This window comes from Mobula birostris, chromosome 5, assembly GCF_030028105.1.
Source record: "Mobula birostris isolate sMobBir1 chromosome 5, sMobBir1.hap1, whole genome shotgun sequence".
Taxonomy (NCBI): domain Eukaryota; kingdom Metazoa; phylum Chordata; class Chondrichthyes; order Myliobatiformes; family Myliobatidae; genus Mobula; species Mobula birostris.
In genome coordinates this window covers 194190304-194327972 of record NC_092374.1, presented here as the reverse complement: position 1 = coordinate 194327972, position 137669 = coordinate 194190304, and the positions used below count along the sequence as shown (strand labels likewise).

The 137669-nt window shown below is 46.1% G+C and overlaps 2 protein-coding genes and 1 long non-coding RNA gene across 4 annotated transcripts; all 3 read left to right on the top strand.

Moving 5' to 3' along the window:
* Positions 1-18941: 18941 nt before the first annotated feature.
* LOC140198193 (early estrogen-induced gene 1 protein-like) lies at positions 18942-54895 on the top strand. Of its 2 annotated transcripts, none has more exons than XM_072259214.1 (12): positions 18942-19286; positions 19455-19622; positions 33946-34066; positions 37229-37258; positions 39385-39501; positions 40626-40672; positions 42252-42412; positions 43101-43196; positions 44560-44755; positions 45023-45144; positions 48129-48198; positions 53057-54895. In XM_072259214.1, exons 2-12 carry the CDS (start codon positions 19477-19479, stop codon positions 53094-53096), a joined length of 1146 nt encoding a protein of 381 aa, XP_072115315.1. In that variant the 5' UTR covers positions 18942-19286; positions 19455-19476; the 3' UTR covers positions 53097-54895. The 2 variants fall into 2 exon arrangements, with proteins under 2 accessions (XP_072115315.1, XP_072115313.1); XM_072259212.1 differs by having other exon boundaries at positions 18943-19286; positions 43098-43196.
* Positions 54896-62868: 7973 nt separating this feature from the next.
* LOC140198192 (uncharacterized) lies at positions 62869-82455 on the top strand. Its single transcript, XR_011886136.1, has 3 exons — positions 62869-63124; positions 66075-66551; positions 81713-82455. It is a non-coding gene; the product is annotated as an uncharacterized lncRNA (long non-coding RNA).
* Positions 82456-100928: 18473 nt separating this feature from the next.
* LOC140198191 (TNF receptor-associated factor 2-like) lies at positions 100929-116675 on the top strand. The gene is made up of 7 exons (XM_072259211.1): positions 100929-101153; positions 104219-104273; positions 107240-107344; positions 109343-109516; positions 110561-110632; positions 112088-112174; positions 113492-116675. Exons 1-7 carry the CDS (start codon positions 101005-101007, stop codon positions 114389-114391), a joined length of 1542 nt encoding a protein of 513 aa, XP_072115312.1. The 5' UTR covers positions 100929-101004; the 3' UTR covers positions 114392-116675.
* The last annotated feature ends 20994 nt before the right edge of the window (positions 116676-137669 follow it).

The following is a 137669-nucleotide window of genomic DNA, read 5'->3' as shown; positions in this document are numbered from 1 at the left end:
TGCATGACCATGCATTTTCCAACAGTGTATTTCATTTGGTACTCTCTTGCCCATTCTCCTAATCTAAGTCCTTCGGCATCCTACCCATTTCACCCACATTACCTGCCCCTCCTCCAATCTTCATATCACTGCAAACTTGGCAACAAAGCCATCTATCCCATCATCTATATCATTGATATACAGCATAAAAAGAAGCAGTCCCAACACCGACCCCTGCAGAACACCACAAGTGGTGTCTTATGTCTGGCAGCCAACCAGAAAAGGATCCTTTTATTCCCACTTGCTGCCTCCTACCAATCAGACAATGCTCTAACCATGTTAGTAAATTTCCTGTAATGCCATGGGCTCTTAACTTGGTAAGCAGCCTCATGTATGACATCTTGTCGAAGGCCTTCTGAAAGTCCAAATAGACAATGTCCATTGCATCCTCTTTATCTATCCTACGTGTAATCTCCACAAAGAATTCCAACAGTTTTGTCAGGCACGATTTTCCCTTACGGAAACCGTGCTGACTTTGTCCTATCTTATCATGTCACCAAGTACTCGATGACCTCATCCTTAGCAATTGATTCTAACGTCTTCCCAACCACTGAGGTCAGGATAACTGGTTTATAATTTCCCTTCTGCTGCCTTCCTCCTTTCCTAAAGAGTGGAGTGACATTTGCAATTTTCCAGTCCTCCGGCACTATGCCAGAGCCCAATGTTTTTGAAAGATAATTTCTAATGCCTCCACAATCTCTAGCGTTACCTCTTTCAGAAACCTGGAGTGCAGTTCATCTGACTTGTGAACCCTTAAGTCTTTCTGCTTTTTGAGCACCTTCTCCCTTGTAATAGTAACTACATCCACTTCTCTTCCTTCACACACAGCAACACCCACTACACTGCTAGTGTCTTCCACAGTGGAGACTGATGCAAAATACTCATTTAGTTCATTTGCTATCTCCTTGGCTCCCGTTATTATTTCTCCAGCTTCATTTTTGGACTGTTCTATATCCATTCTTGTCTCCATTTTATTCTTTACATACTTGAAAAAGCTTTTACTATCCACTTTGATATTGTTTGCTCGCTTGCTTTCATATTTCATCTTTTCCCTCCTAATGTTTTTTTTTAACACATACACAATGTTGAAGGAACTCAGCAGGCCAGGCAGCATCTATGGAAAAAAGTACGGTCAATATTTCGGGGCAAAACTCTTTGGCAGGACTGGAGAAAAAAAAGCGGAGGAGTAGATTTGAAAGGTTGGGGGGGTGGGGGGAAGCTGAGGAGTAGGTTTGAAAGCCCCCCACCTTTCAAATCTTTTTTTCTCCAGTCCTGCTGAAGGTTTTTGCCCTGAAACGTCGATTGTACTTTTTTCCATGGATACTGCCTGGCCCGCTGAGTTCCTCCAGCATTTTGTATGTGTTGCTTGGATTTCCAGCATCTGCAGATTTTCTCTTGTTTGTGTAATGGTTCTTTTTGTTGCTCTCTATCGGGTTTTAAAAGTTTCCCAATCTTCTGTCTTCCCACTAATTATTGCTTTGTTGTATACCCTCTCGTTTGTCAGCAATGGTTGTACTATTTTGCCATTTGAGTATTTCTTTGTTTTTGGAGTACATCTATCCTGGACCTTCCTCATTTTTCCTTGAAACTCGTACCATTGCTGCTCTGCTGTCATCCCTGCCAGTATCTCCTTCCAATTTACTTTGGCCAGCTGCTTTCTCATACCGCTGTAATTTCCTTTACTCCACTGTTGGTTGGTTGTTCGTCCATCGTTGACATTGAAGAGGACCTCGACACCATAATGATGGTGTCGAGACTAGCGCGTGATTTGGATTTAAGTGAGGGAGAGTTGTGCAGCGTCAGCCTCACTCTCTCTTCCCAATTCCCATCTGGATCCAGTGGCAAGACAGAGTCTAGACGGCTGGAGATGGGACTAGGCGCAGTGGATGACCAGGACGTCTTCTGTGTCTTGTCCTGCTCTACACGTTCCACGACGCTTGCAGAGACTGCCTTCTTGACCGTTGGACCTTCCGCTGGTCTCGTCCGCTCAATCTGCCAGAGTCTGTCTTCACATGCTGGGATAGACAACTCCCTATCTCACCGAGGGTTTGAGACTCGTCAGCTACCCTCACCTGGTTTAGCCGGCTTGTCGAAGCCGTTACCCGGGGTATGGCCGCTGTCGCATGCAAACAGCTACGGGGAGCCACTGTAATACTGCTATGTCAGACTTTACTTTCTCACTATCAAATTTCAAGTTGAACTCAATCATATTGTGACCACTGTCTCCTAAGGGTTCTTTTACCTAAGCTCCCTAATCACCTCCGAGTCACCAGGATGCTGCCTGGATCAGAGAGTATGAGCTGTAAGGGGGAGTTGAACAAACTTGTGTTGTTATCTCTGGAGCATTGAGGCTGAGGTCAGACCTGATGGAAGTGACTCTCCTATGAAGAGAACTCTCCCTTGGAAGGCGGTGTTCCTGGAACTACATTCCAGGTCAGCACTGGAGGCCAGGTGAAGGGTCTTGGCCCAAAACATCAACTGTTTGTTTACTCTTTTCCATAGATGCTGAGTTCCTCTAGCATTTTGTGTTTTTTACCCTGAATATATCCCTGAAATGCCCACCACTTTGGGTTATGTAACATCAAAATCATAACTCGTTAGAGACCAAAGTTGAAATCTAGTTTATTGACATCTACACAAGTACACGTGCATGGGTGCAGTGGAAAAAGTACCTGCAGCAGCATCACAGACACACAGCAGCAGATAAGCTGCATTCACTAGAAGAACATGATAAACAACATTTACCAGAAAGACCACAATTAGAACAAAAAATTGTCCATTTTTGGTGCAGTGGTTTGCTGTACTGAAGTAATGATTATGGTTGTGTGAGTTGGTTCAAAAACTGAACGCTGGTTCCTGAACCTGGTAGTGAAAGGCTTCTGGCTTCTGAACCTCCTGCCTGTTGGGTGCTGTGAGGTGGTCTGCTCCAGGTATGAGGATAGACACAATGGGCCAAATAGCCCCCTTGATCCTACTCGTATCTGGTGGTCTCACGAGGAAGCAGTGAACTCTGCTACTGGAAGGAGGGACTTGAATGATTATGTTATGACTCCCTCCTCTTGTGGTTTGACTGCACTGTCTGACTCATATCGCTTCTGTGGAGCACATGGGGAGATTCCTCTGTTCCAAGATGTGCACCAATGATGCTGTCAGACTGGAGAGCATTGCAGTCCATGTTCTGTCAGAAACATATCGACAAACAATGAATAAATGCATGCTGGATGTACTCAGCACAGAAACAGGCCCTTCAGCCCAACTCATACAGTCTGTACAACACCTTACCAGAACATGGCTGATTTTATATTCTAGTTCTCCTCAAATGAATGCTAAAGACGACACAAAAGTGGTTCAGCCTAAAATAACCCACCATTAAAATACTGTATTACTTGACATCAAATTAGAAAGAGTTCAAAGAAGATTTGCAGGAGTGTTACCAGAACTCAAGGGACTGAGTTATGGGGAGAGTTTGTCAGGCTACAACATTATTCCTTAGAGCGTAGGAGACTGAGGGGTGACTCTGTAGAATCATGAGTGCACATAGTGTTTTCCCCCAAGGAAAGGAAGCCAAAAACTAGAGGGAATGGGTTTAAGATTAGAGGGGTAGATTTAAAAGGGACCTAAGGGGTAACATCTTTGCACAGAGCTGGTTTTGTGTGTGGAAAACTCTGCCAGAGAAAGTATTGAGGCAGATACAATAATGAACTTTAAAAGACTCTTGGATGTTGTAGGTACATGGATAGGAAAGGTTTGGATGCAGAGGTTCCCAACCTTTTTTACGCCATGGACTCCTACCATTAACTGAGTGGTCTGGGGACCCCTGGTTTAGAGGAAAGTGGACCAAACAAAGGCACCTAACGTGGTTGACGTGGATGAGTCGAAAGAGCTCTATAAATCTGTGATTCATCCATACCAATCTATGCACCTGCCTGCCTGAGGTCGTTTGATTTGCTGTGTTTGGCACACATACCTGTAAACCTTGAAGTACCTGACTATGTATCTTTTAAACATTGTAATTGCATCTGCCTCTATCACCTCCTCTGGCAGCTCAATCCATGTATTGACCACCCTCTGGTTGAGAAACTTGCTCTTCGGGTCCCCATAAATCTTTCCCCTCTCATCTTAAACCTGTGCCCTCTAGTTTTAGTTTTCCCTACTCTGGGGGAAAAAGACCATTCTCTTCTTCTGTGTCCCTCCTTTATATTTTATAAAGTCACCCCTCAACCTTGTTCACTACAGGGAAAACAGTCCCAGCCTATCCAGTCTCTTCTTTAATAATAAACCTGATTCTGATTCTTTTTATCTCAGGCCCTGCTGTCCCAATAACATTCTTGTGAATCCTTCATGCACCCTCTCGCTTAATCACCTCAGGTCAGGCAGTTTAATTTGCTACGGTGTTCAGCACAGATTGTGGGCTGAAGGGTTTGTTTCTGTGCTGTACGGTTCTGGCCATTCTCACACTGTGGGATCTTGCTGTGTAAGTAATGGCTTACATGTGCTCTGACCCGCCCATCCCATCCTGTGAAGGGGTGAAGAGTGCATATTCCTCCTTGTATCCCCTTCCCTAATCCTCCTGGAGGAGCAGATTGACCGAGGTAACTACTAAAAGTTCGATTTGGGAGTGATTCCCTTTGGCCGGCCTCGGTCCTTTAAGCAGAAGGCACTATAAAAGGTATGGAATTTGGGAAGTATTTTGGCAGAGAAGCGAGGTTAGCCATAAAAGGCAAGAGATTACCAAGAACTGGATGCCTGTAACGCACCAGTCCTCTGCACTAGGGCTGAAACAAACCACTGGTGATCTTAGTCCCACAATGACTTACATAGCATGAAAACAGGCTTGGTAGGGTTTTGACTCGAAACGTTGACAGTTCCTCCTTCCCCCCCACCAAACCACAGATGTTTCTTGACCCTCCAAGTTCCTCTCTCAGCTTGTTTGTTGCTCCTCACTCCAGTAGCTGCTATCTCTTGTGTCTCCGCAGAAACAGGGCTTTGGCTGACTGAATCTGTGCTATCAACGAAACAGAACAGCACAATACAAACTCTTCACCCCTCTGTATTGTTCTATATTGATAGCACAGATTCATCACAGCGCAGGTCCTTCAGCCCTCTGAATCTGTGCTATCAATATAGAACAATACATCACAGTGCAGGCCCTTCAGCCCTCTGAGTCTGTGCTATCAATATAGAACAATACATCACAGTGCGGGCCCTTTGGCCCATGATGCTTCGCTGTCCTTTCAACCTATTACAAGATTAATCTAACCTTTCCCACCTCCATTCTTCTTTTATCCAAGTGCCTATCTAAGAGTCTCTTAAATGTCCCTAATGTATCTGCTTCTAACACCATTCTGGCAGCATGTTCTGCACGCCCACCAATCTATGTATATTTAAAAAAACTACCTTTGGACACCGCCCCCCCCCCCATACTTTCCTCCAATCACCTTAAAATAATGGCGTCGTGTATTAGCCAGTTTTGCTCTGGGGAAAAGTCTCTGGTTGTCCACTCCATCTGTTCCTCTTAGCAACTATTAAGTTACCTCTCATTCCCCTTAGCTCCAAAGAGAGAAACCCTAGCTTTCTCAGCATTTCCTCATAAGTCACGCATCTAATCCAGTCTCAACCACTCATTTTATATATTTTTTAAGTTTAAAGATACAACATGGAAAAATATACAAATTCCTTGCAGACAGCGGCGGAATTGAACCTGTCTCGCATTGTAGTAGCGTTACGCTACTGTGCCGCTCCAGTTACGCTGATCTCCTGTTATGTTCCTCACATTCCCATCAACATGTGCCCCCCTCACCAGGTCCTACCCCTCACCCATGCATTAAGGAGCAATTTATAACCGGCCAATTAACCTACCAACCCACACGCCTTTGGGATGTGAAAGGAAATCAGACCACTCTAGGATGGATGGTGGGCGATGGGGCGGATAACCCGGAGAAACGTCCACACAGGCAGCACTGGAGGTGCGGATCAAACCCTTTATTTTTAATCAGAGACCAGTGCTTTGCCACTGGTGAGGGCACTGGGACACAGAGCCAGAGCAGCAGGAGAAGGCGACTTAGCCCCTCAAGCCTACCCCACCATTCAACACAATCACGGCCGGTTTGACTGCAAATTCAATTCCACGCGATTGCTCATCAAGAATCAATGCACCTCGGTCTTAAAAACATGAAAGAACTCTGCCTCCACCGTTCCTAGAGGGTGCTTTGGAAGGCTCCAAGGTCAGTGGTGTCATGGCATCAGCACCGGACTTCGAGGCAAATGGTTTCGAGTTCGAGTCTGGCCAATTCCTTGCACGCTTTCCATCCATGCTGGTTGAGCGTCGAGCTAGCAACTCGACCTCGTTTTTTTTTTAGAAAAAAAGTGCGTAAGTGCTACCACAAGCTACGAAAAGGAAAAACGCCTCTGACTTCAGTGGGCCATCAGTTACTTTTAGAAAGTGACACCGACTTCGACTCCAGTTTATTGTCATGCGTTGCGCGCAAGTGCAGTGAGGTACAGGCACAGTGGAAATGCTTGCAGCGGCATCACTGGCACGCAGGTCCAGACAACAAACTGTATATAAATTAATCATAGATTTGGCACAAAAGTGTAGCATTCATTTGAAAAAAGACAAGTGCAAAAGCAAGACCTTGCTACAAAAGGAAAACAAAGACACAATAGAAGAAAGATGCCATAATCTGGAGGCAGCGGCTTCAGTAAGTGAACAAATGCAAAATGCTGAAGGAATTCAGCAGGTCAGGCATCATTGACGGAAAGAGCATTTCCCTTCATCAAGCCTTCTGTAGATGCCGGAAGGCTGTGTTCGTGATGGACCGAGCCGCACGCACAGCTCCCCGCAGCCTCTGGCATTCCTGTGTGTTGCAGTTGCCATAGCAGGCCGTGACGCAACCAGTCAGGATACTTTCACTGGGACGTAAACACGAGGAATTCCAGGATGAGGGAGATGTCCTCCTTTTTTAAAGAAAGGGGCTTCCCTTCCTCCACCATCAACTCTGCTCTCAAACGCATCTCCCCCATTTCACGTACATCTGTTCTCACTCCATCCTCCCGCCACCCCACTAGGAATAGGGTTCCCCTGGTCCTCACCTACCACCTCACCAGCCTCCGGGTCCAACATACTATTCTCCGTAACTTCCGCCACCTCCAACGGGATCCTACCACTGAGCAGATCTTTCCCTCCCCCCGCCTCTGCTTTCCGCAGGGATCGCTCCCTACGCGACTCCCTTGTCCATTTGTCCACCCCATCCCTCCCCACTGATCTCCCTCCTGGCACTTATCCTTGTAAGCAGAACAAGTGCTACACATGCCCTTACACTTCCTCCCTTACCACCATTCAGGGCCCCAGACAGTCCTTCCAGGTGAGGCGACACTTCACCTGTGAGTCGGCTCCGGTGCTCCCGATGTGGCCTTCTATATATTGGCGAGACCCGACGCAGACTGGGAGATCGTTTTGCTGAACACCTACGCTCTGTCCGTCAGAGAAAGCAGGATCTCCCAGTGGCCACACATTTTAATTCCACATCCCATTCCCATTCTGATATGTCTATCCACGGCCTCCTCTACTGTAAAGAGGAATCCACGCTCAGGTTGGAGGAACAACACCTTATATTCCATCTGGGTAGCCTCCAACCTGATGGCATGAACATCGACTCCTCTAACTTCCGCTAATGCCCCACCTCCCCCTCGTACCCCATCCGTTATTTATTTATATACACACATTCTTTCTCTCTCTCTGCTTTTTCTCCCTCTGTCCCTCTGACTCTACCCCTTGCCCATCCTCTGGGTTCCCGCCCCCCCTTTCCCTTCTCCCTGGGCCTCCTGTCCCATGATCCTCTCATATCCCTTTTGCCAATCAACTGTCCAGCTCTTGGCTCCATCCCTCCCCCTCCTGTCCTCTCCTATCATTTCGGATCTCCCCCTCCCCCTCCCACTTTCAAATCTCTTGCTAGCTCTTCTTTCAGTTAGTCCTGACGAAGGGTCTTGGCCTGAAACGTCGACTGTACCTCTTCCTAGAGATGCTGCCTGGCCTGCTGCGTTCACCAGCAACTTTGATGTGTGTTGCTTTCACTGGGAGTAGGCGGAGGATGAAGCGACATAACGAGTCTCGCTACGCTTCAATCAAAGTAGAGGAGTTCGCGTGCTTTCTTCGTGATTGGATTCAACCAGTTTGACCTGACTATCTGCAAGATAAAATCTCTGATGCACTCAGTCATGTGAAGTGTGTCACAATACAACTCCTCAAAGAACAGGAAAGGTCTAAGCAAGGTCACTGGTAATTTTTGCTTCGACAGTCTGGAGGTTCATCACACTGCGTGGAGCTAAAGCTTGGTCTGCACTGCCACCCTGCCCTGTCCCGTCCCAGCGCAATACATGGTCAGCTGCAGCACAGGGCACACTACTTTGGGGTGGGGGGTGAGGGGTGAGGGTTGAGGGGGAAGTAGATTCCTCCTTAAGAGAAAGAAGGGACTGTCCTAGAAGGGGAATCTCAGGCAGGCCAGAGGTTCGAAGTATTACATCCGTCAGTTGCTTAAGGATTCCTTCACTTCCTCACTGTTCGATTAACCCTTTCTCTGCCTAACTTTTAATATTCTAAAGGGAAATAGATTGGGTGCTGGAGAGGGAATAACATACGGGTAAAACCCCACTAATTATCAAAGTAAAAGTTCAAACATTATCGGACTATGCCTATCATATACAATCTTGAGATTCATCTTCTTGCAGACAGCCACAAAACAAAGAAACTCAGTCAAATCCACAAAAAAAACCCCCACACAACAAAGACGGACAAAAATCCGATGTGTAAAAGAGGGCAAATCGTGCAAATAGTAAAAAAAAGTGAACAAGTAGCACAGAGAGCGTCAGCTGCAGAGCCCTCGAACATGAGTCTATAAGCTGTGGAAACACGAGAAATTCTGAGATGCTGCAAATCCAAAGCAACACACACAAAATGCTGCAGGAACTCAGCAGGCCAGGCAGCATCTATAGAAAAGACTACACAGTCGACATTTCAGGCTGAGACCCTTCATCAGGAGTCATGACGAAGAGTCTGGCCTGAAATATGGACTGTTTACTCTTTTCTGTAGAAGCTGCCTGGCCTGCTGAGTTCCTGCAGCATTTTGTCTGTGCTGCTATTAGCTGTGGAGTCAGTTCAGCACGGAGGAAAGTAAAGTCAGATGGCTGCGGGGCAACAACTGCACCCGAACCTGGCGGCGTGGGACTGACACTAGCAGCGAGAAGAGAGGGAGTTGGTCAAACACCGGCAGACGTCGCTGAATACCGGTTCATTTATGCTTTAAAAGTGTCCATCATGTGTCACGTAAGAAGGGACATATGGATTAGGCTCATTATCTACTGGAGATACAAAAGACAACGGATGCTAGCACTTGGAGCATCAAAATTCAGATTTATTTGTGACATCTACATTGAAAAATACAGTGAGTAACAACCAACACAATGGGGTAGGCAGCCCACAAGTGTCACCACACATTCCGGTACCAACATAGCACGCCCACACTGCTTGGCAGAACAACGAACAAGAGCAAAACAACCCCTTTCCTCCCTCCCATCCACGCACACACACAGGCCTTTAACCCACAGACATGCCTCAAACTCCAGCCTGCACTGGACATGGGCTCAGACCTGCAGATACTGGGCCTTGACCTGCTCACTGGTCTCACAGAGGTTTGCAGACCCAGCTTCTTCCAGACTTCTGATTCTACCCTTGGGCCTTAACCCGCAGCATCAATCCCAAGACATGCTGATCACGGAACACTGGGCCACAAAGTGACAAGAATGCCACCACTGCCCACTCAGCTCCTCCTTCACCTCCACTTAGCGCTGCAAATGGTCCTTCCAGGTGAGGCAACAGTTTGCCTGTGAATCTATTGGTATGCGGTGCTCCAAATGTGGCCTCCTCCACATTGGTGAGACACGACACAGACTGAGGAACCGCACTGTTGAGCACCTCTGTTCCATCTGCAAAAGGTGGGATTTCCCAGGGGCCAACCATTTTAATTCCTAACCCCTTTTGCGTTCTGACATATGACTTCCCCTTTTACCACAGCGAGGGCACTCCTAGGTTAAATTACATTGTATTCCACAACAGATTTCAATGTCTCCAACTTTTTTCTTTCCTCTCTCTCCTTCCATCTTCTTCAATTCCTCACCTCTGGACTCTTACGACTTCTCCTTACCTGTCTATCACCTTCCCCGGTATCCCTCATCCTTTCCTTTCTCCAATGGTCCACTCTTGTCTCCCATCAGATTTCTTCTTCTCTAGCCCTTCACCTTTTCCACCTGTCACCTCCCAGCTTCTTACCTCAACCCCCTCCACCACCCACCTGGCTTCCTACTTATCACCTTCTAACTTGTCCTCCCCCCCCCCCCCCCCCCCCCCCCGGCTTAGTCTGGCATCTTGCCCGTTCCTTTCCAGTCCTGATGAAGGATTTTGGGCCAAAGTATCAGCTGTTTATTCATTTCCATGGAAGCTGCCTGATCTGCTGACGTCCTCAAGCATTTTGTGTGTTGCATGAGGCCTCCAACTTTGACCTTGCCAATGACTGGATCCTGGACACCTGAGCTCAAACTCTAGTCTTCCCAATCTGTGAACCCGAGGGGCTTTCAGAACCCATTCCTCCTGCTCACATGGAACTCCAACTCCAGATCCTGCTGACCTGGGGGGTGGGGGTTGGCCCTTGTTCACAGCCGGGTACGGCAATTCCCATGCACAGGAATGGAAGAAGTTGCAGACATCCTAGTAGGGTCACCCATGGCGGTAGGTTGCAGAGCGTAGCGCACACAGCCCTGCCCCACCACTGACAGCATCGACACCACATGCTACCTCAAGAAGGCGGCATCTATTATCAGGGATCCCCAGCACCGAGAACAGACCCTCTTCACACCGGGCCAGGAAGTACAGAGGCCCAAAGTCCCACACCACCAGGTTCAGAAACAGCGACTATCCTGCCACCATCAGGTTCTCGACCAAACGCGCACAACCCTAACGCTACCTCAGCGATGGGAGACGACAGCCCGTTTCCTGCACTGTCACGGACTGGAATGGAATCGGATCACATTTATTTATTTGGTGATGCGTCGCTGAGCAGACCCTCCTTCCTGGCCCTTTGACCTTTGAGATTCGCTGCCCAGCAAACCAGTCCCCTCCCCGACAATCCCGATTAACCCTCGCCTAATCTCAGGACAGTTTACGATGACCCAGTACGTCGTTGGACTGTGGGGGGAAACCTGAGGACCTGGGGAAAATCCACACATACCACGCGGAGGGCATACAGAGACTCCTTACAGAACAGCACCGGATCGAGCTCCGGACTCCGGAGTGCCCCGTTGTGCTAACTGCGACGCTCGCGTGCTAATTATGCACTAATGTCTTGTTTTGTAACCGTCTTTTTTCACTGTCCTGTATAATCAAGGTGTAATTATATTCTGTGTTGTCTGTACCTACTTGCCTGTGATGCTGCTGCAAACAATTAATACGTTGTACCTGTACCTCACTGTACTGGGTCTGGAACGTCATGGGAACTAGCTTCCCCACCATTCAGGGCACAGACTCAGAACTGAGGGAAGTCCATTTTGGACAGGGATGAGGAAAAACTTGTCGAGCCAGAAGGTGGTGAATCTGTGGAATTCATTGCCACAGACTGCAATGGAGGCCAGGTCATTGGGTGTATTTAAGGCAGAGGTTAATAGGCTCTTGATTAATCAGGGAGTCAAAGATTATGGAGAGAAGCAGGAGACTGGGAATAAGATGGATAATAAATCAGCCATGATGGAATGGTAGAGCAGACTTCATGGGCTGAATGGCCTAATTCTGCTCCTGTGTCTTAAGGTCTTATGGACATTTTCAAAAGATGATGCCTCAAGAAGTTGGCGTCCATCAACAAGGACCCTCACCATTCGGGACGTGTCATCTTCTCATTACTACCATCAGGGAGGAGGCACAGGAGCCTGAGGACCCACACTCAATGTTTTTAGGGACAATTTCTTCCCCTCTGCCATCAGATTGCGGGGAAGTCCATGAGCTATGGACACAACCTCTCATATATTGCTCTCTTTTTACGCTACTTTTAAATGTATATTTTATTGTAACATGTAGTAATTTTTAATGTATTGCACTGTTCCGCTGCTGTAAAACAATAACTTTCATGCCGTACGTCACGGATAAGAACCAAGTCTGATTCTGAATCTGACTCCACCCGTCAGATTCAGATTCATTCATTTGTTACATGTACAGAACTATGCAAAACTCATAGGCAGGTAAATACAGCTAGGGTGCCCAAGGCTTCTGCACAGAACTGTATTTGTCAACATGGAGCAGAGAGTGAGTTTGTAAATCTGGTGGGTGCAAGAGTCCTTGGGAATGGCGAGGGTGGAGCACCCCGGGAGGGGTGTGGGACAGGTGGCAGAGAAGGAGTGCCGGGGTGGGGATTGGCGTAGGTGCAGTCACACCCAGCCCTGAGATATCAGGCAAGATCATTTTGATTCCAAACAATTGGTTTTTGATCATTACAGAATGTCTCTTACTCCCTTCCCCCTTTCCCAACCATGATTTCCCCTCTCCCCGTCCCCTTCCCACTCTCAGTCTGCAAAAGAGGACCAGATCAGAATCAGGTTTATCATCAATCACATACATCATGAAACTTGATTTTTCTTGTGGCTGCAGTACAGTGCAATACATAAAATTACCACAGTACTGTGAAAAAGTCTTAGGCACCCTGGCTGTACATACAGTATGCACCCAAGACCTTTGCACAGTACTGTACATCAGAACATACAGTGAAAAGTATCAATGTTCATTCACAATCAACCCAACCCAACCTAACCCAACATACAACATTGCCCACAGTGTTCCACAGAACAACAACAGCAGCAAAACAAACCCCTTCCTCTCTACCACCTACCCACACACACATACAGACAGGCCTCTGAACACAGAACAGGCCACCTCCAGGCCTTCAACCTCTGAAATAAATTGGACTCTATTTATCTGAAGCTTTGGTCAGACCTAATCTTGGAGTGGCTATACAACCACAGGCTCAGCTGACGGAGGGGACTAACCCAGGGTTAGTAGAGTCAACTGGATTCCCAGAACTACAGAAAGCACAAGAGGCTTAGCTGACAGAGCTGCTGACCAAGGTTCGTCCTGACCTCAAGATGAGCTTACAGAGCACCCCCCAACCCCCGTGACTGCATCCCAAACGTGAGTGAGGGAGGATGAGAGGTGACCTGATCGAGGTGCACAAGATGATGGCAGGCATTGATCGTGTGGATAGTCAGAGGCTTTTCCCAGGGCTGAAATGGCTAACATGGGAGGGCACAGTTTTAAGGTGCTTGGAAATAGGTACAAAGGGGATGTCAGGGGTATGTTATTATGCAGAGAGTGGTAAGGGCGTGGAATGGGCTGCCGGCGACGCTGGTGGATGTGGATACAATAGGGCATTTTAAGAGACTCTTGGTCAGGTACATGGAGCTTAGAAAAATAGAGATCTACCCTAGGTAATTTCTAACGTAACTACATGTTCGGCACAGCATTGTGGGCAAAAGGGCCTGTATTGTGCTGTAGGTTTTCTACGTTACTATGCGCGGGTCAGTTTTATAGTCACAGTCACACTTTATTGATCCCGGGGGAAATTGGTTTTCATTACAGTTGCACCATAAATAATAAATAGTAATAAAACCATAAATAGTTAAATAGTAATATGTAAATTATGCCAGTAAATTATGAAATAAACCCAGGACCAGCCAATTGGCTCAGGGTGTCCGACCCTCCAAGGGAAGAGTTGTAAAGTTTGATGGCCACAGGCAGGAATGACTTCCTATGACGCTCTGTGTTGTATCTCGGTGGAATGAGTCTCTGGCTGAATGTACTCCTGTGCCCAACCAGTACATTATGTAGTGGATGGGAGACATTGACCAAGATGGCATGCAACTTAGACAGCATCCTCTTTTCAGACACCGCCGTGAGAGAGTCCAGTTCCATCCCCACAATCACTGGCCTTATAGGTGGTCGTTGCAAACTGCCGCTAGCCTGTGGGTGAGTGGCAGAATCTGAAGACTGCCACGTTGTCGCGTTGAAGAGGCTTGTCATTTCCAGAGATCCTGAGGGCCATGCCCATCTGGTGCTTCGCTGCTGTCAGGGGCACCCGTGGCAGTAAGGTCAAGGAGGAGGCTCCAGATAAGGAGCAAGTCAACAAAGACTTCAGCGGTGGAGCTGGCGGAAGGTGGCGACACATCACACTGGCAGTGAAGGCAGAGGAGGGCCGTAGCAATGAAGGGTCCACAGTTGTCTTGCACTCCCCATGACACTGGACACTGAGCCCGATCTGTCAAGGACCGTGTGGTGTCTGCACGTGCATCAGCCTCCCGCCATTAAACAAGATCATGCACAGGCATTCCCCACTAAGAGAATATCACATTAGGAGAACATTATATGTAACTCGAGTGGTTGCTCCACCAGTGTATGAGGTTTATGGGAATGCACCACAAACTCACAGAACATGGAGAGAGGCACTTCAGCCCATCCAGGAGCCAGGAGCCAGGGGTCCAAGTTTTCACTAGGGGGACAGAGGTGGAGAGGATCAGTTCCTTTAAATTTCATGGTGTTAACATATCAGAGGTTCTGTCCTGGGATCAGCGTGTATGTGTCTCCATAAGAAGGCATGACAGCACCTCTACTTTCTTAGAAGTTTGCATAGATTTACCATGTCACCAACAACTTTGGCAAATCTCTCTTGATGCACAGCGGAGGGTATCCTAGCTACCTGCATCGCCGCCTGGTATGGAAACATCAATGCCCAGGAATGGAAGCCTACAGACGGTGGTGGACACAGCCCAGTCCGTCACAGGCAAACCCCTCCCCACTATTGAGCATATTCACATGGAGCACTGCCACAAGAAAGCAGCATCCATCATCAAAGACCCCCATCAGCCGGCCCATGCCGTCTTCTCACTATTACCATCTGGCAGGAGGTACAGGAGCCTTACACACCACCGCCAGGATCAGGAGCAGTCACTACCCTACAGCCATCAGGCTTCGGAACCAACATGGATAATTTTACTCACCCCCATGCTGAATTTATTCTATGATTTATGATTTAGGTGGAACTCTGCCACTGTCTGTGGGGCATTTATATGTAATCTACGTGACCGAGTGAGCTTCCTCCCAGTGCTCTGGTTTCCTCCCACATTCCGAAGATATACAGGTTATGATTAATAAGTTGTGGGCATGCTATGTGGCACCGGTAGTGTGGTGACATTTGCAGTCTGCCCCCAGCACAATCCTCACACTGTGTGGGTCCTCTCCAGCCCTTCACCTCCGCCTGCTGCCCTCCTTCCCTTTCTTCCATGGTCCACTCTCTTCGCCTATTATTTTTCTTCTTCTTTTTCAGTCTTTATCTCTCCTCCTATTTCCTCCCATTTTTAAAGTTTACTCCACCCACCACTCAACTTCCTCCTCACATGGTCCCACCCATCTCCTACCCCTCCCCTCGCCTTCTTACCCTGGCTTCTGCCCCCTTCCTTTTCAATCCTGACAAATGGTCTCCGCCTGAAACGTCAACTGTTGATTCCTTTCCACAGATGCTGCCTGACCTGTTGAGTTCCTCCTGCACTGAATGTAAGAACATAAGAAATGGGAGCAGGAGTAAGACATCTGGCCCGTCGAGCCTGCTCTGCCATTCAATAAAATCGTGGCTGATCTGGCCATGGACTCATCTCCACCTGTGTGCCTTTTCCCCCATAACCATTAATTCCCCTACAATGCAAAAATCTACCCAACCTTGTCTGAAATATATTTACCGAGGTAGTCTCCACTGTTTCATTGGGCAGAGAATTCCACAGATTCAGCACCCTCTGGGAAAAGCAGTTCCTCCTCTTCTCCATCCTAAATCTCCACCCCCGAATCTTGAGGCTATGTCTTGAGGCCATTGTGCAGGGTTTGTGCAGGTACTCCATGATGTCCCGTTTCAGTGCCCTGACCAATGAGGACAAGCATGCCAAGTGCCTTCCTCCCCAATTTCAGGAAGCTATGCACAGAACCTGTACCCATCAGTCTCTCTGCTCTGCAACACTCTCCCAGTTACAGGGTTCCCTCATCTTCCCTCCTGACCATCCTGGTTAGATTGGTTGGTTGCAGTCATAAGGCAGTATCATTTTAAGTAATGTATCATGGGGACGAGTTGCATGTGGAACTGGTTTGACTGTGTGGAAATAAGCCACATCAAGGATGTAGATCCTCAGCCTGATTTCTGATGTAATAAAGTAAATTCCTTCATCTTTTCTTGGAAAATGCCGCTGACTCTTTGGAGTGAATGAAAGGTATTGAGCCATAATCCTTTAACCCAAATATTCTCAGTACAGCCTTATCCCTGTAATCCTGTCTACTCCCTGTAACCTTTAACTCATCGGCTTCTTAAGAATCTAACTTACCCTGCCTTAAAAATATTCAAACACGCTCTCTTTGAGGAAGGAAGTTCCAAAGACTATCAAAACAGATCAGGCACTTGGGGTCTGTATTCCTCAGAGTTTAGAAAAATGAAAGGTGGCTTTACTCAAACACCAGAGATCTTTATAGAGATGTAGACTTACAGTATATTGGATTTGATATAATAGATCCTAATAAGCACATAAAAAGAGGAGCAGGATTTGGCCATCTGGCCTGTTGAGCTTGCTCCGTTGTTCAATAAGATCATGGCTGATGTGGCTGTGTTCTCAGCTCCACCTCCCTGCCTTCACCCTATAACCCTTCATTCCTCTGTTGTGGAAAAAAATAAACCGAGCAAACTATGTCTTAAATATATTTAATGAGGTAGACTTTACTGCTTCCCTGGACAGAGAATTCAACGGATTTACTACTCTCTGGGAAAAACAGTTTATCCTCATCTCTGTCCTAAATCTATTCCCCTGATCAGACTGACAGAGGTGTACAAGATGATACGAGGCATAGAGTGAATGCACAGCCAGAGTCCTTTTCCTAGGGCAGAAATGGGGGTGCACAATTTTAAGGTGATTGGAGGTATGTATGGGAGGATGGAGGTGGAGGCAGATACGTTTAAGAGACTTTAGAAAGGCACACGGATGAAAGAATAATGGAGGGTTATGTAGGAGAGAAGGGTTAGATTGATCTCAGAGAAGTTAAATGGCCAACTCAACATCATGGCCCAAAGGGCCTATACTGTGCTGTACTCTTCTAAAGGGGCTTCACAGGTTACATACTGGGATGTTTCCACCATAGAGAGAGTCACAGACTGGGGACATAGTTATGGAATCAGGGACCGGTTATTTAACGCTTAAGTATGTAGAAATTTCTTCACTCAGAGGGTGGTGAATCTCTCAAGTTCTCTGCTCCTGAGAGCAGATCATTAGAGATGCAGTATTTAGGATGGAGATAGATAAGTATTTGATGAATCAAGGAACTGACGGCTTTGGTGAACTGCCAGAGAAGAGCTGAGACTAGTAGAGATCAGCTGCAAGCATAGCAAATGGTGGGGCAGGTTTGAGGGGCCAAGTGGCCTGGTTCCTGTGTTCCTTTGTGATTCATGACCCGTGCGGGGTAACTTTTTCAGCCAGAGGGTGGTCAGTATATAAGACACACTGCAGGAGGAGGCAGGCACAGTAACCACATTTAAAAGGCACTCAGACTGGTGCATGGTGCTATAACTGTTAACAAAGTCACTGGAGAGTTGCAGAAGCTAGTGGATACAGAAGTGTTTTGTTCAGCATTTGAGACACTCTTGGAAGAAGAGGTCTGCCTGACATGACATCTTTACATGCTAAAGTTCAAAGGTCACAGCAGGACAATTAAGACCACAAGGTCATAAGATATAGGAGCAGAAGCAGGCCATTCAGCCCATCGAGTCTGCTCTGCCTTTTAATCATGGGCTGATCCAATTCTTCCAGTCATCCCCACTCCCCTGCCTTCTCCCCATATCCTTTGATGCCCTGGCTTATCAAGAACCTATCTATCTCTGCCTTAAATGCACCCAGTGACTTGGCCTCCACAGCTGCTCATGGCAACAAATTCCACAGGTCTACCACCTCTGAGTAAAGTAATTTCTCCACATCTCTGTTCTAAATGGACATCCTTTAATTCTGAAGTCGTGCCCTCTTGTCCTAGACTCCCCTACCATGGGAAATAACTGTGCCATATTTAACTTGTTCAGGCCTATTCTACAGTTACAATGTATCTACAATGCTTCCTTTGAATTACATATAGTTGTCACACAACTCCTTCACACCCACACTCCAGACACCCAAAATGAATGTTAATCCCCACTGACTCCAGGATGCATTCATGCATATGCAGGCATCTGAGGTCTAAGAAGAGTGTTTCTTTGCTTAAAATTGACCCCAGCTATTGTTCTGAGCTGTGTTTTAATTTCATTCTAGAATCCATGTTCAAATCTGAAGAATGGCTGCTGTTAGAATTAATATTTGCTATTTACCCAAAGTCCAGAATACACCTGAACACAGGATAGACAAGGTTTAGAGGGATATTGGACTCCCAGAGATGGTTTGATGTTCGGAATGTACTAATTATGCAGTGGGGAACATTCTGCTTGGATGCGTCGCCTCTGGTAAGGAACTTACACAATTATTGTCCGTCGTCTTTGTGTGCAGATCTTCGTTGATTCTATTGTGTTTCTTTGTATCTACTGTGAATGCTCGCGAGAAAATGAATCTCAGGGTTGTATTTGGTGACATATACGTACTTTAATAATGAATTTACTTTGAATTGGGCTGAAGGTCCTGTCTGTGTTTTATGACTAACTCTCGAAGACCGAGAAAATCGCCTCGTTGCTACTCTAACCCGTTAACGCCTTTTTTTTCGAAAACCCGTACCTCTTCAGTTATTGACTCTCCCAGAAGAGGGAACACCCTCTCCAAATCTCGCACCTTCCGACCCAATTACAAAACAAGGAGGCTGTCTCAGAGCCTCTATGCTCACATGACACCTGAAACGGGGGAGTGGTAAAGTGAATGGAGTCCCGTGAAAGAGCCCGAGCGAGGTAGCGCTCAGTGTAGCCACGGCTGTGTCTTTAATTGGGATCAAACGGACAGACAGTTACGGGGAAGGGGCGAGTCGTGAACGCGAATCTGGATCTTGCGAAACACTTCTGCTTCTTCACGGCCAGTGTTAACTTTTCTCTGAAAACGATCACGAGTGTGGAACTCGCTAGAGCTCTCTAGGAAGTACAACCATCCCTTTAACACAGCCTTCAAACCGGGTAATTATAACTGATTAAACGTAAATTTCAATGGACAGAGTATTTGATACGCTGTACAATAGATGTTTTGCTAAATTGATATTGTGGTTGATGTTTTCTAAATTTATTTTCTTTTTAAGGCGGGTTGTCTTTAGTTTTGAGACTGACATTTACTTTGCCTCTCGGTAGGGTGGAAGCAGGGGGTCTCTCAATGGCATTCCTGACGAAAAGGAAGAGGTTTAAGTTTCTGGTGAGGCTGACGGTGATGAACTTGTCTGCCGTGCCGTTCGTGAACGGGATCCTTTTCTGCAAAATCCGCCTCCTGCAAGGCGGAGGCTTCAGCGAACTGACCTCGAGGTGAGCAAGCGACGCACGCCCGGTTGAAAGAGGCCATTCGTTCTCCCCCTAGCGTTCATCCTAGCCCTTCCAAGAGGATAATTCCCCCACCCCACCCCTTGAAGGACTCGTCTTAATGTTACGGTATATCGTGCTCGTTCCACAGAATCCGTAGAACATGCCATTCAACCCATCTTATCGATGCTATCTCTTTTCCTGTCCCGATCTGCATATCAAAGGGCAATTAAATTTAGAACGTGAAAACCCCACATACAGACCGTATCGAAGGCTGTGGACCCTCGTTTGCAAAACTCCGAGGCAGACGCTCTATTTTTTTCGGCGGGCCAGCCTGACTTTAACAGGGGTAATTCCAAGAAACACGAGTTTAAATCCCAGCGTTTAAACTAGTTTTATTTATTTAGGTTTTAATCAAAGAACCGTACAGCACAGAAACGGGCCATTTTGGCCCATCTCATCCTTGACGACCCTGATGTGTCCCGGATGGTGAGGGTCTTTAATGATGGACGCTGCCGTCTTTCGGCATCGCCTTTCGAAGATATCCATAAGACACGGGAGCAGAATTAGGTCATGCGGCCCATCGAGTCTGCTCCGCGATTTCATGATTTATTATCTCTCTCTCAACTTCGTTCTCCGCCTTCTCTCCGTAACATTTGACTCCCCGATTAATCAAGAACCTATCAATCTCCACCTTAAATACACCAAATGACTTAACCTCCACAGCAGTCTGTGACAATGAATTCCACAGATTCTCTACGCCGGCTAAATAAATTCCTCCTCATCTCTGTTCTAAATGAACGTCCCTCTGTCCCCTCTGGCTCCAGACTCCCCCCAGTATAGGAAACATCCTTTCCACGTCCACTCTATCGCGGCCTTTCAACATTGGATCGACCGGAGAGCTCGAGCAGGACTATGAGAAGGTGATTCTGTCTGTACTCTGGTACCATTCTTACAAGAAGTTGATCTTGCGCTGCAGAGGAACGATTGGATGGAAGTATATTGCAGCTTTACCTATTGATACCAGTTTATAACCCTTTGGTTATCCAGTACTTGCGACTTGGTCCGTTCAGTGTGAAGCGATTTTTTTCTTCCCCAGCTTGGCATCTTGGATTTTTAATACATTTCTTAGTGCAAACACCATTAAGACTTTCACTGCTCTTTTGTAGAAAACTTTCTGTAAAATCTGCTTGTGGTATTTAGTAGCTTACACATGGCTGAGAAAGTTTACTGGTACTGTATTGGGAAGTTTCATGACGAAAGAATAAAGCATTCCGGCAGCCTATCCAATCTCTCATTGAATAACATCCTACATACCAGGCCAGCACCTGGTGAATCTCCCCTGCACTCTCAGTTCTGAAACCTGGAAAAGACCTGCTTACCTCCTTTGGATAGGTTGCAGACTGGTTTATTAGTGTCTTATGTACAGTGAAAAAACATGTCTTGAATACTGTCCACAAGATCAGATCATTACACAGATCATTGAAGCAGTACAAGATAAAACAATAACAATGCAGAATAAAGATCAAAAGATGTAGAAACAGAATTAGTGCATTCGGCCCATTGAGTCTGCTCTGCTATCCCATCGTGACTGATTTATTTTCCCTTTCAACCCCATTCTCCTGCTTTCTCCTTGTAACCTTTGATGCTCTGACTAATCAACCTCCACTTTGAATACCTGTAAAGTGTTGAGAGAAAGTACAAGTGCAGGTAGACAGTAAAATGCAAGGTCACAATGAGATACAGTACTATGCAAAATTCTTGTCCACCTATGCAGAGCACTGTACTAATTTTATGTATTGCACTGTACTGCTGCAAAAACAAAACTGATTTCGTAACGTGATGGTAAACCTGATTCTGATCTGGGTCTCCACTGTGGACTGAGAGTGGATAGGAGGCAGGGAGAGGGGAATCATGATTGGGAAAAGGGGAAGGGAGCAGGAAGCACCAGCAAGACATTCTGTAATGACTGATAAACCAACTGTTTGGAATTAAATGACCCTGCCTGTGGCACTCCTCCACTCCTTCTCTGCCACCCCTCCCACAGTGCTCCACCCTCGCTGTTTCCAACATCTTTTGCCCCCACCAGATTTACAAGCTTGCTCTCCACTCCACGTTGACAAATACAGTACTGTGCAGAAGTCTTGTGTGCCCTTGCACAGTCCTGCAGAGTGACATCGAGTCCATCTTATCGTACAAGGAACCGTTCCAAATCTTATAACAGTGGGGTGGAGGCTGTCCTGGAGCGCCAGGAAGTCGTGTCGCAACTGTACAAAATGACGGTTAGGCCACAATTTGAAGTATCGCCTGCAGTCTGGCTGCACGCAATACTTCAAATGTTATAGGAAGGATGTGGAAGTAGTGCTGAAGATGTTCACTGGCATCTCGCCTGAGTTAGAGAGTATCAACTCTAAGGAGAAGTGGGACAAACCTCAATATCAATTATAAAATCACATTACAGCAGGTACAGACAGAGTAAGATGTTAATGTCTTTTTGCTAGGGTTAAATTGAAGGTGAAGGCAGGAGAGTCCAAACGACCTGTGCAGGGCAAGTTTTTTTTGCACAGAGGGTGGTGGGTCCCTGGAATACGTTGCCTAAGGAGGTGGAGGCAGATACAAAAGATGTGTTTAAAAGGCTCATGAATGTGCAGAGAATGGAGGGACATGGAGATAGAAGGGATTGGGTGTCATTAACTGGTTAGTACCCCATTGTGGGCCGAAAGGCCTGCTACTGAGCTGTTTTGCTGTACGTGTAAACTTGGGCCGTCTGGAAAGTGGGAAGCTGAGAGGAGACCTGACAGAAAGTTATAAAATCCTGAGGCATAGGTAGGACAGACTTTTCTCTGGGTGCAAGTATTAAGTATCAGAGGACATTCATGTCATGTGAGACACGGAAAGGAGATGTGTGGGGCAGGATTTATTTTCCAGATTGGAGGGTGCCCGGATCGGGCTCTAAGGGTGGTGGTGGAAGTGAATATGATAATAGTGTTTAGGCAGGCAGAAGGACAGGCAGGGAATAGAGGGATCCTGTGCGGGCAGGTAGGATCAGTTTAATTTGGTATTGTGGTCAGCACAGATGTTGTGGGCCGGATGGCCTGTTTCTAAGCTGTACTGTTCAATGTTCTGTATCATATTACTTCCTGTAGTCTGGCAAGCAGAACTGTATGCAGTGATCCATATAATACTAGATTGTTGTATTTTAAAAAAAAAAAAAAAAAAAAAAAATCCCAATTTAAACATTTGGTTATATGGTGCTCCTAGTGTAGCCTCCTCCACATTGGTGAGATCTGACATAGATTGGGGGACCACTTCTCCAAGCACCTCCATTCTGTACACCAGAAAAGGCAGGATCTCCCAGTAGCCATGTGTTTCAATTTGACCTCCTGTTCCCATTGTCACATGTTGGTCCAAGACCTCTTCTACTCCCATGACGAGGCTAAACTCAGGGTGGAGGAGCAACACCTCATATTCCATCTGGGTAGCCTCCAACCTAATGGCATGAACATCAATTTTTCTAACTCCTGATAATTTCTCTCCATTCTGGTTACCCTCTCACTCCTCCTCTTCTCCTCACCTGCCCATCACCTCCCTGTGGTTCCTGTTCTTCCATGCTCCACTGTCCTTCCCTATCAGCTTCCTTCTTCCTCCTATCCTCACCTAGCTTCTCACTTCACCCCATCTTCCCCCCTCACCCACTCTCACGGATTACCTGCCAGCCTGTACTCCTTCCCCTCCTCAGCATTATCTTGGCTCTACCCATTTCCTTTCCCGTCCTGCTGAAAGGTCTTGGCCTGAAATGCTGACTGTTTATTCCTGTCCGTAGATGCTGCCTGACTCACTGAGCATTTCCTCCAGCATTTTGTTTGTGTTGCTCAGCTTAAAAACTGGCGGGGTTTCCAGACCCATAGCCGAATGTGTGGATTATACATTGAATTGGATAATAATGTTGCTCCGTGTTCTGTGGGTCAATTCTTGCGGGCTGGTGGAGGCCGGGGTGGGGGGAAGAGGATGGCGAAGGGGGAGGATTTCTCTGCAGGAAGAAGTGATGTTTTGGAACACTCTAACAATTGAGATGTTGGAAACAGCAATGGCTGCTTTTCAAGGCAATTGTATTAGGCATTCAGCAGAATGAATAGCAGATGAAAGTTAGCATTAGGGGTGGCACTGTCCTCCAAGAGAACCTCAACCTTGTCGTAGTTTGGAGACTTGCGTGCCTTAATGACCTGGAGAGCAATGCTGGCTGGAGTCAGGGCCTTCTGCTTTGGCTCTTGCTAGGGCCACCCTTGCCAAACGAGGTCAAAGGGTAGAGGCCAGACTGGTCCTCCAGGTTCGGGGTTTAGCTCAGGGCTAACAACTCTGAGTGGTAAAACAAAACAGAAGTGAAGAATCCTTCTACATCTGAGTGACCAAAGACAGACGCAGATGGAGAACCCTTAATGATACCCTCAATGTCAGTGGCCGAATGGGCAGTTAGTCAGAAGTAAGTAACGGATGATATGGTAGCTGAGTGGTTAGTGCAACGTTTTACAGCGCTAGTGATCTGGGTTCAGTTCCTGCTGATGTCAGTAAGGAACGTACTGTATATTCTTTCCCTTGACTGGGGTGGTTACTTCTGGTGCTCCAGTTCCCTCCCATATTCCAAAGACCTTTGTATTGGGATTAATAAATTGTGGGTATGCGTTGGTGACACTTTCAGGCTGCCCTGCAGCTCACCCTCGGGCTGTGTTGGTTACTGATGCATTTCAGTGTCTGTTTCAATGTACATGTTGCAAACAAAGCTAGTCTTCATCTTTACAAATCTAATCTTTAGCAAAGGGAATTGACGGTATTTACCGAGAACCAGCATGGATTCAGTGGGCCAAATACTGATCTGCTGTATGGAATCGGGGACCGGGGGGAGCAGCCCAAATGGTCACACACTAACATCACACAGACGGCACCCTTTGGAGTCGGTGTGAATGGGTGAGAGGGGTGGTGGGTGGGTGTGGTCAGTGTTACGTACCCCGTAACTGGGTTGCCAAACCAGCAGAAATGGACCACTCGTTGGAGTCTGGTTTACTAGGAACTAGTAAGGTTTTATTAAAGAAATAAGTAACACAGTACTCTAAATGTAAGGATATAAATGCAACAGGTTAGCAATGATAATACACACATGTACACGGAACTAGGGTAATAGGAATCAAGCTCTATCACAGTCTAGGGATAAAATTATCAGTCTTAAGTGATGCAGAGTTCAGTTCAGCTTAGTACAGTTCGCAGTAATCGCTGTTGTGCCGTTGGAGAGAGGGAGGGGGATGCAATTTGATTCAGGCAGACCTTTGATGTCTTCGCAGTTGGTTTTCGGGCAGACCTTTTTGTCTTCTATCCTGCTGTGGTCACCAACTGTGTCTCCTCCGTTGCGGATACAACTGTTCTTCTGTGGTGAACCCGGCACCCAGGCAAGGGCAGACAAACGCACCAGGTTCCCACCGATCGTACCTTTACACCCTGTGAGTCTATCGTTGGTTCCTGTGAACTGGACCTCCAAACTTCCACCAACTTGTGGGGGCACACCGCTCTTCCAGGGTCTCGTTATCTCATGATCTCGTGGTGTGTCCCGTGCCTTAGCGAACTTGTTCTTTTTATCCCCCTGCTGGGGTATCGCCTGTCCATCAAACTTCAAACAGTTCAGGTTCAAAGCAACCGGTCCGTCAATACTCGGAATTGTGTCTCTTTTCTGTTAATCTCTCTCTCCTCTCTCATTAGCATTTTGAACATTTCTCCATTGTCTCCCTTGTCTCTCTCATTAGCATCAATCGTCTGATAACTTGGTTTGGCGTCACATCAGAATTTGGTTTGGGGCGACTGATGGAATTGGTACTGAAGGAGTTCCCTTTGGTGGGAGAGGCACATTTTTGGGATAAGTTAGGATGGAGGGAGAAGGAATTTCTTAGAAAAGTTTAAAACACTTCAGAGAGAGAGTGTACAGAGAGAGTCTGTACTTTTTCCCCATAGATGCTGCCTGGCCTGCTGAGTTCTTCCAGCATTTTGTGTGTGTTGCTCGGATTTCCAGCATCTGCAGATTTTCCATTGTTTGAGAAACAGGCCTTTCAGTCCACGGAGTCCGTGCTGGCCATCAACCATCTATTTAACACTAGATTAATGCAATTTTAATTCCCCCCCACATTATTATCTATTACCCCCCATTCCACCATTTATCTACACATTGGGGGCAGCTTACAGCAGCTGATTAACTCGCATCTCTGGTATGGGGGAGGAAACTGGGGGGAACCCATTGCAGGAGAAACTAGCAAACTCCACACAGACAGACAGACACACAGTGCTGGAGGTCAGGATCGAATCTGGATCTCTAGAACTGCAAGGCAGTGGCTCTACCCACTGCACCACTGGATCTCTGGAACCCTCCAACCCGGAGGTGGGTGGAATTGGAGACCCCGTTTAAGTTGGAGGTCGGAGTAAATAGGCTGGGGAGTTGAGGGCTACAGAAAAGTGGGGCTGAGGCCAAGGTCAAATGGACCATGTTGCTGTTGACTGGGTCAGAGCTCAGGGAGTATGACTTGGGGGTGGAGCTGCAGCTGCCAGTCAGCTGCGTGGCCTTTGCGTCAATCCTTTTTCCTTCTCTTTTCCTGTTGGGACTAGAACTGCCTTCCTCAGGAGGCTAGATTTAAAACTTGGATGGGAGCCCGGTCTGCTGACACATCTGAGTCTTGTAGTTTCTCAATGGGTTAGCTCAATGACTACCGAGGATTTTCTTCAGAATGGCCCTTCTTTGAATCGATCCAGAGTGGTGGGTTATTGAAGCCACCCCATTGGGTCTCTTCACACCCTGGACACAGTAGATGACCCCATCAAACTAGCAGGTGTCAGCCCTGAAAGGCCGTTCAGCAACAGTTACTACCCTGCAACTCTCAGACTCCTGAACCAGTGTGAATAACTTCACTCACCTCAACTCTGAACTGATTCCACAACCTGTGGACTCACTTTCAAGAACTCTACAGCTCAAAGTTGTCGAGTCCTTGAGAAGATGAATCTACAGGTTGTATACTTCTAATTGATGTACGTTGAACTTGTGTTCTCATTTTCTTTCTGCATTTGCGCAGTTGTGTTTTGCACATTGGTTGTTTGTCTTTGTAGTTTCTCACTGAGTCTATTATGTCTCTTTGTATGTACTGTGTATGCCCACAACAAAATGCATCTCGAGGTTGTATATAGTGACATTTGTACACCATATGTGTAATTTATGTTAAACTTTGGGGCCCCGAATAGTGGTGAGAGAGGAGGCACGGGGCAGATGTAGCACTTGTCCTACATGTCAAGGAGATCAGTGGGGTGGGACAAATAGACAGGGGAGTCAGAGAGAGAGTGATCCCTTTGGAAAGCAGAGAGTGGGTGGGGGGAAGGATATGTGAGGGGAAAGATTATCCTTCCTCACCTGGTCTCGCCTGTTACCTGCCAGCTCGAACTCCTTCCCCTCTGCCCCTTCTTATTGAGTTTTCGCCTTTTGGACCAGTCCTGATGAAGGGTCTCAGCTGGAAACTTCGACTGTTTATTCCCCTTCATAGATGCTGTCTCACCTGCTGAGCTCCTTCAGCATTTTGTGCCTGTGCCCTGGATTCCCAGCATCCGCAGAACCCCTTGTGTTACTGAAGCCTCCAGCGTGGCCTGCAGGAAGAGGCACCTTAAGATTGTGGCTAATTTTTGACTTCCCTCTCTGACCAGTGAAAATTTATCGTTCTGATTAAAACTAACAACTGGAGCAGCATTGGTGTGTGCCCTTTGCAGAAGGAAATTCCAACGTTGAACCACTGTCTAGCTATTTCCTGGAGAAGGTGGGTTGTCTGCTGAGGCGACACAGTGGTGCAGCAGGTAGAGCAAGCTCTGGGGTCCCAGGTTCGATCCTAACCTCCGGTCTTGTCTGTGTGGAGAATGTGTGTTCTGGTTTCCCCAGAAATGTGGATCAGTAGGTTCTGGTGTGGGTGTGGGGGGGGGATGTGTAAGAGACCATAGGGGGAGAGATTGTTCTGAGAACTAGCGTAGCCCAGCATGCACCAAATAACTGCCACAAACTGTGCGGTAATCAAAATTTCCCCACCTGATGCTCGCTTCATGTTGAACAACTTGTGGTGCCTAAGATTTTTTCCTGTGTGGATGAGTGGGAAGTGTGGAGGATAAGGTGGGATAAGATGGGACTTCTGAAAAATGAGTGATTGGCATAGACTTTATGAATCTTTGAGTAGACCACCTACAGGAAAAATGTAAATAAGGTTGACAGGACTGGAGGACCTGAGTTATAAGGAAAGATTGAATAGGTTGGGACTTTATTCCTTAGAATGTAGAAGGTTGAGAGATTTGATCGAGGTGTACAAAATTATGAGCATTATAGATTGAGTTTGTGCAAGCAGGTTTCTCCCTCTGAGGTTGGGAAGGACTAAAACCAGAGGTCATGGGTTAAGAGGGAAAGGTGGAAAGTTTAAGGGGATCATGAGGGGAAACTTCTTCACTCAGAGGGTCGTGAGAGTGTAGAGCGACCTGCTGGTGAAAGTTGTGCATGCAAGCTTGATTTCAACGTTAAAGAAAAGTTTGGGTCAGGGTATGGAGGGCTTTGTGGGTGCAGATCAAGAGGAGAGGGCAGTCCTGCATGGACTAGATGTGCTGTACTTCTCCATGATATTTATCTACTGGAATTCCAAAGATCATGAGTTATAAGGAGAGACTGGCCAGGCTGGACTGTTTTCCCTGGAGTGGAGGGTGCTGAGGGGTGACCTGATGCTGGTGTGTAGACTTGTGAGCAGGTTTAGACAGGGTGAATAGACATTTTTTTTCAGGGTAGGGGAGTCTGACACTAGATGGCACAGGTTTAAGGAGAGGAGGGCAAGTTTTAAAAGAGACCTGAGGGGTAGGCAGGTTTTTCCACACACAGTGAGGAATTCGAAGAGCTGACCCCTGAGGGACAAATTTTCTCTGCAGAGGGTATAATTGAGGAAGCTGCATAACAGTTTCCATGTTTACAAGACAGACAAATTCATAGATAGAAAAGGCTTAGAGGAATAAGGGGCCTAAGCAGTAAAGGTTTAGAGATATGGGCCAAATGTGGGCAAGTTTTTGGCTAGCATAAGGAGGCATTGACAAGATGGGCCGAATGGTCTGCTGTATAACTCTGACTCAGGATTCAGAAGACCGAGAGGAGAAATTAAAGTTAAGGCAAGATGGATGTGGGGAAGTTCCAGACTTAGGATTCACTGATTTTATTTTTTTTCTCTTTTTTAAAAGAAGTGGGCTGTTTGAGAAAGATGAGTTGATATTTTCTCTCAAGACCCTGGTCTTGCTCCCAAGGCAGAGGGGGCTGAGGCTGAGAGGTGAAAGGTTACCGGGGGGAGAGGCAGGAGTTTGGAGTTGTGGTTCCAATAGCACAGCAGGACCGGAGAGGCCTAGTGACCAGCTTCTCTAGCTGAAACGTAACCATTCTGTTTCATCTGGCGTTGTCAGACCCTCCTGCTACTAACCTGGAAAGCCACGCTGCACTTGGCCAATTTCAACACTTGCCTCTCGGTTACTACATTCACCAAGGGAGAAGCACTTCTGAAGAACTGTTTCTGGGAAGTGGTCAGAGATCTCCTGAGGCTGGGATAGCAGGTGCTGTAGATGTGGAGAGCTGCCTTCCTGATCTCTCTCCTTCATTTTTTTCGTCCTTCCATTCTGAAAGAGTGAGCCAGGGGCAGGGGCCGCAGACAGTATTGAGGTCTGTTTTCATGTCGTACGGCTAAGAAACAGCCACGCATTCCTAGTCCCCCGCACGGTCAAACTGTACGCTGACAGCGCCGAGGCTGGGATTGAACCCAGCTCTACCATCGTGCTCTGGAGCACGGACGGAGCCTGACTTCCTCTCTCGTTTGTGGAACGGCCTGAGCCGGTTTGTTCACTGGTTTAGGCGGGGAGGGGGAAGAGTGCCTGGTTTGGGCCTGCCTGCGTTCCAGAGTTCACCTCTGCACCGCTCTACAGCTTTCCACAGCCTCCGACGCTGGAGGCTGCAAGGGGAGCGGTTTGGGTTTACAGAGTTTCTCGGTGTTTGCCCTAACGACGTGACCTCACTCGGTGAGCGTCATCAGCAGATGCAAGCAGCTCTGGGTGCGGGCAGATGGGAAAAAAAAAAGGGCCAGCTGTGCTCTAACAAGTTTTAGGCAGATCTGGTCATGACAGCTGGAATAAGGGAGGCGTTGATGAGTCATTGTGCCTCTGTGGTTGTGGCTTCTGGGCACGTCAGGCTCCTGTGCGCTGTGTGAGATGTGTGTGAGGGGCTACTATTGGCCCCAAATTCCACCCCCTCCTCATGACCTCAGAATCTGGTTTAGAATCTGGTTTATTATCACTGACTTAATGTCGTGAAACTCGTTGTTTTGAGACAGCCGTCAATTGCAAGGCATAAAAAAAATTACTGTAAGAAATGATGCACAAGAGGAATAGAAGAACACACACAATGCTGGAGGAACTCAGCAGGCCAGGCAGCGTCTACAGAAAAGAGGACTGTTGATGTTTCGGGCTGATGCCCTTCAGCAGGTGGAGAAAAAAGCATTCATGGACCATTTAGGGGAGAGGGCAGCCCTGAATAGACTAGATGGGCTGAAGGGCCTGTTTCTGTGTTGTACTTCTCCATGACATTTATCTACTGGGATTCCAAAAATCATGAGTTATTAGGAGAGACGGGTCAGGCTGGACTTCCCAGAAACACTTCTTCAGAAGTGCTTCTCCCTTGGTGAGTGTACTAACCGAGAGGCAAGTGTTGAAATTGGCCAAGTGCAGTGTGGCTTTCCAGGTTAGTAGCGGGAGGGTCTGACAACGCCAGATGAAACAGAATGGTTACGTTTCAGCTAGAGAAGTGGTCACTAGGCCTCTCCGGTCCTGTTGTGCTATTGGAACCACAGCTCCATACTCCTGCCTCTCCCCCCGGTAACGTTTCACCTGTCAGCGCTCAGTCTCAGTCCCCTCTGCCTTGGGAGCAAGATCAGGGTCCTAAGAGAGGGAATTTCAACTCGTCTTTCTCAAACAGCCCACTTTTTAAAAGAAAAAAAAATAAAATCAGTGGACCTCCGGCGGGAGGAGAAGATGGCAGCGCGCCGCACGTGTGCAGCCCTCCGGTGAAAAATGATATCGTATCTGTTAAATAGGGACCGCGGACAATTCTGATTTGATGGAGACAGACGTGAAATCACAGAGGAACATCTGGAGAAATTTCTGAAACTCCCATCCGCTGCTGTCGTTACTGTGTGGTTGGGAATCTTTCGGAGGGTAGGCCTCAAAATCCCCTGCCTTGCCCGCTTTTGGCAACCGAGAAGGAGGTCGAATCGTTTGGCAGAGATGGCGCTCAGTACTTGGTGTCAGAGAGTTGATCAGAGCTCGAAGTTTTCGGATGACTCAGAGTCAGATTGTGGTCGGCATGGCAGGGAGAGTTTTCCTTCCTTCTCCCGTCTGCGTGAGATGTGGGACATTTGAGAATCTTTGAACTTTACTGTGCTCACGGACTTTCTTCATCAGGTTATGGTATTGTGCACTGTTGTAACTATATGTATAATTATGTGGTTTTTGTCAGTTTTTTCAGTCTTGGTTTGTCCTGTGTTTGTGATATCACACCGGAGGAAATAATGTATCATTATTTAATGTAAGGTATTATTATAATGTAAGGTATTGGTGTGGGTGGAGAGTTGGTTAGCAGACAGGAAGCAAAGAGTGGGAATAAACGGGACCTTTTCAGAATGGCAGGTGGTGACTAGTGGGGTACCGCAAGGTTCAGTGCTGGGACCCCAGTTGTTTACAATATATATTAATGACTTGGATGAGGGAATTAAATGCAGCATCTCCAAGTTTGCGGATGACTCGAAGCTGGGTGGTGGTGTTGGCTGTGAGGAGGATGCTAAGAGGATGCAGGGTGACTTGGATAGGTTGGGTGAGTGGGCAAATTCATGGCAGATGCAATTTAATGTGGATAAATGTGAAGTTATCCACTTTGGTGGCAAAAATAGGAAAACAGATTATTATCTGAATGGTGGCCGATTAGGAAAAGGGGAGGTGCAACGAGACCTGGGTGTCATTATACACCAGTCATTGAAAGTGGGCATGCAGGTACAGCAGGCGGTGAAAAAGGCGAATGGTATGCTGGCATTTATAGCGAGAGGATTTGAGTACAGGAGCAGGGAGGTACTACTGCAGTTGTACAAGGCCTTGGTGAGACCACACCTGGAGTATTGTGTGCAGTTTTGGTCCCCTAATCTGAGGAAAGACATCCTTGCCATAGAGGGAGTACAGAGAAGGTTCACCAGATTGATTCCTGGGATGGCAGCACTTTCATATGAAGAAAGACTGGATGAACTGGGCTTGTACTCGTTGGAATTTAGAAGATTGAGGGGGGATCTGATTGAAACGTATAAGATCCTAAAGGGATTGGACAGGCTAGATGCAGGAAGATTGTTCCCGATGTTGGGGAAGTCCAGAACGAGGGGTCACAGTGTGAGGATAGAGGGGAAGCCTTTTAGGACCGAGATTAGGAAAAACTTCTTCACACAGAGAGTGGTGAATCTGTGGAATTCTCTGCCACAGGAAACAGTTGAGGCCAGTTCATTGGCTATATTTAAGAGGGAGTTAGATATGGCCCTTGTGGCTACGGGGGTTAGGGGGTATGGAGGGAAGGCTGGGGCGGGGTTCTGAGTTGGATGATCAGCCATGATCATAATAAATGGCGGTGCAGGCTCGAAGGGCCGAATGGCCTACTCCTGCACCTATTTTCTATGTTTCTATGTTTCTATTTCTTAATGCATGCATTACTAAATGATAAAAGGGGACTACGTGTCCTTATAATCTTAAAAAAAAATTTAGAAATCTGATGGTGGAGGGGAAGAAGCTGATTGTAAAATGTTGAGCGTGTGTCTTTGGGCTCCTGTACCTCCTCCCTGATGGTGGTACTGTAATGAGATGAGGGCATGTCCAGGATAGAGAGAGTCCTTGCCGATGGATGCTGCCTCCTTGAGGCATTGCCTTTTGAAGCTGCCTTTGGTGGGGAGGCTTCAAGGTGGCTTATTGTCATTTCTAGTACGCAAGTGCTAAGAACAAAATAATTGTTCCTCCAGATCTAACACAGCACAAAAAGACAGTAAGTTAAAACACAATAAATAAAAACACAACTATAAATGCATAAAATCGCTTGTATATGTTGGTTGATATTCTGTCCATAAGGTGATGCTATGGACAGGACTGTCAGTCACCGTATGTATAGACAGGAAATGATAAAGTAGTGGTGGTTGGGGGTGTGGAGTGGTGGGATAGAGGTTAAGTGTGTTCATCAGCCTCACTGCTTGGGGAAAGTAATTGTTTTTGAGTCTGGTGGTCTTAGCATGGATGCTATATAGCCGCCTTTCTGATGGGAGCATGAGCAGGGTGGAAGGGATCCTTCATGATGTTACGGGTCCTTTTCCAGCCCCTCTGATGGTGGTTTGGCTGGTGTCGGTGATGCATTGGGCAGTTTGGGCCACTCATTATCGAGCCTTCCTGTCGGTCGCAGTGCGGTTTCCGTACCGTGCAGTGGCGTGGCTTGTTAGGATGTTCTCTGCCCTGCGTCTGTAGAAGGTCATGAGTATTGATGTACACAGTCCAGCTCTCTTAAGCTTTCTCAGAAAGCTGAGGTGTTGGTGAGCATTCCTGATTGTGCTCTGGGACCATGAGTGATTATGTGAGATGTGCACTCCCACTTTCTGCCCATGGTGGAGCTAGTTGAGTCCTCAACCCTCTGCAGATTTCCTTTTCAATCCTGTGTATTGGACCCTCCAAATGGGGCGGAGATTCAACCAGTCAGAATGCCCTCCACCGTGCATTCGTAAGAGCTTCTGGTGACATACCAAATTCTCTTCAAACTCCTAATGAAGTATAGCTTCTTCATAATTGCATCAATGCACTGGGCCCAGACAGATCTTCTGAGATGTTGATGGTCAGGAAATCCCACTGATTGCATTTTCCCCTTAACCGGATCCCATGATGCTCAGCTAACATCGACGTCCTTGCAATCAGAATTCAAACAACCACACAAAACCGATCGACCTTGTTATCCAACCTTGGCACTCTAACTCTGACCTTTGGTTGTCGATGCCTTGGTGATCAGAAGCTTGATTTGAGGCAGTGGATGTGGTTACTATGATAATTCTAGTCCTTTGTGAGTCTTCCTATACATTTGCATTTATCTCTTTGCCCCACCCCCTCTGTACCCATTTCCACCATCCCCACCCCCTGCCCACTTTACTTGACGTGTGAGTGACTAACGTGTCTGTCTCCCTCCCACCGCCCTTCCCAGGGAAGAAGTGCAGGAGAACTCTGTCCACTGGCAGAAGGAATTTCGCTTCATGTGCAAGATGAACGGCAGCCCTGTCACGGGGGTCCTCGATCCAAGCGTCTGTCGGGTGTCTGTCCGCAAGGTGAGTTTGCTTTTTGATGTCTGCGCAGGGGAGAGCTGTGGTCAGACAGTGTCTAGACCAACTGGGCTCATTGAACCAAATTCTACAGCACAACATTTGGATAAATGGTGGAGTCAATTGGTATTAGTTTAATATTGTCATGTACTGAGATGCAATGAAAAACATATCTTGCATATTGTTCATACAGATCAGATCCAGATTCATTTATTTATCATGTCTGTATGGAAACCTGTTGTAAGATGGTGGACTGCCTCATCGAGCACCTCCATTCCATCTGCCAAAAGGGGAAGCAACACTCTCAACACCCCGCCCCCCCCCCACCTTTATAGGGCCTCTGCCCCTTCCCTCTTCAGTCCTGACGAAGGGTTCCGGCCTGAAATGTTGACTGATCGTTTCCACGGATGCTGCCCGACCAGCATGTTGTGAGTGCTGCTTTGACCCCAGCATCTGCAGAGTATTTTGTGTTTACGCCAAAAGGTGAACCTCCCCGTGGCCAAACATTTTAATTTCCTCACACGGCAACCCCTCCATTCACTCCAGAGAATGGAAACGGGGAGAGGGAGCAGGAAAGAAGCAGGGGAACATTAGTGAAGAAAAGGGTCGTGGGATAGAATCAACTTGAAAGAGGTTCATCCCACACCAACACAGTCCCACTGACTTCGAGTCCCTGATACTTAGAATAAGAACAGCACTGTACGGGCACGAGCCCCTGAGCCCATCGTCTCCAAACTGGCCACAGTGATAGTCTAATCTGGGCCTGTACTCTCTGGAGTTTAGAAGAATGAGGGGAAATCTGAGGTGTATAAGATGATGAGAGGCATTGATCGTGTGGATAGCCAGAGGCTGTTTCCCAGGGCTGAAATTGCTAACACGATAGGGAATAGTTTTAAGGTGCTTGGAAGAGGTACAGAGGAGATGGCAGAGAGTGGTGAGTGCATGGAATGGGCTGCCGGCGACAGTGGTGGAAGTGGATACGACAGGGTCTTTTAAGAGACTCCTGGATAGGTACATGGAGCTTAGAAAAATAGAGGGCTATGGGTAAGCCTAGGTAATTTCTCAGGTAAGGACATGTTTGGCACAGCCTTGTGGGCCGAAGGGCCTGTATTGTGCTGCAGGTTTCTTATGTTTCTAAAGCATATCGATGAGTTGGCCCATTGGGTCTGCTCTACCATTTGATGATAGTTGATCTGTGTTCCCTCTCAATCCCATTTTCCTGCTTTGATGCTCTAACTAATAAAGAACCTATCAATCTCCGCTTTAAATATACCCAACGACGTGGCCTCCATAGCTGTCTGCGGCAATAATTCCACAGCTTCACTACCCTCTGGTTAAAGAAATTCCTCCTCATTTCTGTTCTAAAGGGCTGTGTCCTCTGGTCCTAGAGTCTCCCACCAATGGAAACATCATCTCCACATCCACGCTACCTAGGCCTTTCAATATTTAGTAGGTTTCAATGAGGTCCTCCCTCAGATTCTTGTCTCCAGCAAGTACAGGCTCAGAGGCATCGAACGTTCTTTGTATGTTAACCCTTTCATTCCTGGGATATTCTCATAAACCTCATCTGTAACCTCTCCAATGCCAGTGTATTCATTCTTAGAAATGGGGCCCAGAACGGTTCCTAGTACTCCAAATATGGTCTGACCAATGCCTTTTAAAGCCTCAGCATTACATCTTGCTCCTGTGTTCGAGTCCTTTTGAAATGAATGCCAACAATGCATTTCCTTCCTTACCACCGACTCAATCGAGGGAGTGCAGAGGATGTTTCCAGGCCTGGAGGACTTCAGTTATGGGGAAAGGCTGAGAAGGGTGGTGTTGCCTTCCCTGCAGCAGAGGAGGCTGAAATGAGGTCTGACAGAGGTGTATGAGATTGTGAGAGACAAAGGCAGGATAGAGAGTCCAAATCTTTGTCCCATTGTAGGGGTGACAAACGCAAGAGGGCATAGGTTTAAGGGGAGAGGAAGTAGGGTTAAGGGAGCTGAGGGTTAAGTTGTCACACTGAGTTATGTAATTTATATTCCGAGTGTTTTCTGCGCCTACGTGCCTGCGATGATTCTGAAAGCAACATTTTCTTTATACCTGTACTTGTGCATTTGTCGATGAACTGCATTCGAATTGGGATTAATGACACAGATTGGCTGATATTGGAATGAGCTGCCAGAGAAGGTGGAGGAGTCAGATACAGTCACTAAGGAGGCTGTTTGGCACAGAGGTGAGCCATAGAAAGAGGAACTCGGCAGGAGAATGGGGTTGAGTGGGATAATACATCAGCCATGACTGAATGGCAGAACACTCAATGGGCCGAATGGCGCAATTCTGCTCCTATGTCCTATGACTTTATGAAAACCAGTCTCCCCTCTGTGGGCTCCGTCTATACTTCTCGCTGCCTCAGTAACAGCCAAACATAATCAAAGACCCCAACCACCCTGGAAATCTTTTCTCCCCTTTCCCATCAGGCAGATGATACATGGGCCACCAGGCTCAAGGACCCTCCTGTTATCAGGTTCTTGAAAGGACCTTTTCTATAAGGTGGGCTCCTGACCCCTCAATCTATCTCACTGTGATGTTGCACCTATTGTCTGCCCGCACTGCACTTTCTCTGTAGCTGTTACACTTCATACTGTAATGTTAGTTCAATACATCATGATTTGATCTGTATGAACAGTCTGCAAGACAAGTTTTTTATTGTATTTTGAGAGATGTGACTATAATAAACCAATACCAGATGGGATTGGTGTAGATGGGTAGGTAGGTTGCCATGAATACAGTGGGCCGAAGGGCCTGTTTCTGAGCTACGGTACATGTCTCTAAGGATATCCTGTGTATGAAAATAACACAAAGGATGTTACCAATCTATATTCAGCATGTCAAACACAGTGAGACTGCAATTAATGCGATGCTATAAATTGTAAGCTACTTCCTACATGACAACAGGAAGTGTTTTGTAAACTAACGATCTGCCTTGGTTGCCAAGTGCTGAGACATCCTGGGATTATGCAAGCCTGCGGTGGGAACGTCTAAACACCCTGAGGACATCAGTCTCGGCATGTGACCCTGCCGGGGGGGTGGGGGGGGTGGGGTCGGATGCTGAGCTGCAGGGGCTGACCCTTGACCTCACCCCAAACCACAGGACCTGACCTGTTGTCTGCTTTCTCCCCCCCACAGGAGCTGAAAGGCGGGAAGTCGTTTGTGAAGGTAGGGCCACTTCTCGATATTATGTTTTGTAACCGTAAAACATTATTTAGACGGAAGGCATGGGGGTCCAAAAATGAGGATCTAACTTTGTGTTTACTTTAGTGAGGTGCACACCAATCATGTGGTAGTGTGATGACGCATGCAATTCACATATTTATACATAAAACTCCTAATGAACAAGACTGCTTAATCACACAATATATATACAAGATATAACTAAAATATTAAATACACAACACCCTGTCCTCATCCGGTGGGCCTCGAGTTGGGGAGTGGGTTGGGGGCTTGTGATTGGCAGGGCTGGAATAGAGAAGGGGTTATGGACATTAGATAGAGCTCAGTGGGGAGGGGTGGAGGGGTGCGAGGATGGAGGGGGGAAGGCAGGAGGGAGGGAAGGGTCGAGGTGAGATGGAGGTGGAGGGGAGCAGGGTTGGTGAGAAGATGGGGAGACATCGGAAGATAGGGGGAGGTGTAGGGAGTTGGGAAGTGGGAGTGAAGGGGTCAGGATGGGACAGTAGGAGGGAGCAGAGGTTGGGTGGGTGATGAGGTAGGAAGTCAGAAAGTGGGAGGGGAGAGGTGGGGTGGAGGGGATTGGGAAGGCGGAGGGATGCTTGGGTAGATGGGGTGAGTTGGGTGGGGAGATGTGGGAGTGGTGGGAGATTAGGAAAGGGAGAGGTGTGAGGGGTGGGGGAGGAGCAGAGGGGTGAGCATGTGGGGTGGGGGAGTGGAGGTTTGGGGAGGTGCGGTGGGGGAGGTTGGTTTGAGAAGGTGACGGGTATGAGAGAGAAGGGCTAACGGGCAGGATGTACTGGAGGGGCAGTAAGCAGTAAGAGGGGAGATGAGGGAGTGGTGGGGGTAATGAAAGGGAGGGGTGTGAGGGGAAGAGCAGAGGGGTGAGCACGTGGAGTGGAGGTTTGGGGAGGTTGGTTTGAGAAGGTGACGGGAGTACGAGAGAGGAGAAGGGCTAACAGCAGGCAGGATGTATGGGAGGGGCAGTAAGCAATAAGAGGGGAATGAGTTTGGTGGCAGGGCAAGGAGAAAGTGGGCAGTGATGGGGAGGGTGGAGGCCAAGTTCTACCTGGGGTAATGGGGAAAGATGGGGGAGTTGCAGGACAAGTGAGGTCTATGCACAAGTGTGGGTGAGAGGGTTTGCATCTGTGAGTCTCTACAAGGTGGGGGATGGAGTGAAGGAGATGGTTGCGAGGGTGGAGTGAAGGAGATTGGCTTTGTGGGGTGAGATATGATGGTGTGGCAGAGATTGGCTTGGGGGCAGGTGGGGGGACAGATTGGCTTGGTAGTGGGAGACATTGATGGGGCAAAGACTGGGAGGAAAAATTCCCATTGCAAGATACACCAGTTGGCTGGTTCCTTGAAAATACAAATGCCCTCTTTGCATTTTCTGTTTGGTTTAGGTTGTAAACCAAACCATACTGGCTGTGTAATGGATTTAACATGAATGGCGGTGCAAGGTTTGCAGCACCATAGATTCAAACAGCACAGTAACAGGCCCTTCGGCCCATTGAATCTGTGCTGACCATCAACCACTCATTTCCGCTGATCCGTACCACTTTACAGCTGATGCATCTCCCCAGACTCTACTCCTTGCCCACACAAAAGGGGCAATTGAGAGGGGGCAACCTGCGCGTCTTTGGGACGTGGGAGGAAATTGGAGCATCACGAGGGGGTCTGTGCACCAGAGGCTGGGATTGATCGTGTGATGCTGGGGCAGATCCACCCACTGTGCCATGGTCCTGCCCTTGTGTAAATAACCAGTCAAATCATCAACGCTTCAAGCGAGCGAACAGGAACGTTGGTTGGATCACCTTATTGAACAGCAGGGCACATTTGAAGGGCCAAGTGGCCCACACCAATTTCCTTTACTATTGGTGTTATCTCCTGAATAAATTGCCATCGGTTTATTATTGCCATAGATAACAAGATACAGTGAAAAGATACTGTTCATACCGATCAGATCATTACACAGTGCATTGAGATAGAACGAGGTAAAATAATAACAATGCAAGTAACATGTAAAAACAGTGCAGGGAACTGTGTATGTGTGTGTTTCAATTCTTGCTGTTGACTGTGTATTTTATCTCCACCCGCTTCCTCCTCCCCACCTGTAGCTGGGCTTCGTAGACCTGAACCTGGCCGAGTTTGCCGGTGCCGGCTCCACTGCTCGCTGCTGCCTGCTGGAGGGCTACGACACCAAGAACACGCGGCAGGACAACTCCATCCTCAAGGTGCGCTGCGGCTGCCGGGAAGGGTGGGCTTGAAATGCGGCCGCGGCCGGGCCGGAGCCAGTTCGCAGACGATTTCTGGGACACTTTGGCGGCAGGCTACTCGGCCCCCGGCGCATATCCCGCCTTTCCATGAGAGCTCAGCTCCGTCACTCTGCCCGCTTGTCTCTGAGATGTTTGACCCTTCTGGTGACTGTACAGGTTTCCCCCATGTGCTCTGGTTTCCTCCCATATCCCGCAGTTTCAAGGGTTAATAAGCTGCTGTAAATTGCAACAGCCCATGAGTAGGGGAGGAGTGGAATATGGGGGACTGGACCATAAGACATAGAAGCAGAATTAGACCATTTGGCCCATCGAGTCTGCTCTGCTATTTCATCATGGCTGATATATTATTCCCCCTCAACCGCATTGTCCTGCCTTGTCCCTGTAACCTTTGACACCCTGATTAATCAAGAATCTATCGACTTCCGCTTTAGATGCACCCAATCACTTGGACTCCACAACCGTCTCTGGCAATTAATTCAACAGATTCACCAGCCTCCGGCTAAAGAAATTCCCCGTCCTCTCTGTAAGAGGAAGTTAATGGGAATAAAATTAAGGTTTTGTGTGAATGGGTGTTTTTGGGGTGGGGGGGACCTTCATCCCAGAGAGGGGAGAAGTGGGAATGTTCAGGGTCGGTGGAGACCTTAATCATGCTGGCTGCTTTACCGAGGCACTGAGGAGGATTCTTGTGTTGCTTTCTCATGTTAGTTGAGCAGGTATTGCCTACTGTAAGCAAGAGATTCTGCAGATGCTGGAAATCCAGAGCAACACACGCAGAATGCTGGAGGAACTCAGCAGATCAGGCAGCATCTATGGTAATGAATAAACAGACATTTCAGGCCTAGATCTTCCTCCAAGGCTGAGAAGGAAGGGGGAAGTACCTCCTATAATCGTGCTGAAGGGTCTCTGCCCAAAACATCGACTGTACTCTTCTCCATAGATGCTGCCTGGCCTGCTGAGTTCCTCCAGCATTTTGTGTGCGTTACTTTGAATTCCAGCATCTGCAGACTTTCCTCTTGCTAGTATAATCCTGTCCCCTCTTGAATGTGCGTCTGAATGGTTCTACACCCTGTCTCTCCACCCAGGTATCCATCAGTATGCAGCTACTGTCCGGCGATCCGTGCTTCAAGACGTAAGTATGATGGCAGGGAGGAGGCGGATTGTGGTCTGGGTATCTATGGGGTGAGAGGGTTATTGTTGCTTTAAGAATGTCACATCTTTAAGTGCACCATCATGTGATTGGCTGCTGATCCGGATGACTTGCGGAGAAACTATTGTCTTGAGGGCACACTAAATTGATTCAACACGTTGCACACTCCCTCCAAGAGGAGGAGCTGGATGCTGCGAGTGGGTCAGGTAGCGTGAGGCCACACTGTTTCACTCCCTGTATTTAAGAAAGAATAGGCTGTCATTGGAAGCAGACCGAAAGAGATTCACCAGGGGTACTTCCAGGGGTGGGAGACTTGCGTCGTCATGGGCTATGAAGGAAATTCGATCTGCATTTCTTTGAGCTTGGAGAAATGAAGAAATATCTTATTGAAAGGTCAAAAATCTTTTGGGAGCACAACTTTATTTTCCCAGATTTATTTACTTGTTACATTTACATCAAAGCAGACAGTAAAATGTGTTTGTGTTAGCAACCAATACAACCCGAGGATGTGGTAGGGGCAGCCCCCAAGTGCCGGGCGGGTCAGATGTTGAGCGGTTTCCACCAGTCGAATGGGGGTGGGAAGCATAGCTACAAGGTTAGGGGCAATCCTTTGTCTTACGGTCTTGAGAAACTCAGTGGCCCAAACAACATCTGTGGGAGGAACGGACCTGGTGAGTTTTTGGGACAAAACCCTCAATCAATCCCAGCGCTGGGTTTTGACCAGAAATGTTGGCGTCATTTCCCTCAGCAGATGCTGCTCGTCCTGCTGGTTTCCTGTCGTAGAATGTTTGATGCTCCAGATTCTGGCATTTGCAGACTCTCGTCTTCGGTAATTAGAGGTTTTAGACACTTTGTTGTATAGAACAAGATAAAAGCTGGGAAAATATTAGTGTTCCGTTTTGATCACCCTGCTATTAAGTTGGAAAGAGTGCAGAGGAGAACGGTGAGGATGCTGCCAGGACTTGGATGGAGCTACAGAGAGATTGAGCAAATTGGGACTTTAGTGTTGGAGGACATGGAGGGGCATAAATTCATGAGGAGCAGAAGATGAATGAACACAGGTGTTTACCCAGCACTGGGGAATGAAGAACTGGAGGGCACAGGTTTCGGGTGAGGGGGGGAGATCTAATAGGAACTCGAGGGCAGCTTTTTCACCCAGAGGGTGGTGCGTAGAGGAGCCAGAGGGTGTGGTTGAGACAGGTACATAGCAGTACTTGAAAGACACTTGCACAGGTACATGGGTGGGAACAAATTCGAGGCATACAGGCAGGTAGTTGTTGTGGTCAGCATGGGCCAGTTGGACTGAAGGGTCTGTGTTTCCTTTGGAACGATGCCTGAAAATTAGATCAGGAAATAGATGCTCATCAGGTCAGGCAGCATCTGCACAGAGGGAGAGTCCAGAAGGTTGAGGATTCTGAGTGAGGGTCACTAACCCCAAATGCTCATTCAGATTCTCTCCCTCAGGCTGCCGACTGACCAGCTGAGTGCTTCCCGCCACTCACTGCATTGCCTCCACTCCCACCTTGCTTGTTTGAACTGATTTACACTTTTCTCCCTGCAGCCCCCAGTCCACGGCTAAGCCCATCGAGGTCCTGGGCTCTGGGAGCTCGCTGGCGCTGGATTGTAAAGGTGACGACGGGACGGGGAGTTCTGACCTGGAGACGGAGACCCTCCGGCTGGACACCTGCAAGCAGAGGAGTGCCAGGTCCTCCCTGGGGACAGGTGAGCATCCTGCACACCCGGCCCTGGTTTATCCTAAACACTACCGCGAACAATCTGACTCGGCAAATTAGCCGGCAATCTGACGCACTAGGCTTTCAATCCAGAATTAGATGGGGCTGAGGGAAGCTAGCACAGAGGCAGTGGACTGAACAGCCTCCCTAGCTTCTAACAGTTCTGTAGTCCCGTCAAGAAGTTGCTTTGCTGTGAGTGCTGCTGCTGCCAGCAATGGATTTGAATCTGGCTCCAGGGATGATTTTCCAGACTGACATTCCTGACTCTGGGTTTAAACAGGATCTGAATTTTGGGAGGAAATGGAAGACTGAACGCCAGCTTCCTGCATGGATGGACATTTATTTATAAATAGATGTTCCTTCTTGGAATTGCCGGCCAATGCTCCATCTATTAGGAATTTAAGAAACAGGAGACCATTCAGCCCAGAAAGCCTGTGCTATCACAAGATCAGGACTAATTCCTCTCCCTTGTCCATTTCCTAACTGCTCCCCAAATTCCACAGACCCTTTGACGTCCAAAGTTCTTCCTGCTAACTCATTGTGTCAAGCTCCTAGATCTATGAATTCTGGGATCCCTTTGTGGGATGGGATAGAGGGAGGTGGGAGTGACTGTTCCTCAGAATTGCTTTCCTCCTGTGCCACATCTTCACTTATCTCCTGGTCTTCTCTCTCAGCAGGAAGCCCCGAAGGCGGTGACCGCCCACCAGAGCAGCTGATCTGGAACAGGCATTCACGAAATTCCAGCGCCTCCAGTCAACTGTCCCGATTCTCAGGTGAGTGGGTGCCTCAAGGTCACGTTCATTGTCACAGCCATACATACAGACATGCCTTGGAAATTAGCTTTTTTTGCAGTGGGGGCACACTACACCACAAACATAAATTAACATAAATTATGTAAATAATGTGCATGACAAAATATACGTAGCATTAGTAGACAGAGGGTTGTGAGCTCAGCCAGCTCCACCGTGGGCTCTAACTTCCCCACTATCGAGGACATCTTCAAAAGGCGGTTCCTCAAGACGGCAGCATCCACCATTGAGCATCTCCACCACCCAGGCTGTGCTCTCTTCTCATTGCTACCATCGAAGAGCAGGTACAGAGGCCCGAAGACTACTGGCAGCATTGAGAAGAGGGCGCGGCCTGGATGGTGGGGGTCCCGGATGATGGGGAGAGTGTGATGGAACTTGTCGAGTCCGGGGCTCTCTGTAGCCTCTTGCAATCCTGTGCATTTGAGTGGCCGTCTCGTACTGTGATGCGGTCAGTCGGAATCATTCCCACTTTATCTGCGGAGGTTTGTCAGTCTTGCCACAAATGCGTGGGGGAGGTGCGAAGAGGATGGAGTTGGCCCAGTGTGATGATAAAGATTAAATTTATTTGTCATGTGCACTGAAATGACTGAAACTCGGTGCAGCCACCGCAAGGGCCCGGTGGGGAAGGACCACAGTATAGGGTTCTTCACCCGTGGGAGTGGGAGGGGTCGGGGGGCAGGGAGTATACCCCTCAACAATGATATGGTAAGCTGAACTACTGGAGTGGGGTGGCTATAAATACAGATATGTACTGAGTATAGTGGAAACGTATGTAGAGGATGAAAAGTTATTGAAATGGTTTATTGTATATATTTATTCTTGAATAAAGTATTTTTTGAATAAAGTATATTTTGAAATTTAAAAAAATTTGCTTAAACAACTAACACAGTCTGAATATGTAAATGTTGCAACACTTCTGGTGCCAACTGGTACCCACAACACTAACCATGTACCTTTGGAATATGGGAGGAAATGGGAGCACCAGGAGGAAATCCACAGGGTCATGGGGAGAACTGCAAACTCCTTCCAGAATTGAACCCGGATTGCTAGCAGAGTGGAGGGTTAAGCTAACCGCCACGCTACTATGCTGCCCAAAAGCTGTGGAATGTTATTATGGAACAGGTCTGAGGGGCGAAGTGGAGGACCAGTTTGCATGCTTGTAATGTTTAAATCTGTGTGGGGAGGGGAATTGTAAGTAAGTTTTTTCATCGCATTTCTGCTACACAGATGTGCACTTGACAATAACTCTGCCTCTCTCCCTTCTCTCCAACCCCACTCTTTCTTCCCCCCCCCCCCCCCCCGGCGCATCCCCACCCTCCCTTTGCAGGTTACAGCTCAGAGGGCTCAGTTTACATGCTCCGCTTTGAGCCAGCCCACCGGCGGGAAGGATCTGCCAGTAGCAACCTGTCCTCGGGGATTGGGAGCATGGCTGACCCGCCAGACGCGGCGACAGGGAAGGAAGCGTCTCCGGAGACAGTGGCCCCGTTACGTGGGCTCCCCTTCCGCTCGGAGCGGCAGTTGAGGTAAAGGGCGTGGCTCCTAGTGGGGTGGGTGGGGAGAAAATGGCTTCATCACCGATCCCTGCTGCGGACACCCGGGAAGGTCCTTGCCCATTTCTGGGGTCCCGCTCCCTTGACAAGGTGAAGGGCCTGCCAAGTCATGGAGGAAGGGAGGGAGTCCCGTGGGTAATTGAGTGCATGCCAGCTTTTCTGTCCCTCCCTCTCTCGCTCGAGGGTGGACTGGGATGGAGCTCTCTGTGTTGAATCTCTGCTCTCCCTCTGCCATTGCAGGCGGAAGAATGAGGGATCAGAGACCCGGCCGACGCAGGTGGACGACACGCGGGTGAACGCCGACGACGTTGTGGAGCAGATTCTCCAGGGACAGGACTTCAGCCAGTCCAGCGGCTGTGAAGGTGAGGGAGCTGGATGGGGGGTGGGGGAATTATAGGGTCTGGGGGGAGGGCATGAAAACTTCTTAGACAACAAGTTGAGACCATAACACCGGGAAATATAATCAGGTCAATCTCCATGGCCCTCTGTGGCAATGCATTTCACAAATTCACCACGCTCTGGCTGAATAAATTCCTGCTCACCTCTGTCTCTTTATTCTAAGGCTGTGCCCTCAGATCCTATGAATGGAGACATCCTTTCCACATCCACTCGAACCAGAATTTTCAGTATTTGGCAGGCTTGAATAAGATCATCTCCTTCCTCACCAACAACCCCCCACACCACCAGCATCTTGCCTGGATTGGGGAGCATGCCTTATGAGAACAGGTTGAGTGAACTTGGCCTTTTCTCCTTGGAGCGACGGAGGATGAGAGGTGACCTGACAGAGATGTATAAGATGATGAGAGGCATTGATCATGTGTATAGTCAGGGGCTTTTCCTCAGGGCTGAAATAGCAACCACGAGAGGGTACAGTTTTAAGGTGCTTGGAAACAGGTACAGAGGAGATGTCAGGGGTAAGTTTTTTTTACACAGTGGTGAGTGTGTTGAATGGGCTGCCGGCAACGGTGGTGGAGGCGGATACGATAGGGTCTTTTAGGAGACTCCTGGACAGGTACATGGAGCTTAGAAAAATAGAGGGCTATGGGCAACCCTAGGTAATATCTAAAATAAGGACATGTTCAGCACAGCATTGTGGGCTGAAGGGCCTGCACTGTGCTGTAAGTTTTCTATGTTTCTATCTCTGAGTTCCAGTGAGAACAGGCCCAGAGACATCAAACATTCTTCAAATGTTAAGCCTTTCATTCCTGAGATTACTTGTGAGCTGCCTCTGGGCACTCTTCAGCAAATCCTTTCCTCGATATGGGGCCCTAAATTGCCCCACGATGTTGTTTGACCAACATCTTATGAAGCTTTTTTTACTGCCACATTCGTTCTTAATCATCGTCATCATGTGCCATGTCATATGACTTAAGCAACCATGGTCTCATGACCATGATTACTCTTGGCAAATTTTTTTGACGGAAGTGGTTTGCCATTACCAATGACCCCAGCCATTATGAGTACTGTTCAGTCTGTGGCGTCGGCGGTCGCATAACCAGGACTTGTGATATGCACCAGCTTCTCCTACAACCACCATCTGCTCCCCCGGCTCCATGTGATCCTGATCGGGGGGCTAAGCAGGTGCTACGCCTTGTCCAAGGGTGTTTTGTAGGCTAGCAGAGAGGTGGAGTGCCTTATACACCTCCTTTTGTAGAGGCATATCTCCACCCCATCACCCAACAGGCATATATACCGGAGTATAAAAGGCATGAACATCGACGTTTAAGAAGGCAACAGCCCAGTATCTTACAAGATAAGAACAGATATAAATTAACAGATGAAAAAATAACAAATTATACCCAACTTGTATGTGTGAAAGATGAACTATGAGCCGAGTGGAAGGTTGAGAAAGAGGAAAAGGGCTGGTGTGAGATGATTTTTTAGGCCAGGCTCCAAGTTGAGTGACTGCCAGTTGCACAAGGACTTAGTTCCTGTTATGCTTGCTGGTGTTTAGGGACAGCAGTGGAGGTCCTCCATCGGTCTGTCCATGACCACCTCCTCTGTCGTGCCCCAGGTGCGGCTCGGGGTCCTCCTTTCTGTCCCTACGGAATGAGCCAAGTAGCCTTTAGTCTTTCTTCCCGCCCCCCCCCCCCCCCCCCATTTCTTCTGCACTTCAGGGATCCAGTGAAGTGCTGTCTTGGAGTTGGCCCCTCTTCTCATCACGTGCCCAGCCCATCTCCAGCGCTTTCTCACGATGATTGTGGTCATATTCTTTTGGCTGAAGGAGTAGGGTGTGGTTGGAGAGCATTCTTTGGCCAGGAGAATGGGAGAATCTTCCGGAAGCTCCTAGTGTGCTTGGTCTCTGCAGTGTGCGGAGCTCCCTTCATCACGGCAGTGGCTTCCTCTTGAATTTTCACTACTGTCAGCCACGCAAGTCCTGGTTAGAGACTCGGGGAGACTGTCGCGCACAGATGTAGAAGGATTATTCATTGCTGCTTCTTTAACGGTTTTATTTGACTAGTCAGGGTTGCTAGCCCTGAGTTGACCCCTGAACATGGAGGGGACCAGTGGACTACTCAGTCCGGGTTCTACCCTTTGACCTGTTTGGCATGGGTGACCCTATCAAGAGCAAAAGCACAAAGCCCTGACATTAGCCAGCGTAGCGCTCCAGATCATTTAGGCATGCAAGCCCCCAAACCCTACGACAAGGATGTACGTGTGGGAGCAAATAGAGACTTGCATCACAGGCACATGGCATCTGACACAACCTTCCCAAGAAAAACATAAATTAAACACACTTTACAAGAAAGACCATAATTAGAGCAAAGAAGTCAGTTGTAGTGCAGATTGGTGATGGTGTTAGAGGCAGTGATTTGGGTTCATGTTGGTTCAAGAACCAAATGGTTGAAGAGAAATGGTTGTTCTTGAATCTGATGGCAGTGTGGACTCCTGTGCCCGCTGCTTGATGGCGGCATTGAGAAGAGGGTGCATTCTGCGTGGTGGGGGCCCCAGCCCTGATGCTGGACGTAGTCTTCCTGAGGCATCCCCATTTTGGGTGGCCCTGAGGGTGGGGAGAGCTGTACCTGTGACAGAACGAGCTGAACCCACCACTCTCTCTCTCTCTGTAGCTTGCCATCTCATGCATTGGTGTTTCCATGATGGACCCCGTCAGCGTACTTTCCACTGTACTATCTGTGGAGGTTTGACAGCATCTGAAACAGTAGACAAGTGTAAATGTCGCGAGTCAAGATGCTGGCTGCTGTGGTATTGTTCTCACTGCCTTCCACTCCCAGTCTTTCACTCTCTACTGAAACTGTGTTGTTTGAAGTTCCTATGTTTACCGCCTCCGCAGTTTTGTGGCTTCATTTTGCATCTTGTTGACCTAGTCTGTCTCCTCGTCTTCCAGATGGCGGACTACAGCTGTACGTGGGTCGAGATGGGACTGTCCGACTGGGGAACAAACAGACAGATAACAGGTAAAGGCAGGCTGCAGACTAGGCATCAGTGGGTAGGGTCACAGTGACAGGTATATAGCTCTGAAACAGGCCCTTCGGCCCATTGAATCTGTGCTGAACATCAAGCACACATTACACTGATCCTGTTTGTCCTTTTTTTTTTAAAATTCTCCCCACATTCCCATCAATTTGCCCCTTCCCTTCACTCAAAGCCCATCACTCACCTATGCACTGGGGCTATTAACCCCCTGACCCACACGTCCTTGGGTTGTGGGAGGACACCGGATCACCAAACGTAACAAAAACATAACATTTATTTTACTTGTAACACGCACATCGAAACATACAGTGAAATGTAATACACCCAAAACAGTGGAGGAACTCAGCAAGGCCAGGCAGCATCTATGGAAAAGAGTAAACAGTTGACGTTTCAGGCCAAGACCTTTTATCTGGACTGTGGGGGGGGGGCGGGGGAGAAAGAGATTAGAAGTCAGAATACGAAGATGGGGGGTGGGTGGGGAGAGGAAGAAGTACAAGGTGATGGGAGAAACTGGGAGAGAGGGAGGGGTGACGGAAAGAGCTGGGAAGTCGATTATGAAAGGGATACAAGTGGGAAAGGGGGCATCTGATAGAAGAGGCCATGGAAGAAAGGGAAGGGGGGGGAAGCACCAGAGGGAGGTGATGGGTGGGTGAGGAGATGAGGTGAGAGGGGAAATGGGGAATGGTGAAGGAGAAGGTGGGGGGACAATTACCGGAAGTTTGAAAAATTGATGTTTATTTTGTCAGGTTGGAGGCTACCCAGACGGAATACAAAATGTTGCTCCTCCAACCTGAGTGTGGCCTCATCATGACAGTAGAGGCAGACATGTCAGATTGGGAATGGGAATTAGTTTTTGACTGTTTGCTCTTTTTCGTAAATGCTGCCTGGTCTGATGAGTTCCTCCAGCATTTTGTGTGTATTACTTTGATTTCCAGCATCTGCAGACTCTCTCTTGTTGGTGAAATGTATTGTTTGTGTCTGGGGACTTGCTGGGGACAAGTGTTGCCATGTTGGCGATGGAAGTGCAGCACGCCTTACAGTACAACTTACTGAAATGTGGGAGGAAAGCAGAGCACGTGGAGGAAACCTCCATGGCCATGGGGCGAATGTACAAACTCTTTACAGACAGTGGTGGGAATAGCATCCGAATCAGCTTTAATATCACTGATAAGAGAATGTCGAAAAATCTGTTGCTTTGTGGCAGAGCAATACATAAACTATACATAGCAATCAGAAATATACAAAAATTAAATGTAGTGCAAAAATAGTGAGGTATTGTTCACAGGTTGGTCCATTGTTAGTTCAGAAATCTGGTGGTAACAGGGAAGAAGTTGTTCCTAAAGTGCGTGTGGCTTCAGGCTCCTGTCACGCCTCTTGGGTGGTAAGAAGAGAGCAGATCTTGTGTGAATGGGGTCCTTAGTGACAGATTTGCCTTTATGAAGCATCGCTTTTTGAAGATGTGCCCGTCAGTGGAGAGGCTAGTGTCCATGATGTTGCTGACATAGTTTGCAACCCTTGGCAGCCTTTCCCAATCCCGTGCAGACCCGGCCATACCAGATGGTGATGGAGCCAGAGTACACTCCATGGTACATCTGCGGACGTTTGCTCGAGCCTTTGGTGACGTGCCAAATCTCCTCAAGTTCCGAATGAAGTCTAGCCTCTGGCGTGCCTTCTTTGTAATTGTATCTGTTGGGTGATCACCGGCACTTCAAAGCATTATGCTGCCAACTGCGACCACCAGGATCAAACCTGGGTCTCTAGCGCCATGAGACTGCGGCTCCACGCGCCACAATGCTGTGTGCCAGCTCCTATGTTGTAGGAGTTGTATAGCACAGACACAGGCCCGTCATCCCAAATGGCCTTTCTGCCCATCCACAGTTCATCCCATTTGCTTTCATCGAGGAGAAGCAACACAGGTGGATTTGGAGTGCTCCACTGTCTCAACTTCCACTAAGGAGAATGAGAGGGCTGGGACCGTAAAGAATTTCCAGGAAGCTGAATCTAAAGTTAAACCTCCCCCATCACCATTTACAAAATAATTCACAAAACCAATCTCTGAATTGCTGAGGAGAATCCTGTTGCCTTGATAAGTCTTCCCCTCACTCAAGTCACAGTTTCACGGCCAAAACTCTCCATGTCTCTGTCTTATAGTCCCGCTCAAGAGTGCAGGGTTGGTAAATTGGTTTCTTATTGCCACATGTAATTGCAGTACAGTGAGGGGTGGGTGGGGGAAAAGTATTTTGCCTGCCACCCGTACAGATAATTTCATTACAACAATACACTGAGGTCATACGGGGGAAAGCAATAACAATGCAGAATAAAGTGTTACAGTTAGAGAAGGTGCAGAGCAGGTGGCTAACAAGGTGCAAGTCATGGCAAGTAGATTGTGAGGTCAAGAGTCTATCTTGTCCTACTAAAGGACTGTAACAGTGAGGTAGATACTGTCCTTGACCCGACTTTCTCATCAGAATTGGATTTATTGCTGACTTGGATGATGGAAAGCTTATAATTGATTTACTTGGCACAGTGCAGCATGGTAGTGTAGCAGTTGGCCCAGCATTTTACCACTCCAGTTGTGAGATCGGGGTTCAATTCCTGCCCCTGTCTGTAAAGAGTTTGTACTGTGACTGTGGGGTTTCTTGCAGTGTTCCTGTTTCCAAACACACATGGTGAGAGTTGGTGAGTTGCTGGTGCCAGAAGCATGCCCCAGCACACCCTCGCTGATTTGATAAAATTGATGCATCTCAATGTATGTTTGATGTTCTCTGACGAGTGAAGCTAATCTTCAGTAACAGCGGGATAAAAGCTATCCTTGAGCCTGGTGGTACATGCTTTCATGGTTTGGATCTTGTGTCAGGCGGGAGAGAAGGGAAGAGAATCAGAATCTGACTTATCGCTAGTTTAGATTATGTGAAAATTGTTCTTCTGCAGCAGTAGAGTGCAAAGACATAAACTTAAAATTACTAAATAAATTGTACAAACCTGAAGGGAAAACAGGGCTGGCTGGTGGTGTAGTGGCATCAGCACTGGATTTCAAGGCAGATGGTCCTGAGTTCAAACCCAGCCAGGTCCCAACCTGGGCAGCAGCAGCATCTGTGCGGGAGAAAGCCCTGGCAATCGACTTCCGTACTTTGCTGTGAAACCCCTATGGACCCTTTGGTCCATGAGGTCACAAAGAGTCGGACTCGACGAAACGACTGAACAACAACAAAAGGAGCAATGAGGTAGTGTTCATGGAGCATTCAGAAATCTGATGGAGGAGAGGAAGAAGCTGTTCTTGACTTGTTGAGAGTTTGACCTCAGGCTCCTGAACCTCCTCCCTGATGCTAGTAACAAGAAGGGGGCATGTCCCAAATAGTGAGGATCCTTAGTGCAAGAAGATCAGGGGTGAGTGGGGTCTTTCTTTTATTGACATTAATTGGAGGGTTGCAGGACTGTTATCTATTTGGTGTGTGAAAGGACGTTAAATGAGAGGTTTCATTGTCTCTTCGAGGGTGTGAGGACCCAATGTGGGATGAATAAGAAATATAGCAAGAGATCATGAACTCTCAGATATTGAAAGAATATTTTTCTTCATAAATAGTTTATAACTTTGAGATGAATTGGACCATTCAGATTATATGATGTAGGAAATTGAGTGTGTCGATTGGGAATAGATGTACTTGGGGGAAATGCACAACGGGAGTGTGGAGGTTGTTTAGAGAACTCCTGCATTGGTTTCTGGATAAATGTCTTATTATAGGAATGGAATTGTCACCTTATTGTAGGAAGGAGGAGGGGGGCTTTAGAGAGAGAGTGCAAAGGAGATTTACCAGGATGTTGCCTGCACTGGACAGCATTTCTTGCAACGATAGCTTAAGTGAGCTAGGACTTTTTTTTGGTGAGGAGGATGATGAAAGGTGACTTGATAGAGGTGTACAAGATGGTAAGGGGCATAAGAAATGGCTAATACAAGGAGGCATAACTTTATTGTGTTTGGAAGAAAGTATGCAGGGGGTGAAGGAAGCAGGTTTTTCCATACGGAGTGGTGGGTGCATGGAATGGCCTGCTGGGAGTACTGGGAGAGGCAGATACTTTGGGGACATTTAAGAAATTCTTGGGCACATGGATGAAAGTAAAATAGAGGGCTATGTGGGAGGGAGGGTTAGATTGATCTTAGACTAGATTAAAGGGTCAGCACAACATTGTGGGCTGCAGGGCCTGTACTGTTCTGTTTTTTTCCCTGTTCTATATTCTGATCAGCCGGAAGGTGCAACCACAGATTTAGCGGCATTATTTTTGCAAAGTCACACAAAGAATGGAGCATGTCCTACATAAATTAACACACTTATAAATGCTTGTTAATTTATCAGTGAGCATTTTACCACTGACTTTACTAACTTTCAGAAAAGATTGATGCCCCTTCCAAACAGGATCCTGTGACATAATCCTTTAATTCTTCCCTCACAGGGATTTAAACTCCCTGGATTAATACTGACATCATTAACTTGCCCAACTTTTCATCCAATTAACAGTTGGGCAGCTAGATGGATAGGAAGGGGTTGGAGCGGGGGGTCCCAACCTTTATGCCAATGATCCTTGCCATTAAGCGAGGAGTCGTGGACCCCCAGTTAGGAACCCTTGGTTTAGAGGGATATGGATCAAACGCTGACAAATAGGACTATTTTAATGGGCCACTTGGTCAGCATAGATGAGTTGGGCCAAATAGCCTGTTTGCCTGTTGTACAACTCTAAATACATTGTGTAAAGCAAGCACCTGCAGTCAGTAATTTGGCTGCCTGGTGCATGACTTCACTGGTGAATGCAAAAACCTCATGGCTTTCCTTCATTTCTCCACAGGTGGTGTGACTACAAGCCCGTGGTGATCGAAATCCACTGAACCAAACATTCCAACAATTTCCCTGCTGCTCTTATCAACCGGAATTGTGCGAGGACCTGGAATTTCTACTGCGGAGCACGATGGGCATTTTACCTTAAAGGACAGTGAACAATATCCAGCAGAAAATGTTGGGGGAAGGAGGAGGCAGCGAGAACCAGCGGAGGTTTGGGGGTGGTGGTGTTGACCCTACCTCAGGTCACCTGCTGGAGAGTGAAGATTTGGAACCTGGATGGTGCGTTCGCAATAAACATGAACAATTACAAAACTCATGAACAGCACCCCACGTTTCTGCGAGGAACTGTCTCCACCAGATTGGAATTGTTAACTCTTCCTCTCTGGCCAGTGGTAATGAGACTTGGTAAAGGGCACCCTAACTTCATGGTCTAACGTAATGTTGGATTGGTTCTAATGACCTGGGATTTAGGGTGTATATGGGGAGCAGCTGGTGCTAAATTTCTGAATGGTTGCACTTTTAAGGTTTGTGATGCCTAATAGTGGCGACGAGCCTCCACCCCCTTTCTAATACCAACCCCTCTTCCTATACTACCCGCCCCCCCCAACTGGGTCATGAGTCTCATCAGAACAGTGAGGATGTCACATCTGACCATGACTTCCCCACCATCTCAAGCTCTATCCTTGTGTGACTCCCCACCCTGATGGGAAGCAGAACAGCATCAGCTCATCTGATTGTCTGAGACGGAGTTTTAAAAAAGTGTCGGGTGCTTTTCAAGCTATTAAACGAGGAAAAGATTATTATTTTTAGATGCTCTCCTGTTTGTGTTTTTTTTAATTTGTGAATTTCTTGAGGTTTCAGGAGAGATTGGGGATGGTTGTCTTATTTTGCGATTCCACCTTGCTCTGCTCCTGTTGGACCTGGGGAACAAGGGTGACCTTAAGCCAACTATCCTGTTAAAGCTGGGCAACTTTCGTGCCTCGTGATTGTTGGGAACGGGACTTAATAACCTAAAGACAAGTAGCCTAAACTTTTGGATTTCCTGCTGGTTATGTACCAGACAAGTTGTCCCTTTTTCTCTCTTTCATTCACCCCCACCCCAACTTCCCACCTCTGATCAGTTTGGTTCAAGGAAGATGGGAATAAGTAGCCACATGTTTTTAATTGTTGAAATGTGCGGCTCCAGGAAAATCCCCAAAAGTTCCAGGATTATTCTTGGAGGATGATCAGCTTTTGCTGCTGTTTTCTGTTCTTCATGTGGCCCTCCTGATCCCAGTGGATTGGTGAGGGAGAAAGGGATCTTTCCAATGAGTTCAGAATTGTCCTGATGGGGTATGAAGAAGGGAAGAGGGGAGTTTGACTTGGCCCTTCTGAAGATGGGTGACAGAGAGAGAGAAGAAATGATTGTGATCAAATATTTAACTAAATTGGGATGAGAAAGCAGGAGCCATTCCACATTTGTCCTCCTCCCTAGGTGTTTCCTGTCCAAAGTTGCAAGCCCCATAGATGCCATCTTGGGTGAGGTGGCCGGTGATATCATTTGCCAGTTCAATTGTTGTGGTCTTGATCTTTTGTTCTCCCCTTCTATGATCTCTTCTTTCTTTTAGAATTGTTGCTGAGGATCTAGAAATCACAGCCCCTTTATGCCGAGATTTGTTTAATACTCTAAAGCCCTCTAGTGGGGGAGAGGGTTGTGGAGATGCCGTGTGAAGAATATTTCTGTGAAATATTTTTGGGAATGGGCTGCTTACAGGATTGACTCATGTTTCTGTGTTTCTGGAGAATGGACTTGATTTTATTTTTAGAAATTGTAATTTATCAATAAAATATCTTTTATTTAAAGAAAGTCTTTTGGAGGAAAATGTATTCTTAAATAAGTTTACCATGTTATTAGCACTGGTTTATTAGATAAACCAAGATACAGTGAAAAGCTTGTCTTGCATACTGTTCATACAGATCAAATCATTACACAGTGCATTGAGCTAAAATAGGGTAAAATGGTGACAGATACAGAATAAAACAGAACAGCTGCAGAGAAAGTGCACTGGAGGTAAACAATAAGGTGTGAGATCATCATGAGGTAGGTTGTGATATCACGAGTGTCTTATTGGACTCAAGAATTACCTAATACTGTATTCTTATAGCATCATCCATCATCAGGGACCTCCACCGCCTAAGACGTGCTGTCTTCCCACTGCTGCCATCAGGAAGAAGGTACAGGAGCCTCAGGACTCTCACCATCAGGTTCTGGAACAGTTACTACCCTTCAGCCATCAGGTTGTTGAACCAAAGGGGATAACTTCACTTGACTTCATTGAAATGTTCCCACAACTTATGGACTCGCTTTCAAGGACTCTTCAACTGATGTTCTTGATATTTATTGCTTATTTATTTATTATTTCCTTATTTTAGTACTTGCACAGTTTTAATTTATTTTGCACACTGGTTAAACACCCAAGTTGGTGCAGTATTTCATTGATTCTATTATGGTTATTGTTCTGTTGTGGATTCATTGAGTATGCCCATGAGTAAATGAATCTCAGGGTGGTATACATGTACTTTCCTAGTACATTTACTCTGATTTTTGGACAGTGGAATAGAAGCTGTTCTTGAGCTTGGTGATGCATGCTTTCAGGCTTTGCATCTTCCACTTGATGGGGTTTGCTGCTTTTGTGTGGGGGGGGCCTTTTGGGTTCTAACATTTTTACTTCCACTCATTCTTCGGGGCACTTTTGTGGATGTCCGCGGAGAACAAGAATTTCAGGTTGTATATTGCATATATTTCTCTGATATTAAACAGAACTATCGAGAAGAGAATGTTCGGGGGGGTGGGGTCTGTGATTATGTTGGCTGCCTTACTGAGGCAGTGGGAACTCATGAAGGGGAGCCTGGTTTCCGCGATGTGCTGAGCTGTGTCCGCATCTCTGTAGTTTCTTGCGGTCACAGGTAGAGCAGTGGCCAAGCTGGGATGCATCCAGATAGGATGCTTTCTGTGGTACACTGACTTAAAAACAAGTATCGATCAGTGGGGCCATGCCTAACTTTTTTTAACCTGCTGAGGGGTAGCATCCTGAGAATGGAGCTGTTAACATGGGTAAAGGAAGGAAATAATAAATTCACTTTTTTTTGTCAAAGGATTTGAATACAAAAGTGGAGGTGAATTGCTTCAGTAACACAGAGCTATAAGATACAAGACGTAGACATAGGAGCAGAATTAGGCCATTCGTCCCATTAAATCCTGTTCAGACTGCATCTGGAATTTGTGTAAGGGACTTGTCTGCTTACCTCTATACTTGTGATAGCAGGAATGTAGTGAATGTCTTCTGGAATTGTCACCTTGTCATAGTGGAGAGGTTTATGACTTCCTGAGATCCCTAGAGTAATGCCGACTGGAACTTAGCTCCTGATGGGGTCACCTGTGGCAAGTAAGGTCAAGAGAGTGGTTCCATACAAAGTGATCTGACAAAGACCTCAACGTTGGAGCTGGCAGAAGATAATGGAGCATCACAACGGCAGAAGATAATGGTGCATCACAACAGCAGTGAAGGTGGAGGAAGGCTGCTGTAGGGAAGGGTCCCCAGTTTTGCATTCCGAGCCGCTGGACCCTGACCGTGTGGTGGCTACCTGTCCATCAGCCTCTCCACATTAAACAAGGTCATGCACAGACATCCTCTACTAAAAGTGACCCTTTAGGTGAACATTACTCAACACGAGTGAATGCACATCTATGGGATATGATCTAATTGAAACTTATAAACTACTTAAGGGGCTTGACGGGGGTCACAGGGAGGACCGTTCCTCCTGGCTTGGCTTATCGAGAACCAGTGTTCACAATTTCAAAATAAACAGATCAGTCTGAGATGAGAAATTCCTTCTCCCAGTGGATAGTCTTTTGAATCTGCCAGCCAAGAGTGCGGTAGAGGCTTAGTATACAAAATTGGGGGTTATAAATGGGGTTAATGCAAGCAGGCCTTTTGCATTGAGGTGGGAATTAGAGGTCATAGGTTAAGGGTGAAAAGTGAAATGTTTAGGGAAACAACTTCAGAGGGTGGTGAGAATGCGGATTGAGTTGCCAGTGGAAGTGATGGTTGCAGGTTCAATTGCAACACTTAAGAGAAGCTTGACTTGAAACGGGGATGGGAGGGGGTTGGAGGCTATGGTCCAGGTGGGAGAGAATAGGGAGAATAGATGGGCCAAATGACCTGTCTCTGTGTTATAGTGTTTTATGACTGGTCACTGAGTTCATTCAAAACACAAGTTGATACAACTTTAGATGTTAAAGCATGGGGCTAAAGGGAGGAAGTAGGCTAATGTCATGGGCTGGTCATGATTTCATTGGATGTACACCAGGCTGAGTAACCTATCATTGATAAATCCACCTGACATGGCACAAAAGGAATGAATAAAGACTCTACCCAAAGGCAAAACAGAGAGGTGAAGATTTTACAAGACACACACAATTTATGCAGTGCCTTTTGTCCAGCTATTGGCTGGAAATGAAAGAATTTTTGCAGTCAGATGATTATGTTGTGTAGGTGAAGTAGATTACAGAGCAGCACAGCAAGCTCCTACTGCCAAAAATGAAGCTCAATCATGATTGGGGGACCGTACACAAGTCCATGTATCCCAGGAGATAGTGGTGAAGAAGGAATTTGGGATTCTTGGCTTTATTAGCTAAGGGATGGACTAAGAGTCAAGTGCTGGTGGAGGATACAGCAGAACGTAGATCATAAACAACATGAGATTCTGCAGATGCTGGAAATCCAGAGCAACACATAGAAAATGCCGGAGAAACTCAGCAGGGTCAGGCAGTATCAATGGGGAGGAATAACAAGGCAACATTTTGAGCCAAGACCCTCAGATCAGTCACTGATGTGGGTGGGAAAGGGCATATGGTGTTCTGAGCACAGGTGAGGTGTTACACTTTGGAGATCAAATGTAATGGGAAATTACACATTTAATGGCAATTAAATGCTGGCTCAGTTTTTTTTTGATCTTCCTGCACTGTCACACCCTGTCCTGGTTTAGCATTTCCTGTTTTGTGTTCCTTCTCTTTAACCATTCTCAACAATCTGAGCTTCGGTGGTGCAGTCAGTAGAAGCATTGTCTCACAGCTCCCGTAACCCCGGGTTCAGTGCTCGCCTCCGGCACTGTGTGTGTGGATTTAGAAGATAGCACATTAAGTGGTACAGTGCAGGAACAAAGCAAGGCCGTTCAGACCCCATCCGATGTCTGTGCCAAGCACAATGCTAAGTGAAACTAAACCCTTTCTGTCTCCCCATCTCCTGCATTCCCTGTATATTAATATGCAGCATCACAACCAGCACCAACACTCTGTGTCTGAAGCAAAACCTGCCGAACACTTTACCCTTCTCAGCCTAGCAGCACTGATTCTGTCCATTACAGAGACTTGGATGGCTCAGGGGCAGGAATGGTTACTTCAAGTACCAGGCTTTATGTTGCAGAAAGGACAGGAAGGGAGGTAGAAGAGGTGGGTTTGCAGCACTATTGATCAGCGATAGTGACATGGCTGCAGAAAAGGAGGAAGTCATGGAGGGATTGTCTATGGTCTCTCTGTGGGTGGAAATTAGGAACACGATGGGGGTCACTAACTCTACTGGGTGTTTTTTATAGACCACCCAATAGTAACAGGGACATTGAGGAGCAGATAGGGAGACAGATTCTGGAAATGTGTAATATAACAGGGTTGTTGTGGTGGGATATTTTAATTTCCCAAATATTGATTGGCATGTCCCTAGAGCAAGGGGTTTAGATGGGGTAGAGTTTATTAGGTGTGTTCAGGAAGGTTTCTTGACACCTTCAGGAGAAAATCTATCTCCTTTACCATAGCATTGGAGAGGGATAGGAACAGACAAGTTAGGAAAGTGTTTAATTGGAGTAAGGGGAAATATGATGCTATCAGGCAGGAACTTGGAAGCATAAATTGGAAACAGATGTTCTCGGGGAAACGTACAGAAGAAATGTGGCAAATGTTCAGGGGATATTTGCATGGAGTTCTGCATAGGTACGTTCCAATGAGACAGGGAAAGGATGGTAGGGAACAGGAAATGTGGTGTACAAAGGCTGTTGTAAATCTTGTCAAGAAGAAAAGAGCTTATGAAAGGTTCAAAAAGCTAGGTAATGAAAGAGATCTAGAAGGAGCTTAAGAATGAAATTAGGAGAGCCAGAAGGCCTTGGCGGACAGGATTAAGGAAAATCCCAAGGCATTCTACAAATATGTGAAGAGCAAGAGAGTAAGCGGCCTCAATGACTACAGACCGGCAGCTTTGACCTTCCACGTCATGAAGACCCTGGAGAGACTTGTTCTGGAGCTGCTCTGGCCTATGGTCAGGCCACACTTAGATCCCCTCCAGTTCGCCTACCAGCCCCGATTAGGAGTTGAGGATGCCATCGTCTACCTGCTGAACCGTGTCTACGCCCACCTGGACAAGCCAGTGAGCACTGTGAGGCTCATGTTTTTTGACTTCTCCAGTGCATTCAACACCATCCACCCTGCTCTGCTGGGGGAGAAGCTGACAGCGTTGCAGGTGGATGCTTCCCTGGTATCATGGATTGCAATATTGTGTGTCCGACAGAGTGATCAGCAGCACTGGGGCTCCACAGGTGACTGTCTTGTCTCCCTTTCTCTTCACCATTTACACCTCAGACTTCAACTACTGCACAGAGTCTTGTCATCTTCAGAAGTTTTCTGATGACTCTGCCATAGTTGGATGCATCAGCAAGGGAGATGAGGCTGAGTACAGGGCTATGGTAGGAAACTTCGTCACATGGTGTGAGCAGAAATATCTGCAGCTTAATGTGAAAAAAACTAAGGAGCTGGTGGTAGACCTGAGGAGAGCTAAGGTACTGGTGACCCCTGTTTCCATCCAGGGGGTCAGTGTGGACATGGTGGAGGATTACAAATACATGGGGATATGAATTGACAATAAACTGGACTGGTCAAAGAACACTGAGGCTGTCTACAAGAAGGGTCAGAGCTGTCTCTATTTCCTGAGGAGACTGAGGTCCTTTAACATCTGCCAGACGATGCTGAGGATGTTCTATGAGTCTGTGGTGGCCAGTGCTATCATGTTTGCTGTTGTGTGCTGGGGCAGCAGGCTGAGGGTAGCAGACACCAACAGAATCAACAAACTCATTCGTAAGGCCAGTGATGTTGTGGGGATGGAACTGGACTCTCTCATGGTGGTGTCTGAAAAGAGGATGCTGTCTAAGTTGCATGCCATCTTGGTCAATGTCTACCATCCACTACATAATGTACTGGTTGGGCACAGGAGTACATTCAGCCAGAGACTCATTCCTCCGAAATGCAGCACAGAGCGTCATAGGAAGTCATTCCTGCCTGTGGCCATCAAACTTTACAACTCCTCCCTTGGAGGGTTAGACATCCTGAGCTGATAGGCTGGTCCTGGACTTATTTCATAATTTACTGGTATAATTTACATATTACTATTTAACTAGTTATGGTTCTATTACTATGTATTATTTATGGTGCAACTGTAACGAAAAACAATTTCCCCCTGGGATCAATAAAGTATGACTATGACTATAAGATGTGAGAGAATAGGACCAATCAAGTGTGACAGTGGAAAAGTATGTATGGAACCAGAAAAGATAGCAGAGGTAATTAATGAACACTTTACTTCAGTATTCCCTAAGGAAAAGGACCTTGGTGATTGTAGGAATGACTTACAGCGGACTGAAAAGCTTGAGCATGTAAATATTAAGGAAGAAGATGTGCTGGAGCTTTTGGAAAGCATCAAGTTTAATAAGTCACTGGGACCGGATGAGATGTACTCCAGGCTACTGTGGCAGGTGAGGGAGGAGATTTCTGAGCCTCTGGTGATGATCTTTACATCATCAATGAGGATGGGAGAGGTTCCAGAGAATTAGAGCGTTGCAGTTGTTGTTCCCTTTTTCAAGAAAGGGAGTAGAGATAGCCCAGGAAATTATAGACCAGTGAGTCTTATTAGTTGATGGAGAAGATACTGAAAGGCAGGATTTATGAACATTTGGAGAGGCATAATATGATTAGGAATAGTCAGCATAGATTTGTCAAAGGCAGGTCGTGCCTTACGCGCCTGATTGGATTTTTTGAAGATGTGACAAACACATTGATGAAGGTAGAGCAGTCATTGTAGTGTATATGGATTTCAGCAAGGCATTTGATAAGGTACCCCATGCAAGGCTTATTGAGAAAGTAAGGAGGCATGGGATCCAAGGGGACCTTACTTTGTGGATCCAGAATTGTCTTGCCCACAGAAGGCAGAGAGTGGTTGTAGATGGGTCATATTCTGCATGGAGGTTGGTGACCAGTGGTGTGCCTCAGGGATCTGTTCTGGGACCCCTACTCTTCGTGATTTTTATAACTGACCTGGATGAGGAAGTGGAGGATGGGTTAGTAAATTTGCTGATGACACAAACGTTGGGGGTGTTGTGGATAGTGTGGAGTGCTGTCAGAGGTTACAGTGGGACATTGACAGGATGCAAAACTGTGCTGAGAAGTGGCAGATGGAGTTCAACCCAGATAGGTGTGAGGTGGTTCTTTTTGGTAGTTCAAATATGATGGCAGAATATAGTATTAATGGTAAGACGCTTAGGAGTGTGGAGGATCGGGGGGATCTTGGGGTCCGAGTCCATAGGCCACTCAAAGCAGCTGCGCAGGTTGACTCTATGGTTAAGAAGGCGTACGGTGTATTGGCCTTCATCTATCGTGGAAATGAATTTAGGAGCAGAGAGGTAATGTTACAGCTATATAGGACTCTGGTCAGACCCCACTTGGAGTACTGTGCTCAGTTCTGGTCGCCTCACTACAGGAAGGATGTGGAAACCATAGAAGGTGTGCAGAGGAGATTTACAAGGATGTTGCCTGCATTGGGGAGCAAGCCTTATGAGTATAGGTTGGGTGAACTCGGCCTTTTCTCAATGGAGTGACGGAGGATGAGAGGTGACCTGATAGAGGTGTATAAGATTGATCATGTGGATAGTCAGAGGCTTTTCCCCAGGGCTGCAATGGCCAGCACAAGAGGGCACAGTTTTAAGGTGGTTGGAAGTAGGTACAGAGGAGATGTCAAGGGTAAGTTTTTTTATGCAGAGAGTAGTGAGTGCATGGAATGGGTTGAAAGTGGTGGTGGTGGAGGTGGATAGGACAGGGTCTTTTAAGAGTCTCTTGGGTAGGTACATGGAGCTTAGAAAAATAGAGGACTATGGGTAACCCTTGGTAAGTTCTAAAGTAAGGATATGTTTGGCACAGATTTGTGGGCCAAAGGGCCTGTATTGTGCTGTAGATTTTCTATGTTCCTATGACGTAGAGGGCTGAAGGTGGGCACGCAAGTAAACAGGAAGGTAAAGACAGGTACTTACCTTCATCGGTGGAGACAATTAGTAAGGGAGTCAGGAAATCACTTTGCAGTTTTATGAAACTTTGGTTAGGCTGCACACGCAGTATTGTGTGCAGTTCTGGTTGCCCTATGATAGGAAAGATGTAGGGGTCTTGAAAGCAGACCAGAGAGGTTTACCGGTGTCCTGCTGAACACGAGTCTGCGAGTCCACTGGCTTGGAGATGGTCCTGTCCTGTTTGTGTGAGTGGGAGGGAGGAAAGAGTTTGTTTCATTGTAGTTATTTTGCCATTTGTGGTGCTCTGCTGAACATGCTATGAAAGCACCGGAATGTGTGTCGACACTTGCAGGCTGCCTCCAGCACGTCCCTAGATTGTTTCCGCAAATGACGCATCTCATTGTGCGTTTCCAAATACTGTAAAACAATCTGAATCGCGATTCCTGCAGTTCTGTACGGAAGCACTAGATGGCGACCAGGTGCCATGCGCTGCCGCCGGCTGGTGTGGTCGATTCACCCCCTGGTGAACGACGACAGGCACCAAGTTAAACTTGGAGGATTCCCAGATGCGACTGGATCGTTGGCAGGGAAATTCCGCGAGGGCAAGTAGAATAAACGCTTTCCACTGGGCGTGAGGTGCTGTCAAGGGGCCAGGAAAAAGCAGATCGGAACAAGAATTAGGTGACTAACAAAGGGTGCGGATCCAGCACCCACTGGGGAGGTATGTCGGAGGCGCGCTCGTTAGCTTGCCGGGTTACCAGATGCACAAGAGACCGCACATGCTGGGTTCAAATTCAGACACATCCTTCAACTCGCCCCTAACACCTGTGGAACAGACTCTCAGTATCGGCACTTTAAGGGGCGATAATATTGGATAAACTCACCCGACAGCCTGTATCACCAATGGGTGTGTGTGTGTGTGTTGCCCTGATTGGCGTCTAAACTTTGACCTTCTCACTGATCTAGAGAGGTATTGTTGGAAGCAAGTCTAGCGCCCTGGAGGTGGCCACAAAAGTAAACAGGGTGGCAATCCTCTAATTTGATAGTTAACATAAGAAAAAAGAACAGGAGAAGGCTATTTGGCCCACCGAGCCTGGTCTCCCATTCAATAAGATCCACCTACCTATCTTTTCCCATAACCTCTCCCTGTGAAACACACATGGTGCTCACAGGGAGAGCATATCCGGCATCTGGATATTCAATCAAACAATTTAATCACGTAAACACGAGGAATTCTGCAGATGCTGGAAATTCAAGCAACACACATCAAAGTTGCTAGTGAACGCAGCAGGCCAGGCAGCATCTCTAGGAAGAGGTACAGTCGACGAGGGTCTCAGCCTGAAACATCGACTGTACCTCTTCCTTGAGATGCTGCCTGGCCTGCTGCGTTCACCAGCAACTTTGACGTGTGTTGCTTGAAACAATTTAATCAGTCAAACTTCACTTATACAGACACACATTCGCACACAAATAGACACACACACACACTCTCTCTCTCTCTCTCTCTCACACACACACACAGTACATACGCATTCAGACATACACGTTCGCACACCCACACAGATACATACACACATCTACACACGCAGACACACAGATACACAACACACACGCACACTCTGCTCACCACAATTCTGTGTTTGTACCAGGTCATGATTACACACATGCACACACACTATGTGTATGGGCGTTGCGTGCGCGCTTGTATGTACGTGTTTGTATGTCAGTCTATGTGCGTACGTGTGAGTATGTTCGCATATAAGCGTAAATACCCACTTCTGCTTGCCCAACACACACTTCAGAGAAACAAACGCCGGCTCAAGGTGCCCGCATGCTTAACCGCACACCCTCCCTCCGAGTTTCCCGCACACAGACTCCGCTGTCTCTTTCTCCCCTATTCCCAGACACAACCATTCGCCCCACAACAGTGCCCGGACAGACCTTGCCCCCTCCCCCTCACCCACGCCTTGGCATTACTCCGCTCCGTCGTCAAACACACCCCGAACTCTTGCAGAGGGACGGGATTCAGACAAAGTCCCGCCCCTCCTGACTGCACAATTACTCCGTTTTTATCTTGGGCGGCCCACGCGTGCAGACGGCAGTCTGGAGCCGCCAGCTTTCTCAGGCCTGAAATAGATCCTGGGACTTTCCCGAACGCATTTCCCGACGTCTGCTTCAAGGGAAAGACAACCAGTTCCCTTCGGCTTACAATGGGGAAGCTGCTGAGTCAGTTCCTTTGCGTGGGAATTCCGACCGGTCTGAGAAATTCCAAGATGTGGGAAAGGTGTGTGACCCCCTCCCCCGCCACCATACCTGCCTCCCTGTCCACGGGAGCCCCCTTTGGTTATGTGAGGCCCACAAACTGCTGGAGGAACTCAACGGGGCAGGCAGCACTTGAATTGAATTGACTTTATTTCTTACAACCTTCACATACATGAAGTGTAAAAATCTTTGTTATGTCTCCGTCTAAACGTGCAATGAGCAATCATAGTAATTTATAATAAATAGAACAGTCAATGTAACATAGAAATACACTCCAATCAGTGTGAGTTAATCAGTCTGATGGCCTGGTGGAAGAAGCTGTCCCGGAGCCTGTTGGTCCTGGCTTTTATGCTGTGGTACCGCTTCCCGGATGGTAGCAGCTGGAACAATTTGTGGATGGGGTGACTCGGGTCTCCAATGATGACATTTACACACCTGTCTTTGTAAATGTCCCGCAGTCCCGAATAGTGGGAAGTCCCGAAGTCCCGAATAGTGGGAAGTTCACAACTACAGACGCGCTGTGCTGTTCGCACCACTCTCTGCAGAGTCCTGCGATTGAGGGAGGTACAGTTCCCATACCAGGCAGCGATGCAGCCAGTCAGGATGCTCTCAATTGTGCCCCTGTAGAAAGTTCTTAGGATTGGGGGGCCCATACGAAACTTCCTCAACCGTCTGAGGTGAAAGAGGAGCTGTTGTGTCTTTTTCACCACACAGCCAATATGTACAGACCATATAACATATAACAATTACAGCACGGAAACAGGCCATCTCGGCCCTTCTAGTCCGTGCCAAACTCTTACTCTCACCTAGTCCCGCCGACCTGCACTCAGCCCATAACCCTCCATTCCTTTCCTGTCCATATATCTATGCAATTTAACTTTAAATGACAACATCAAACCTGTCTCAATCACTTCTGCTGAAAGCTCGTCGCCCACAACTACCACTCTCTGAGTAAAGAAGTTCACCCTCATTTACCCCTAAACTTTTGCCCTTTTAACTCTCAACTCATGTCCTCTTGTTTGAATCTCCCCCATTCTCAATGGAAAAAGCCTATCCACGTCAACTCTATCAATCCCCCTCATAATTTTAAACACCTCTATCAAGTCCCCCCTCAACCTTCTACGCGCCAAAGAACAAAGACCTAACTTGTTCAACCTTTCTCTGTAACTTAGAAGATGAAACGCAGGCAACATTTTGGTAAACCTCCTCTGTACTCTCTCAATTTTATTGACATCTTTCCAATAATTCGGTGACCAGAACTGTACACAATACTCCAAATTTGGCCTTCTCCTTTTGGGCATCACCTCATTCTGGCTTTCTGCCCTAATGGTTCTAATGGCTGATAGTACAGCAACAGCTCCCCCCCCATCCCAATGAAGTGTCTCAACCCCAAATGTCATCTCTTCCAGGTCAACATACCTAAAATACTGGACGAACACAACAGGTCAGGCTGTATCTATGGAGGGGAATAAAAAGAAAATGTTTCAAGCCAAAATCCTTCACTAGGAAAGGAAAGGAAGGGGGAAGAGTGACTGTTCCTGGTGTTGTCTGACCCGCTGAATTCCTCCAGCGCTTTGTGAGTGGATTCAGATTCCAGTACCTGTGGTCTGTTGTGTCACCTTTTGACTGAGTGCCTCATGAGTTTCTACCTACAGGGATTTAGCTGGGCCAGTTACAAACAAGAGAAAATCTAGAGATGCTGGAAATCTAAGCGACACACTCAAAACACTGGGGGAGCTCAGCAGGCCGGGCAACGTCTATCGAAAAGAGTACAGTTGATGTTTCGGGCCAAGACCTTTCAGCAGAGTTGGAGAAACAAGTTGGGCCAGTTCCTTCTTCGCCTGAAGCCGTCCCTGCCATTCGTGGTTCATGGTCATGGTGTCAAGGTAAATATTTGGAAAATCATGGGCTAGGTTGCGGGTTAGTTTTCGGGAGAAATTTTACCTGCATCAGAGTCAGCTTCAGGTTTATTATCATTGTCATGTAGGACGTGAAATTTGCGGCAGTAGTACAGTGCAAGATAAAAATTATCATAAATTTCAAAATAACCAGAGTGCAAAAATAGCATTAATAAGGTAGTGTTCATGAACTGTTTAGGAAGCAAGCATGCAAGTACAGCAGGCAGTGAAGAAAGCTAATGGCATGTTGGCCTTCATAACAAGGGGAATTGAGTATAAGAGCAAAGAGGTCCTTCTGCAGCTGTACAGGGCCCTGGTGAGACCACACCTGGAATACTGTGTGCAGTTTTGGTCTCCAAATTTGAGGAAGGACAGTCTTGCTATTGAGGGAGTGCAACGTAGGTTCACAAGGTTAATTCCTGGGATGGCGGGACTGTCATATGTTGAAAGATTGGAGCGAATGGGCTTGTATACTCTGGAATTTAGAAGGCTGAGAGGGGATCTTATTGAAACATTGAAGATTATTAAGGGATTGGACACGGTGCAGGCAGGAAGCATGTTCCCGCTGATGGGTGAGTCCAGAACCAGAGGCCACAGTTTAAGAATTAGGGGTAGGCCATTTAGAACGGAGTTGAGGAAAACCTTTTTCACCCAGAGAGTGGTGGATATATGGAATGCTCTGCCCCAGAAGGCTGTGGAGGTCAAGTCTCTGGATGCTTTCAAGAAAGAGATGGATAGAGCTCTTAAGGATAGCGTAATCAAAGGATATGGGGATAAGGCAGGAACTGGATACTGATAGTGGATGATCAGCCATGATCACAGTGAATAGCGGTGCTGGCTCGAAGGGCCGAATGGCCTACTCCTGCACCTATTGTCTATTGCCTATTGTCTATTGAAATCTGTTGATGGAGAAGAAGAAGTTATTCCTAAAATGCTAAGTGTGGGTCTTCAGGATCCATTTCCACCTCCCTGATGGTAGTCTATAGAGAAGGCGCATCCTGGGTGGTGAGGGTCCCTAATGATGGATGCCAGCTTCACAAGCCACTGCCTCTTGGCGATGCCCTTGATGGTGGGGAGGCCTGTGCCCGTGTTGGAGCTGGATGAGTTTATAACCCTCTGCAGGATTTTATGATGGTGTATGTTGTATTTTCTACACTAGTCAGAGTGCTCTCCTTGGTACATTTGTAGAAACTTGCTGGAGCCTCTGGTGTCATACCGTATCTCCTTAAACCCCTGACAGAAGTAGAGCTGCTGCTCTGCCATTTTCATGAATGCCCAAGACAGACCTTCGGACACGTTGCCAACCAGGAATTTAAAGCTGCTCATGATTCCACTGCTGACCCCTTGATGAGAACTAGTTTCTGTTCTCCCTTGAATTCCCCTTCCTGAAGTCCACAATCAGCAGCTTTGGGGCCCTGAGATCATGACCCAATCACCCAGTCACCCTATGCCCTCTGAGGTTTGTAACAGTCTTCTTCTTCTGTATCTCTCTGTATTTAATGATGCCCTGATTTAACTTTAATAACTGCAAAGGTTTTTCAGAGAAGGAACACTGGTTGCTTTGTCGTCGTCATCGTGGCTATCCCTCGAGTTCGAGGATGATGGTCTTCGTTCTGTAGATCTACTTATGGGCTCTCAAGTGGCTTATGAGTCCAATCTTGGCTTTGAAAGTTCTTCCACATTCAGGACAGGTAGTTCCAGATGGCAGATCGGGCTTTGGTTGTTGCTGCCTCTCTTTCCATTTTCTTCTACTTTCTTTTAATTCTGCACATCTGTTGGCTTCGAAAGTTGCTGTTCCTTCTCAGATGCTGGCTCGCCAGAGTTTCCTGTCCTTGGCATTTGTTTCCCAATTGTTGATGTCGATGTTACATTTCTTCATGTTGGCTTTTAAGACGTATTTGAATCTCTTCTGTTGTCCGCCTCTTTTATGTTTGCCTTCTTTAAGCTGGGAGTAGAAGATTTGCTTGGGCAGACGTTCGTCTTTCATCCGAACAACATGACTGCTCCAGCTTAGTTGGTTCTTGATGATGTAGGCTTCAATGCTTGTTGTTTTTGCTTCATTTAGCACACTGACGTTGGTTCTTCTATCTTCCCAGCTGATATTTAAGATGTTTCGAAGACAGCGTTGATGGAACTTTTCAAGTGCCTTCAGATGTTGTCGGTATGTTGTCCAGGTTTCTGATGCATACAGGAGCGTTGGGATTACCACTGCTTTGTACACTAACATTTTGGTGTCTGTTCAGATGTCATGATCACGACTCTTGTTCGGAGATGTCCAAAAGCTGTTCCAGTGCATTTAAGACGATGTTGGATCTTGTCATTAAGGTCGACATTGGAGGAGAGGTGCTATGGTCTGCATGGCAATTCGGATGGACAGTAAGAATCTGCAGAGAGTAGTGATACTGCCCAATACATCAGACACATCGCACCCACCATCTATAGGATTGACAGGAGGTGCTGCCTCAAGAAAGCAAAGATCAAAGCAAATTCACTATCAAAGTACGTATATGTCACCGTATACAACCCTAAGATTCCTTTTCTTGAGCATATTCATAGTAAGTACCAAGAACCACGGTAGAATCAGCTCAGGACGTCGGTGTTCAGAATTCAATCTGGTGTCCTCTGTAAGGAGTCTATGTCCTCCCCGTGGAATGCTTGGGTTTTCCCCAGGTGCTCTGGTTTCCTCCCACAGTCCAAAGATACACCAGTTGGTAGGTTAATTGGTCATTGTAAACTGTCCCGTGATTGGATTAGGGTGAAATCAGGGTTGTTGGGGGTTGCTGGGTGGCAAGGCTCAAAGGGCTGGAAGGGCCTATTCCACTAATTATCGCTAAATTAATAAAAAAAAACAGAATGAATGAAAGACCACACCCAACCGGGCAGTCAACCAGTGAGCAAAAGACAATGAACCGTGCAAATACAAAAAGAAAGAGAAAAAGAAGGAAATAATAATAATGAAGTTAAATAAATAAGCAATAAATATTGATAACATGAGATGAAAGTGAGTCCAGCTCAGTGTTGGGGTGACTGAAGTTGAGTGAAGTTATTCCCCTCTGGTTTACGAGCCTGATGGTTGAAGGGTATTAACTGTTCCTGGACCTGGTGGTGCGGGTCCTGAGGCTCCCGTACCTCTTTTCTGATGCCAGCAGTGAGAAGACAGCATGGCTTGTATGATGAGGGTCCTTGATGATGGATACTGCTTTCTCGCGATGATTTTTCATACCAGGGCATTGGTGTTTCCATACCAGGCTGTGATACAACCAGTCAATATACTCTCCACCACACATCTATAGAAGTTGGTCAAAGTTTTAGTTGACATGCCGAACCTATGTAAACTTTTAAGAAAGTCGAGGTGCTGCCATGCTTTCTTCACAGTGGCACTTACCTGCTGTCCCAAAAACAGATCCTCTGAAAAGATAACACAAAGGAATTTAAAGTTGCTGACCTTCTCCACCTCTGATGAGGAATGGCTAATACACCTCCATTTTCCTCCTCCTGAAGTCAATAATCGTCTCCTTGATCTTGCTGATATTAATATCCCCTTCATTCAGTCCATGCCATAATCTCATAACTACCATCAGACAAGAGGTATGGAAGCCTTAAGTCCCAGACCACCTGCAGTTACCATTTGATTCTGGAACCAACTTGCACAACCCTAATCACCACCTCAGTATAGCAACACCACAACCAATTTGTACTTTAATGGGCTTCATTATTTCATTCTAATTGTGTTCTTTCTTGTAGAAATTGTATATAACTTATGCTTAAATTATATTTCTCTTGTGAATGCTGCTTATCTGATGCTATGACCCAGTGATGCTGCTGCAAGTAAGTTTTTCATTACACCTGTACACTCATGTATGTACTCATGCAGATGACAATAAAGTCGACTTCAACTTTGATTTCTTGCTGTAACTGGACACTGATGGGCTCTGTCCTGTGCAAGAGCCTCTTGAAAACTTAGTTGTTAGTGGAAGTGTGAGTGGTTTAGATGCAATGTAACAGATACACTGGTGGCCACTTTATTAGGTACACCTACATATTCCTGCTCGCTAATGTAAATATCTAATCAGCCAATCATGTGCAGCAACGCAATGCATAAAAGCATGCAGACATGGTCAAGAGGTTCAGTTGTTGTTCAGACAAACATCCAAATGGGGGAAGAAATGTGATCGAAGTGACTTTGACTGTGGAATGATCGTTGATGCCAGATGGGGTGGTTTGAGTATATATCAGAAACTGCGGATCTCCTGATATTTTCAGGCACTAGAGTCTATAGAGTTCATAGAGGATGGTTCAAGAAACAAGAAGAAAACACCCTTGATTGGAAGTTCTGTGGGCAAAAATGCCTTGTTGATTAGAGAGGTCAGAGGACAATGACCAAACTGCTTCAGGCTGACAGTAACTTGAATAACCATGAGTTACAACAGTGGTGTTCAGAAGACAGAAGAACATCTCTGAATGCACAACATGTTGAACCTTGAAGCAGATGTGCTACAGTAGCAGAGACCACACCAGGTTCCACACCTATACCTGATAAAGTGGCCACTGAATGCATCTTCAACTGATTGAACAATATGTATAGAGATTGTGTTTATGGTACAAACAGGGATATTAATGCATGAAAGAGGCCATGTATCTCACCTCCTGCTTGCCAGCAAGTGGGTACTCATCTTAATCTCATCCTCTAGCTCTTGGCCCACTGCCAATAAATGCTTTGGCATTTATAATGGCACAGAAACAGGCCCTTCGGTCCATCTAGTTCACGCCAACCTGATCTTCTACCTTGTCCCATCTCCCTGCACCTGGACCATAGCCCTCAAGGCACTGAGGTATAGGAGTTGTGAAGCAATGTTGCCTTTGTATAAGACATTGGTGAGGCCACACCTGGAGTATTGCGTACAGTTTTGTACAGCCTGTTAGAGGAAAGACGTGATTAAACTAGAAAGAGTGCAGAAAAGATTTACCAGAATGCTGCCAGGACTGGGGCTCTGAATTGCATGGAGAAGTTGCATAGACTAAGAACTTATCCCTGGAACGGAGCAGATTGATCAGTGACCTGACAGATGCATAGAAGATCAGGAAGATCTTGTTTTCCCAAAACAAGAGGGCATAAGTTTAAGTCAAGAGACGAGAAATTTAAAATGGGAAATCTGGGGCAGTTTCTTCCTGAAAAGGGTGGTGCATATTTGAATGAGCTGCCAGAAATAGAGTTTGAGGCGAGTGTATTTACAAACCATCACGATAAGTACATGACTCGGACAGGGTTAGAGGGCTACAGGCCAATTGTGAACAGATGGGACTGTCGTGTGTCCAGCAACAGTGGATATGAAATTGAGTCAGGTTATATAAACAAACAACGATATTTATTAACACCTCTGCCCAAAGCATCGAAAAGTAAACGAACGACTAACTTAACCGGAAGTTAACAGTTAGGCGACTATATTGAACAACCAGTCAAACTTATAAACTCAAAATAATCCGCAGATGCTGGGTTCAAAGCAACACTCACAACACACTGGAGGAACTCAGCAGGTCAGGCAGCATCAGTGAAAACGATGAGTCAACGTTTTGGGCCACAGCCCTTCGTCAGGACTGAAGAAAGAAGGGGGGGAAGGATTTGAAGAATGCTTGTAGGTTCAGTTGAAAAACCAGTAATTTGAAAGACAAAGGGGTGGGGGAGGGGAAGCAGGGACATCATAGGCAGGAAAACAATGGGTAGTAGAAGAAGGAGGCGGAACCATGAGGGAGGTGATAGGCAGCTGGGGGAGGGGGCAGAGTGAAATAGGGATAGAGGAAGGGAGGAGGAGGGAATTACCGGAAGTTGGAGAATTCTATGTTCATATCAAGAGGCTGGAGACTACCTAGAGGGTATATGAGGTGTTGCTCCTTCAACCTGCGTTTAGCCTCATCATGGCAGTAGAGGAGGCCATGTATGGACATATCTGAATTGGAATGGGAAGCAGAGTTGAAGTGGGTGGCTACAGGGAGATCCTGTCGGTTGTGGTGGACGGAGTAGAGGTGCTCGACGAAGCGGTCCCCCAATCTGCATCAGGTTTCACCGATGTAGAGGAGGCCGCACCGGGAGCACTAGATGCAATAGATGACCCCAACAGATTCACAGGTGAAGTGTTGCCTCACCTGGAAGGACTGTTTGGGGCCCTGAATGGTGGCAAGAGAGGAGGTGTAGAGACAGGTGTAGCACTTACATTTACAGGGATAAGTGCCGGGTGGGAGATCCGTGGGGAGGGATGTGTGGACCAGGGAGTCGTGGAGGGACCGATCCCTGTGGAATAGTTATGAGGACTCTCATAACTACCTCGACTATACCTCTGTTGGGGTCACCTATTGCATCCGGTGCTCCCAATGCAGTCTCCTCTACATCGGTGAAACCCGACGCAGATTGGGGGACCGCTTCGTCGAGCACCTCTGCTCCGTCCGCCACAACAGACAGGATCTCCCAGTAGCCACCCACTTCAACTCTGCTTCCCATTCCAATTCAGATATGTCCATACATGGCCTCCTCTACTGCCATGATGAGGCTAAACTCAGGCTGGAGGAGCAACACCTCATATACCGTCTAGGTAGTCTCCAGCCCCTTGGTATGAACATAAAATTCTCCAACTTCCGGTAATTCCCTCCCCCTCCCTTCCTCTATCCCTATTTCATTCTGCCCCCTCCCCCAGCTGCCTACCACCTCCCTCATGGTTCCGCCTCCTTCTTCTACTACCCATTGTTTTCCTGCCTATGACGTCCCTCGCTTCCCCTCCCCCACCCCTTTGTGTTTCCAATGACTGGTTTTTCAACTGAACCTACAAGCATTCTTCAAATCCTTCCCCCTCCTTCTTTCTTCAGTCCTGACGAAGGGCTGCGGCTCAAAACGTCGACTCATCATTTCCACTGATGCTGCCTGACCTGCTGAGTTCCTCCAGCGTGTTGTGAGTCAAACTTATAAACTGTTCTTAAAGAGTTCTCATCCAAGCACAGGCTTAAAATGGTAAATTCAAAAGTCCATGTGATTTATACAGTCATTAAGGAGAGACTTCCCCGAAACAACGATTTCATTGTAGCAATGACGAATCTGTCGACCTCAGCCGAGAGATGCCTTGTCCAAGGGAATCGCGAAGAAATAAAGGAACTGACCTTTTGATTGGAGGGTGGTCACTGCACAAAGCTTCCTGCCCTGGCAGGGGTTTTTTTACTCAAACGTGCATGCCACAATTCCCGAACGAAGATTAAAAAGGTCGATCATTCCCAGGAAGCTGAACGACATTAACTCTACCCAATCCTTTGCTCGGATAACTCTGGTAATGACTTGACTCTCCAGTACTAGACTGTAAGGGTAAAACAAGGATGCAACAAACAAGACCTGGCAGCGATTGGCGAAACTGCCAGCCACAACGTTACACTCAAAATAAAAAAAATGAGAACTGCGTCACCGTGGCAGGCTTTTTCTTTTATACCACGCCATCACGTGACATCACATCACCCCATTATCACAAGACCATTACATCATGCTCGTGGGATATGTAACAGGACCAGCTCGCTCAGCAATACACAGTCGGCAGGGATGGGGTTGGGCCGAAGGACCTGTTTCTGTGCTGTGTCACCTCTGTGAGCTCCAGTTCCATCGTTTGTCAGGCTAATCCAGGAATGACTTTGAATGGAGAATCCCACAAAAAGTAGTGAATTCGGCCGTGTAAAGCGCTCCCTACCACTGAGCACATCTACACAAAACACTGTCGCAGGAAAGCAACATCCATCATCAGGGACCCTAACCACCTCGGTCATGGTCTGTTCTTGCTGCCACCGTCAGGAAGAAGGTATAGGAGCCTCAGGCCTCACACCACCAGTTATCACCCTTCAACCTTCAGGCACTTTGATCAAACGGGATAACCTGTCTCAACTTCACTTGGCAATCATTGGGATGTTCCCACAACATATGGACTCACTTTTAAGGACTCTTCATCTCATGTTCTTGATATCTATCGCTTTTTATTAGATTAGATTAGATTTAACTTTATTGCCATTGTGCCGAGTACAGATACAAAGCCAATGAAATGCAGTTAGCACTTAACCAGAAATGCAAAGAATAGTGTTATTTACAAAATAACTGTGAATAAAAAAAGTGCTACAGCACACAAATATAAAAGTACTGAGACGGTACAATACAGATGCAATACTGCTTAGTGCTGTGATGTGAGGTTCAGCAGAGTCACAGCCTCAGGGAAGAAGCTCTTCCTGTGCCGGCTGGTGCGGGAGCGGAGGCTCCTGTAGCGCCTACCAGATGGGAGGAGAGTAAAAAGTCCATGGTTAGGTTGAGGTGCATCCTTGATAATGCTTTTCGCCCTGCCCAGGCAGCGTTTATGGCAGATGTTCTCAATGGTGGGCAATTGGGTGCCAATAATCCGCTGGGCAGTTTTCACCACACGCTGGAGTGCTTTGCGGTCTGATACGGGACAATTGCCATACCACACTGAGATGCAGTTGGTGAGTATGCTGTCAATGGTACAGCGGTAAAAGTCCGTCAGTATCCTGGGACAGAGGTGAGCTTTCTATTATCATCATTATTTTTTATTTTTTTTTATTTGCACTGTTTGTTGTCTTTTGCATGGTGGTTGAAGCCCAAGTTGGTGCGGTCTTCCACCGATTCTGATATGGTTATTATTCTATTGTGGGTTTATGCCCACAAGAAAATGAATCTCAGGGTTGTATATGATGACATATACGTATGTACTTTGATAACACTGGACAACTAATTTTGTTGGAAGAGTTGCTTCTGCAGATTTTTTTTTTCTGTTTATGATAGACCGCTTGAAGCTGAACACAAATATAATTTCGGACTACTTGGAATTTGGAGAAACAAGAAATTAACTTTTATTGAATATAATGCATTTAATTGCATAACAAAACTGATGCTTTGCAATAGTTTAACTAAGCTAGAGATGTTTTCTTGATGATTTTCATTTTGTACTCAGTGTCTGAGGCTTCTCGCTTAAGTGTCCAACAATAATCAGCCAGCATTGATGGATTCCAGTTGCCCTGACACAATTTCAGCGCAATGTCTTGGTGAAACTTTTTTACCATGCTCGTCACTGACAGTGCCAAGATTTGCAGGGAAATCTCAATGGGAATGCAGAAAATAAATCTTTAGTGACATGTTGCACTTCATGGTTTTCTATGCTTGAAGCATGTTGTCAACCAGCTGCACATAGTTTGGTGCTCTGTAGTTGCAAAGAAAAATTTCCCAACAACATCCTAAATAACTTCCATGTGTTTTTCTGCGGTCGCAAAGAAGTTCTTCAAATTGCCTGTCATCGATGACCTGTTTACTTTCTGGACCAACAAAAATGCCATCTTTAATCTTGCCATCAGTTTTTCTGTGAAACATCCTCCATGGAAATTTTTGTGCTGGTGACAGCAGATTCCATCTGTGCAGCCTTGAACCCAGTAATTCTGCTTTTGCCTTTAACAAACCCAAGTTTCTGACCAGGTTATCTAGCTCAGATTGAGTTATCATATGAGGCTCACTCGCCATAAAGAGTTCAAAATCTGTATCATAATCAGTGTCATTTTCAATTCCTGTCTCATGCATCATGGCATCTTCACCTGCTTCCTCTAGACCACGTGTCCTTTTTTTCTAAAACCTGCCCTGCTGTGTGCCATCCATCCTGCCCAAGCATGCCTGGACAAGATAGAAAACTTTTCAGCTTACAATGTGGGCAACATTTTAATTGACTTGAATAATGAATTGAAATAACAAATACAGGCAAATACAAAAAATGTTGCATGATAGGGAAATTTCATGGTTAATTTCACGATGCGCAGCCCATAATCTGTAAGATACAACAAAAGTATTCAGGAAGGCTCTAATCAGAAGTGGGCAGACCCTTGTCCTCCCCTCTGAGGACCAGGAAGGTTGTAGTCAGGGTGTCTCGGACGATAACCATGCCCCACTCCAGGATCTGTGCTGAGAGCAGGGTGGAGTGCTGCGGCAAGAAAAACTGAAGACCCCCACCATCCAGGCTGTGCCCTCTTCTCGCTGCCACCATCGGGCAGGAGGTCCCACACCGCCAGGTTCAGGAAAAGTTATTCCCTAAAGCCATCAGGCTATTGATCTGGTGAGGATAAGTTCAACCATCACGACTCTGAACTGTTTCTACGACCTGCAGACTCACTTTACAGGACTCCTTACAACTCATGTTGGAAATACCGTTAGGAAGCGGATGCTGAGGGGAGGCTGGATTGGGATTGGTAGGAAAATGGGTGAAGGGTCAGGGATTCAAAATTCAAAAGTCCAAAGCAAATTTATTATCAAAGTAAGTAAATGTCACCATATACTACACTGAGATTCATTTTTTTGCAGGTATTCACAGTAGAACAAAAAAAATACGATAGAATCAATGAAAAACTACACATAAGCAAAGAACGTCAAACAACCAATATGCAACAGAAGACAAACTGTGCAATTACAAAATCAAATAATAAATAAGTGAATAAATAATTAATACTGAGAAAATGAGTTGTAGAGCCCTTGTAGGTAAGTCCATAGGTTGTGGAATCATTTCAGAGTGCAGAAAGTTGGGGGTGGGGTGGGGTAGGAGACAGAGTTTACAGCAGCAGGGGACATTGAGGACGATCGAAACAAATAGTCCATTCTGGTTTGAGGAAGCTCTGTGGGAAATAAGAGGAAAGCCCTCAGCAGCAGAAGAGGAAATGGCGCAGGCAGATTACTGTAAATCTACAGGAGGTGGAGTTTTTTTACAATTTCCCAACATGGAAACTGGAGACAGTCTGTGTGAGCTCAGCAAAGTCACATGTAATGCTAGAAAAGAACATTTGGGGACTGTCTGGAGAAGAGATGCCCGTTATATCCTCTCCTGGCTTCCACATCCAGAAGTCCCTCTCCCAGAGGAGAAATGTCCAATAAGACCATTAGACATAGGAGCAGAATTTGGCCCGTTGAATCTGCTCCACCATTCAATATTTCATTCTACTTTATTGTCGCCAAACAATTGGTACTAGAACGTACAATCATCACAGCGATATTTGATTCTGCGCTTCACGCTCCCTGGATTACAAATATTAAATATTAAAAATAGTTAAAATTAGTAAATATTAAAAATTTAAATTATAAATCATAAATAGAAAATAGAAAGATGGGAAATAAGGTAGTGCAAAAAGAACTGAGAGGCAGGTCCGGATATTTGGAGGGTACGGCCCAGATCCAGGTCAGGATCCATTCAGCAGTCTTATCACAGTAAGGAAAAAAGCTGTTCCCAAATCTGGCCATACGAGTCTTCAAGCTCCTGAACCTCATTATATCTCTCAACTCCACTCTCCTGCCTTTCCCCATAACCTTTGACTTCCCTTACTAATCAAAAACCTATCAACCTCCGCTTTACATATGCTCAATGGCTTGTCCTTCACAGCTGTCCGTGATAATGAATTCCACACGTTCACTACTCTCTGCCTGAAGTAATTTCTCCTCATCTCCGTTCTAAGGGGACATGCTTGTATTTTGAGGCTGTGTCCTCTGGTCCTAGACGCCCCCAATTTTACAAGATACTAAGTACAAGTAATAGTAAGGTGGCAGAATGAAGATACATCTCCACCAAAGGATGTGCAAGGTGCTCCTCCCCTCCGCTAGCCTGCAGGTCACCCCTGGACAAGGTGTGGCACCTGCTTAGTCCCCGGATCAGGGTCACGTGAAGCTGTGGGAGCAGGTGGTGTATGCTTGGAGGAGCAGCTGTCCTGGTTATGCGACCACTAATGCCCAGCAGACAGTCTCTGAAGAGTATTGATGAGGGCTGGGGTTACCGACTTGTAAAGTCACTGCCCAGAAGAAGGGAATGGCGTAGGAAGATTTGCCGAGAATAGTCACGGTCATAGGACCGTGATTGCCTACGTCGTACAACACAGCGCATGACGCTGATGATGAAGTACTAGAGGGCACCATTTTATGGTGAGAAGGGGGAACTTTAAAGAGGATGTACAGTGCAAACACTTTTACAGTGTGACTGCTGGGTGCCTGGCATGGATTGCCGGGGACATGGTGGAAACAGACAGTGGTGTTTCAGAAGCTTTTAGACAGGTTATATGCAGGGAATAGACGGATATGGATCATGTGCAGGCAGAATGGATTTATTTTGATTTGGGGTCATGTTCACCACAGACAGTGTGGGCCAAAGGGCCTTGCTGTATTGATCTTACTAACTTACTGCCTGTTACGCTACTGGCGTTTAGGGCAGCAATGAAGCTTCTCCATCTCTGGCAGAGTTCAGGGCTTCCTTCATCGTGTCAGTAGCCTCCTCTCGCTTTTCACTACTGTCAGTCACGCAAGTCTTGCGTGGAGACTCAGGAACACCATCGCACTGGGGATCCTTCATTGCTGTTTCCGTACAGCTTTGGCTTACCAGTCAGGGTTGTTAGCCCAGAGCTGAACCCCTGAACCTGGAGGACCGGTGGACCACTCTTAATCTGTCCTCTACCCTTTGACCTGTTTGGCATGGGTGACCCTACCAAGAGTTAAAGCAAAGCCCTGACTCCAGCCAATGTAGCTGTCCGGCTCATTGAGGCATGCAAGCCTCCAAACCACGACAAGGTTGTGGTCCTGGAGGTGTACTGTTCTATGTGCTGTCAAATGCTGGAAAGTATTCAGCAGGTCGGGCAGCATCACATGGTAAATCTCCTCTGCACCCTCTCTAAAGACTCCATGTCCTTCCTATGACCAGGGGATCAGAACTGATCACAATACTCCAATATGAAGCATATCCTAACAGATTAAAGGAAGGGGTACACTTTGAGGAACTTGTAAAGGTCAGAAGAGGTAGGGAGGTTGTGGTCTAATCACAAACAAGAGAAAATCTGCGGATGCTGGAAATCCAAGCAACTCTCAGAAAATACTGGAGGAACTCAGCAGGCCAGGCAGCATCTATGGAAAAGAGTACAGTCGATGTTTCAGGTCGAAACCCTTCAGCAGGACTGGAGAAAAAAGAAGTGAGGAGTAGAGTTAAAAGGTATGGGGAGGAGAGGGAGAAACACAAGGTGATCGGTGAAACTGGGAGGGGGAGGGTTGAAGTGAAGAGCTGGGGTTGATGGGTGAAAGAGATACAGGGCTTCAGGAGGGGGAATCTGATAGGAGAGGACAGGAGGCCATGGAAGAAAGAAAAGGGGGGAGGAGCACCAGAGGGGGGTGATGGGCAGGCAAGGAGATAAGGTGAGAGAGGGAAAAGGGGATGATGAATGAAGAAGGAGTGGGGGCATTAGCAGAAGTTTGAGAAAGTGATGTTCATGCCAACAGATTGCAGGCTACCCAAATGGAATATAAGATTTTGGTCCTCTAGTTTGTGTGTGGCCTTATCGCAACAGTCGAGGAGGCCATGGACTGATATGTCGGAATGGGAATGGGAAGTGGAATAAAAATGGGTGGCTAGTGGGAGATCCCGTTTCTTCTGATGGACAGAGCATAGATGCTCGGTGAAGTAGTCTCCCAATCTACGTCAGGTCTCACCGATATACAGGAGGCCACACTGGGAACACTGGACACAGTGTAGGAACCCAACAGACTCACAGGTGAAGTGGAGCTTGTGGGAGGGGATTTCGGATAGGTGAAGGCTTAGGGTGGAGTGATTATGCTGTAAGGGCGTGGGTGAGCCAGTGTTGGAGGAGAATGGGGGGGGTCTTAGAGTGTTGAAGCTTTGGAGGAAGTAGGAGGGGAAGGGAGGAGTGGAGGAGATCTCGTGGTGATTTGGACACAAGGGGTTTAAAACTGAGGTCTTGTCAGCTTAGGGCCCACGGGGAGAGTTGGACAAATGGGTACGTTGGACATGGGATGGAGGAGATACTGTTGTGCCAAACGTCACAGAGAAAACGAGGGAAGCCTGGGGAAACAATGAAGGAGGCAGGCGTGGAGCTGACATGGGCAGGGCGTGAGCACGAAGGGATGGAGTCAGCAACCAATCAAAGGCCGCGGATTTGACATCTCCCATTGTTGCGGCTGGTGCAAGCAGCTGATTGGCAGGTCCTGTGTGCGTGGTGGCTGCTGAATACCAAGGTCTCGTGAGGGGGGTGTTTTCCAAACCATCTCATGGGTCGCTTTAACATGACATTCAAGTTTATTGTCATGGGCATACACACGCGGGGTGCAAATGCCCTGAAAAATAGCTTCTCGGAATCAGGATTGGGTTTCTTATCACTGGCATATGCTGTGAAATTCACTGTTTTGTGGCAGCAGTACAATACTTCATAATAGAAACTATGAATTACAGTAAATATATATAGAAAATAAATTAAATTAAATAAATGGTGCAGAAAGAGGGGAAAAACATACTGAGGAAGTGTTCATGGGTTCATTGGCCATTCAAAAATCTGGTGATAGAGGGGAAGAAGCTGCCTCGGAAGTGTTGAGTGTGAGCCTCCAGGCTTCTGCACCTCCTCCCCGATGGTAGCAATGAGAAGAGGGCAGGTCCTGGATGATGGGGACCCTTAATGATGGACGCCACCTTTCTGAGGTATTCCCTTATGAAGGTGCTGGGGAGGATGCAGCCCATGATGGTGCCGGACTATGCAGCAGCATAGTACGTTGCATATGCAGGTTAACATAAACAAATTAACATACGTTATACATAACTTGTTGCAAAAATAACTTACTACGCTAACTGTGAAAGGCAACACTAATCATACCTTCACACAGCACAGGTAGACGTGATTCTCCCTCTCTCACATATCAGGCGGCACTGCACTGGGTGAACGTTCGCAGGTTATTTCCCCTCAGGATGGGCGAGGCAAGAACTGGAAGTCATAGATTTTGGGTGAAAGATGAAATACTTGGAGAGGAAATCTGTGGGGGAACTTTTTCACTCAGCAGGTGGTATGAGTGTAGAAGGAACTGCCAGCAGAAGTGGTAGATGTAGGTTCAGTTGTAAGATTTAGGGAAGTACCTGGGAAGGGTTTGGAGGGATAGTGTCCGGGTGCAGGTAAATGGGACTAGGCAGAAGACCAGGCTAGCACAGACTAGATGGGCCAAAGGGCCCACTTCTGTGCTCTAGTTCTCAATGCACATTTTATTCCATATCCGTCTTTAACCTCTATCTTTATTTTTTATGTTCTGTAATTCTTTTTTTATTCTTTATAATTGTTGAATGCAGGTGGCGGGGTGAAGATACGTCTCTACCTTGGGAGGTGTAAGGTTCCCTCCACTGGCCTGCAGATCACCCTTGGGCAAGGTGTACCACCTGATTAGCCTGGCCCCCCACCGAGCAGGGTCACGTGAAGCCATGGAAGCAGGTGGTGGTTGGTCATATGAAGAGCGGGTGCCTGTCACAATGTTGGTTATGCGACCACTGCCACCAGGCAGACAATCTCCGAACAGTATTGATAATGGCTGTGGGGTCACCCATCTTGTAAAGACACTGCCCAGAAGAGATAATGGCAAACCACTTTAGAAAAATTTGCCAAGAGCAGCATGATCACCTACATTATATGATACAGCACATAATGAATGAATGTATTGTTGAATGTTGTTTTTTTATCGCGTGCTGTGACCCAACCAGGAAATTCCTAAATGTATATGTTGTGCAAAGGTGAGCCTGATCCTCTGTGACTCAACCATGTCGACAATCGAGTATCTGTTGACATTAATCCCACATTTCCTCTCTGATTCCCAGTCATTTCTCTCCCAATTCTCCTGATTACACCTCCCTATCATAAACTAGCACACTGACACCACATGTCTCTGGCACGTGGGCAGAAACTGGAGCATTTCGGAGAAGGCCAAAGGAAGAGCGTGCAAACTCCACGCAGGCAGCACCCAAGATCAGGATGGAACCTAGCTCGCTGGATCCATGAACCAACAGAACTAACTGGTTTCAAAATAAGAGGTTGTCCGTTGCAGACAGAGCTGGAGAAATATTTTCTCTTGGGGGGGGGGTGGGTTTGCAGTCCGTCCTCTTTGGAATTCTCCGCTGTGGAGGCGGAATAAAAATTGAACCTCATTAGAGTTACCGGGCCGTGCTAAATCAGGCAAGTGGAGCTTCGATTCTGATCTTGGGCTCCCGTCTCACACTGCCCCCAACCCCCCACCGCCCGACACGTGCATCGCGGAAAGGCCTTGGTAGGTCAGGAGGTGAGTCATTCACCACAGAACATTCTGTCTCTGAAGATCAAAAATCCTGCAGGCTGCTGAATCGGAAACAAGCAGAATATGTGGGAAACACTCAGCAGTAGGCAGGGTCTGTGGGGAAAGTAACTGCATCAGTGTTTCTGGAAGAACACGCATCAAAAAGAAAGGGAAAAACTTTGGTCTTACTTTTCAGAGAAGTGGGGGGAGGGATAGATAGGCCAAAGGGAATATCTGCGATGGGGGGAGGTGTGTGTGTGTGTGTGTATATATGTGTGTGTGAGTGAGTGAGTGATAGAGATAGAGATAGAGATATATATGTGGGGAGGGAAGGTGAGAGGAAGAGAAGGAGGGAAAGGGGAGATACAGAGCCAGAGAGATGGGAAGGAGAGGGAGGGAAACAGAAAGGAGAGGGGAGGAAGTGGGAGTGAAGAGGTGAGCAAAATACGGAATGAAACAGAGTGAGGGAGAGAAAACGGAGGGAGTGAGAGATGGAGGAAGGGAGACAGAGGCGGGAAGAAACAGAGGAGAGGGGAGGATGAGAGGTGAGATATGGAGGAAAAATGAACGGAGAGAGAGAGCAGAGCAAATAATGAAATGGGAGTGTGAAGGGAAAGAAAGGAAGGAAGGAGGGGAAGTGTGTGGGGGGTGAGAGAGAGAGAGATGAGGTGTGGGTTTAAACTTAAGGGGAGACCTCCTCTCCCCTCTTACCCATATCCCCCTCCTTATTCTATGCCAAACCTGCCCCTCCTGTGGAGGTTGGACATTAACAAATCCCTCATCTGTACCACCACTGACAAAGTGAGCAAATGTCTTGGGCTGGTCTGGCAGGAGCAGGGCATGGCAGGGAAGTTTCAATGGATGTGGGGGCACCTTGTAACAGCACAACTGCGTACAAACAGCAGGTTCCCTGTCACCCGGACGGGAACTGCAATTGAGGAAGTGATCCCAGAGACAGTCCTTGGAGCTTGCATGTGTCACTCATACAAGCCTCACCATGTAGACCTGGCTCTGTTGCCAGGTAACACAATGGGAAACAAAATCAATTGGCTTTGCCAACCAGTAACACATTCCCATCCCACAGGACAAAGAGATCCTGCTAGTTTCTGTCACGAGTGAAAATTGACGTAACCATGTTAGAGAATGAGGGCAGGATTCACACAGAAGGCAGCATATTCACTTGATGTCGTTTGCTTAAGCAGAGAAGATGGGCAACGTTTTCTGCCTCAGCAGGGCCCCTGCCAACTGTGGCAAACCAAAGCCAAGAATAGAACTACAGCAAGGTCTCCTGAATACAGCAGGATTAATATTTGAGTTAGCACATACTTAAACACACAATGGAATTTAAGTGCATAAACTCAGAGTCTGACAGCACTGTGGACTGAATGCAAGAGTGATATGGGAAGTTCCCAATCATTTTGTGCTGGTCAGGATTTCGGGCTTTACCGGAGATGGAACATAGCTTTTTAATTTTTCACTAATGATGAACATAGGCTGTTCAGTATTGAATGAGTCAATGCTTTTGAATCCGGCTGGTGATTGATTCTAGGATTTACAGGGACACGCTGCTGTTGCACGTTGAAGTGGGCTTTGTGTGAAAACGAGAATCAAAGTCATTCAAAGACCACAAACCGAAGATCACTGGAGTCGAATATGATGTGCTCCCAAGGGATTGTTAGATTGTGTCAGCAGATGCTGCCTGTGATTATTTTGTTAAACGTGGGAAGGTTGATGCACAAGCAGCTATGACACAGCCCTTGCAGACTGGGGTCAGAGTCTAGCGGTATGATGACTGAGGAGCCTTCACTGTTGCCGCCAGGTCGCCGGGTTTATTTAAAGCAAACGCTGATATGTTCTTGATTTCAGGGTGTCAAACGTCACAGGGAGAAGGCAGGAGAAGGGGGTTGAGAGGGATAATAAATCAGCCGTGATTGAATGGTAGAGCAGACTTGATGGGCTGAATGCTGAGGGCTGAGTACAGGTCTACGGTAGGAAACTTTGTCACATGGTGTGAGTAGAATTATCTGCAGCTTAATGTGAAAAAGACTAAGGAGCTGGTGGTAGACCTGAGGAGAGCTAAGGTACCGGTGACCCCTGTTTCCATCCAGGGGGTCAGTGTGGACATGGTGGAGGATTACAAATACCTGGGGATACGAATTGACAATAAACTGGACTGGTCAAAGAACACTGAGGCTGTCTACAAGGAGGGTCAGAGCCATCTCTATTTCCTGAGGAGACCAGGTCCTTTAACATCTGCCGGACGATGCTGAGGATGTTCTACGAGTCTGTGGTGGCCAGTGCTATCATGTTTGCTGTTGTGTGCTGGGGCAGCAGGCTGAGGGTAGCAGACACCAACAGAATCAACAAACTCATTCGTAAGGCCAGTGATGCTGTAGGGATGGAACTGGACTCTCTCATGGTGGTGTCTGAAAAGAGGATGCTGTCTAAGTTGCATGCCATCTTGGTCAATGTCTCCCATCCACTACATAATGTACTGGTTGGGTACAGGAGTACATTCAGCCAGAGACTCATTCCACCGAGATGCAACACAGAGCGTCACAGGAAGTCATTCCTGCCTGTGGCCATCAAACTTTACAACTCCTCCCTTGGAGGGTCAGACACCCTGAGCTGATAGGCTGGTCCTGGACTTATTTCATAATTTACTGGCATAATTTACATATTACTATTTAACTATTTATGGTTCTATTACTATTATTTATGGTGTAACTGTAATGAAAACCAATTTCCCCTGAGATCAATAAAGTATGACTATGACTATGACTATGTCTTACGGTCTTAAACAAATAACCCAGATGCAGAAGCAAAACTTGATAATGGTCAGATTTCCAGCACTGATATAGCACCTTGAATGCAACGAAATATCACAAGGCCCTTAACAAGTGACATCACTGTGCCAAGAGAGGATGGGGGTTCCTGCTTCAAGACCGCATTGCTGGAGGAGGATGGGATTGAGTTTATACACTGAATTTCCATCATGCATCTAGTCTCCACTGGCCGCATTTAACTGGAAAATAAGGGTGATGTAATCAGCAGTCTATTTACTCGGTAAAAAGCTATATTTAAACATAACCTTAACAACGGAACGCTCACACTCAGAATGTGGAAGTTTTGACACAGGTAGACATGCTTGCCTTCCTCGGCCAACGCATTGAGTATAAGAGCTGGGATATCATGTTACATCTTACAGTTCATTGATCCGGCTCAACTGAGTGTGGTTCTGATCGTCACACGAGAGGAAAGATTAAGCTAGAGAGGGTGCAGAAGAGATTCAGACGGTTGCTGACTAGACTGGAGGGCTTGAATTATAGGCTGGGACTCTTTTCCCTGGAGTGAAAGAGGCTGAGGCATGACTTACAGAGGTTTATAAAATTACCAGAGGCACGGATAGGGCAGATAGTCAGCCAATTCCCTTGGGCAGAGAGACTAAATTTAGAGGGTATAGGTTTAAAGTGAGAGCAGAAAGATTTAAAGGGGACTTAAGGGGAGTTTTTTTTTTAATAACAATGATGGGGTGGGATATAAGGAGTGTCAGAGGCAGAAACATAACAATCACTAAAATACATGAAGTCAGATAAATGGATCAGAAAGGCTGGGGGAGGCGGTCTGGGCTGAATGTAGGTAAATGGGATGAGGGTGAACAGGCATCTTGGTCAGCATGGAGATGATGGGCAGAAAAGCCTGCCTTGGTGCTGTATAAATCTCTAAACCCCTACAGAATCTCCCAGTAAAGGCAAGCTCAGTCAAAGAGGGAAGTTTTGAAGAGCATGTTTAGGAAAAGGAGGTGGAAAGGAATCCTGGGGGAATTCTGGTGTTGAGCACCCAGGAAACTGAGAGAACTGACACCAGTGGAGGAGTGATTAAAACCAAGAGGCCAGCAATGCGAAAGTCCTGAGAATCCCATGGAGAGGAGGTCAGGAGGGCAGAGACCACAGAAGGGTCCAGGGACAAAGTTAAAGATGTTAAAATTGGAATGGGAGTTCAGTGACAGCGGGGTGTCACTTTGCCAGAGTACCCACCCGGCTCCTCGCCAGAATGTGCCTTAGACACAGCTCAGTGTGACACTCCCAGAGTCAAGATTCAAATCTATTTGTCACGTGTACATCGAAACATACAGTGCAAATCATTGTTTGCGTTAATAACCAGCACTTCCGAGGACGTGCTGGGGCCACGCATTCCCTGCCCATAATGTTGGGCAGAACAACACGGAACACAACAAGCCACAAAACATCAGCAAGACAAGCCTCGTTTGCCACTCCTCTCACACCCACACATGTATACAGCCCTCCACACCCAGGGCAATCCCCAATGCAGGAAGTGGGCTGGAAAAAAATGTTCTTTAGAAGTAGCTGGCATCCTGTGACCTGCATACATGGGGTTGAATTCTTTTATATCATTTGCAAAAGTTAGCTTCCAGTCATTAAATAAAGACCATAAGACAATAAGACATAGGAGCAGAATGGCAATTGGGCCATTGAGTCTGCTCTACCATTCAATCATAGCTGACTTATTGATGACCTTACTAATGAAGAACCTATCAACCTCTTCTTTAAATATATACCGTGACATTTCTCCACCGGTAGAGAAATTCCTCCTCATCTTTGGAAAGGACAAAAGGTTGGTCCCAGTGAAGACCAAACAAAACTTTTCGACTCTGGTCGGCTCATGGATGTACTGCGGGGAAGACTTTACTTTGTTGGGTCTATACATGAGTCTTGACTTACCACTAAGGCTTGTAATAGTCTCTACAGCTCAGGGGTTAGTTAGGGATGTTGGTTTCCTAGTGATTATACCCCGTAGGGAGGTAATATTCTGACAAGGACCCAACTTGCTTGGAAGCTTTATCATAGTGAGCTTTATCATCTGCGCACAGTGCAGAGTGTCCTGACTTGGTTAAATCACAGCCCGGTATGGAAACACCAATACCCAGGAACAGAACAAAAGGCTACAGAGAGTGGTGGACTAGCTCAATTCATCACAGGGAAAGCGTCCCCATCATTAAACACATTTACGTGGAGCAGTGCCACATGAAAGCAGCATCCATCATCAAGGAACCTCACCATCCAGGCCATGCTAGTACTGTACCAATGGGACAGAATCCGAAGGTACCACACCACCAGGTTCAGGGACAGTTATTATCACATAACCATCAGGCTCCTGAACTGGCGTGGATAACTTTATTCACCTCAATTCCGAATTGATTCCACAACCTACAGACTAACATTCAAGAACTCTTTACAGCTCGCGTTCTCAATATTTAATTTTATTTCCACAGTTTGTCTTCATTTGCACATTGGTTGTTTGTCAGGCTTTCTCTATGTATATATTTTGTTTTGCAAATTCTATTGCATTTCTTCCTGTAAATGCCTGCAAGAAATGATTCTTAAGGTTGTATATTGTAACATAGATGTATTTGACAATAAATTTACTTTGAATATTGAATTTGAGCTTTGTAGAGCATAGACAGCTCTACTTTGTAGAGCCTTTGTCCTATCAAGTCCATCAACATTAATCCTGTTTGCTTGCATTTGACTGCAAAGCATTGTAGACACAGCTTCATCTAACACAAAAAGTCGCCTCCACTCCATGGGCTTTATCTAAACTCCTCACTGGCTCAGGAGGTCAAAGACCCTTTCCAGCTTGGACATTCTCCCTTCTCCCCTCTCCCATCAGGCAGAAGATACAAAACCCTGAAAGCACCTACCACCAGGCTCAAGGACAGCTTCTATCCCGCTGTTATCAGACATTGCAACGATTCCCTGGTACAACCAGACGGACTCTTGACCTCACAATCTTCTTCACCATGTCCTTGCACCGTGTTGTCTCTCTGCACTGCACTCTCTCTCTAACTCTCTATATTGTGTATAAGCACAAGAGATTCTGCAGATACTGCATTCTGCTATTGCGTTTTCTGTGTAGTACCTCGAATCACTGATGTAATGAAATAATCTGTCTGCTTGGCATACAGTACAAAGTTTTTCACTGTACCTCAGTACATATAACAATAATAAACTAAAACAAACTTACCAGTAAAACTATTTGTTTTTCTGTTCCCTGTCTATTTAAGACGCTGTCTGACTGTATCTTAAACAGAGTGATTGTATTTGAATTAAACCTTATGATCAGTCATGATACAGGGTTTTAACCCGAAACGTTGACAATTCTTTTCCCCTGACAGATGTCATTTGACCCACTGGGTTACTCCAGCAGATTGTTTGTTGCTCCACATTTCAGAGTCTGCAGTTACTTCTGTCTTCAGTTAGACAACAATGGTTTGTAATTCATTAGTCATGAGGAGTCTTTGAGCCTATGTCATCTCAGTCAAAAATAGATCCCGTCTGACCTGCTGACTGTGTGACATGATCCTGTCACTTTTACATTCAGTTTACACAACGCTTGAGCATGTTGTTGGCAGTCTCAGCATTCACACTGATTCTGCAAGGGAAAGCAGGTTCCTTGCTGAAAGAACCCAGTGTAACGGGAGGGTAGACACCGAGGCTCTGCCTCAGTGTGGGTACGTGCGAACCCTGCCCTGATGGGAACAGGAACCAGGGTTCCAAGGTTAATTTATTGTGCCCATACACAACTCTGAAATTCGTATTTCTCCCGATAGCCACAAAACAAAGAAAGAACATTAAGAGTCAAGTTCCCTGGTACGCTAGAGAGGGCAAGACAATCAGCAGTAATTCTCAGTCTGAGACATTGACTCTTTATTCTTTTCCATAGATGCTGCCTGACCTGCTGAGTTCCTCCATAGTTTTCTGTGTGTGTGTGCTACTTTGGATTTCCAGCATCTGTAGAACCTCTTGTGTTTTAAGACAACCAGGACCTGGGGTTCCTTCTCCAAGGCACGTGCTATCTGGCAAGCGGTCCAGTTGCATCACTGCCTGGCGCAGAGACGCCAAAAGAAACTGCTGAGGGGTTGTAGACTCATCATGGGCACAGCCCTCCCCACTATTGAGAATATAGAACATAGAATGTTACAGCCCAGTACAGCCCTTTACCCTATGATAGGTGCTGATATTTTAATCTACTCCGTGACCAAACTAACCCTTCCTTCCCACTTAGTGCTCCATTTTTCTGGCATCCGTGTGCTTATCTAATGGATTTGCCTCCACCATCACCCCGGCTGTGCATTTCATACACCCACCACTCTGTATAAAAACAACCCCCCTACATTTTCCTCCAATCACTTTAAAGAAATGCCCCTCAAGTTAGCCATTTTGACTTCAAGACCATAAGACATAGAGACAGAATTAGGACATTCAGACTATCAAGTCTGCTCCGCTATTTGATCATGGCTGATCCCAGATCCCATTCGACCCCATATACCGGAGTCCCCAACCTTTTTTGCACTACGGACCGGTTTAATATTGACAAAATTCTTGCGGACCGGCTGATGGGGGGTGGGGGGGGTGTTCAAGTAGGGTTGCCAACTTTCTCACTCCCAAATAAGGGACAAAAGTAGCAGTCAAATACGGGACACTTGTGTTTACCCCGAGAAAGACTACCATGACCATGAAGCCTTGTGCGGGCACCTGTGTGTGCATGCATGACGTGCGCATACGTGATGTGTGCATGTGTGTACGTGCTGATTTTTTTCTACAAATCGGTTTTGGCTTAATCTTCCCGATTCTGTTAAGTGAAACTACACTGTACATACCATTATTTCTGCTTTATATAGGCTGTGTATTTATCATATTATTCCTGCTTTTACTTTATATGTTAGTGTTATTTTAGGTTTTATGTGTTATTTGGTATGATTTGGTAGGTTATTTGGCAGCGCGCGTGGCTGTTCCAAATTGATATTGTATCTGTGAAGTAGGATGCCGTGCACAATCCTGATTTGATAGAAACAGACGTGAAGAAACACGGAGGAACATCTGGAGAAACTTCTGAAATGCCTGCTTCACCACTGCTGCTACTGTGCGATCGAGAATCTCCGGAGGGAAGGCCCCAAATCCTCGGCCTTGTCTGTTACTGGGGCCGGGGTCGAAGCGCTCGGCGGAGATGGTGCTCGGTGCTCGGTGTTGGAGAACTGGTCGGAGGCTCGGAGTTTTCAGACGGACTCGGAGTTGGACTGTGTTCGGATGCTTCCGGGATGCTGCATCGGCAAGTTGGCGGCGCTGGAGGTTTACCGTCTGCGTGAGATGTTGGGACTTTCGAGAGACTTTGAGACTGTACCGTGCCCATGGTTTGTTCTTATCAAATTATGGTATTGCTTTGCACTGTTGTAACTATATGTTATAATTTTGTGGTTTTTGTCAGTTTTTCAGTCTTGGTTTGTCATGTGTTTCTGTGATATCATTCTGGAAAGGCATTGTATCATTTCTTAATGCATGCATTACTAAATGACAATAAAAGGGAACTGCGTGTCCTCATAATCTAATCTAAATTTTTTGGGTCTGGGAACACTAATACAATTTTCCCATATAGATTAATGGTAATTGCTTCTTCGCTTTACGCCATTTCGACTGACGAATGGTTTCATAGGAACGCTCTACCTTAGCGGGGGAAATACAGGACAAGGGGGGGTCCCGTATGGGACAAACCAATTTAGCCCAAAATATAGGATGTCCTGGCTAATACAAGACAGTTGGCAACCCTATTTTCAAGTTCAAAAGTGCGTGACAGGGAATGAGGAAAGGTGCAGCTGACTCATATTGTTTCATATCGCCAAATCATATCGTTTCCTCGCGGCCCGGTAGCACATGCTTTGCGGCCCAGTACCGGTCTGTGGCCCAGTGGTTGGGGACCACTGCCATATACCTACTGTCTCACCATATCCCTTGATGCCCACACCAATCAGGAATCTATCAACTTCCGCTTTAAATATACCCATGGACTCGACCTCCACCACAATCTGTGGCGGAGCACTCCACAGATTCACCACTCTTTGAAGCATAGAAAATCTACAGCACAATCCAGGCCCTTCAGCCCACAAAGCTGTGCCAAACATGTCCTTACCTTAGAACTACCTGGGCCTACCCATAGCCCTCTATTTTTCTAAGCTCCATGTATCCATCCAGGAGTCTCGTAAAAGACCCTATAGTTTCCGCTTCCACCACTGCCGCTGGCAGCCCATTCCACACTAAAAAAAACAAAATCCTCCTTACTTCTGTTCTAAAAGGTCACCTCTCAATTTTCCCCCACCAGAGGAAACATCCTCTCCACATCTAGTCCTTTCAACATTTGGTAGGTTTCAATGAGATCCCCACACTTTCTTCTAAATCCTAGTCTGAAAGCTGCCAGATGCTCCTCATATGGTATCCCCTTCATTCCCAGAATAATCCTTGTGAAAGTTCTCTGGACTGTCTCCTATGACAACGTATCCTTTTTGAGATTATGGGGCCTAAAACAGTTGACAATACTCCAAGATCTGGCTAGTGTCTTATAAAGCTTCAGCATTACCTCCAAGTTTTTATATTCTATTCCCCTTGAAATAAGTCCCAACATTGCATTTGCCTTCTTTACCATAGGCTCAACCTGTAAATTAACCTTCTGGGAGTCTTGCATAAACACTCCTGAGTCCCTCTGCACCTCTGATGTTTGAATTTTCTCCCCATTTAGATAACAGTCTGCACTATTGTTCCTTTTACTAAAATGTATTATCATACATTTCCCAACACTATTCCATCTGCCACTTTACTGCCCATTCTTCCAATTTGTCTAAGTCCTGCTGCAATCACGTTGCTTCCTCAGCACTACCCACCCCTCCACCTCTCTTCATATCATCTGCAAACTTTGCCACAAAGCCATCAATTCCACGATCTAAATCATTGACAGGCAACGCGAAAAGTAGCGGCCCCAATACTGACACTTGAGGAACACCACTAGTCACTGGCAGCCAACCATTTACGCCCTGGGAAAAAGTTTCTGTCGATCCACTCGATCTATGCCTTTTATCATCTTGTACACCTCTATCAAATCACCTCTCATCCTCCTTCACTCCAAAGAGAAAAGCCCTAGCTCACTCATCCCAACCTCCGGAAGTATTATCCTACCCATCCATCCAGCATCCTCTTTGACTTTCTACCATCAGGCAAAAGACTCCAATGCATAAAAACAAGAACAGTCAGAATAGGAAACAGTTTCTTCCCTCAGGCCATTAGGCTTCTGAACTCCCGGCTGCATCATATTCGAAGTGTCACTGGTTAGTCTGTTCCATACTTTACAATATTTAATATTAATGCACTTTAGTTTGTTATTTATGTGTGATTCATCTGTAGATTTTATCCTTACCTTCATAAGTTATTGTACATTTTGTGTACTACTGTGCTTTACACCCTGGTTCAGATAAACTTTTCCTCATTTCTACATATAGTGCATTATATAGTTATATACAATAAATGACAATAAACTTAACTTGATAAGACATGCTCTCTAGTCCAGCCAGCATCCTGGTAAATCACTGCACCTTCTGCTATGCTTCCATATCCTTCTTATAAAAAAGGTGACCCGAACTGAACATGGCACTCTAAGTGTGGTCTAACCAGAGCTGTATAGAGCTGCAACGTTACCTCAGAGCTCTTGAACTCAATCAATCCGACAAACCTTCTTAACTGCCCTATCAAATTGTGTGACAACTTTGAGACTTCTATGTCTTGGGGCCCAAGATTTCTCTTTTCCTTCACACTGCTAAGAATCCTGCTATAACCTTTTTTTTGGTACTTCTGCCTTCAAAAGTTCGACCTTTCACTTCTCAATTTTCCAGCTTGAACAGCATCTGCCACTTCTCTGCCCAGTTCTGTATCCTGTCTATGAGCTCTGTAACCTATGACAGCCTTCTACACCAGCGGTCCCCAACCACCGGGCCGCAAAGCATGTGCTACCGGGCCGCGAGGAAAACTTTCCTCATTCCCTGTCACACCCACTGTTGAGCCATTACGCACGCGAGGTCATTACCCGCGCGTCATCCATGTCAGCGCGGGAAGGAGATCAACTCCTCAAGCTTGCAAATGGCGACAGGCTAAAAAGTATGTTTGACATAACATCTCTGCCGGCATTCTGGATCAAAGTCAAGGCTGAATATCCTGAGATAGCCACGAAAGCACTGAAAATGTTGCTTCCATTTTCAACATATCTCTGCAATGAATGCAACGAAAACAAAATTGCAGAATAGACTGGACATAAGGAACCCCCTTTGAGTATCGCTGTCTCCCATCACCCCTCGATGGAACCGTCTTGTTGCAGGGAAACAAGCCCAGGGCTCCCACTGATTCAGCAATATGGTGTGTTGCAATGATTTTATATGTTCATACGGGGAAAATATGTGCTGTGAATTTAATATCCAAACATTACTTAAAATGTTATGATGCTATTGACTTATATAACCATATAACAATTACAGCACTGCCATCTCTGCCCTTCTAGTCCGTGCCAAATGCTTACTCTCACCTAGTCCCACTGACCTGCACTCAGCCCATAACCCTCCATTCCTCTCCTGTTCATATACCTATCCATTTTTTCTTTAAATGATAGTATCGAACCTGCCTCTACCACTTCAACTGGAAGTTCATTCAACACTTACTTCAAGCTCCCCTGTCCTCCCCTGATAATTGACTTATCACTATATGCATGTGAGGAAAATATGCGCTGTGTGTTTAATATTAAATTTGTTAGATAAACCTTTTTAGGAATGAAATTGAGTGTAGTAGCCACTTATCACCTATATTCCGGTTGTGATTAACACCCCCCCCCCCGAACAGAATTGCCAAAAATGATTTGTGGGAAAAAATTGGCACATACATTCATGCGCACTGGTGCCCGCACAAAGCTTCGTGGTCATTGTAGTCTTACTCGAGGTAAACACAATGTATTAGACTGCTACTCTTGTCCTTTGGCTACCCTACCATTCCCCCCCCCCCCACCCCCGGTCAGCCGGTCAGCAAGAATATTGTCAATATTAAAGTGGTCCGCAGTGCAAAAAAGGTTGGCGACTCCTGTTCTACACTATCCACAACACCACCTACATTTTTGTCATCTGCATACTTACTAAACCACACTTCTACTGCTTATCCTCAATAGTAGCATGGTTAGGATGGGCAGAAGAGCCTGGGTATTTCATCCAGCTTTGTGTAATTCCACTAAAAACTCTCAATCCTCATTGCCATACACTTTCAAAGCCTTACTTTGTCCTTTCACTGTGACCCCACTGCAGCTCTGTAATGGGGACCTCTGCACCTCTTCAGTTTGAGATCACTGAACGTAACAATCATACTCATGCCAAGTATTCATTCAGTCCCTTGGGTCAAAAGCTCAGAACTATTGATTCGAAGCTGTGTCTGCACAATGTTGGGTCAGGGTTCCCCGGCATGGCATGGTAGTGAAGCGGTTAACATAAAGCTATCACGGCACCTCATGCATTCCATGTGCCAATCTCTAGCCCGGGGCTGTACACATCCCAGTGATCGGGCTCCGCAGAAGCGTAGCTGTTAAAGCGATCGCTTTACAGCACTGACGATCACCGACTGGGGATGGAGGTGGTGACGGATCAGCATATAGGAGGGAGATCGAAAATCTGGCTGGCTGGTGTCACAACAACTACCTCTCAGTCAATGTTTGCAAGACCAAGAAACACTAAGTGTTGACTTTGGGAGAAGGAAGCCAGAGGTCCATCAGCCCATCCTCATCAGGGGATCAGAGGTGGAGAGGGTCAGCAACTCAGTTTTATCATTTCAGAGCATCTGTCCTGGGTCCAGCACATAAATGTCATTATGAAGAAAGCACAGCAATGCCACTACTTTCTTAGAAGTCTGTGAAGATTCGACATGACATACAACCATATAACAATTACAGCACGGAAACGGACCATCTCGGCCCTTCTCATCCCTGCTGAACTCTTACTTTGGTAAAGTAAAATATCTAAAACTTTGACAAACTTCTATAGATGTGTGGTGGAGAGCATATTGGTTGGTTGTATATGGAAACGCCAATACCCTTGAATGGAAAATCCTGCAAAAAGTCCTTCATGGATAAAGCCCTCCCCACCATTGAGCACATCTACTGGAGCACTGTTGTAGGAAAGCAACATCCGTCATCAGGGACCCCCTATCATTTCCAAACTTGTTTTATCTCTCTGTACTGTTGTTGGAGGGGAATGGAGTCGTCGACACTAAGATTTTCTTCTTTTCCATTTTTAAGTTGTTAGTTTTGCCCAAGTCTTTTAGTTTAGTTGATTAATTTTGTTTTTCTTTGGGGATGGGGTTTTTTTTTTTGGTTTTTTTTCTTTTTCATGAATTTTTTTCAGTTTTTTTTGATTTGTATTATCTGTTGTCAGTTCTACATGATTGGGAGCTTTGTTAATTTACACTATTTGATTTTACAATTACTTTTCTTAAGTGTAACAATATATCTTCTACTATTTGTATTATTGCTATGTTTTGTTTCTATATTTTGAAATTAATAAAAAGATTGAAAAAGAAAGAAAGAAAAGGGACCCCCACTGTTCACGACACGCTCTCTTCCCACCACTGCCATCCTGAAGAAGGTACAGGAGCCTCAGGACTCACACCACCTGGTTCAGGAATAGTTATTAACCCGCAACTTTCTGGCTCTTGAACCCGATGAGATAACTTCACTGGCCCCATCACTGAACTGTTCCCGCAAACTCTCAATGGCTCTTCATCTCATATTCTTGCTTATATATTTATTATTATTATTTTTTTTCTTTTCTATTTGCGCTGTTTGTTGTCTTTTGCACACTGGTTGTTTGTCCATCCTATGGGGTGTGGTCTCTCAATGTCTTTCTTGGGCTTGCTGTGTATGCCAACAAGAAAATGAATCTCTGGGTTGTATGTGTAGTTTGATAGTACATTTATTTTGAACTTCGAATTGATCCTCGCCGCTGTATGTGAGGAGTTTGTATGTCCCCTCTGCATGACCGTTAAAATGGGTTTCTTCCCACATTCCACAAGACACACAGGTTAGGGTTACTGAGCTGTGGGCATGCTGTGATAGCAGCAGAAGTGTGGCAACACTTGTGGGCTGCCCCCAGAACAATCCTCACTGATTTGGTTTGATGCAAATGACACATTTCACTTATCTTATGAAGTGCTGTCCTTGGAGTTTGTGTCTGACCTCACCCTTGCAGTAGAGGAGGCCAAGGATGAACCATGTGCATAAACCCAGTGTGCACGTGAATCTGTTTCACCAGCCAGGCTTGACACAAGTTTTCTCTGCAATAACACAAACAAATTCAGATGATAGAATGTTATTTTTTAAAAATGCAGCAAAAACAAAAAATGCCCCAAGGGATTTCACAGAAATGCATTAAATCAGTATTGGATGTAAACCACTCAGGGAGATAACTTGGGGGAATGACCGAACATTTGGTCACAAAGAGAAAAGTCACAACAAAAATCTGAAAGTAAAACAGAAAATACTAGAAATGAAAAACATTTTAAAGAACTGTTGCTGCTGGAATAAAGACAGAAATTGCTGGAAGTACTCAGACTCTGTGGAGGGAGAAACAGCGTTAGCATCTCAGGTCGAAGACCCTGCCTCAGACATGTGGGAAAATAATCAGCATGTCGTTTGGAGCAACACACACAAAATATTGGAGGAACTCAGCAGGACAGGGAACAACTACAGTATGGAGGGGAATGAACAGTCAAGGCCAGGACCTTTCATCGGAACTGGAAAGGAAGACAGCAGAAGCCAGCGAAAGAAGGTGAGTAAAGGGGAAGGATGACAAGGTGGCAGGTGACAGGTGAGACCAGGTGTGGTGGAAGATGGGAGGGTGGGGGAGGGGGGATGAAGTAAGAAGCTTGGAGGTGAGAGGTAGGAGAGGTAAAGAGCTAAAGAAGGGATCTAATAGGACAGGACAGTGGGCCATCCTCTGGCCAGGATCTTTATGTCCCCGTTGTCCATGGGAATGGTACCGGAGGATTGGAGGGAGGTGAATGTTGTCCCCTTGTTCAAAAAGGTAGTAGGGATAGTCCGGGTAATTATAGACCAGCGAGCCTTACGTCTGTGGTGGGAAAGCTGTTGGAAAAAATTCTTAGAGATAGGATCTCTGGGCATTTAGAGAATCATGGTCTGATCAGGGACAGTCATGGCTTTGTGAAGGGCAGATCGTGTCTTACAAGCCTGATAGAGTTCTTTGAGGAGGTGACCAGGCATATAGATGGGGGTAGTGCAGTGGATGTGATCTATATGGGTTTTAGTAAGGCATTTGACAAGGTTGCACATGGTAGGCTTATTCAGAAAGTCAGAAGGCATGGGATCCAGGGAAGTTTGGCCAGGTGGATTCAGAATTGGCTTGCCTGCAGAAGGCAGAGGGTCGTGGTGGAGGGAGTACATTCAGATTGGAGGATTGTGACTAGTGGTGTCCCACAAGGATCTGTTCTGGGACCTCTACTTTTCATGATTTTTATTAACAACCTGGATGTGGGGGTAGAAGGGTGGATTGACAAGTTTGCAGGCGACACAAAGGTTGGTGGTGTTGTAGATAGTGTAGAGGATTGTCAAAGATTGCAGAGAGATATTGATAGGATGCAGAAGTGGGCTGAGAAGTGGCAGATGGAGATCAACCCGGAGAAGTGTGAGGTGGTACACTTTGGAAGGACAAACTCCAAGGCAGAGTACAAAGTAAATGGCAGGATACTTGGTAGTGTGGAGGAGCAGAGGGATCAGGGGGTACATGTCCACAGATCCCTGAAAGTTGCCTCACAGGTGGATAGGGTAGTTAAGAAAGCTTATGGGGTGTTAGCTTTCATAAGTCAAGTTTAAGAGTCGCGATGTAATGATGCAGCTCTATAAAACAAGTGGTTAGGCCATACTTGGACTACTGTGTCCAGTTCTGGTCACCTCACTGTAGGAAGGATGTGGAAGCATTGGAAAGGGTACATAGGAGATTTACCAGGGTGCTGCCTGGTTTAGAAAGTATGCATTATGATCAGAGATTAAGGGAGCTAAGGCTTTACTCTTTGGAGAGGAGGAGGATGAGAGGAGACATGATAGAGGTGTACAAGATAATAAGAGGAATAGATAGAGTGGACAGCCAGCGCCTCTTCCCCAGGGGACCACTGCTCAATACAAGAGGACATGGCTTTAAGGTAAGGGGTAGGAAGTTCAAGGGGGATATTAGAGGAAGATTTTTTACTCAGAGAGAGGTTGGTGCGTGGAATGCACTGCCTGAGTCAGTGGTGGAGGCAGATACACTGGTGAAGTTTAAGAGACTACTAGATAGGTATTTGGAGGAATTTAAGCTGGGGGCTTATATGGGAGGCAGGGTTTGAGGGTCGGCACAACATCGTGGGCTGAAGGGCCTGTACTGTGCTGTACTATTCTATTCTAAAGGAAAGGAGGAGGAGGACCCAAGGAAGGTGATGGACAGGTGAGAAGGGTGAAAGGGGAACTAGAATGGAAATAAGAAGTAGGGGTGGGTTGGGGGGTGGGGAATCATCAGAAGTTAGAGAAACTGATGTTCATGCCTTCAGGTTGGAGGCTAACCAGATGGAACATGAGACATTGCCTCATCATAGCAACTGACTAGGTCATGAATTGATATTTTGGAATGGGAATGGGAAATAGAATTAAAATGGTTGGCCACTGGAAACCCCACCTTTTGAGCTGATAGAGCATCATTAGTTGGTTCAATCTGAAGCCTTCATCGTTTCCTTCTTCACAGATGATGCCTGATCAGCAGCTTCTGGTTTGTTTGGTCAGAAAATTTACCTTTGAGGACTCTTGAAAAAGGGCAAGGTGTTTAGGGAGGGAATTTAGGGTCTGCACACCTGTACGGCCACCTCCTTCCCCACACTTCTAGGGGGTTCGAACTTGAAGCGGTCAGGTAGCCATAATTGGGAAGTTTGCAGTCTTAGAGGATTGGAGGAGATTGAGTGGGGTCAGCAGCAGAAGGGGTGAGCAGCTTCAAGTTCCTGGATGTCAACATATCCCAAGGTCTGTCTTGGGCCCAACACACTGATGCAACCTCAAAGAAGGCACACCAGTAGCTGTACCTCATTAGACATTTGAGGAGACTTGATATCTCACCAAAGACACTGTCAAATTTCTACAGAGCTTTCTGACTGGTTGCATCCTTTATGAAGGGCCCCCATCACTCAGGGCATGCCCTCTTCTCATCACTACCGTCAGGGAGGAGGTACAGGAGCCTGAAGCCACACACTCGACATTTTAGGAACAGCTTCCACCTCTCCGCCATCAGATTAATGAAGAATTTACAGTTTTATTTTAAATGCCCTGCACTGTAGTAGTGCGACTATTCGAGTCGAGTATGATGTTCTCCTCAGGGATTGTCTGCTGGTGGGTAGAGGCCGATCCAGGATCCACAGATTCTGGTGCAGTGTGGGCAAAAGTGAGAGGTGGCTGTGGTTCGTGGTTGGGTCCTGCACTGTAATGCTGCCGCAAAGCGACACATTTCACCAGATAAAATCAGTGACAATAAACCTGATTCGGAAGGAATTTGAAAACAAGGATGCGGGTTTTAAAAGTCCCGGTGGCGCTTACCTGTGCAGAGTCACATACGCAGCACACCAAATCCAATCCAAGGTCAGCGAGTTGAAACATAATCTTTCTAGATTTTTCTGTTTCTATTTCGGATTCGCATCTTCAGATTTCCTTTCGCGCATCTCACACAGCTTGCTTCTCGTGACGATGACCGCAGCACATTAGATTTCATTTCTATCTTTACCCCCGTCCAACCTTCCCCGAAGACTAAGTCCCTGAGTCATGCATGCCTCGATTTACCATAACAGCGCCGAGCTCGTGATTACCTCAACACGCTCCCCAAGTGATAGGAAAATGAGGACGATACCCTGACCCTTCCTGTAAGTCCCGCTGAAGCATCTCGGCGCGAAAGGTCATTTTCCTGCATAGGTGCTGTCTGACCCGCTGAGTTCCTCCAGCACTCTGTGTGTGTTGACCCGAAACGTTTAACGGTCTGCTTTTCTCCACGGATGCTGCATGGCCCGCTGAGTTCCTTTCAGCATTTTGTTTGAAAGATGATGTACGTTCCATTCTCTGCACCTTCTTGTTCCGTTCAGTTCCCCTATTCAAGTTTCGGCAAGGTGAAAGACCGTGACGTCACAAAGGGATTGGAACGTTGCCCGGATGGGAGGAACATTATACTGGAGCGCTGGGTTGTACCTATGACGTCCGGGAACATTATACTGGAGCGCTGGGTTGTACCTATGACGTCACAAAGGGCAGGATTTGTAACGTCTAGTGACGCACAGGGGATTCCGTAGCCTGCATTCTTAAAGGCACTCTCTGACGCCGGCGCTGTATTTGAGTAGCAGAAGTTTAATTTGCGTCTCTTTCCTCGGCCAGTGTGGGATTATGGTAGCCTTGGTGTCAGGCATCAGCCCAGTGGATCCGATCGCCAGCTCCTGCCTGCTGTGCTCCGCCTGCCGCTTCTTGCTGATCAAACCGAAGCAGACGGAATGTGGCCACCGCTACTGTACCGCCTGCCTGGAGAATCTGTTCAGGTGAGTCAGGGGGACAGAGGTGGTGGATCATCGCCGGGAGGTGGATAGAATTCTCAGAGTTTGTCTTTTTAAAAATATGTTTATTACATAACTTTAATCCATATTTACATAGTTCTCAAATTAAAACTTTATCATCCTTGTACAGGATGGATCCCCCCCCCTTCCCCAGTAAGCCTTTTAATGCCCCTCTTATGTCTAACAAGCCTTCTCCTAGCCTTCAAGGAAAAATGCACCATGACAGTAAGCCATTCGGGTCCAAAGAGCTTAGGTACAGTCACAAAAACCGAAAATGTTTGAAAAGAACTCAGCAGCGTTTACGGGATAAGAAACAGTTAACTTCTAAGGTCGGAGTCACTTCATCAGGACTGAGCAAGAGTGAAAACAAGTTTAGACCAGGTAGCAGAGAAGGTGAGAGAGGGATCTGAGCGGAACACAGAAGATTTGTGGGATGAAGTAACGGACAGATAATCTCCATTGTAATCAGAATCAGTTTTAATATCAATGGCGTATGTTTTTAAATCGGTTGTATTGTGGCAGTAGATAAAATAAACTATAAATTACAATAAGAGATATATACTGTATATAAGTAGTGCAAAAACGGAGAGCAAATAATTAATGAAGTAGTTCATGGTTGGTTCATCATCCGTTCGGAGATCTGATGGCAGAGAGGAAGAAGCTGCTTCTAAAATGTTGAGTGTGGGTCTTCAGGCTCCTGTAACTTGTTCGTGATGGTAGCAATAAGGAGCGGGCATGCCCTGGGTGATAGGGTTCCTTAATGATGTATGCCCCCTATTTTGAAGAATCACCTTTTGAAGACGCCCTCAGAAGAGGGGAGGCTAGTGCCCATGATGGAACTAGCTGCGTTTGCAACCCTCCGCAGCTTTTCCCCATCCTGTAATGTGTGGCTAATGTTGTAAGTCTGGGTACTGATGTGGAGTCAGATTTACTGGGACATACATATTTTTAACTATTTATGGTTCTATTACTATTTATTATTTATGGAGCAACTGTAATGAAAACCAATTTCCCCCGGGATTAATAAAGTATGACTATGACTACTATACCCAGCGAGCCGGAACATACAAGAGAAATCTGGTTGGCAAAATGCCCCATCCTGAGACAAACAGAAAGAAGAAAAAAGTACCTAAAGTTAGAGTTTAGAATCTCAGTGATCAATATATGGACAGCGTGTGTATAGTTGAACCTATTTTCATTTTAAAATCCCTTCGGTGTCCACGCCTGCACCTACTGGTGAATTCTCATTGTGAAAGTGAAAAGCAATTTTAGGTGTTGGAAACCCGAAATCAAAAATGAAGTAGAAAATGCAGGGAGCACTGAGAAAATAATGAGGAAAAAATGTTAATGCAAGGGGTTCTCCTGATGCTGGGAATCCAGAGAAACACAGAAAATGCTGAAGGAACTCAGCATGCTGGCGGCATCTATGGAGAGAATTAAAGAGTTGACCTTCCAGGCCAAGACCCTTTGTCAAGACTCTCTGATTTAACATTTCAATTCAGTTTTTGTCCTGAAATGTTAACTCTGTTTCTCTCTCCATGGGCGCTGCCTGACCTGCCGAGTGTTTCCGGCATCTTCTGCTTTTATTTTGTTCCTAATTCTCACCTATAGTGGATAGTCTTCTTGAATCTTCGGTGAAGAGTGTGTTTATGGTGGAGTAGGATCTGGATGGGGACGTGGTCTGTTCTTGAGTCGGTGGAGTGATTTAGGCAGGGTAGTTGTTGGAAGTGGCAATGTGCCCGTGAGCCTGCTGCCCATATAGTTAGGGAGTGAAGAGGTTGATGATCTGCTGCTGAAGGACTTTCTGAGAGGCAAATTGAATGTGTTTAAAGATTAGATTATCTTTAATGTACAAAAAAAAAACGTGTTGTTCCTACAGAGTCCAAAATGTGCTGGGAGGAGGCAGCCTACACATGTTGCCAAGCTTCTGGCACCAATGTGCCATGCTGTTTCCAACATTGCAACAGGGTTGGCATAGTATCAATCAGCCATGATTGCATGGCAGAACAGACTCGAAGAACTAAATGGGCTAAATCTGCTCCTATGTCTTATGGTCATAGGAGAGTACAGCACAGAAACAAGTCTTTTAAATCACTAAGTCTTTGATGACAGTCAATCACCATGTACATTAATCCTACCCCAACCCTCTTTTTATTTTCTTCCATGCTCATAAACTGTCCCCAGACTCTATCACTCAGCTACCCAATGGGCCATTCTGCAGAGGCCAACTACTTATCCTTTCCTAAAATATAAGTCTATAGGGAACATGAATAGACTTGGCAACTCAACCCTGGTCAACCAGTCATAAAAATCAGAGCCCTGCAGCACTGACAAAGCCATCTCTCGATCATCCAACATCTATTTACAATAATCCAACACAGATGCTATATTATTGTCCCTTCAACACCTGTCACCACTCCACCCCATCTCGATTCTCCCTCTCGCATTCATGCTGGTGACCATTTTGCTCTCTTCTTGATCTTTCTGTCTTCACCCGTGTATTCATTTATCTTCGTCTATCTACCTCCCTCTATCTATCCACCTATCTTCATCTATCTATCTACCTATCATAATTTTTAGGTACTGCTGCTGCTAAGTAACAAATTCCATGACATATGTCTGTCCAAAGATCCCGCTTTGGACAATTTACAATGACTAACTAATGTACAATCTGCTAGGAGAAACCAGGTGAATTAATGATCCCTTGTCACATTTTCCTGTCCTTTCCCTACACCCCTGTCTTTCTTTAACATCTACAAATCAATTGACCTCTGTTTTGAACACAACAAATGAGGGAGCCTCCAACAGTCCTCCGACTGAGGGTGGAGAATTCCAGTGATCTCCCCTGAAGGGACTGAGTGCAATTTGACCCCATCCGTGCACTGCATCTTCTCTGGACAGCTGTACTTTTTCTTCGGTGTTCCTTTGGAAGGGAAGGGGCTTGACTGTGAAAAGCAAAAACCCAGCAATGGCTCAAACACTCACATACTGGGAACACCAAGTTAGAAGAAATGAATGTGAAAATATTAATCTTTTTCTGCATATTTTAGGACAGGAAATGAAGCGGATTGCTACATTTGCCAAAAGAAGGTTCTTCGTTCCAAGGTAGGACCTCTTATGTGTTGTAAGCATCTTATCACTGTTATTGCTGTTTGACGTATTTGCAAAGGAGGGAGATGTGGATTAGAGCTGGGCTGTGTTGTGGGGGTTGCAAGGAATGTTGCTTCGTGGGCACTGTCTCCAGGACTGACTTATGGGCTGCAATCTGTCAGAGAACTCAGATGGTTATATTATTGGACAATGGACACCCAGGGATGGGTACAAGCTAGAATTTAATTGAGGGTTCACAAGTTGTATTTGTAAGGTAATGGGTTCCAGGGATGAGTTACAGGCTGGAATTTAGTTGGTGAATTATACATAGAATAACAGATATTTGGTAGTGAGTTACCGTCTGGAATCTAGCTGAGGAGCATAGGGGGATTATACATACAATAATAGATACCTGGGAGTGAATTACAGTCTGCAATCTAGTTGGGGAGTTCAGAGGACAGAATAATGGATTCCCAGGAGTGATTTAGTTAAGGAGTTCAGAAGGTTTATATATAGAATGCTGTACTTGGGAGTGAGTTACAGGGTAGAATTTCAAGAGGTTCCGGTAGTTTATACACAGAATAATGAATATTCAGGAGTGAATTACAGACGGAATCTAATTGTGGAGTTCTGGAGGTTTATGTAGCGAGTAACGGATATGGGGGAATATCTTACAAATTGGAATTTAACTGGAATTCCTACGTAGGGAATGAGTTATCTGTGTTTTGCTGGAGAAGAGGGGAGATTCCCAGAGACAGACAGTAGTGAGTCATTAGTGCATGATGTTGCTTTGGCACGGTTCGGAGTGGTATTGAAGGCAGCCTCCGCTGGCTAGTTCAGGAGGTCTGCGCAGGCAGGGAGGATGAAGAGAAACACTGCGCTTCTGTGGCCACTCAGGGCTGGCGATGAACAAAGTTGATGTCATCACTCTTGGCCCCACCAACTCATGATCTCCAGGAATTTCCGCACATCCCTCTCCCTCCTTCTGGGAATTTTAATAGGTAAAATACAAGGGGGAACTAAAACTTTCCAAGAGGTGACGGGAACTTGAGGGATGGAAAGTTTTGCTTTGCTGACATAGGCCGTTCATGGGACTTGGTGGTCATAGAGCATTTGTGGTATAGAAGGAGGCCCTTTGGCTCATTGTGTCTGTGCTGCTCAGCTGAGTAGCATTGGGGTCGTAGCCCTTTAAGTACACATCTAACTACTATTCCATTGTAGTGAGGGGTTTCGGATTCACTCAACTTTTCTGCTAGAGAGCTCCAGAAACCCTACCATCCTTGAGGCAGAGAAACTGCTCCTCTCATTTATTCTAATTCATTTAGTGAATACCTGAGATATCTGATTGCTGGAAAGATGTGGAGACTTTGGAAAAGGTACAGAAGAGGTTTACCAAGTTGGATCAGAGGGTGCAGACTATGAGGAGAGGTTGGACAAAATTGGATAGTTTTCTCTGGAGCGTCAGTGGCTGATTGAAGTCTCAGAGGCAGAGGTAGGGTCAGCGAGCACTGCAGCAGGGAAACAGACCCTTCGGCCCATCTAGTCCATACAAACTATCATTCTGCCAAGTCCCGCCGACCCACCGACCCGCACCTAGATCGCAGCTCACCGTAACCTTCCTGTCCAAGTACTTATCCAAACTTCAAGTAGACAGTCAGAGTCTTTCCCCCAGGGGAAAAATAAAATGTCAAATACTAGATAGGCACTTAAGGTGAGAGATTCAAAGTTTACAGCAGATGTGTGGAGGAGAGTTCTTTCTGCACAGAGTGCTGGGTTACTGGAATGGGCTACCAGCAGTGGTGGTGGAATAGTGATGTTTAAGAGGCCTTTAGAAAGACACATGGATATGCAGTGAATGCAGGGATATGGGTCCTGTGCAGAGTCAGGTGAGATTTACTGGGTAATTTAATTTGTATCATGTTTGGTGGGCCACAGGGCCAGTCTTGTTCTATGTTCTAAAGCTCTCAGCCAGGGGAAATTGGTCCTTTATTCAATCATGGTTCCATATAATTTTCTACATGGGAATTAAGCCTCCCTTCAGCCCCCTCTGTTCCAGAGAAAACTCCATCCTAACCTATCTAATTTGTCCTTGGAGCTTGGATTTTCCAGCCCCAATAAGTCCCCTCCGTATGCAATCACGTCGTACCTGTATTGTGCCCAACGCTGTTCCTGTACTCTCAGCATGGCCAAAGAAGCATGTGCAAAGAATGCTGGAAACACTCAGCAGGTCAGTCAGCACCTATGGAACGAGAAACAGTGAACATTTCAGCTGTAAGACCATTCATCGGCTAATACTGATCAATGCTCTTTGACCTGAACTGCTTCTCTCTCCACAGATGCTGCCCAACCTGCTGAGTTTCCCCAGCATTTTCTGCTTTTATTTCAGATCTCCAAAATTTGTGTATTTTTATATGCAGTCCTAATGTGTAATTGGCCAGAATATATAGGGGCAGAACTAGGCCATTTGGCTCTTTGAGTTTGCTCCACGATTCAAATCCAGCTTTTTTTCACTCTCATTCTCAACCCCCTCCTGTGAACCCTCAACCCCCTTACTAATCAGGGATTTATCAATCTCTGCCTTAAATACACCAAAATGACTTAGCCTCCACAGCCCTCTCTGGCAAGAGATTCTCCACCCTCTGGCTGAAGAAATCCTTTCTCTTTACAGTTTTAGTCCTTTTATCCTGAGGCCATTCCCTTGGATTGTAGACTCTCCTACTAAAGGAAACATCCTTTCCATCTCTACTCTATCCAGGCTTTTCGGTCATGGGATTAAGGTAGATGGACAAAAATCATGGCATGGACAATGTGGGCCGAAGAGCCTGCTTTCGTACTGTATGACTCTACGAACCTCTGTGTTGTCAGAGCCGCCTTCTTACATACACAGATACATAGCAGCAGAGGTCCAATTGGCAGCAAGAAGCCGCAGGGAACAAGGTTTCCACCATTACCTAACCTCTCGCGTTTTATCCACGCTGCAGGTTTACCTGGACAGGGCAGCGGAGAATGACGCCTACGTCACAAAGATTCACTGCACGGCTCACTTGGAGGGCTGTGACTGGGTCGGTTCGCTGCGGAACTACCTGGTAAGTCTCTGTGCTGGGTGGGGGTGGTGGGGTATGGACTGAAACTCCCAGAGGGGATGGGATGGGATGCAAGGAGAAAGGGGGCTGGAGGAAGTAATACCAACTCCTGCCACTAGGTGGCCAGCAGGGACCGCCAGTGGAGTCCACTGGGTCCACATGCCCGCTGGATTCGAAACCGGTGGGAATGCCGGAGTGATTCAACGGGTCTCCTGCTGAAATGGGAGGAGGGGCAGCCTGCTTGTAGCAGGTAGTCCTGCTGTCTCACAGATCCTCATTGGGTTTGATCCTGACTTCTGGTGCTGTGTTTATGTGTGTGTGTGTGTGTTTTTAGTTTTCTCTCAAACTCCCACATCAGTGGTTTGGTGTGTTAATCAGCCACTGTAAATTGCCTTACTGTGAGGAGGTTAGAGGAAAGTATGAGGGGTGGGGTTGTCAGATTTAAATTCTTTACAGGGAGAGTGATAGGCTTATGGAATGCATTGCCAGTGGTGGTGGTAGAGGCAGAGAGATCAGACGTCTCCCCGGTACATGTTACATGAATGATAGAAAAATGGAAACATATGTAGGAGGGAAGGGTTAGATTGATTGTAGCGTAGGTTAGAAGGATTGTGGGCCGAAAGGCCAGTACTGTTCTGTATTCTATTTTCTATAAGTGGAATAAAGTCAAAGACTAGAGTTGAGTTCATTGTCACATCCACAAGTACACGTAGGCACAGGTGCAATGAAAACTTTCCCTGCAGCAGCCTCACAGGCACGTAACATCAGATAAACAGGATTCACAGGAGGCACAAAATTATAAACATAAATTATACATGAAAGAACGGACAAAAGGTCCATTGTAGTGCTGGGATTGTTTTGAGAGCTGGCAGAGAGACAGTGGGTCGAATATCCTCTTCCTGTGCCATTTTGAGAAGAAAACTGAGAAATTCACCCCTCTACTGATTGAAAAACAGCAGATCACCTGCCGTATCAGTAATAGTGGGAGCTTACTGTGTTTCTGTCTTCCAGCAAGTACCTGCTGGAAACTCACGGGTGTTCCCGGCAAGCCCAACAGTAATGCCAGAGATGATGACCTCCAGAGCATTTCAAAACTCTAACCCTAACTCAAAATCTCATCACCTGGTCTGCAGAGCAGGTAGAACTGGCCCTTCTGAGAGATACACTCTCTTAGAACAGAGATGAGCAGGAATTTATTGGTGATTCTGTGGTACTTACTGCCACGTACGGCTGTGAAGGCCGAGTCAGTGAGTATATTTAAAGCAGAGGTTGATAGGTACTTCATTAGAGAAGGCATTAGTGATTGGCATTACCCCTAGTTGGGCACTGGGGTGGACTCATTGGGCACACAATCCCTGGCACAGCGGCAGCGTGGTTCACATAGAGCACAACTTTTTACTTGTGTAGATATGAGTTTTATACTTATTGATCATTTTTGGTCTCTCTCTTCCCTCTGTTTTTCCCTTTTGTGCTCTTCCTCATCTTTCTTTCTCTTTTTCTCTGTTTCTTCCTAACTCTCTCTCCCTCTCTTAATTTATACTCCTTCCTAAACACTTTTCTCTATTTTCACTCTCTCATTTCCTTACACTTTCTTTCTTTCTATTCTGTTTTTCTTTCTCTTTATTTCATCCATTCTTTTTCTATCTGTCCTGTCTTGATTATCCTTTCCTTCTTGCTCTCTCTTCTTTTGCTTTTTCCTCTTTCTTGCTTCGCCATGCTTTTTCTCACATTCTTTCCCTCTCCTCTCTCTCTTTTCATCATTCCTATTTCATTCTCATTCTCTCTTTCCCTCTCTCATTTATTTTCCTTGATTTCACTTTTCCCTACTTTCTCTCTTTTCTGTCTCTCCTTTTCTTGTTCTCTCTCTCCTCATTCATTTTCTTTATCCCACTCTTATTCGCTCAACCCCTCCTCTCTTCTCCCCCTCTCCCCCCCTCTCTCTCTCTCTCTCTTTGTCTTCCCCCTCCCCTCCGCACTCTCCCTGGCTTCTCTCTCATGCAGCGTACACACCGGGCACAGTGTGGTTTCCAGGTCCTGCCCTGTGCCAATGTGGCATTTGGCTGCGAGGCTGTCGGTCCCAGGAAGGACATGTTGGTTCACGAGACCCAGCAGTGCGAGTGGCGGATGGAGCGTTGCCCCCGTTGTGAGACGTTCTGCATCCACAAGCTTCTGGAGGTGGGGTGTGTGCGCTGGCTCTCAGCTTCAAAACCCATTGCTGTAGTGCCGTCCCAAACTACTTCCTCGGTGCAAGAGCGAAGGGAAGGTGATGGGAATTTTAGAAACTGACCAGGTTGGGGAAAACCAAGGAAATTCCAGAGTTTGGGAGCTCAGTTGGTGGAGGCGTGGACTTCAGTGGTGGAGTGATGAAACTCAGGGATGTATAGAGATAGAGACTGCAAGTCAGAGAGGAGAGAGAGTGTCTCCGGACAGACAAGGCGGAGAAGCGAGTGAGAGTAGGGAAGGGAGAGGCGGGAGAGAGGGAAGGGGTTGGAATGAGAAGGGAGGGAGATGGTGGAAGGTGAGGGACGTGGGGGGAGCAGCACAAGATGGGAGAGAGGGTGGAGGGTGAATGAGTGGGGGTGAGAGAGGATGGAGGAAGCTGGAAGAGATAGGGGGTAGGGTGAGGAAGCAGAGGAGAGAGAGGAGTTGGGGAAAAGTGGGAGGTGGGGGTGGAGGATGGGTGAGGGGATGTGGAAGGGGGAGGGTGGTTGCCTAGGGTCAAGGGGGAAAGGAGAGAGGGCTCTGGATGAGGGGGACAGAGGAGGGAAGTGAGAGATAAGGCAGAGGAGGTGGTAGGGTGGGGAGAGGGGTAATGGGAACGAGAACAGTTAGGGAAACTGTGTGTCACACTGCCACAGCACCAAGGCGTGAGGTGGGAATCACAGGGCAATGGAGTTCTGGGTATCGGGGTTCTAGACACTGCGGGTTAGGAGACTGGGTCGGAGGAAGTAGGAATGGAGGGGTGAGAAATGACTGGGAAAGGGTACAGGGACCAGGAGTCCAGCATGAGGGGACCCTGGTGCTTGATCCTGCTCCGCATCCCTTTTTAGTTAACTGCACCCTGAAGGGCCCTATTCCCAACCCGACGGCCCTGCCTCCTCGTCCTCGTCCATGCGGTAACGTTACTGACCCTCCCCCCACCTCTCCCACACACATGCGTCGTGTACTGTGTCCGTCTGCAGCCTATAATACAGTCGACCTCCTGTCTCTGTTTTCCAGGACCACATGGCAACGTGTGGAAAACAGGAGAGCTGCCCTCTCTGTGGCCAGGCCGACTTGACAAAGACGGAGGTAAGAATCCATTAATGAGAGCTCCCTGCACGGCCACCACTCTGGCCCTGTAACTTCCTGGGTACTGTCTGTGTGGAGTTTGCATGTCCTACCTGTGACCATGTGGTTTCACCACCACCCCCACCCTCCGTGGTGGTCAGGTGGGGGGTGGGGGGGGGAGGCGGGTAAGTGTAGGTGTTGATTGGCTTGTAAGGATGAATAGGTTACAGTGAAATAAATGGAGGATTGGGTCAGATTGGTTTATCTGAGAGCTAGTATGGTGTCCATGGGCAAAATGGCCGCTCTTCTATGTCACAATAAATATAAGAATGTGATTCCTTCAGGGAGGGGATTAGGTTGGATTGAATGACATGCAAGCTAGTATGGAGTCAATGAGTTGAATGGCCTCTCTTCTATGCCACAAGGAAGATTCCTTCAGGGACATGCATCTGCCTTCCGTTTCCCGTCGGAACATTCCCTGTGTGACGCCAGACCCAGCAATATGATTGGCTTTGGGGCAAATGGGGATAGATAATAAATACCAAAGTTAAACTCGTGTTTCTTGTCATCTGCACAAGTATGTCCAGGTGCAACGAAAACTTGTATCAGCATCACAGGTACATAATGGTTGGCACAACACTTTATAGTGCCAGTGACCCGGGTTCAATTCCGCCGCTGTCTGTAAGGAGATTGCATGCTTTCCCCGTGACTGCGTGGGTTTCCTCCTGGTCCTCCGGTTGCTTCCCATATTCCCAAGATGTTAGGGTTAGGCTTAGTGAGTTGTGGGAATTTTCCAATCGCCACCACTTCTTCAGACTGTATTGATTATTAATGCAAACGATGCATTTCACTATTTAGATGCAACGAATAAAGCTAATCTATAATCTTTATACTAGGTAGGCAGTAATCACAAGAAAAACTTAAAATAATTATAAACTATACATGAAAGATCACAGTTAGAACAAAAGAGGTCCATTATAGTGCAAAGTGGTCGTGGTGTTGCTGTATTGAGGTAGTGATGAGGGTTGTGCAGGTTGGTTCAAGGACCGAATGGTTGAAGGGAAGGAGTAGCTGTTCTTGGACTTGTTGATGTGGGACTTCTGGCTTCTGTACCTCCTGCCCGAGGCAGCACCTTCTGTAGGTACTCCTGAACGGTGGGGAGGGATGTGCCCGTGATTTACTGGCCAGAGTCCACTAACTCTGCATTTGAATAGCCATGACAGAGCAGGATGTAACCAGTCAGGACACTTTGAATGATACATTCCAGAATGAAACCAATGGCAGCCTCTATTGTCCCATGGGTGGTGGGGTTGAGCTGCCTCCTTGGGGAAACCTTTGGCTTCTTGAGACGGCATTATAGATAGCGATGTAAATATCCTGTGAGATGTCAGAGGAATTTGACCTGTTTCGTGTAAGTGTAACAGTTTGGATCACTCTTGCTGACGCAAACCCTTTACATTTATTTCTCTCTTACAGTTGGAACAACACTGTGACCCCCTCCATGGCAACTGTCCCAAGGTGAAGGTGGCCTGTCCCTTTAAGGATGTCGGCTGTCTGGAACAGGTTAGTATCCTAGTGTGCACGTCAGCTGATCTCCGCTCCGAAGCCCAGGTATGAAGTGCTTCTGAGTGGACACAGGATCAAATGGCACTGCAGAATCAGAATCAGAATCAGATTCATAATCACAGACTTATGTTGGGAAAGTTTTTGCAAGATGTAAAAATTGCTATAAGTTATGAAAAATACATAATTAAATAGTGCCAAAAGAGGAGTATCAAGATTCCGCTCGTGGCTTCAGAGTGCTCCTGTATCCCCTCCCTGATGGTAGAATCAGCTTGTCCCGAATGGTGAGGGTCCTTCACGGTGAGGCTGCCTTCCTGAGGCATTGCATCTTGAAGATGTCCCTGATGCTGGGGAGGGTCGTGCCCATCGTGGAGTTGGTGGAGTCCACGACCGTCTTTAGCGTCTTTCTGTCCTGTACAATGGGGCCTCCGTCCTGGGCGGTGATGCACCCAGTCAGAGCGCTCTTCACCGTGAGTCTGTAGGAATGCCCTAGGGTCTTTGGTGACATATGAAATCTCTTCAGACTCCTAACGAATTATAGCCACTGGTGATTGTATCAATGTGTTGGGTCCAGGACAAACCCTCTGAGATGTTGAATCTAGGAACGTGACGCGGCTCATCCTTTCCACCGTTGACCCCGCCCCGCCATCACTTGGCCTTGCTGACATTGAGTAGTGTAGAAGCGACACTAACTACATCTCGCTCCTGTACGCCTCCTCCTACTGGCCCCCTCTGACCCTCAGTGTCTGTGTTGAACACAATTATAGCTGATCTGTCTGTGTGATTCATTTCCCTCCATTCCCTATTTGTATTCATTTATCCAAAAAAAAGTGTGTTAAAGCCCCTACTTGTATCTGCCTCTATCACTACCCCAGCAGGCCATTCTATCCCCGGCTGTAAAAATCCCCTCAATTTAAGTGCACGTAAATTGACCTTCCACCCTGGGAAGTAGATTTTGGCTGGCTACTCAATCTATGTCTCTCACAAATTTCTAAACCTTTACCAGGTCTCCTTTCAGCCACTGGTCTTCCAGAGAAAGTAACCCAATTTTGTCCAACCTCTCCTGACAGCTCATACCCGCTAAGCCAGGAAGCATCCTCGTGAAGTTCTTCTACACCCTCTCCAAAGACTCCAGATCTTCTCGCCCAGAACTGTGCATGATATCCCCAAGTGAAAACTGTTATTCAATTTCCAGACTTTTATACTGAATTCCCTGCCAATATTAACCATTTCTCTCTCCACAGAGTTGCGTGTTTTTATTTCGGATAGACTCTGATGTTCCTTTGCTCTTTTGTTTCTCCCACCCTACCCCCTCAGTTTCACCGGGAGGATCTGAACGAGCACCTCCGAGTTGCCCAGCAGACTCACCTCCTGCAGGTCCTGTCCCTCGCCACCAGCCTGAGATCCGGGAGAACCTGCGGCGGGGACGCGCCCCGGGAGCCCACTGAGAAGGCCGGGAGGATGCTGACGGCCGAGCCCTCCAGGGTGTTGGACGGCAACACCGAGTCAGAGCTGGGAGTTGCTGCGGACCGGGGCCTGCAGGCCCTGGAGGGCCGGGCCGACGGCCTGGAGAGGTCAGTGCGCAGCCTGAATGGGGAGCTGGACCGCTACGCCCAGGTGATCGAGGCGCTGCAGCAGAAGTGCCTCCACCTCGAGCAGACCATTCACGCCCTGCAGAAGAAGCCAGGGCTGCGCTCAGCAGAGCTGTCAGCGCAGGCAGGCCTGGCTTCCCCCACCCCGCCCCTCAGCACCAACGGCGTCCTGGTCTGGAAGATCAAAGACTTCTCCGCGAAGATGGCGGCGGCCAAGGCAGGACAGCGGCCGTCCTTCTACTCACCGCACTTCACCACCCACCCTTTCGGCTACCGCCTCTGCTGCCGGGTCTACCCCAACGGCGACGGCGCTGGCAAGGGCAGCCACCTCTCCCTTTTCCTGGCGCTGGTGCGGGGCGACTATGACGAGGTTCTGCCCTGGCCCTTCCGGCAGAAGGTCACCTTCCTGCTGCTGGACCAGGCCGGCCAGCGGCACCTGCGAGAGTCCTTCTCGCCCGACCCGCTGAGCAGCTCCTTCCAGAAGCCGCGGAGCCACATGAACGTGGCCAGCGGCTGCCCCACCTTCGCCCGGCACGAGCTCTTCCAGAAGGGGCCCAGCCAGTACCTCAGGAACGACACCATCTACATCAAGGTGATGGTGGATCCCATGGGACTGCAGCTGTGAGATGGTGGGAGATGGGGAGTGTCCCCAGGTGTGAAATCATCTGCCTGAGTGGAAACAACCCTTGATATCTCACTCTCCGGTGTGACGACATGGAGGGAGCTTTACTCCGCATTTACTCTCTCTTGGGAGCAGGTAACAGGGTAGAGTAGAGGGGACTTCACACTGGGACAGTGCAGAGGGAGTATTCCCATATATCTAATTCATGCTGCCTCAAACTTGTATCATGTAACCGGGCGGTGTAGAGGAAGCTGTGCACCGTATCTAACGTGTTGTCCCTGCCCTGGGAGTGTGCACTGGGACATTGTGGAGGGAGATTTGCCCCGGTGCGACCTGTGTTACCCCTGCGCTGGAGGTAGAGTACTGTGCAAAAGCCTTAGGCACGCTGGAGTGTTTATATGGTTTCAGACGGAATGGCCATTCACAGAGCCTCCATCTCAACATCATCGAGGCTGTCTGGGATTACCTGCAGAGACAGCAGTACAGCCAAAGTCTGCAGAACAACCGTGACAAGATCTCTAGGATGCTTGGAACAACCTACCAGTCAATTTTCTCTTAAAACTGATTGACAATGTACCTGACAAAATTGATGCAGTTTTAAAGGCATCAAATATTGATTTGATTTAGTTTTTTTTAACTGTTTAGTGCTTTTTGTAGTCATTTTTTTTGATATTTAGAAACTTTTCAATTCATTATTTTTGAGAGCTTCTACTCTTTACAGATTTTTTTTGCGCGTGCCTAAGACTTTTGCACGGTACTCTAAGTATCAGGCCAGTGTAGAGGGATCTGTGTATCAGACGTCTGCTGTCTCATTCCTTTAGATACGTAATGAGGCAGTGTGAACTTTGCTTTGTGCCTCACCTATACCGTCCCTATTTAAGGAATGTGTAATGGGACAGTGTAGAGGGAGCTTCACTCTGTATCTAATTTATTTTTAATATTATCAGACTATTTCCGAAAGCAGTGGCCATAGTGCATCTCTGTAGTAGTTTTAAAAAGACTGGGGATTATGAACAGAGTTTCAAAATCTGCCTGCCACTCAGAGTCATACCTCATTGTAACAGGAAGCATATCTTTACAGAACTTTATTAGTGAGCTTTGCAGAGGAACGACAGAACAAGGGATGAGGTTCCACAGTATCTGCTGTTGGTGTGGGCGTGTCTGAGATGGGACTGTGGAGGGAGCTTTGCGGTGTCGTTAACCCTCATTGTCACTGTCTGGAAGGCTTTGATGGGACTGTGTAGAAGGGGGTTTCATCCATATCTAACCCTTCCCATCTCTGCCCTGGGAGCGGCAAAAGGAGAGTGATTTCTACTCTGTTTCTAATTCATGCTGTCCTTGAATACGTGTATCATGACGGCGTAGAAAATATATGCTCTGTACCATATGCCTGCCCTGGAACTGTGTGACAGGACGGTGCTGGGGACCTGTGCTGTGCTAAGCTAAATTGAATGGTGGCAAGGCTGACAAATGTAAGATCGGCATTCAGTTCCTGCCGTTATCTGTAAAGGGTTTGTACGCTCTCCCTGTGACTGTGTGGGTTTCCCCCCCCAGGAGATCCAGTTCCCTCCCACGTGCAAATTCGTACAGTTTAGGGTTCATGGGCTGCGGGCTTGCTACGATGGTGCCGGAAGCTTGGTGGAACTTGTGGGCTGCCTGGCACAATCCTCACGGATCTGATTTATGGACGGCACGGTAGTGTAGCGGTTAACGTTAAATTATCATAGCACCAGGAACCCTGTAAGGAGTTTGTACGTTCTGCCGTGACTGTGTGGGTTTCCTCCGGGTGCTCCAGTTTCCTCCCACATTCCAAAGTCGAACCGGTTAGTAGATAAATTGGTTCCATGGGTGAGACTGGGTGGCGTGAGCTCGTTGGGCCGGAAGGGGCTGTATTGTGACGTGCCTCTAAGCTAAGCTAAATTATCCCTGTCAAGGAAGTACTGTATCGGACCTATGCTGTCCGTGCCCAGGGAATATTTGACAGGAGCCTAACCTGTGCTGTCCGGATCAAGAAGGGAAGGTTAATCTCCCTTTGCGCCACCCACCTCCCCTGCCCCAAAGGGGGAGCGAGACATGGGGAAGTTTAATGCTCAGTTTCTCTCTGGACTATTGGGTAGCCTGAACTCCAGGAGACGGCTGACTCTGGGACTCTGTTTACTGCACTTTAATCCTAATGATATCAAGTTGTATTTATTTATTTATTGATGTGACTAATTTATTGACTCTTGGATTTCTTTGTAATATTGCAAGTGCCGCGCTGAATGTCAATAAAAGTTCATAAAGATGATGGGCCTTTATGGAGTTATTGGAGTTGGTCTCTGATGCTGGGAGATGCGCACCCATCTATAAATGGTACTGCAGCACACACGAGGTGCTGGAGGAACTCAGCAGGTCAGGCCGCGTCTACGGAAATGAATAAACAATCGATGTTTCCACTTTTTAAAAAAGGAGGGAGAGAGAAACTGGGGAATTATAGACCAGTTAGCCTAATGTCGGTGGTGGGGAAACTGCTGGAGTCAGTTATCAAGGATGTGATAACAGCACATTTGGAAAGCGGTGAAATGATCGGACAAAGTCAGCATGGATTTGTGAAAGGAAAATCATGTCTGACGAAACTCATAGAATTTTTTGAGGATGTAACTAGTAGAGTGGATAGGGGAGAACCAGTGGATGTGGTATATTTGGATTTTCAAAAGGCTTTTGACAAGGTCCCACACAGGAGATTAGTGTGCAAACTTAAAGCACACGGTATTGGGGGTAAGGTATTGGTGTGGGTGGAGAATTGGTTAGCAGACAGGAAGCAAAGAGTGGGAATAAACGGGACCTTTTCAGAATGGCAGGCGGTGACTAGTGGGGTACCGCAAGGCTCAGTGCTGGGACCCCAGTTGTTTACAATATATATTAATGACTTGGATGAGGGAATTAAATGCAGCATCTCCAAGTTTGCGGATGACACGAAGCTGGGTGGCAGTGTTAGTTGTGAGGAGGATGCTAAGAGGATGCAGGGTGACTTGGATAGGTTGGGTGAGTGGGCAAATTCATGGCAGATGCAATTTAATGTGGATAAATGTGAAGTTATCCACCTTGGTGGCAAAAATAGGAAAACAGATTATTATCTGAATGGTGGCCGATTAGGAAAAGGGGAGGTGCAACGAGACCTGGGTGTCATTATACACCAGTCATTGAAAGTGGGCATGCAGGTACAGCAGGCGGTGAAAAAGGCGAATGGTATGCTGGCATTTATAGCGAGAGGATTCGAGTACAGGAGCAGGGAGGTACTACTGCAGTTGTACAAGGCCTTGGTGAGACCACACCTGGAGTATTGTGTGCAGTTTTGGTCCCCTAATCTGAGGAAAGACATCCTTGCCATAGAGGGAGTACAAAGAAGGTTCACCAGATTGATTCCTGGGATGGCAGGACTTTCATATGAAGAAAGACTGGATGAACTGGGCTTGTACTCGTTGGAATTTAGAAGATTGAGGGGGGATCTGATTGAAACGTATAAGATCCTAAAGGGATTGGACAGGCTAGATGCAGGAAGATTGTTCCCAATGTTGGGGAAGTCCAGAACGAGGGGCCACAGTTTGAGGATAGAGGGGAAGCCTTTTAGGACCGAGATTAGGAAAAACTTCTTCACACAGAGAGTGGTGAATCTGTGGAATTCTCTGCCACAGGAAACAGTTGAGGCCAGTTCATTGGCTATACTTAAGAGGGAGTTAGATATGGCCCTTGTGGCTACGGGGGTCAGGGGGTATGGAGGGAAGGCTGGGGCGGGGTTCTGAGTTGGATGATCAGCCATGATCATAATAAATGGCGGTGCAGGCTCGAAGGGCCGAATGGCCTACTCCTGCACCTATTTTCTATGTTTCTATGTTTCTATGTTTCAGGCCAACTCCCCTTCCTCAGGACTGAAAAACAAGGAGGAAGGTGCCAGAATAAAAAGGTGGTGTTGGGGGGGGGGGGCGGGTGAGGGAAAGGAAGGTATCTGGAAGGTGATGGGTGAAGCCAGGTGGGTGGGAAAGGTAAAAGGCTGGAGAGGAAGGAATCTGAGAGGAGAGAGGACCATAGGGGAAAGGGAAGGAGGAAGAGAGCCAGAGGAAGTGATAGGCAGGTGAGGAGAAGAGGTAAAGGTCAGACTGGGGAATAAATTAAGTGAGAAGGGGGAGGAATTTTTTTTTTACCAGAAAGAGAAATCAATATTCGTTTATGTATGTTCGACATAACACCTAAAACTTTGTCAAGCTTCTATAGAAGCACATTGGAGAGTATTCTAACTGTTTACATCATGGCCTGGTATGGAAACACCCATGTCAAAAGTGGCAGATACAGCACGGTCCATCACAGGCAAAGCTCTCTCCACCTCTCAGCACGTCAACAAGGAGCACTGCCACAAAAATAGCAGCATCCGTCATCAAAGACCTCTGCCATCCAGGCCAAGCTCTCCTCTCACTACCACCATTGGGCAGGACGTACATGAGCCTTAGGTTCCTCACCACTATTTTTAGTTTATAATCATCAGGCCCCTGAACTGGCGTAGATCACTTCAATCACCACTCCTCTGAACGGATTCTCCAACCTACAGAATCACTTTCAAGGACTCCATTCCCAGTATTATTTATATACATATACAGCACACACATATACAGAGCCTATAAAAATTATTCACCCCCCCCCCCTGGAAGCTTTCGTGTTTTTATTGTTTTATAACATTGAATCACAATGGATTTAATTTAAATATAAAACACAAAGAAATTGATTACATAATTATTCTCCCCCTTCAAGTCAGTATTCAGTAGATGCACCTTTGGCAGCAATTACAGCCTTGGGTCTGTGAGGATAGGTCTCCATCAGCTTTGCACATCTGGACACGGCAATTTTTCCCCATTCTTCTTTACAAAACTGCTCAAGCTCTGTCAGATTGCATCGGGATCATGAGTGAACAGCCCTTTTCCAGTCCAGCCACATATCCTCAGTTGGATTGAGGTCTCGACTCTGACTTGGTCACTTCAGGACATTTAACTTCTAAACCATTTATGTGTAGCTTTAGCTTTATGCTTAGGGTCATTGTCTTGCTGGAAAACAAATCTTCTCCCAAATTGCAGCCCTCTTGCAGACTGCATCAGGTTTTCCTCCAGGAATTCCCTGTATCTTGCTGCATTCATTTTACCCTCTACTTTCACAAGTCTTCCAGGGCCTGCTGCAGTGAAGCATCCCTACAGCAGGATACAGCTACCACCATGCTTCAGGTAGGGATGGTGAGTTTTCGATGATGTGCGGTGTTTGGCTTATGCCAAATGTAATGTTTAGTCTGATGGCCAAAATGCTCTATTTTGGCTTCATCAGACCATAGAACCTTCTTCCAGCTGACTTCCGAGTCTCTCACATGCCTTCTGGCAAACTCTAGCTGAGATTTCATATGTGTTTTTTTCTACAGTGGCTTTTTCTTTGCCACTTTCCCATAAAGCTGTTACTGGAGAAGCACATGGGAAACAGTTGTTGTATGTGCAGTCTCTTCCATCTCAGCCACTGAAGCTTGTAACTACTCCAGAGTTGTTACAGGTTTCTTGGTGGCCTCCCTCACTAGTCCCCTTCTTGCACGGTCACTCAGTTTTTGAGGACGGCCTGCTCTGGGCAGATTTACAGCTGTGCCATATTCTTTCCAGTTCCAGATGATTGACTTAACTGTACTCCAAGGGATATTTAGTGACTTGGAAATGTTCTTGTATTCATCTCCTGACTTATGCTTTTCAATAATCTTTTCGTGGAGTTGGTTGGAGTGTTCTTTTGTCTGCATGGTGTAGTTTTTGCCAGGATACTGACTCACCAGCAGTTGGACCTTCCAGGTACAGGTGTACTTTTACTACGATCAATTGAAACACCTTGACTGCACACAATTCCCCAAAAGCAGATCTCCTTTTAACTAATTATTTGGCTTCTAAAGTCAATTGGCTGCACCAGTGATGACTTAGTGTGCCATATTAAAAGGCAGGAGGGGAGGGTAAATCTTTATGCAATCAATTATTTTGTGTTTAATATTTGTAATTAATTTAGATCACTTTGTAGAATCTGTTTTCACTTTGACACGAAAGAGTCTTTTTCTGTTGATCAGTGTCAAAAAAGCCAAATTAAATCCACTGTGATTCAATGATGTAAAACTATAAAACATGAACTCTGCCATGGGGGCGAGGTGTGCTGTACGTACTGTATATACAGTGGGTTCTGCTTAATTAGTCCATTGGTTAACTGGGACAGCTACTTATTTGGGACAACTCTTAAAGAGCAAAAAACTAATAGAGGAATTATCTGGGATTCACTTTGTTTATTTGGGGCACTATGTCACTTAATTGGGACAGGAGACTGTTGCCGAACAGTTTCTAACTAGTGTCAGTCGTTTGCACTTGTGTGGCCATCAGACACTACATCATGCGTAGAGTGATCAGTTTTTGAGTGTTTAGTTGCATGTGTCTGTGTTCAAGAAGCAGTTGGTGAGAAATAAGCAGTAAGACAATTCAGAGCTGTTCTACTCACTGCAATTTCAAGTATTCGGACTTGCAAGGGCATCCAGAAAAGGCCACAAGTGAAAATAAAATGATATCACTATTTGAACATTGATGATTCAAAGATCATTGCCAGAGGCTCAGCAATCTCCCTCCTTGCCTCCCACAGAATCCCGGGGTACATCAATGTCTTCCCCCCTTCATTTTCAGTCCCAAGGAAGGGTCTTGGTGCAAAACGTCGACTGTTTATTCATTTCCATAGATGCTACCCGACCTGCTGAGTTCCTCCAGCAATTTGTGTGTGTTGCACAGTTTCATCATACTGTAGCATTGGTAATATTCTAATTAATCCTATATTTCATTTAAATACCTGGTTTGTTATTTAGCTTGTCTTTTTAACATATTTTTATCTATTTCCAAGAAACTTTGACTAATTGGGGCAGCCACCTAATTGGGTCAAAATCTACTAGTCCCAATGTGTTCTAATTAAATGGAATCCACTGTATAAAAAGCAACACACAGAAAATACTGGAGGAACTTCAGTCCTGAAGAAGCATCTCAGTCCTAAATGCTAACTGTTCTCTCTTTTCTGTAGATACTGCTTGGCCTGCTAATTTCCTCCAGCATTTTGTGTGTGTTGCTTTGGATTTCCAGCATCTGCAGATTTTCTCTTGTTTGTGAATCCACTGTGTCTAATACAGTATTATATCTATAAAAATGGTATGTGTGTGCAGTATAGAAATATTATATTTTTCATTTGCACAATTTGTCATCAGTATTTATTTATTTACTTATTTATGGAGATAATGCCTAGAATAGGCCCTTCAAGCCGTGTCACACAGCAACCCCCAATCTAACCCTGTTTATGTATAGATTTTCATAAATTCTATTGTATTTCTTTATTTTTCTGTAAATGCCTGCTGGAAGTTGAATCTCAGAGTCGCATATACTTTGCCATGAATGGGGCAGGTGGAGTTAGGCCTGTCAAGGTCTTAAGAAGTAAGGCTAAACGATAATCCACCCAGTGATGTGTCCTCCGTTGGGCTCTAAATGGAGCGTTTGAGGGACTGGAGGATGCAGTGGTAATGCAAATGTTGAAGTCCATCCCAAAGGGTGATGCAGAGGGGCAGCTTTCCTCTGATGCAGATGGTCATATAGGCACTTCAGACCTGAGGAATTGTCTCCACCTGAGACGCTGACTGCCCATTTCCCTCCACAGGTTCAACCTGACCCAGTGAAGGGTTCTTCAGCACCTTTGTGTGCTGTTGGGTTTTCCAGCGCATAGCGCAACACTGACCCCTGCTGGCCGGCACCCTTTCACTGCAGCTCTGTCCTCTACTGACGGGAGAGCAGCACTGCTGGACCAGAGGGAAGAAAAGCACATCTCACTTTGTCTCTTTTCAAGGTTTAACAGTTCAAAGTACATTATTATTATCACAGTATATATACCACATGCAACCCTGAGATGGAAATTGTTGCAGGCAGATACAAAACAAAGAAAAAACACACTAGAATCCATGATAAAAAAAACAAAGACCTTCAGACAAGCAATGTGCAAAAAAAAAAGAATAAACTGCAAATAATAAAAATTGGCACACAGAACATGAACTGCAGAGTCCCTGAATGTGAGCCCACGGCCAAAGATCCAGTTCAGTGCTGAGAACCTCACGGAATGGTGAGCTGAACATCAGTTGATTTTTTGCCCTCGACCTTGACACCTTAACTTTTTAAATCTGACTTGTGTATAGATCGGTTAAACATTGGTTCATTTTCCGCTCTTGGTCCCGGGGAATGCCGCTTCAATCCGGCCCAAAGTCCACTCCAGCTACGGCTGCTGTGGCCCAGCTGTATTCTTGTGGGTCCGAGTCATTTGGGTGTACTTAAAGCAGAACTGACATGTTCTTGATTGGTTTTGGTGTCAAAGGTTACGGGGAAGGCAGGAGGACAGGGTCGAGAGGGAAAAGAAAACACTCAATACGGAATGGTGGAGCAGACTTGATGGGCCGAATGACCAACTCCTACTATGTCTTATGATCTTAAACTGATCGGAGAGGTAAAAGATCAAACGCTATTACTTTCTGCTCTGAGGGTTTTGCTACAAAGCAGGATGCTGCAGAGCAGGATGCTCCCTTGTATCCCAAAGGCCGCTAACAGGATCACCAGGTGAATGACGATGGCTGTCAGTTTGCCTGAGGGGGGAGAAACAAGTCGGAACACACGAGCACAAATGGGCCACTTGGCCCTTCGAGACTGATGAAGCACGCAGTGACATGGTAGCCAACCTGAAAGTCTTTAACCCCACTGGTGAAATCTTTCTTTCTTTATTAATCTTTTTATTGATTTAAAAGAAGCATAAATACAATCAAGAGGGGAATTATCTCAAATATATATATCAATAACAATACAAACCAAGATTAAGATAGACATTGTCAAAATCATAGATATTGTTAAACCGGTAGAAAATATATAATAAAAAATGAAAACAGCAATTCTCCTCTTGTCAGTTTATGACGAGAAAAGAAAAAACTTTGAGTTTTAAATGAAGAGAAAAATAATCCCACTACACTATATTTAAAAAAAAAGAAAAAAAAAGGGACTGGGCAGTCCATTTTGAGGATACAACCCAAAAAAAGGAAAAAAAAACAGACTTTCTGATCAAATCTAAAACTTCGAAAAAAGATTGAAAGAGTAATAAATCAAATTAAATGAAAATATTGGATAAAAGGTGTCAGATTTGCTCAAACTTAAAGGATGTGTGAAATGTCTGACTTCTGATTTTCTCTAAACTTAAACAGGACATAATAGAGGAGAGCCAATAAAAGACTGTAGGTAGATTAGAGTCCTTCCACTTCAATGGTGCAATAATTCCTGTCACTGCCACACCCCCTCCTCCCAATTCCAGGACAGAAAGCATAGGGAAGTTGCTCTTCCAATAATTGTATAGGATGACCGAGAGGTGCTAAAATCACATCCAACGTTGATCTTTGAGTAACATTTATCCCAGTCCTACACTAATCCCATTTATTTTCCTATTAATTATACTAATAAACGATCCTTCCCACCTTCCTTTCAAATCCCCTGAGTTTCTACCACTTCCCAAGGGAGCAATTTACAGTAATCAATTAAACCACCAACCCACATGACTTTGCGACGTGGGAGGAAATCAGAGCACCTGAAGGTGAGGGTTGACCACACTGACACAGGAAGAATCCATTGAAAATAGGATAGGACAGAGAGGGAGGAGGACAGTATGTGACCCACTGCCCATCAAATCCCAAGGAGGAGAGGACAGTGTGTGACCCACTGCCCCACCTAGTCCAAGAGAGGAAGGAGGAGTGTGTGACCCACTGCCACCGTTCTATAATTTGCACACTGAGCCAATCAGTATTCCTGGGTTGATAAGTGTGTGATCTCCAGCCAGTCACCCCAATGTAATTCTTGTTATCTTCAGTCTCCCATCTACAGAGCCTTGGATGGCTCAGGGGCAGGAATGGCTACTTAGAGAGCCAGGCTTCAAATATTTCAGAAAAGACAAGGAAAGAGGCAGAAGAGGAGGGGGCGTGACATTGTTGATCAGAGATAGCGTCATGACTGCAGAAAAGGAGGAAATCAGGAAAAGATTGTCTATTGAGTCTCTGTGGGCGGAAGTTAGAAACAGGAAGGGGGAAATAACTCTACTGGGAGTTTTTTTTATAGACCACCCAATAGTAAAAGGGAAAGGTGCAATAATAACAGGTTGTTGTGGTGGGAGATTTTAATTTCCCAAATATTGACTGGCATCTTCCTAGAGTGAGGGGTTTAGATGGGGTGGAGTTTGTTAGGTGTGTTCAGGAAAGTTTCTTGACACAATATGTAGATAAGTCTACAAGAGGAGAGGCTATACTTGATCTGGTATTTGGAAGCGAACCTGGCCAGGTGTCAGGTCTTTCAGTAGGAGAGCATTTTGGAGACAGTGATCACAATTCTATCTCCTTTACCACAACATTGGAGAGGGATAGGAACAGACAAGTTAGGGAAACATTTAATTGGAGTAAGGGGAAATATGAGGCTATCAGGCAGGAACTTGGAAGCATAAACTGGAAACAGATGTTCTCAGTGAAACGTATGGAGGAAATGTGGCAAATGTTCAGGGGATATTTCCGTGGGGTTCTGAGATAGTACGTTCCAATGAGACATGGAAAGGATGGTCGGGTACAAGATCCGTGGTGTACAAAGGCTGTTGTAAATCTAGTCTAGATGAAAAGAAGAGCTTACGAAAGGTTCAAAAAACTAGGTAATGATATGAATCTAGAAGATTATAAGGCGAGCAAGAAGGAGCTTAAGAATGAAATTAGGAGAGCCAGAAGGGGACATGAGAAGGCCTTGGTGGTCAGGATTAAGGAAAACCCCAAGGCATTCTACAAGTATGTGAAGAGCAAAAGGATAAGACGTGAGATAATAGGACCAATTAAGTGTGACAATGGAAAAGTGTGTATGGAATCGGAGGAAATAGTGGGAGTACTTAATGAATACTTTGCTTCAGCATTCACTGTGGAAAAGGATTTTGGCAATTATAAAGATGACTTGCAGTGGACTGAAATGCTTGAGAATATAGATATTAAGAAAGAGGATGTGCTGGAGCTTTTGGAAAACGTCAAGTTTGATAAGTCACTGGGACCAGATGGGATGTACCCTGGGATTCTGTGGGAGGCAAGGGAGGAAATTGCTGAGCCTCTGGCAATGATCTTTGCATCATCAATGAGGATGGAAGAGGTTCTGGAGGATTGGAGGGTTACAGAAGTTGTTCCCTTATTCAAGAAAAGGAGTAGGTATAGCCCAGGAAATTATAGCTGAGTGAGTCTTACTTCATTGGCTGGTAAGTTGATGGAGAAGATCCTGAGAGGCAGGATTTATGAACATTTGGAGAGGCATAATATGATTAGGAATAGTCAGCATGGCTTTGTCAAAGGCAGGTCATGCCTTACGAACCTGGTTGAATTTTTTGAGGATGTGACTAAACGCATTGATGATGGTAGAGCCATAGATGTTGTGTATATGGATTTTAGCAAAGCATTTGATAAGGTACCCCATGCAAGGCTTATTGAGAAAGTAAGGAGGCATGGGATCCAAGGGGGCATTGATTTGTGGATACAGAACTGGGTTGCCACAGAAGGCAAAGGGTGGTTGTAGACATGTCATATTCTGCATGGAGGCCGGTGACCAGTGGTGTGACTCAGGGATGTGTTCTGGGACCCATACTCTTTGTGATTTTTATAAATGACCTAGATGAGGAAGTGGAGGGATGGGTTAGTAAATTTGCTGATGACACAAAGGTTATGTGTTGTGGATAGCGTGGAGGTCTGTCAGAGGTTACAATGGGACATTGATAGGATGCAAAACTGGGCTGAGAAGTAGCAGATGGAGTTCAACCCAGATAAGTGTGAGGTGGTTCATTTTGGTAGGTCAAATATGATGGCAGAATATAGCATTAATGGCAAGACTCTTGGCAGTGTGGAGGATCAGTAGGAACTTGGGGTCTGAGTCCATAGGACACTCAAAGCTGCTACGTAGGTTGACTCTGTGGTTAAGAAAGCATATGGTGCATTGGCCTTCATCAATCGTGGGATTGAATTTAAGAGCCGAGAGGTAATGTTGCAGCTATATAGGACTCTGGTCAGACCCCATTTGGAGTACTGTGCTCATTTCTAGTCGGCTCGCTATAGGAAGGATGTGTAAACCATAGAAAGGGTGCAGAGGAGATTTACAAGGCTGTTGTCTGGATTAGGAAGAATGCCGTATGAGAATAGGTTAAGTGAAATTGACCTTTTCTTTTTGGAGCGATGGAGGATGAGAGGTGACTTGGTAGAGATGTACAAGATAATGAGAGGCATTGATTGTGTGGATAGTCAGAGGCTTTTCTCCAGGGCTGAAATTGCTAACACGAGAGTGCATAGTTTTAAGGTGCTTGGAAGTAGGTACAGAGGAGATGTCAGGGGTTAAATTTTTACGCAGAGTGCGGGGAAACCGGACAGGGCTCCAGAAATAGAAAGTTGATGGGGGTGGGTGGGTGTTAGTGAGTGGTAATAAGCTCAGTATTGTCTCGGGCTGGGGAACCACTCACGTGTGTGACTCACAGTCAGCCGTACACCTTCTCCAATTTCCACGCCAATCCCGTCTAACCGTACTTTGCAGTAATACATTCCAGAATCACTCTCCCTCACGTCCACCAGCTTTATGGAAACTTTGAATGAATCCTCCTGGTCAGGCCCAAGGACGCGCCCTGCAAACTCTGTCATCCCGTTGGAGACTTCAGATGTATTCCTGTACCAGCTGTAGAACACGGTGTCTCCAGAGTGATTGGCATTATGGCTACAGACCAAGAGGACCATTTCACCCTCACCTACAAATATACTGGACTGGCCTTGTGTAACCATGAAGTTCTTGCTTTTTCCTGCAGTGGGAAAGGAGAAAGTCAATGCTTCCCATTTGGAAGTTGGCCATTGGGCTGAGAATTCAGGCCCAGTGTTAAAGGCTGGACACATTCAACATTTGAGATTGTTTGTTGTCAATTGTCAGTACAAGAGTTTAAAGGAGGATGAAATCATTGTTTCTCCAGTTCTGATGCAGCAGTAAAAAGAGACAATAAGCATAAAAACAAAAAAAGTATATAAATATACACTCATCCTATAAAACACAATGTACAAGTGACTGTAAAGTGACAGTGCATGGGAAGTGTGCTGAGGGCTGTGGAGAGGAATGGCTGATGTGGATGTAGTGGTGGGTTAATGGTGGAGGTGTTGTCAACCTGGTAACATTGGATGAAGTATCTGGTTCTTCAGTCTGCTCCTTGATGGTGGGCAGTCCGATGCCAGGGATATGTTCTGTATTTTGAAGAGTTTGGATGACAAGCTCTTCATTCGCTTGTCATACGAAGAGTGTTTGATGGCTCTGGGCCTGTATTCGCTGGAATTTTGAAGAATGAGGGGTGATCTCATTGAAACCAATCGAATGGTGAAAGCCTCAATAGAATGGATATGGAGAGGATGTTTCCTCTGGTGGGAGAGTCTAAGATGAGTGGACACAGCCTCAAAAATGAGAGGCATCCTTTTAGAACAGAGATGAGGAGGAATTTCTTTAGCCAGAGAGTGGAGAATCTGTGGAATTCTTTGCCACAGGCTCCTGTGGGGCCACGTGTTTATGGATATTTAAGGCAGAGGCTGATAGATTCTTGTTTGGTCCGTGCGTGAAGGGATACGGGGAGAAGGGAAGAGATTGGGGCTGAGAGGAAAATGGATCAGACATGATGAAATGGCAGATCAGACTCAATGGGCCAAATGGACTAATTCTACACCTATATCTTATGGTGTTATTTAACTACCTGTTGAAGAGTTGTCCTATCCATCACTGTGAGTTTCTGTACCACACAGCGATCCAGCATATTAGGATGCTCTCTAATGTGCATCCAAACATGTTCCATAACCTGGGCATCTGAACTTCCCCCTGCAACTCCATCCTTGCCATCCTCACTGGGAGACCAGAGTCTGTGCACATTGGAAATAACATCACCACCTCGCTGACGATCAACACTGGTGTACCTCAAAGATGCATGCTTGGCCCACTGTTCTACTATCTCTACACTGACTATTGTGTGGCCAGGCACAGCTCAAATGCTATTTATAAATTTGCTGTCGTCACAATTATTTTTGGCAAAATTTTAGATGGTGATGAGGAGGTGTACAGGAGTGAGAAAGACCAGCTGGTTGAGTGGTGTTGCAACAACAACCTTGAATTTAATATCAATGAGACCAAGAAATTGTTTGTGTACTTCAGGAAGTTGGTTCTGAGACGTCATCGTTCAGAATGGCAGCTTAAATCAATAGCTCCTCTGGAAAAACGCACATTTTGCCCCGTTAATCCATCAAATGTAAGATCTTTCGAAAATATCTGAATTGATAAGGCGGGCAAGAATGGGGAAGAAGAATGGAGATTAAAAAAAGCATCCCTGCGGAGCCCATGGGAGAGAGAGGTGCAACGCGCGGCTCTCCTACACGTGCCTGTGGTGGCGAGGCTGACGCGGGGCCTCGTGTGGGCGAAGCGGCAAACATGATAAAGTTTCTGGAGGAGGTAAGGGAAGTCCAAAAAGATATAAAACAGCAACTCAACCATATAAAGTCAGAGCTCGCCAACGTCAATCAGAAAATAGCAGTGGCAGAGGCTCGAATTGAGAAGGTGGAAGATCGCCTGCAAAAAGTGCCTAAGTAAGACGATAAAAATTTTAAATCAACAGGAAATTAAATTGCTTGACCAGGAGGGAAGATCACGATAGAAAAATACCAGGATTTATAATGTTCCCGAAGGAGCGGAGGGATTGTTGATGATAGACTTTGTAGACTTTGCGGGAAGCGCTGGAGATTCCCCCGACTATAGAGATTGAAATTGAGAGGGCGCATCGTCCGCTCGTCCCGCTGCCCTCCGGAGAGAGAGAAGGTAAACCGCGCTCCATAGTATTGAAACTCCTTCGATTCAAGAGCAAGGCAGAGATTCTACGAAGGGCCTGGGGGAAGAAGAGGGTGTTTTGGAACGGGAAGTTACTATACTTTGATCATGATAATCCCCCGGCGGTCCTACAGAAATGGAAGCAGTATTCCGAAGCGAAACGAATATTGAAGGAAGAAAAGATTAAATTCCAAACCCCGTACGCTGCTAAACGGAGGGTATTTTACCAAGAAGGGATACGACTATATCAGACAGTGGAAGAGGCGACTACAGACATGAAGAACAGAGGACTGTCCATTAGCGTGGTCAGACCGAGGGAAAGTCTAGCTGAGCAGTTATCCCGATCTGCTTGGGAAATTGTAAGAGAGCCGAGAAAGCAGGAGACGGGAGCAGGACGAGAGAAGAATATTAGGAAGAGACTGTGAGTTCTCCGAGGACAGCCCTCATCTCCTCCAGAAGAGTCATAATGTTTGGCTAACTTTAAAAGTGCTGATAAACTAAACGGAAGCAAAAATAGACGGTGATACACCTATCTCGAGAAATACGTATTATAATATGGATGTGATATTACACAATTTTAAAAAATTCATTCATTCATTCCTTTTCTCCCAACTAAATGAAAATATATACATGGGAGGAATAAACAGGGAAATCATTTCTGTGTAATGGACATAGATTTTTTTTACTTACTTTTATAGGTAATGCAGCGGGGGCCCTCAACTCACAGGTAGGAGGGGCTATTCCCCCATGGCCAGACGTTTCTTCTAGCTCAACCCAGGGTCATCTAGAGACCCCGGCCTTGGAATCACACCTTCATTATCTTTTTTTAATTATTATTCGCGTTTTTTGGCTCTTATTTGTTCAGGGAGTAGATCATTTCAGTTATATTCTGCAAATTTCAATGATATACTAACAGATAAATACACATGGTTAAGGACAAAGTAAAATTAATTTCTTTTAATGTCAATGCGCTGTTGAATCCAGTGAAGCGCAGTAAAATTCTATCGAAAATGAAAAAAAGAACAAGCCCATGTAGTATATTTACAGGAAACTCACTTAAGTGATAATGAACATGGAAAATTAAAGAGAATGGGCTTTATTAATTTGTTTTTCTCCTCATATAAATCAGGACATAGAAAAGGAGTTGCTATTCTCATCTCAAGCAGCTAAATTTTGAAGAAGTTTTCGAAATGGGAGATAAGGAGGAGAGATATATTCTGGTAAGGGGCAATATAGATGGAAATCCAGTTACTTTATTGAATATATACACAACCCCAGGAAGTGGTAATAGTTTCTTCCAGAAAATTACTAATACTATGGTAACGGAAACAGAATGTCTTTTGATATGTGGGGGAGACTTAAATTTACAATTACAACCAAAGTTAGACCCTTCCAATAGAAAAACTTATGAAACAAAGTCATTACATAAGAAAGTTAATACACTTTTTGAGAATGTTGGTGTAATTGATATATGGAGGGACCTTTTCCCCGACTGAAGGGATTACACTCATTATTCTGCCCCCCATTCTGTTTATACAAGAATAGACTATTTCATAACATTTAGAAAAGATAGGGACAAAATAATCACCTGTGGAATTGGGACAATAGATGTAAGTGACCGTGCACCTATATATTTATCTGTTGATTTTGATCTACGACCAAAGAATACTATTTGAAAACTAAATTCAAGTCTACTCAATGATCCCTATTTTAAGGAACAAATTAAAAAAGAAATTGGTCTTTACTTAGAATTCAGTGATAATGGAAAGGTTTCACCTCCCATTCTATGGGATACTATGAAGGCTGTCTTAAGAGGGAAAATTATAGTGATATCTTCATATAAGAAAAAAATAAGGAATAAAACATTAGATGAATTACAAAATAAGCTGAAGGAACGAGAAAAAAACACAAATTGAGTTTGGCACAGGATACACTAGAGGGAATTTAAAAAATAGGAATTTTATTAATAGCAACACACATCAAAGTTGCTGCCTGGCCTGCTGCATTCACCAGCAACTTTGATGTGTGTTGCTTGAATTTCCAACATCTGCAGAACTCCTCGTGTTTGCATTGAATGATATTAATAGTTCGGCTACACAAGAAATTAGAAAAAAATTAATGTTCTGAAACAGAGACACCATGAAAGTGGATCTAAATCTATGAAAGTACTGGCGTGGAAAGTGAAAAAAAAGATAGCAGAAAATACAATTCATAGAATTAGGGATCCAAGAACAAAAGTGATGAAAAAAATAAGCTATGTTAAATTCAAGAAGCTTTTGAAATGTTTTACAAAACTCTATATTCAAAGTTCCACATGACTCGGATTTTACGCCGAATAAACTGGATGCAAGGTTTAAGGACTGGACAGCTAAAGGAATAACGGCTATTTGCAATATAATGAAAGAAGGAACACTGTTCAGTTGTGAAATGCTCAAAGAGAAACACTTATTAGAAAAACAAGACTTTTACCGGTATTTACAGATGTGGCAGTATATTAATAGGACGGTTAAAAATATAACCAAGGCAAGTACATGTCTGATAGAGCTATTTAGAAAAGCATATAATTCAGACAATGGTAGTAGAATAATTTCAAGCATGTATAAGGGTTTGTCAAATCATAAAACACATTCGACTTCATACATTAAAACAAAATGGGAGAAGGAAGGAGGGATAATAATATCTGTGGAAGACTGGACAATGATATGGAGGTATCAATGGAAGTGTACCAGTTCACAGAAACGGTGGGATTTCGGGTGGAAAAACTTGATAAGATATTTTATTACACCCTCTCAGAATTCTCATTATGATAGTAACCCCCCTGTTTGCCGGAGAAATTGTGGAAATCAAAATGCAAACTATTATCATATTTTCTAGGAATGTCCCGTTATCAAAGACTATTGGTGTGGGATACATAATGTCCTACAAGACATCTTTAAAATGTGAAATACTCTTAGAGAGTAAGACCATATATTTTGGGTATATACCTCAAGAATGGTTGAAAAGAGATAAATATTTAATGAATGTACTGCTGGTGGCTGGTAAAAAGATCCTTACCAGGAAATGGTTATCACAGGAGAGCCCAACTTTAAATGTATGGATGGAAATTACAATGGATATTTACAAAATGGAGAAGATAACAGCATCTGTCAATCATAAGCTGGAACAATTTTATTCATACTGGAAAAAAATGGTTTAACTACATAACATCTCATAGGCCTGATTTTATACTCACAAGTCAATGAATATGTTGTAAAAAAAATCACTCCCTACTCTGTACACAGTTTTCTTCTTTCTATTGTTCTTTATTTCCTTTCCTTTCTATGAGTGTATACGTCAGATAAGTATTATGGGGAGATTTGTGACAAATATGATTATATGATATATATGTACAGTATCTGAAATACATCTTATGGAAATATTTGATGATGAAATTCAATAAAAAATAAATTACAAAAAAAAAGAAGGGGAGGTCAAGGGAACACACCCCAGTCCTTATCAGGAGTGGAAAAGGTGAGCGCAGTTTCAAGTTCTTGGGTGTCAACGTCCCTGTGGATCTATCCTGGGCCCAGTATATTGATCGAATTACAAAGGAGGTACAACAGAGGCTGTAGTTCATTAGAAGTTTTTGGAGATTTGGTATGGCACCAAAGACCCTTGCAGATTTCTACAGATGTGTTGAGAAGAGCATTCTTACTGGTTGCATTGCTGTCTGACATCGAGGAGCAATTGCACAGGACTGGAAAAAGCTGCAGAAAGTTCTGTATGTATAAATTCTTATAGTAATTTATAGATTTTATTATTATGTATTGCTGCAGCTGTAAAAGACACATTTCATGACATCTGCCAGTGATGTTAAACCCGATTCCATTCTCATTCTCATCGTAACATGCTTCATCGTTGTGTGTTATGGAAGGTTGTGAGTATTGATGTCCAGCTCTCTTCAGCATTCTCAGAAAATTGAGATTTCAGTGAGCGACCATCAGTCTCTCTCTGAGATGCATGGAATATCTTCCCCTAACAGGGAGCATTGTCCTGGGGGGTGGGGTCCAGTCTCAACAAAGCAGCTGGCTTTTTGGATAGATGGCTCCATGGGCTGGAGAGCCTTATGATGGTTATAGCGGCCGAGTTGCTGAGTATATTCAAGCAGAGATTGACAGATTCCGCCTTCCGTCACTGTGATTTTGGAACCAGAGTTTTCCCATACTAATGGAGAACACAGCAGATGCTGGAGGAACCCAGAGGGCCGGGCAGCAGCTGTGGGGGGAGAAATTTTGAGTCGTCTGGTCTGAAAGACTGAAGAGATGTGGCCAGAGACAAAAAGGTAATGTGGAATGGGTGGAACAAGTGCAGGTGGATCCAGCTGAGGAGGAGGTGATAGGCGGAAGGGGGAAGGAAGTGGAGGTAGCCATGGAGGCTGGGAGGTGGTAGGTAGCTGTGACAAAGTACTGCAGATGTTGGAGTTTTAGAACTCAGGTCTCAGCATTTCTTTTTTGTGCATTGGTTGCTTGTAGGGAGAGCTGGTTCAATCAGGAGGAGGGGAAAAGGGTCGGAGGGGAAGCAGTTTGCGGCAAGTTGAAGAATTGAAAGATCACACTTTCAGCTTGTAGATGACCCAGGGAGAATATAAGAATATTCCTCTAGCTTACATTTGAGCTGACCCTGACAGTGAGGAGGCTGAGAATAGATGTGTTGGTATGGAAATGCGGAGTGGAAATGAAATGGGTTACAACTGGGAATGGGGAACAGCATTCATACAAGCTTGAGTGAACTTTTGTCAGTCACCATGGAAACAACAACTTGCCCAAATATTCTGTTGGCATCCTTCAAGGAGAGAAGTGGATGATCTCAAACCAGGAATATGCTCTCAACTCTTTGAGGCCCCGCTGAACATAGCTGCCCCAGTTCAAGGGCCAAGGAGGGGGATAGAATTTCCCCACATGGTGGGTAATCTGGAAGACTTCAGAAAGGGTAAGATGAGAGAACACGAACCAATCCTTATAGAGTGATCAGAAACGGAGAGAGTGTGCAATTTCAAGTTCCTGGGTGTCAATGTCTCTGAGGATCTAACCTGGCCCCAACATACTGATGCAGCTGTAAAGAAGGCTACATGTCATTAGGAGTTTGAGGAGATTTGTTTTGTCACCTAAAACACTCAAGATTTTCTACAGATGTACTAAGAAAAGCATTCTGACAGGCTGTATCACCTCTGTAATGGGGGGGGGGCACACTGCTACTGAACGGGATTGAAAGAGGCTACAGAAAGTTGTAAATTTGATCAGCTCCATAATATCCAAGACATCTTCAAGGAATGATGCCTCAGAAAGATGGCGTCAATCATTAAGGACTCTGCCCCCTCCCAGGACATGCCCTCTACTCATTATTACCATCAGGAAGGAGGTACAGAAGCCTGAAAGCACACACTCAGTGATTCAGGAACATCTGCTTCTCCTCTACCATCCAATTTCTAAATGGATATTGAACTCATGAACACTACCTCACATTTTAAAAATTATTTCTGTTTTTGCACAAATTTTAACTTAAGTATTTAATATACACTGGGATAGACGTCTGGATAGAGGCATGTGGGAAGACAGGGAGCCTTCCAGTGTCACTCACGACTACACCTGCGTAAAGTGCATCCGCGTAAAAGAGTTGAAGCTGGAACCGCATGATTTCCAGATCAAGGCCGAGGGGATGATAGATACGACATATCGAGAGGTAGTTACACCCAATACCCAACGTGCAGGACACAGGAAACGGTTTTGGTGAGGAAGTGGGAAGAGGTTAAAGACCCAATGCAGAGTACCCTTGTGGCCATGCCCCTCAACAACACGTCTATCACATCGGATACTGTTGGGGGAGTGGGGGGTGACTTTGCAGAGGACTGTCACAACGACAGGGTCTCTGGTACTGGGTTTGGCTCTGACTCGGAAGGAAAGGTGGGGGTGAAGAGGTGAGCTGTGGCGATAGGGGATTTGTTAGTCAAGGGAAACAGAAAGGAGGTTCTGTGAACTAGAATGAGATTTCCATATGGCATGTTGCCTGCTGGGTGTCAGGGTCCGAGACATCTCAGGTTGAATCCTCAGCATTCTTAAGTGGGAGAGTGGACAGCCAGAGGACATGATCCACGTAGGTGCCAATGACATGGGTAGGATGAATGGTGAGGATTGTGATATCAGGATTGCTAATCAGGCCAGAAATAGAAAGATTATACAGTTTAACACTTGGCTAAAGAGTTGGAGTAGCAGGCAGAGCGTAAGATGTTTGGATATCTTCCATGGAAGGTGAGACCTGTACAGAAGAGACGGTTTGCACCTGAACTGAAAGGGGACTATTAGCCTAGTGGGAAGGTTTGTTAATGCTGCATGGTGGGTTTAAACTAGAGTTGCAGGGGGATGGGAACCAGAGTACCAGAACAGATAGTGGAGTGGTTGTGGAGACAGAAATTGTTAAGACATCAGGACAAAGTCTGGATTCAACAGTTTGAGCAGGGTGCGACCAGTGTCCTGAGCTGCGTATATTTTATTGCAAGAAGTATCGAGAAAGGTGGATAAGCCAAGGGAATGGATTAACACTTGGAATTATGATACTGTAGCCATCATTGAATCTTGGAGGGGGAGGACTGGCTTCTCAATATTCTGGGTTGTGTTGTTTTTGTGGTGACAGAGTGGGAGGGGCTAATGGAGAGGGGCTAATGGAGAGGGGTGGCATTACTAGTCAGGGACAATATCACGTCAGTGTTCTATCAAGACAGACCGGAGAACTTGACTGGTGAGGAGTTATGGGAGGAACTGAGAAATAAGGAAGTTGTGACCACTTTAATAGGGCTACTGAATTATGGACCACCCACCAGATGGACATATTTATACTTTATACTTTATTGTCGCCAAACAATTGGTACTAGAACGTACAATCATCACAGTGATATTTGAATCCGCGCTTCACACTCCCTGGATTACAAATATTAAAAATTAAAAATATTAAAAATTGTTAAAATTAGTAAATATTAAAAAATTAAATTATAAATCATAAATAGAAAATAGAAAAATGTAAAGTAAGGTAGTGCAAAAAAACCGACAGGGAGGTCCGGATATTTGGAGGGTACGGCCCAGATCCGGGTCAGGATCTGTTCAGCAGTCTTATCACAGTTGGAAAGAAGCTGTTCCCAAATCTGGCCGTACGAGTCTTCAAGCTCCTGAGCCTTCTCCTGGAGGGAAGAGGGATGAAAAGTGTGTTGGCTGGGTGGGTCGTGTCCTTGATTATCCTGGCAGCACTGTTCCAACAGCGTGAGGTGTAAAGTGAGTCCACAGATGGAAGATTGGTTTGTGTGATGTGCTGCGCCATGTTCACAATCTTCTGCAGCTTCTTTCCGTCTTGGACAGGACAACTTCCAGACCAGGTTGTGATGCACCCTAGAAGAATGCTTTCTACGGTGCATCTATAAAAATTAGTGAGGGTTTTAGGGGACAGGCCAAATTTCTTTAGTTTTGTCAGGAAGTAAAGGCGCTGTCAAACTGTTGTTGTAGGAGGTGACTTTAACTTTCCACATATTGACTGGGAATCCTATACTGTAAAAAGGACCAGATTGAATAGAATTCAATGTATTCAGGATAGTTCTCTTAATGAGTATGTAGAAGTCCCAATGAGAGAGTGTGTGATATATTTGTGTAGGGGAACACTTTGCACCTACCGATCACAATGCTACAAATTTCAAAGGAAATGTGCAAAAAGATAGGTCTGGTTCACAGGTTGAGATTTCTAAATTGGAGAAAGTCCAATTTTGATGGTATCAGAAACAATATGGCAAATGTGGATGGGGACAGGTTGTTCTCTGGCAAAAGTGAACTTGGTAAATGAAAGTCCTTCAAAAGTGAAATTTTGGGAGTACAAAGCTTGTATGTACCTGTCAAGATAAATGGTAAAGAAAACAAATTTAGGGAACCTTGGTTTTCAAGAGATTTAGAGTCCCTCATTAAGAGAAAAGGAAGGTGCAAAGCAGATATAGACAGTTAGGAAGAAATGAGGTGTTTATGGAGTATACAAAATGCAAGAGTATACTTAAGGATGAAATCAGGAGGGATAAAAGAAGAAATGAAGTTGCCCAAGCAGGCAAAGTGAAAGAGAATCCTCAGGGATTTTACTGATACGTTAAGGTCAGTGTCTCTGCAGGAATCTGGTGTGTCTTGGGAGATGGAAAATCAAAAGCAGTGAGCTGGCTGCTGGCTGTGTGCCCCAGAGACCTGAGTTCTTTGGGCACTGAGCTTGGAAAAAGCGATGCAATGGACTTTTAACATCGTAAATCAGCAAGT

Excerpts from the sequence above, each read along its gene's own strand:
- LOC140198193 (XM_072259212.1), top strand. The coding sequence starts at position 19,477 with ATGGCATTCCTGACGAAAAGGAAGAGGTTTAAGTTTCTGGTGAGGCTG. Across the intron at positions 39,502-40,625 it reads AGGACAACTCCATCCTCAAG|GTATCCATCAGTATGCAGCT; the intron begins GTGCGCTGCGGC and ends CTCTCCACCCAG. Across the intron at positions 45,145-48,128 it reads CCAGTCCAGCGGCTGTGAAG|ATGGCGGACTACAGCTGTAC; the intron begins GTGAGGGAGCTG and ends CTCGTCTTCCAG.
- LOC140198191 (XM_072259211.1), top strand. The coding sequence starts at position 101,005 with ATGGTAGCCTTGGTGTCAGGCATCAGCCCAGTGGATCCGATCGCCAGC. Across the intron at positions 104,274-107,239 it reads AGAAGGTTCTTCGTTCCAAG|GTTTACCTGGACAGGGCAGC; the intron begins GTAGGACCTCTT and ends TCCACGCTGCAG. Across the intron at positions 107,345-109,342 it reads GTTCGCTGCGGAACTACCTG|CGTACACACCGGGCACAGTG; the intron begins GTAAGTCTCTGT and ends TCTCTCATGCAG.